The sequence below is a fragment of the Thunnus albacares genome, chromosome 13 (assembly GCF_914725855.1).
Source record: "Thunnus albacares chromosome 13, fThuAlb1.1, whole genome shotgun sequence".
Lineage (NCBI taxonomy): Eukaryota > Metazoa > Chordata > Actinopteri > Scombriformes > Scombridae > Thunnus > Thunnus albacares.
In genome coordinates this window covers 22,312,743-22,434,638 of record NC_058118.1, presented here as the reverse complement: position 1 = coordinate 22,434,638, position 121,896 = coordinate 22,312,743, and the positions used below count along the sequence as shown (strand labels likewise).

General features: G+C 39.3%; 6 protein-coding genes and 1 non-coding gene across 13 annotated transcripts; 3 read left to right on the top strand and 4 right to left on the bottom strand.

Annotated features, from left to right (window-relative positions):
- Positions 1–389: 389 nt before the first annotated feature.
- On the top strand, positions 390–17,105 carry si:dkey-183i3.6 (LAT2 domain-containing protein). Of its 4 annotated transcripts, none has more exons than XM_044369607.1 (12): positions 390–945; positions 5,919–6,014; positions 6,603–6,645; positions 7,785–7,828; positions 7,947–7,980; positions 11,572–11,606; positions 11,754–11,792; positions 11,931–11,961; positions 14,823–14,869; positions 14,989–15,045; positions 15,301–15,357; positions 16,966–17,105. In XM_044369607.1, exons 1-12 carry the CDS (start codon positions 855–857, stop codon positions 16,995–16,997), a joined length of 606 nt encoding a protein of 201 aa, XP_044225542.1. In that variant the 5' UTR covers positions 390–854; the 3' UTR covers positions 16,998–17,105. The 4 variants fall into 4 exon arrangements, with proteins under 4 accessions (XP_044225542.1, XP_044225541.1, XP_044225543.1 ...); XM_044369606.1 differs by having other exon boundaries at positions 390–984; XM_044369608.1 differs by lacking the exons at positions 7,785–7,828; positions 7,947–7,980 and having other exon boundaries at positions 390–984.
- A 1,218-nt stretch (positions 17,106–18,323) lies between these two features.
- On the bottom strand, positions 18,324–34,668 carry pgk1 (phosphoglycerate kinase 1). Its single transcript, XM_044370229.1, has 11 exons — positions 34,505–34,668; positions 29,918–29,968; positions 29,625–29,780; positions 28,953–29,097; positions 25,379–25,482; positions 25,083–25,202; positions 23,063–23,177; positions 20,923–21,102; positions 20,572–20,749; positions 19,321–19,419; positions 18,324–19,223 (listed from the first exon to the last, which is right to left on the bottom strand). Exons 1-11 carry the CDS (start codon positions 34,567–34,569, stop codon positions 19,183–19,185), a joined length of 1,254 nt encoding a protein of 417 aa, XP_044226164.1. The 5' UTR covers positions 34,570–34,668; the 3' UTR covers positions 18,324–19,182.
- A 1,573-nt stretch (positions 34,669–36,241) lies between these two features.
- Positions 36,242–38,971, bottom strand: LOC122996192 (cytochrome c oxidase subunit 7B, mitochondrial). Its single transcript, XM_044371788.1, has 3 exons — positions 38,841–38,971; positions 37,385–37,500; positions 36,242–36,455 (listed from the first exon to the last, which is right to left on the bottom strand). Exons 1-3 carry the CDS (start codon positions 38,875–38,877, stop codon positions 36,372–36,374), a joined length of 237 nt encoding a protein of 78 aa, XP_044227723.1. The 5' UTR covers positions 38,878–38,971; the 3' UTR covers positions 36,242–36,371.
- A 215-nt stretch (positions 38,972–39,186) lies between these two features.
- Positions 39,187–39,297, top strand: trnal-caa. Its single transcript has 2 exons — positions 39,187–39,224; positions 39,252–39,297. It is a non-coding gene; the product is annotated as a tRNA-Leu (tRNA).
- A 1,187-nt stretch (positions 39,298–40,484) lies between these two features.
- On the bottom strand, positions 40,485–48,069 carry pgrmc1 (progesterone receptor membrane component 1). 2 transcript variants are annotated; one of them, XM_044370408.1, is made up of 4 exons: positions 47,939–48,069; positions 47,232–47,478; positions 43,058–43,213; positions 40,485–42,859 (listed from the first exon to the last, which is right to left on the bottom strand). In XM_044370408.1, the coding sequence occupies exons 1-4, from the start codon at positions 48,011–48,013 to the stop codon at positions 42,765–42,767; spliced, it is 573 nt and encodes a 190-aa protein (XP_044226343.1). In that variant the 5' UTR covers positions 48,014–48,069; the 3' UTR covers positions 40,485–42,764. The 2 variants fall into 2 exon arrangements, with proteins under 2 accessions (XP_044226343.1, XP_044226344.1); XM_044370409.1 differs by lacking the exon at positions 47,939–48,069 and having other exon boundaries at positions 47,232–47,585.
- Positions 48,070–50,038: 1,969 nt separating this feature from the next.
- rab24 (RAB24, member RAS oncogene family) lies at positions 50,039–68,438 on the top strand. Of its 3 annotated transcripts, XR_006406776.1 has the most exons (10): positions 50,039–50,137; positions 52,008–52,236; positions 54,105–54,173; positions 56,418–56,496; positions 58,692–58,759; positions 59,393–59,492; positions 60,913–60,963; positions 64,138–64,197; positions 65,411–65,555; positions 66,724–68,438. XR_006406776.1 is itself a non-coding variant. In XM_044370407.1 (9 exons), exons 2-9 carry the CDS (start codon positions 52,120–52,122, stop codon positions 65,479–65,481), a joined length of 612 nt encoding a protein of 203 aa, XP_044226342.1. In that variant the 5' UTR covers positions 50,039–50,137; positions 52,008–52,119; the 3' UTR covers positions 65,482–68,438. The 3 variants fall into 3 exon arrangements, 2 of the variants coding, with proteins under 2 accessions (XP_044226342.1, XP_044226340.1); XM_044370407.1 differs by having other exon boundaries at positions 65,414–68,438; XM_044370405.1 differs by having other exon boundaries at positions 65,411–68,438.
- Positions 68,439–70,597: 2,159 nt separating this feature from the next.
- Positions 70,598–103,249, bottom strand: nsd1b (nuclear receptor binding SET domain protein 1b). Its single transcript, XM_044370404.1, has 26 exons — positions 103,017–103,249; positions 102,830–102,922; positions 102,621–102,711; positions 100,066–100,982; positions 95,659–95,797; positions 94,556–94,728; positions 91,198–94,309; positions 89,315–89,427; positions 88,900–89,155; positions 86,717–86,817; positions 86,275–86,317; positions 85,584–85,849; positions 85,294–85,431; positions 84,054–84,177; positions 82,448–82,648; positions 82,176–82,355; positions 81,153–81,309; positions 80,789–80,994; positions 80,503–80,615; positions 79,055–79,201; positions 78,677–78,799; positions 76,748–76,864; positions 75,861–76,002; positions 75,209–75,315; positions 74,634–74,835; positions 70,598–73,527 (listed from the first exon to the last, which is right to left on the bottom strand). Exons 3-26 carry the CDS (start codon positions 102,634–102,636, stop codon positions 72,776–72,778), a joined length of 7,845 nt encoding a protein of 2,614 aa, XP_044226339.1. The 5' UTR covers positions 102,637–102,711; positions 102,830–102,922; positions 103,017–103,249; the 3' UTR covers positions 70,598–72,775.
- Between the last annotated feature and the right edge of the window lie 18,647 nt (positions 103,250–121,896).

Below are 121,896 nucleotides of genomic sequence, written 5' to 3'. Positions count from 1 at the left end.
CATAGCTGCTCTTTATGCAGAGTATCACCATACTACCCCATGTATCACATAGGCATGTGGAGAGCACCAAAGTTCAAAAGACCTGCTGTGCCTCAAACAGGACCATCAATTCCACAAGAGCAGGGCAGTGAAGGTAGATCAGAGGTGCACATAAGTCTCCAATTAAGCAAGTCAAAGTTTGTTCAGCTCTGAAATCTGTTTATGAAACGGTTTCCGAATGCCAACCTAAAAAAAAGTTGCAAAAAGGCCTCTGACTGTGAGGAAACTCCATCACCTGGTGAAAGGTCTTCTGTAACTGGTGCTGTAACTTCCCTCTGATAGTCCCAAATGTTCTGGCTTGTAATCTCAGTCACTCATGTTGGTAATTACTCTTTAATTACTTGAAAGCTTGAATCCTGTTTTGTACTTTAAAGTTCCACCTGTGAAGAAATTTACTGTATTTGATCATTTAAAAAAGAATTATTCTTACAGAAAATGGCACGTAGCACCTTTTACATTCAAATGTATTATATTTTTCTGTGCTTATGGCACCAATTAACACCTATTTCTATATATATATATATATATATACGGGTTCAGTATGTAGACTTATTTAATGTGGTTTTTGAAAAAAAAACAACAACATATATATATATATAAAACTAACTCATGTTGCTCAAGACCTGGTAACAAAAGCCAAAAGGTCATTTAAAAAAATGATTGGGGTTTGTTATAGAGAACATCTTAAGAGAAATGATACTAGTGTCTTGAAAAGAACTGCCAAACAGAACAGCAATGCCTTTGTGTCCACTTCAAACCACATGCAGGCTGTAAATGTGTGCTTCAGAGGGTCTTTTCTGTCTTGAGCGTGACGGATGTGGCGAGGTGTTGAAAGAGGAAGCACAGCTCATACTAGCTGTTGTTGTCTGAAATATGAGAAGAATGAAGGCAACCGGACTACTGAAGGTAATACAGCAACACGCCAGATAAGAAATCTTCCATTTTGTGAGTTAAAGCTTATAGTTGGTGCTTTTGAAAACATATTCATATTATTCTAAACCTGTGTGTTTGTGTTCGACCTGAAGTAGATCTGGTGGTTTTGCTTTCAGCAGCAGCATTTCTGGTGGATGCAGGTGGGAGGATTTTTACCAGACACTCACAGAAAAAAACATGTGTGATCATTTTGTGAAATTTAAAAAGGACAGTGATGATGGATGAACAAAATCAGATCGTGATAAAAATAAATCATAATCACACTACTGTTTTGTAGAATTTTGAATGTTTTTAGCCTTTTAATCAGGGTCTACAGACAAAAATATAAAACGAAATGTATTATTTTGGCCATAGAAGAGATGTAGATTGAGTTCTTTATTAATCTCAATGAAAAATTGCATAGTTGCAGCACATGAATCACAAAGTAAACAACATGAGGACATACAAAGTACAGAAAACAAAGTATTAAAAAACATAAATAACTAGAAACTGAACTAACACTAAAAACCAGGACCATTCTCTAAACCTTTATATATATATATATATATATATATGTATGATAGTGTCTGGTAATATACTGTACATGTATATCATATTGTATTGGTATGGCAACGTGCTTCATCGGAAACACTTTAGAGAAACACCCCGAAAATATAGAAACGACAAACACCACATACATATCTAATTTGTTCTCTTACAGTAAATAGTGTTGAGTCTAAGGATGCTGAACGAAAATATTTTAAATTTTGTGATAATTGTCTGTTTGTATTGAAACCAAAAATGATCGGTCTTTGTTTTACAATTCATTCAGGATATTATACTAATTATGGAATATGGGCTCTATAGCAAATTGAGCATTATTGCTTTAGATTACAGTCCACAAATTACGGTGTATCAATAAAATACTTAATGGTAGATAAGGGAAGAAGTAGGGAATAGGGGAGTAATAAATTTGGATGGGACCTAGAAATAAATGACAGTGTAAATTCTTGAAATTATTCAGTATATATTAAATTATTGCAATGTACACAATAGCTATGGTATAATTACTTTAAAAATGACAATACACTAAGTATAAAATAGCTCAGGCACATTGGATTAAGAAGATGAAGCTTTTGGGAAGAGGAAGCAAAAAATTACACTGTAAGTACAGTACAGGAAAAAAGATGCTGAAAAATGATACTCTTGTGTGCGTTAAAGACTAACAATTAGATAAACAGTCAATATAAGAATTAGAAAAAGACATTAAAGGATGTAAATTAAGTTAAGTTAAATGTTATTTATGGACATTTTGCAGGTCAACCATAACTGTAAAGTGCTGCTGTTGGTTGAATCAGCATTTTGTCCAAGCTGGAAATGAAGAGAGGCTGTCTAACTGCTTTTCACAGCTCCCTGCACCAGCACCACCAATATTATACAAAATACATACAAAGATTACAGAAAACCATCAAAGGAATCCTGTAATGGAGGTTACATTTTAAAATATACATATTTTTTTTACATTGGGCTATTGTAGGCTTACTTCAGTCTAAGTATACTCCTTGGAGTATACTTATATTAGGAACATGTGACAAATAAATGTCCGAAAAGATTCGGCTTAGTCAGATTCTCAATCTTAAAAGACCTGGACTGGGATCAGGAGAAAAGAAAACATGATCAGGACATCCCTCCTTTTGACGTAGCCTGTTCAGTGATCCATTCATGTTTGTGCGACAAGAGCAGTCCAGTGTCCAAGGAATTACGTCCATATACTATAGTTTATGTGCCATAACCATGATCTCTCCTGAATCTTAACTATACTCTATTTGTGATGTCCAGATAATGTAGAAAGCAAGGATTTTAAAAACCTTAGCAGTGGGCGTAAAAAATGTTGTAATTAAACATAATCCAGGGTTTTGCAGAATTGTCCAATACTGACGTTGTTGTCTGGGGATAAGGTTGCCAGGAAGTGTATATATAGCAGCTCTAAACTAAGAGGGGTTTGTAGCTAAAATGGAAGAGACTGTGTATACAATCAAAGAAAGCAGAACCCAGAGTTGAAAAACACAAAGTGAGAGACTTAAATAAAAAAGTGTCATGGGACTAAAATAAAAGCCAAATACTAATAGAAACATACCAGCCTGCTACAGAGTCATGTTTCTCTGCAGCAGGGGAAATATGGCAGGTTCGTGAAGCTAGAGAGTAACATGAGTACAGTAAAAACAGAGAAACTGGCTGCTGTCTCACAGAGAACTGCCACCGTGGAAAGATTTACTTTCCAGTGAGACTATGACCTCAGACATAAAGCCAAAACCACATAGAGAACTTCAGAGCAATAATGTTAATGTCCTGCGGTGGCCAATCAAAGACCAGACCTCAATCCAAAAAAACACCCATATTTGTGCACACAAATTAATAAATCATGCTGTGGAACTGATAATTACTGTGCATTAATTAACATAACACAGCATTTAACACTATTGCTGACATTTGAACACTTGTTAAAATACATTCTCACTGTTCACTTTCACTTCATAAGAATACACAGTTGTACATGTGCACATGATGATTTTGGATGCAGATGGAGACGTACTTCAGAGTTTGTCTTTTTTACCTTGTGTTATCTTTTACATTCCTTAAACATAATGTCAAAATGTTAATAATATAGTTTAATGCTACATTCTGTCAATTCACCCGCAAATTATGAAATTGAGAGTACGAATTAAGTAATTCAAGAGCACAAATTATCCATTTGTACTCAGAATTTATTAATCCAAGAGTGCAATTTACTAATTTGTGTTCAAAAGTGAGTTTTTATTCTCCGCATGACACCTGCCATGGTTCGTATTCATAAAACTTGACAAGATGAAGTTTTACAAAGACGAACGGGGAAAAACCGTCGTGTTGAAACGTGTATGCTGATCTTTCCACCGTACTACGATTTCAGCCAAATGGACCTCTATTAAATATTTACTTGAAGTGAGAATACTTATTCAATCAGTTATTGTGTTTTTATATTCGGAGTTCATTTAGATCAAGTTGTGGTAATTTATTTTAATTTAGATTTTTTCTCAAACTTCAAACAAACATCTACCCAAGGATTTACTGTGCTGTGCAAACTGTTGAGGTACTAAAAGTAAAGTGAGGATGCTTTTAAAAATAATGTCATGAATAGTTTTTATTTATCAATTCACTTCATACAGAGTTCAGTAAACAGAAGAAACCTAAATGAAATCAATATTTGGTTTGAGCAGCTTTGCCTTTAAAACAGCAGCAGTTCGCCTCGGTACACCTGCACACAGTTTTTCAGGTACTTGGCGGGTCGATTGTTGGATTTTGGCGTCTCAGCTGCTCCTGTCTATTCATGTGATCCCAGACTGACTCCATGATGTTAAGATCAGGGCTCTGTGGGGGCCAAACCACCTGTTGCAGGATTCCTTGTTCTTCTCGTAGCTGAAGATAGTTCTTTATGATTCTGGCTGGATGTTTGGTGTCGTTGTAATGCTGCAGAATAAATCTGGGACCGATCGGACGCCTCCCTGATGGTGCTGCATTATGAATAAGAATCAAAACATCTAAAGCAGTGGTAGGCAACTAGCGGCCTATGGGCCAAATCACTCCCTCCAGATATATTTGGCCCCCCAATGAAAGCTGAAGTTTTTACTTTGATAAAAAATACATAATTCTTCACAAATCTATGGAAGGTAACAAAATGAACGCAGGACTCTAAATGTGAATACCAATCAGTATGTAGGTCAGTAAAAACCCAACAAGAGGAGAAACATTAACACTGGTTACAACATGCTATTTGAACAGTGCGGCGCTAAAATTACGTCTAATGAATCAGAAATTAAATTTGAATGTGTGAATGTGAATGTGTCAACTTCAGTCTATCTGCCCATCACAGATTTATTTTTCATGCACACAAACAGTTGGCAGTTGAACAGAAATGGCGCGTTGGTTTCTAAGGCAACAACAACAAGAACAACAATAAGTACTTTTAGTCAACCATGAATAAAACAAGATAACAATAAAGTATGTCTCTTGTCTCAAAGTGCGACAGAGAACATATTCGTGTGTGTTATTATTGCGTGAGTTTAGTTCTTATGAGTATTTAAATAAGCTGTAACTCTGTTAGTTATCAGGAAAATGATCATCTACCATCATCATCATCTACCCACAGATGCAACCCTAAACATTGAACCAGTATATTGTAGGCCTATATCCCAGTTTGACTGTTGCAGAGTTGTCTCTCTTCTTATAGAGCTAATGAAGCCTTTTCAGCTCATGAACAGTGTAGAAGACGTGTGTCGGCTTGTGGGTGAGATTTTTTTTTGATCAACAGAGATGTGGCTGTGAATTTCAGAAACACAGCTCTTGGGCGTGAAATAGTCTGGAGGTAGAGTTTAGGCTTTGTCAAACTTTATTTAACTTGCTTTAGACTTTAGAACAACTATAACTGGCCTATTGTAACTCTGTCGACCAGCCCCAACAGATGTGGATAGAAGTTGATAGACATCCAATAGCCTATATCTGTGTATTGTCAGGAAATTAATTTCCTGAGTTCTTGTTTTTTTTTTTTTTTTTTTTTTACTGTATTCTTGCTTCTGGGAGTGTGATGCTTCTCGAGTGGCAGTAAGTGTAAACCCCATATACAAAATGCGACTCCTACTGTGTTTCAGTTTACTTTTGGCCAACCACATCCTGTGGTTCGCTCTGTCTTGTTAACAGGAAAACGGCAGCTACTTCAACCATGACAGTGTGAATAACTGTCAATTGTTGACCAGTAATCTCTGTGTTTATATAATCTTAACAACCTCTCTTACTAATTAATAAGAGAGTTAGTTAATTTAAATAGAGGTAACGGTTGAGCTGGCGGTCAGTCATGTGGTCTATATAACATTTGTGTCAGTTCATTTTGACGTCAAGCCATAGTGGGTTATTTCTGTCTTCTTTGTGTCTTCTAGGTATGATAGAAAACTCCAATCTGCTGGCTGCAGCCTTGACTGTTGCATCACTGATGTCACTAACTCTTCTGTGTCTGCGATGCAAAAAGAAATCCAGTAAGTATTTCTAAGAGGCTGGGCAGGTGTGACTGTGTGTGATCTCTGTATGATGTGGTTGCGGTAGTAGATAAGGACAACAGAATCGGAGTCATGTGTGCTGTTTAGCCATCATTTGCACCCACATTCTTGGCATTTCACCGTAAACTTTGCTCTTTCAGTTTAGGCTCCACTTTCATGGAGTTGGCACAATGTTTTAGATGCTCATTGTATAAAAAAAGAGATAAGTGCTCTTTGTCATTAACATGCAGGGAGTTGGTGGAGGATGTGCAACCAAAACTGTAGTTTAATATTTATGTAGAGTCATGACTTCGCTCTTGGATTGTGGCAAGAAGGGGAGAAATAAATATAATGCTTAAAATTGACAGTTTTTACAACAAATGAGGCAAAACTAACATGAACAAAACAGTAATGTCATTAAAACCGTTGATGATGAGTTACGATGAATCACTGTTTCACGTGGTAAGCCACACAATGATGCGTTCACTTACCGTTAAACATAAGTGCATTTAACGTGTGATGCATTCACATACTGTTGTGGATTTGAGTTGTGATGCGTTGTAAGTAACTGCTCTGTATTTCTTGTAGAGATCATACATGAGGAGGTTCAAATATACAACCCACAGACATTGTGAGTATAAAGTATTTGTTCCACACTCTCAAGCCATGTTTGAAGGTAGTTTTGACCATCATTGCTATGGGTTACAGTAACATTATGCTCACAAAGTGAATTGCTATGTACAATGTTATCTTGGAAGACAGTGACAATGCTACAATGAAGTCTGAGGGGCAAGAAATACAAGCAGTCAGAGCATCAGACAACAGTTTATCCAGATTATCTAAACCACTTTATTTGGAATTAAAAAAAGAAATTGAGTCTGCGTGAAGTTACTGAATTATTGCTAATGTGTGCATACAACTAGGGTGAATATGGTAGATCTGGTAGATTTGAACAAATCATCCAATAAATTTGAAAAGTCACAAAGAGCCCTATCAAATCTACAAAAATTTAACCCGTGTTGTATCAAAAATGAATTATTTAAACCTAGTTTTCATTCCAAAGGTGCATCTTCAGTTCACCTCAATCCAAGTTGTTGACACACTGAGATCCAGGTTGAAATCTGTGTACTGAGAACATAAGTCCAACTTTTTTAGGATTGTAAAATCGCAATAGTGCAGGTCAAGACCGTACTCTTCAATTTATTTAATTTACAGAGACCCAATAATTCCCCCATGAGCAAGCACTTAGCGACAGCGGTAAGGAAAACCTCAAGCAGAACCCGGCATTTGTGACTTTCACCAGTGCTGTCTCTGTGCTATGACGCGCTTTAAATTCTGACTGAAAATATTCAAATAAACTATTGTTATGTAGAAAGCCACATAACTGATTGGCGACTGCTTTCTCAAGGATCTTAGAGAGAAATGGAAGGTTAGATATGGGTCTATAGTTGGCTAAAACGCCTGAATCAAGAGATTAATCTTGCCTAGTCCTCCTCTAAAGACTTAAAGCACGACTCCTGTCAGTAACATACAGCCTCCAATCATAGTCAACACTGTGTTTGTTTTGTTAGAATTAATATTTAATATTCTTCATACATCTGATCTTTTTTTTGTTCTTTTTTATTGCCAACTTACTTCTTCATTTTGCTGTTTTGACACCAACACAAATTCCCTTTACAGGTGTACTATAGTCTGATTCTCATTCTAATAATGAAATATATTAAAATTAATTAAAACATTAAAACTAACATCAAAGTGTTATCTTGACAGTCAACGTGGGGGAAGTAGATTTGCTGTGACGCAATCAAAACCAGGTAAATCATTATTCACCAAAGCATCAGCGACTCTATTCGTTGAAGTGAGATTTTTTTTGTCACCTTTAATTAGTATCTTTATATCTAAAAAACATATTTATGCTGTTTTCTTTTTCAGTCACGAGAACCAATCAGATAACTTCAATCACAGAGTATGTACAGTATATTATGATACACGTCAGCTAATCTCATCACTGCAACATCAATACTGACATTTCCTCTGCATATTTATCACAGTCATACTGTAAATGCAGTGTACTGTATGTGTTTGAAGGAACAGTCATGCTTGTTTTGGGCTTTTTTTTGCCGTCATTTCCAGTCATACGAGAAGATTACTGTCATGATTTGGACCCAAATGCAGAGACCAGAAAGTAGGGCTGAAGAAACCTTTTATTGCTGAGACATGCAGGCAAAAAACAAGAGCAGGCTGGGCTGAGCAGAACTGAAAACAAGAAACAACTGAGCAGGCGGCACAGAACTGAGCAAACATGACAGGAGGGAACAGAATAGACAACTTGACAAAGACTAAACTGAAAACTGGCCTTAAATACAAACTGAACTAATCAGACAACAGTGAACAGGTGGTAGGACACAAGGGCAGGCTGGGAGCTGATAGGCTGAGAAAGACACTAGGAGCAGGGCAGGGCAGGTGTGAAGGGAAAATGTTGAGGTAAAAGCAGAACAGAGACTTGCACACCCACACCACATACTGTGGGCTCTTCTCATTTCTCTATCTTGTGCCTCCTCGTCTCCTCCGTCCTCCTGCCTGTGACCTGGAAATTGATCTCAGCACGCCACATTTAAGGATGTCCCAATTCCTAAATTGCATCTGGAGGAGAGAGGAGGCTTGCCAGATAAGCTATGAGCGAGGATGCACAGGTGTATCCTTTGCAGAAGTTTTTCGGCACCAGTGACGTATAAAAGATATACATATATATATATATATATACATATAAAAAATATCAATGTATGACATCGATACATCTTTGTCACATTATGACACGTTGTGATTTGAATGAAAAGTAAATATACAAGTTGTCATGCTCATCTGACAGAGATCATAAAATACAGCGGTAGGCTGTAACAAAACAATGGACAGCTGATGCAGCTCTGCCACACGTCATATTTAATTGACGTTACGTTAAAATGACGGCTCCGAAGCAAGGATCTCTCAGTTTGTTAAATGCCTGTTGCCTCGACTCATCTCTCCTCTTGTCACTTCCTTGCCTCCTCCACTCACATCTCAGGTGGGAGGGACTAAGACGTGAGGAGAGGAGGTGAGGAAAGGAATCGAGGATGTACAAACTGAGAAATGAGAAGAGGGGACAGACTGGGGGGGTGGGGGGGGGGTAGAAGAAACAAAACAAAATATTAGGAAGACACAGAGAACATACCAGCCAATAAAAGGCAACCAAAGAAACACCATGTCAGAAAGTCCTAGAATACAAAACTCAAGTACACAACACTACAAGTCAAATAACATAAACGAGCTAAATCAAATGACCCGAAGGACTAGGCAACATAAGCGTAACACAGTAAAACCCAAGAAGCACAAAGAGTCCTAAACGACGAGTCCATGACAATTAGTCAATCAGTTTAATCTCTATGCGTCCAGTACAGAGATCCAGCTTTGAAGATATCTTTGTTGAAAAGCACTTTGATAGAGCTAGGCTAGTAGTTCTTGAGCTAAGCTATGAGCTAAACACCTGACTACATCTGTCTTTGTATGAAACACAAACATCAAGTTGATATTGATCTTCTTTCTGATTTGGTAAAATGACAAATTAACGTATTTCCCTAAATGTTGGAGTCATCCTTTAAGGCTGCTATAAGTATACCTAGACTGAAGCAGCCTGGTCGCCAGAAGAAAACATTGTCACTGTGCGTTTCTGCAAACCACAGATACGTTGAATATCTACCTTTCAACACATGTAATTCGTAGCATTTCTGAAGTAACGTAGTTCACATGAGATCTATATGAGCTGACTTTCTTATTAGGAGGAAGAGGGGTTGGTGGATGGTTAGGAAGTTTGTTGCTGTTTGTTTGTTGGCAGAAACCAGAACAGAGCACGGTTCGAGATCACCTCGAAGCCAATGCCCGCTTCCTGCTTCAACCAACAAGGCCAGGTGTTTTTAGTGAGACGTGCCTAAACCTAACCAGACCTTAACCACATCATTATTCAGTGTATAATGGCCAACATTGAAACGTAGACATTCAATGTATCTGTGGTTTGCAGAAACGTACAATGCCAACGTTTTGTTCTGGGTTGATTGGAGCTAACGATAACTGTCCAGAAAACCAAAATTCAGCTTTATATTGAGTGGAACTGCAAACTTTATATTAGGTTGTGTTCAGGCTGATGATGGCATTACATCAAATAATGCGGTGTCCTCATTCATTTCAATTAGATGACGGTAATACAGCACTGGGACCATCTGACCGTAGAGTTCTGCTACCAAACTCCGCCAAAGTACTGCATTTCAGGCCATTTCGTTGTGTGAAGCTTTGGGCATGAGTTGGGGTCACATTATTTTCAGATTTAAAGTAATTTAGACATTTTTCTCCTTTTCTCTCAGACTGTGCCAATCTGTGTTCATGTGTGTTATGTGTTGCGAGTAGACACGCAATACCCAGTGAGAAGAGCGAGGGACAGAGTGAAGCCAATGTGCTGCGTTAGCCTGTTCATGCTAAAGGTCGTTAATGGATAAAATGAAGCAGAAATATAGCTTATTATTGGTCTCTGGTTGGGTTCAGGTCTCAAATTCGGAAGTACAAGTCAGGCTCAGTTGGGCTAAGTCTTAATATGCATTCAGGCTGGGTTCAAGTCTCAGTTTTAGGCTCATTCAAACACCACAAAAGTTACACCAATTGTGTATAATTATGTATTTAGAGGTGCTGGTAGGCAATTTTTCTTTAAACTTTTGTCATAGCTAGGCTAGCTAATATTAAAAGGATAGGTTCAAATCTGTCTTAAAACAACAGTCAGGTGCCCATATGAACACAGAAAGAGGTTTTCCTTGCTGTAATTATTCCTCCTGTTCATACTGGCTGTTAAAAGATCACCTTCAAATGTGCTTTACTGTAAGTGATGGGGGCCAAAATCCACAGTGTATCCACACAGTAATTTTTTGCAGAAATGCATTTAAAAGTTAATCTGAAGCTTATATGAGGCTTCAGCAGTCTGAGTTAGTCATATCAAGTGGATATCTGCCACATTTACAGTCTTTTTAGCATCAAATTCCCTCTTTGTGTTTCCCTGTTGAGCTGCGGTGGAAGTATAGTAACAAAAAGAGGGACTTTGGCACTAAAAAGACTTGATTTGACTCATTTGGACGCTGAAGCTTCATATTAGCTTCAGATAAACTTTTAAATACATTTTTGCACAGAAGGAGGACTGTGGATTTTGGCCCCCATCACTTACATTGTAAGTGCATTATAAATGGATCTTCTAATGGTCAGTATGAACAAGAGGAATGATTACAGCAAGAAGTATCAATGTTCATTTGTGCTCCTGACTGTTGTTTTAACATCGACTTGAAAAGTGGGGAACCCGTCCTTTACTCTTTAATCTCACTGTCAGAAAGCAAACAAACATATTTCCCAAAATGTTGTACAATTATTTCAACACAGTCCTGTTTTCAGTCTGAATGCTTAATTAACCTTAACTACCAAAAGATGTTTGCTGTGTCAAACAAAAAAAAACAAACATTTGACTACAGAAATCTCATTTATATGTTTCCAGTGAAACTACAGAGGATTATGAGGAATTTCCTTCAGGTAAGCTCTTCACCTTTTAAAAGGTTTTCAGTTTTAAATCAAAACATTGACTCATATTCTGATGTCAAAGATTTAAACACTTTTGTAATGGCTCATGAGGTGATGACCCATCAAAAGAATTTAATATTGAACCATCATGTTTTACAGATGCAATGGATGAATCAGACTATCAAAACATCACAGAGGGTAAATTTGCACACATAATACACAGTAAACATACTGGTTAAACATCTGTTTTCAACTATTTTTTAAAATGAAATGTATTTATCATCATGTACTTACATTATTACTGAAAGTATCCTGTTACATTTTGTGTTGCTGCAGCTCAAACAGGAAGTCCAGAACATACATATGTGTAAGTGTTAAAGCTCTTCTCATATATGTTCACATTGAAGCTTAGAGTGAAAAGCAATGTGCATTTACTGAAATGATCACTTGTGTTCTTTTTTATTTTATGCAAATAGCTCAATTTTGCATTCAGAAGCAGAGAGACTCCACTTAATGTTTGAACAGAGGATGCATTTTAGCCCATGTAGGAGGGTTCAGCAAAAGTGGAACACATTTTGGCACCAGCGTGCTATTATAACAGATACTCACTTACACCAATTATGTTTTTGTGAAATGGTGCAAACCTTGTTAACATAGTGATGTAAGTTTTTAAGGGAAGTCAAAAGTTTCTCATCTCACCCATTTAGTTTTTTTCAGGTTAAGTGGGACAGCTTGTGTGCTAAAGTGGGACTCTTGTCTACATTACTGCGCCTTCTTTCACCCCCGGATTTGTTTTGTGTTAATCAAGCTTCCCTGCATCATTTTTTCTTCTTTCTAATTTGCATTTCTTTCTCTCCTTTTCCTGACCGAATGGTGATCTATCATTAGAATTATATGCTAATATGGATTTAACTAGAGCTCAAAACTATGTTGTAGTAGGCTAAATAAATAGACGAAACACTGTCTTATAAAGGTGTAGCTTTTTAAAATAATTAAATGTAGCTGCTTCACCAAATTTACAACAATTATTAAACTAAGACCCTGTTTACACTTGGTTTTAAAATGCGTCTCGGGTGATCGGATCACAAGTGGACAGCACTAAATATGTGTAAACAACCACCAAGGCGCACTCAAACCTCTTGCCGAGGTGGTCTGGGATGAATTTGTCCACATATCTTTTGTAGTGGAAACGCTAATGTATACTGATGCGTCCCCGACAAGGACATAACAGGAAAATGTGTCATCAGTGCAGGACATGGTGGTTGTTTTGTGACAGCACACCAACGCCAAATGACTGTGTCCTGCCAGTCTCAACAGTTAGAATAGCCTGTACATGTATATTCTTGAAACATTTTTGTTTTCTTAGCTAGCTCCTGACAGACTGACGTAATAACTGTGTGTGGGGCCCTTTGACCCTCTAGAGGAGGTGACGTGGGCAGTAACAAAATCTGAACACAAGTGGTCAGCTGGACACCTTAGAGACACATGATAGACACAGGTGTGAACGGCGATGTGTCCCAGCTGTCCACTTGTGTCCGTATCACTGAAATGCATTTTAAGACCAAGTGTAAACATTCTCTAAAATACTGTATATGATATTGCAGGAATACTGAATGAAACATTGTTATGCCCCATCTTTCCTAAGTCCCAAGCAGCCACAAAGACAATTTAACTGAATATAATGAAGGTGGGTTTATTTACAATGTTAAATAACAAACAGGGAGCTGGATTTAGCTTCAGAGTAGACAGAGGCCAACATAGCAAAACAAAAACAAATCTAACTGGGAAGGTAAACAATATAACCTCACAAAATCAAATTTACAACTTACCTCCCTCACTAACATAAAACTGAGAAAGCAAGGTTAACCACCCTGGCAGCTCACCGCCCTATTACCTCCAAAAGAAAGGAACAAAAGTTAAGCCGGGTTGGACAACAGGAGGGAAATGGGAGAAGAGCCATCTTGGCTCTTTATATAGCTGGTGTCCTCTCAAAGCAGCCAATCACCTGCCAGAGCTGGAAGCTGCTGCACCAATCACCTCGTTGTCCCCTCACACACACTCTTTACATATGCGCGCACACACATGCCCACACCAGACACATCATATACACATCCATGCTCATCAAATAAACATGTTAATGACCACCGTTGTAGCAAAGATGCATAGAAAAGTGTCCCACTTGACATGAAAGTACAATCTCAGTTTTGGTGAACACTCTCCACAAAAGTGGGACAGTGCAGAAAATATGGTTTCCAGGAAAAATAAGGACAATATTATGCATTCTTATTTTGAACTGAGGTCTGAGTCATAATGGCTTTAATAAAATACCATCTCTGCTGTAGATGGGAGATGTATATTTAAATATTTATTGTTTTTTAAAGTCAGAGTCATTCACTTTTCCTGAACACACACCAAACAGTTCGTTCACCATGGTTGGTTGATTCTATCCAGTCAAATAGTAAAACAAGGCAAGACATGCTTAAATGTCCCACTTTTGCTGAAACCACTCTACCTATTTTTTAATATTTTGACCATGTACTGTAAGAGCCCTTTTAAAGTGTATATATGAAACAAATCTAATACTGTAAAGGAGGGGCTGCAAGAACGTTTGCAAGTGAAAACTCTTGGGGAAGTGTTGAGTTTAATTCATGGTAGCTTAATATTGTTCAGGGGAAAAAGGCAAAGTGAAACTCCTCACATGATTCTTCCTGTACTGATGGAAATTAGTGATGTGAAAACATTTTATTGAACAACAAACATTTTGTTGAATTTATCAAAACAACGGGTCACCATGGAGGAAGTTTTGAGTTTTGCATTCACTGGAGAGGACAAGAAATAAGCAAAGAAGGCTTGATTCTCTCTACTCACCACTGAGATTTCACACTAAAAATCACTGGGTTAAAATTTTTACCCAGTTTGGGTCAATATAAATCAGCACTGGATTAACTTTATCCAGTAGGAATCTATTAGTTTGACCCAGTGTTACACACAACAACAAGCTTGAGCTAAAAACCGCCACAGATGCATTGTTTCCTGTACAAAACAGATGTGTATTAAAAATCAATAACAAACAAACCATGTAAGTTTGAGGTAGAGCAGATTTTAAAAAGCTTTAGTTTGGGTAAATAATCCAACAGTAAAATAAAGAAATACAAATACAACAGAACAATATGGTCAAAAATGTTATTTTTGAAGACTGCAATGTCAAATTTGTGTATTGTTTTGCAGAGCTCCACTCGCCGACTCATTGTATGAAAATGAAGAGATGAGAAAAAGTGAGCATTCCCTCTGTTTTTTAACAGACAAAACATGTTTATCACCAATCTCTCCAATTCAGATTTGAATGCTGTGTTACAAGTTTTAACATTCATCACATACACTTTTGTTCATCTAGATGCTAATCTGGCTCCAAGTGTCTATGGGAACATTGACGCATTCCCAAATGGAGGAGGTATAAATTGTGTCTGTTGTCTTGTTGATTGACCATTGTTATTGTTTTTGTTTTGTACGACTGACTGTCACCTGCTGCAAACCAAATTTCCTGCTAGGGGAAACTAAAGATTGATTAATTGACTGGCATGTTCAATCAAAGTATCCATTCTGATTCAGTAAGAGATGAGATGTTTCCAGTAACAAGGATTGATTATTATCACAGAGCACCAGACGCTAAAGCTTGACTCATTCAAACTGTTGTTACACTAAACAGATGACGATGACTACGAGAACGCTGATTTCCTGGAACTAGCTGGTGAAGAAGAAGATGGTAAGAGCCAAAAATAGCATTTGTTTGTTAATTATATGTTTGATGCCTAAAATGTATACTGCATGTTATTATTTAGGTTTTAACACAATGTTCATTTATAATCGGAGAATACCAAAATATTCTACTCAAGCAGAGTAAAGTTTGTAGCCTTTCTGAGTAGAAGTGAACTGACTCAACCCAAGTCAAAGAAAAGGGCAAAAGATGCGTATTAATTCATTGTGGAGCACAGTGATCTTCTTAATGAGGTGACAAAAGGTGAAATTGTGGGAAAATGGGTTACAAATACTCATTAAGTGGTTGTGGTATAGTTTATTCAAGATCTACTGTATAGTTACAAAAAACTCTATAAGGTTAAGATAAACTAAAGCTTCAGTTTCAGTACATATTTAAATGTGATGTACTTATAAATGTAAATAAATGCAAGATACACTAATTATGCTACTGGGAAACAAAAGCCGAAAACTTGGCAAAAAGGGCAATATTGTAGGAATGATAAGGAATAATTATGGTTCATGTTTATGAATGTATGAATTTGCATGTGATTAAAAACTCATACAGCTGACATCTGAAAGAAGCTCACAAAACATCAGACTTTGACAAAAGAGATGTTGTTTGCTTCCTGTTTTCTACTGTAACTCCATGACCATGATCTTGAACTAACCCTAACCAAGTCATTTTTGTGTCTAAACCTATCCAAACCTTAACCATGGAGCTTCAATTTTAAACAGTTTTGGAAGGCATAATGCTTATATATGTCCTTCTGGAGTGGGACAACAACACAGGTGTTTTAATTTAACTGATTAACTCCTCCTCTGTGTGCATGTAGAGGTTTTTCATTAAAAGCAATTACATTATCATTTTAGTGGCCAGCAACTTTTAAAGGACCAGTATGTAGGATTTAGTGGCATCTAGTGGTGAGGTTGCAAATTGCAGCCACCTGAATACCCCTCCTCTTCCAAGCATGTAGGAGAACCTACTGTGGCCATGAAACTTGCAAAAAAAAAGCCAAAGGCCCTCTCTAGATCCAGTGTTTGGTTTGTCTGTTCTGGGTTAATGTAGAAACATGGTGTTGCAACATGGCGGCCTCCGTGGAAGAGGACCCACTATGTAGATGTAAAGTGCTCATTCTAAGGTAATGAAAACACAATGATTTTTATTTTCAGGTGATTATACACCAATTAAAACATACTTATGAATATTATATTCCATTTCTGCCAAGTCTGCTCTACTTGATGCCACTAAATTCTACACACTGCACCTTTAAGTTGTCACCAACTTGTCAGCAATCACATTGCATTTTCTTTAAGAAATGCACTTTCTTGTTATTTGTTCCCAGCATTACATTTCTCTTGTAATTGTTAAACTTGTTACAGCACGCAGAGCTGTAATTGATGATGATTGATTTTCATAGTACAATAAAAACTTTAAAAACTAAATTTTCACCAGCGCTGCAGTAGCTCATGTAATAAAACATTTAGCTTATTATAAAACCTTTATATATTATATATATATAATTATAAAACCTACAATTGTGTTATCTGATATGATTTAGTGGTGCTGCGCAGGAAGTGAATACAAATATTAACCATCCATTCACTCTTTGAACAGATGAGCCAGATTATGTGAATGAATGCACCTGACACGGACTATGCTGACCACCAGAGAACATCAGTGGACAGATTTAAACAGCCTGCACTCTGTTCTGTTTATTGTATAAAACTGGAAATAAAACATATTTTTTATTCGTGCAATGTGTGATGTGCAAATTATGTGGACAGCTGTGTGTATAAATACTTGTGGACCTCGCTTGTCTGTGAAAACTGAAGCTGCCATCTAGTGGTAAAAAAAAATCTACTACAATATACAATATACAACGGATACTCTACATGAAAGATATAATGTATCTACTTTTGTATTCTTGAATGATTGCTTTGATAGATAGCTTTTGGGGTCAGAATGGAAAATTTGTTATGAGCTTTGAGTGTTACAGATTAAATCAATCCAATGACTCCCTCCACATGATCACTGATCATCAATAGTCAAACTGACCAAACATAAATAAAAGTAAAGGCATCATTCTGTAGTTAGAGATGCTTATTTTGCTTTTCTGCTACTAGACAGCCATTCACAAAAACATGTTTTTGTTTATCTCGCCGAGTTTTCCTAAACGCCATTAAATGTTCTGACTGAAGCATTTTCTGTTCATGAAGCTGCTGCTGATGGCGGCTTTTACTAAAGAGCAGAGACACCGAGCCTGAAATTCAGTCATGCAAACATGTTACTGCAGTGGTGGAAGAAGTAATTATATGCTTTAGTAAAAATAATAATACCACAATGTAAAATACATTACACTGCACATATACTGTGCAGTACTTCAAGTTAAAGTATTCAAATATTACTTGAGTAAAAGTACATAAATAAAAGTGTACTTGAAGTATTTAAAGTACTCATTATGCAGAATGACCCATTTCCACCTCTTGCATTATTATATATTCTTTATTATTGGATTATTATTGATGCATTAATGTTAAAAGCTGCACAGCTGCTGGTTGAGGTGCAGCTGCTAATAATAAACAGCATCTTATTTTATGAGCTGCTCATGTTTTGTCTTCAAAATCTTGATATAATAATTAGAAGATACTAGAACTGCAACAATTACTAAAAATTGCAAACCTATCTTTTAAATGGTATTAAGACAACCCATCTGCTCATGATAAACTGCCATAGAAGTGATCTGTAATATGGTAACCATGGTAACGTACAAGTGTCGATCTTCATAGGTGTGAAAGTAACCAATGTGACATTATACAAAGTGAGAAGTCACACCCAAGTATGTAGGCGAGAGGATGAACTCGAAGATATTCACCCGGTCACTAACTGTGCATCAAAGCTGTTGATGATTATAACAAGAAAAACCTTCATCATGACAGTTACAAAGACCTTTAGAATGAGGAGACAGTCACAGATAAGTTTTACGCAGACGGTTTTATTAGCCCGAACAGATCAGCTGAGAACGACACGTCTCAGTCTGAAGCCGCTCGGAAACCAACAGCCAGAAAAGACAGATGACCAGAGCCGAAGTTAGTGTGAACAGAGAACATCTACAGTAAATACGTACACACCACATTAACCGTTTTTATATATATATATATATTTATATATATACTGTATGTGAACACGCTCGAGAGTGGTGCTGTGATGTTTCCAGGGTGGAAAAAAGTGATGCAGCGATACACACATTCATACACACACACACACATACATACATAAGAGCCAGTGTTTAAGTATCTCATGGGTGAACGGCTGGAGGTGAACGCTGACGACTCAACACAGCAGAGATCCTGACATGTCTGAGCGACGCCAGGCACAGAAGTGAAGCCATCTGCTGTCTGAACTCAGATTCAGGTGACGGCAGTGTCTGCTGTGTTTCAGCCGTCCATTCAGCAGGTCAACAGGAAAAACTTCCACCTTAACAAGCCATTTCATCCATTTTTTTTCCCCCTATTCATCCATCAACAGGTCATGATTCTCTTATTTCCAGCAGTTTGACTTGAATTCATCAGCGTGTTGAAATAAGGCAGAAGGATCTACTTGTTACAGACAGCATTGATTGATCTGAGGCAAAGGAACTTGTTCTCCCATGAATCACAACTGGCATTATTTCACAAAGACTGAGCTGGTAAAGCAGGGTGTGTTTTTTTTTTTTTTGCAGGGTTTAAGGAGTAAACAGGAGTCTGGCTTAGTCGCTACCCACCTCTCATACACGCACGCAAACACACACACTCTCTCTCTCACACACACACACACAGCGGGCTGATGGGAAGTTTAGACGTTGCTCAGGGCATCCACACCAGGCAGGACTTTACCTGTGGGCACAAAGAGAGAGCAAATATACAGTCAAACATCACGTTGGCACTGTGTTGATGTTTGTATTTGTTCTACATTATTTTTTCTGTCACTCACCCTCCAGCAGCTCCAGGCTGGCGCCGCCTCCTGTGCTGACGTGGCTGACCTTGTCTTCTGTGTTCCACTTGGCGCAGCAGGTGGCAGTGTCGCCCCCACCTGGACAAACGCAAACATACATCATTCATGCATGATTAAAGGGGTCATCACAAAATCTTAAAAGACTAAATCATTTTATTTAATGATGATAATCCTAAAAAGATAGAAAGTTCAACTCAGGTTTAGGCAGCAGTGGTTTGGACTCAGTTTAAAATCACTTCAATTTGAGCTGAGGAAACCAAGATTTTTTTTGGAAATGTAAACTTTGTACACCAGACTCCTCTATACAATGTCAGAAAGTATTGAAAATGTCCATTATAATTCACAAGAGTCCAATGTGATGTCTTCAAATTCCTTGTTTTTTATGACCAACAGTCCAAAACCAACAATATTTGTATCACTATGCTATATGACAAAGAAAAGCAGGCACTCCTCACATTTATGGAGCTGAAACCAGCTTAAAAAGTGACTGAATCAATTCATTTATTCATTTATCAAAATATGTGCCAATTAATTTTCTCCCAATCGACTATTCGATTGATCCACTAATCATTGCAGCTCTACATTTGTGTTCTGTGATCAGCATTTCTGTTTTTAATTTTATCTCACTGGTGTCAGCCTCCCTTCTTTACTGTTCACTCTCCTACAGTCGTATCAGAGCTGTATTAAGTTACAATAAATACAATGTATGTATTTATCACCTAGCAAGGTCCAACATCTACAAGAACAGTCATATTTTGAGCTTTTTTTAATCAGTATATCAGTTTAAAATATAGCAGGGAGTAATAGACCAAGAGGGAGCAGCTACAGGGAGCTGTTAGACGAAGAGCTGCAGGTGACAAGCTGCTCACCTCCAACTCCTTTTAGCTACTGAGCCCTGCTGTTGTGGAAAACTATTCAAGCTGTGTTTGCAGCATGAAATTAGATTGGTAGCTTGCAGCATGACGGTAAAAAAGCTGATTATTGACTTTTAATTGAAGAAGAGTGAGGCTGCACTGTAAATAGATACACCTGTTGTTCTTATTCTGCATTTCTTCAAGTGGCAGGTTGAAACACAGACGTCTTTTCTCTGAATTTGTCATTTCCAAGTGGACATTCTTCCAGCAGAGACTTGGACCAACATACAGACTGACTGGTCGCTAACGAGGCTACAAACAAAAAGACAAACCCACAAATAAACACATAATTCAACTCCCCTCTGGTCTTTCTTACCGATAATTGTGATGCAGCCTGCTTTGGTCACCTCGACCACTTTGTCCATCAGGCTCTTTGTCCCCTTGGCAAAGTGATCCCACTCAAACACACCGACTGGGCCGTTCCACACAATCTGCTTGGCCCTGCCGACAGCTGCTGTGAAGGCCTTGCAGCTCTCTGGTCCGCAGTCCAAACCCTGCAGAGGAGAGGAGACATTTATGAGGAAATTGTGAAAAGAAAACGTCATAGTTCGTTTTCAGCTTGAATCTGTACTCGCTAGATAAATGAGATTCAAATTAAGTCAATAACCATCAATTTCGCTCATGGTTCATCTTTAAATCTTTGAGCCAATGAGATTTCTTCTCTCACCATCCAGCCAGCGGGGATGCCAGCAGCGACGGTTGCAGTGCCGGTAGCAGCTTTCTCATCAAACTTGTCAGCGGTGACGAAGTCGACGGGCAGTGTGATCTTGACGCCGTTCTTCTCGGCTTTGGCCATCAGGTCCTTGACGATGCCGGCTCCCTCCTCGTCGTACAGGGAGTTACCGATCTGAGAAGAGGAGAGGAGGAAAGGAAAGGAAACAAGGAGAGATGAGGAGACAAATAAACTTCACAAATGTCAAGAGAAGAACTGAAGATAAGAATTTAATAACTTTGTCAGATTACTGTAGACTAAAAGAGGCTGATAACGAGGGTGTATTTTTAAAACTCTTAAAACTTTTCTTTTAAAACTTTTAAAACACTTCATGAATGCAGCTTTATATTTTCTCATATTTATTTTTAGACTTTAAAAGGCATTAATTTATGGATGTTGAGATTAGAGATGCAACAAGAAGTTGATTAATCAATTACGGCAACTATTTTAATAATTTAACAATCGTTTCAGTAAAACTTCAAACAAACTATCACTGGTTCAAGGCTTTCAAATTTGTAAAAATGTTGCTTTTCTTGATCTGACATTACTGTAAATTTTATATTTTGGTGTTTTGGAGTGTTGGTTGGACAAAATAAGACATTTCAGGACGTCTCCTTGGACTCCAGGATGTTGTGAAGGCCGTTTTTCATCATTGTACAACGTTTTGTTGACTGAATGATTAAGCGTGAAAATAATCAACAGATTTTAATTATATTTATAATTATAATTTGTGGTGCTCACAGTACTGAAAATGGCATAAAATGGCAAAAAACAACAGTAATGTGTCTTTCTAGAAACGATTTCCAGAAACTCTGGATAATCTACAGACCTACTATATAAACAGATTTAATTAGGACTACTTACTGTTAAAGAAATAGAGAATTATCCAGATTAATGTAGGCATTGTTTCTGGAAACAGAAGTTGTTTTAAACTTTTTTAATGTGATTTTTCAGTGCTGTGAGCAACGCAAACTTAACTCCATTCACCTCCATAGTATTGAGGTGGTGGTAGATATGGACATTTCAAAATTTAGGCAAATAAAACTTGGCGTGATACCATTTAAAGGAAATATGTTTTTTTGCAATGTGGGTGAATTGAACCTTTCGTTTAGTCAGAGGTCAAACTCAGGTTATGAACATTATTCCTAATCTCTGCTGTGACACAAACAAAGCAGTTTCATAAGTGTATTTGAACACCACCAATGTTCAACATTGAGTCCAACAGCTCGACTGGGAGAGCATGTCCATGTGTGGTCATACAGGGTTCATTCAAGATACCTTTTCATTTCGTCACAGAGCAAGAAGAAAAAAAGATCTGGTTGAGAGAAATCATCGCACTGGCTACAACAATGACTACATGTCATGTGAAAGGGTTCCCTCGTAGCGATAAACCCACAGAGAATTATCACCCGACTCCACGGTTCCCCTCGGCTCTTTCAACTTCACTTTTTTGTTCACTCTCACTGCTCTCATAGTTTCATTTTCAGTCGCAGCAGGCTGCTGTTTTTCAGAAAAAAAGTTCTAAAAACCAACTGTCCATGACCTGCTCAGCACCAAACAGCAGACAGACACAGTTAATGACTAGCTAGTGAACGTAGTGGAGCATATGGTTGGATGATGTGTCAAAACTTCCCAACGGGCAACCGTCAGCCCAACAACCGGCGATTGCCGATATATCCGCCAGGTGTGCGAAGTTTTGGTTTCTTTCAACATCCGAGGGAAATATCTGGCTCATTAGCTTCTAAATGCTCCACTACGTTCACCAGCTAGTCGCTAACTGTGTCTGTCTGCCGTTTGGTGCTGAGCACGGAGCGTACAGCAGGATTTTAGAGCGTTTTTCTCAAAACAGTTCGCTGCTGCGTCCATAAACGACACTTAAAAGAGCACCGAGACTGAACCAAAACAGTAAATTTGCAGGCCAGTAAAACCACATACACGTAGTCATGTGATCCATGGTTAACATGAAAAGAAAAGATGACATCACTTCAAAACTATGGATTGTGTGTATTTTTAAAGATACTGGGGGATTAATTTTTATACTGGTTTAAATGTTCTGCTAGTGACACACACAGATCCTCTGTGTAGTTTTCCTCACCTCCATGTTGTTGAGGACTTTGAGGAAGGTGAAGGCCATGCCGCCGCCGATGATCATCTCATTGACCTTATCCAACATGTTGTTGATCAGCTGGATCTTATCTTTCACCTTCGCTCTGAAACAAAAAGTGCAAGAGGCAGAAAACATCAGAACAGATAAAATGCCCACAGACTGATAGATGAGAAAAAAGTAAACAACAAGCCAGAGTTGCACTGATATGTGCAGACAGCGGTTAAATGGTTTATACTTTAATATTTTATTAAAATTAGACTGTTGGTCTCATGTGATGCTCTGAATGCTGTTCCTGCATTCTTGTAGTTTTCTTTTGATATGAAAATGTTATGAGACATAGTGTTTTAATAAAGTGGCTAAGCTAACTGGCAGCTGGCTACAACTTCATATTCAACTGAGAGACATAAGAGTGATATCAAGCTTCTCGCCTACCATTTGCCAAGAACGAATAATCATATCACCCAAAATATCTGCACTGTTCCTTTAATGATTCATTTTGTTTGTTTTTTTAATTGCAGTGTACTCAAGGTTTATTAATTTGAACACATATTATTCCAATGAAAATCGATCAGTTCAATTATTCTGTGTTGTTGCCCCAACTGTACATACAAGAAAACAAACACTAATGAAAATATGATAATTCAGATAGAAGCTTTTAAACACATTATTTGTTTCACTGGTGTCTATTCAAGAAGCTGCTGAACTATGCAGCCTCTCACTGGCTGATCATTACACACTAAGGGTCAATGTCCTCTGTTTGTGAACTGGATGGAAGAAGGTGATTGGCTGCACTGCTTGACGCTGAGCGGGAGTGACAGTTGCACAATGCAGTCGGGCCAAAATGGACTCTGGCACAAGACCGACTGGAGGCTTCCACAGCGGCTTCACCCATTGTTTTCTCTGTTTTCATTCACATGTGGTGCCACAACTTGGACCTAACAAAGATAAAACCACCTGCAGCACCACAGACACACTGTGAACTCATTACCTACTGAAAATACTCGTCTCCCGAGTTACATAAGGTGGCAGCATTTGGTTGCTTTTAATGTAATGGTTATTATCTCTGAGCTCCTAATTGATTACAGACGTATTAATGATTGTGAATTTCAATTTATTGGAGTTTCTGTTATTGAACTGTGTAATATCAGATAAAACAGGATGGTATTAGCTTAATTCCTTCAAGGAAATCAGTCATTTTAGGGCAAATACACTGATTACTGTAGTCCTGCTTGATAACAAACATTGGCTGTAGTTTTACATCTGTGTATACATAATCTTTGTGTTTTTACATGAGCAAAACTGCCCTTTACTGTTCACTAAACAAAGATCTAGCGCACTGACATGAACATATTGTAGGAGAACAAGTTAAAAATGTAAGTGAGTGTTGAGCAGTGATAGCGTCTTGAAGAAAGCAGTGTACTGTGACACCACAGGTTACATAATGAGCTTATAGTCTCTATTCCTGGATGGTCACCTGGGTATTTTAGAAAGATGCTGGCACGCTGCAGTGTGGTGATACCTGAACCGCAGGAGAGGACAAAGCTGACAAGACTTCTTTTAAAATTAAAAAAGGTACCAGCAGTAAAAAAAAAAAAAAAAAGTATTGTTAGTTTTAGTGTTTCTATAAAGTAAGAATAAAATATGAACGAATGAATGAATCCTCTGGGGTTGAAAAACTCTTGTATCATGCTCAAACTAAGTATTATTTTCATTAATCGATTAATCGTTTGGTCTATAAATGTCAGTTAATTTAAATATTAACTGACATTTATCATTTATTTGCTGTTAAAATTTGCCACAACCCAAATTGATGTCTTCAAATGTCTTGTTTTGTCTGACCAACAGCCCACAAAGCAAAGATATTCAATTTACTTTCATATATGACACAGAAAAATATTTAATCCTCACATTTAAGAAGCTGGAAGCATAAAATGTTGGGTATTTTTGCTTGACTAATTGTTTCAACTCTACTGAAACTCCATGAATTGTCGAAACTAATTGTTCTCACCCTCCGAGGATGGCCAGGAAGGGCTTCTGAGGCTTCTCCAGAGCCATGGCGAAGTAGTCGAGCTCCTTCTTCATCAGGAAACCAGCTGCCTTCTGTGGCAGATTCACTCCAACCATGGAGCTGGGAGAGAGGAAGAGGAGGAGGAGGACAAAGAAGAGAGGGGAAAGGGGAAGAAGGGGCATTTAGAAGAAGTAGAAGAAGACCTTTTTTTTATTTTGATCATCTTCACTTCATCACAGATTGCTATTGTCCTCCATTAATCACTACTGTGTCCAGACGACCTGTGTCCTGCTCACCTGTGGGCTCTGTGAGCTGTGCCGAAGGCATCATTGACGTAGACGTCTCCCAGTTTGGACAGAGATGCCCTGAAGGAGTCAATCTGCTCCTGGGTGGCCTTGGTCTGTGAAAAAAAAGACAGGAATGAATAAGAGAAGAAGACAGGAGGACGCAGACACACACAGAAAAAAGTAGTGACCTTTAGCAACAACTGCAATCTGTGTTTTTATTGAGATATCTTTATTTCACCATCGTTCCTCACAGCGGATCAGTTATCTGGATCTGTTTACTTGACGACCACTGATAAGCAATACCGGTGCCAGTTGAAAACATAATTGGACGGGCATTTGATTTCCAAGTGGAAGGCTGATTTATTTCCTTTTTAAAAGGCTTCAAAGTGTTCATCATTTATTCATAAAAAAAACCCAACATATTTCCATTTTATTTCAACGACAAAATTCAGGCATTAATTGATGAATTAATTGTTAAATTCATTAAAATGTTGTGAGCAGCTGCTGCACCTGCTCCATTATCATCTTTGTGCAAGATTCAAAGCATGTTTTCAATGTGCTGAATGTCCATATTCACATAACAACCATTATAGGTTGGCTGCAGTCCTGGTTATGAGACAGATGTGAAACAATTAATAAAAGGTGCACAGCAACAACAATAATAATGATAATAATAATGCATTTTATTGATAAAGCCCTATTCAAGATAAACAGACGATTTACACATTAGTTAAAAGGACTCTGAACTGCAAAAACAAACTAAACAACAACATTACAAAGAGCAACACGGCCTTTCTCCTCATGATCCCACTTTTCCAGTGATTCTTACCCTCCTACTGTAGGCCCAGTGAGTTCTGTATTTACAGGGTTTTCGGCAGTTTATGACGGCCCCCAGAAAAACTTTATAAAGTTAAAATGTATGTTCATGGAAAACGAGGAATGGCGCTACATCAGAAAGCAATACATTTTATGATTTTAGGGGGTCATTTGACAACTACAACTGATCAGAAGTCGAGATACATCAAGATCTGTCAGACTCAACCCAGAAGATAACAATGATTGATGCTTTGTGTTAATCAATGCAGCAAATCAGGTAATCAGCAATGTAGGTGAAAAGAAGGTTTATGACTGGACTGTAAAACCTTCGATGCATCTACTGAAGTATGTGTCTGTATGATCAGTAGCACTATATACTGTAAATGCAGTCCGTGATCAGTAAGACATTCAGTCCGTCATTATGGATCAGGTTCCTGCTGCACTTTAACAGATGAAGGTCGTGACTGTGTGACTGGAGGGCAGAAAAAGGTCAGGTGAGTTCTTCAGTGTCGTCCAAATGTCAGATATGAGTGTTGCACGCTTCAGTCAGGGCATGACTGTAACTGCTTCCTACATTTCACCTTTTAATCCACAGATTATAAAAAGGTAAAAACTAGAAACAAGTTACTGCTGTGTTCTTTTTTGCCCCTGACAAATTCCTTTTTGTCAAGAATCGAGGCTATATTAGCTGCTACTAGCATAACACCCCCAAATCTCTGACTGAGCTGCTGGAGGGTGAGTTGCATTGTGGGTAATGTAGGAGCCAGATTTTGACGAGGACGAAGAAAACATGGAATAAAAACAAAGACGATATCTCTGGTTTTGCAGCCTCATGAGTCTGACTGTACGATGCTTAATCAGTTAAGTACTCTTTTCTGACAATAATAAATAATGTGTCACTGCCTTTTTTGTATCAGTGACACAAGCAAACGGTGCTTTTTTCTGCTGGAGCCAGTAAAAATTTAGAGATGCAATGGGGAAGTAAAAACAACAACCAACAAATTATGAGAGATTTCACTGCGCCAATGAAGTAATAAGTAAGCTAATAACTACTTTATCTGAAAAGAAGAATTGAGCAATAATAGTTTGGCAAGAACTTCTTCTTTAGCATTCAAGTTGAGCAACTAGATATGAAGTGCCCTGAAAACTCCCATTGACATCCACTACTGCACTAAATAAACTCTAGCAGTGCACTGAATCTGCAATACCTTAACACAAAGAAAATAGCTAAATGAAGTACAGTCTGCACTCTGAAATTACTGGATGCTTTGGTCCCACAATACAATGCAAAGTGGCGGAAATGAAGGAGCTACTAATAGCTGTATAAATTTTAAGAATGTGTTCGAGTTCAAGCTCTCTTAACAAAAACCTAACTGAGAAATGACTGGAGCTCTGAGTTTGACTTTTGATCGAGTTCAAGTCAGTTCCAGTTAGATTTACAATTGGTAAAAAGTGATACCAGACTTCTATTTGTTGCACATACACTGCTAAAACAACATTTGTGTGTCTTTTAAACCTTATAGTGTTATCATATCGAGCTGGGTAAGACTTTAACTTGAGGTTGAACTCAGTGAGTTTCTTTAATGAGCTAAAAATAAAGCTCCCTGCCTGGTATAGTACAGCAGTACAGTAGAAACCAACCCACGCCGGCTGCATACCAACCAGGCCTCTCAGGACAGGAAAAGCAACACGTCCAGCCAGCACAGCCAACTGACCTTCAAAATAAATGTCAGCAGGTCAAGGCTGCTGATCCTCCACAGGAACCGACATTCATACAGTATCTGAGGAGGGTCCTGAGCCCTGATTCGTCCTTATATCATCTACATCTCACCGTAATGAAAGATAAAAACTGACTGTGGTCAGCACTCAGATGTCAGAGTCTCTCCTCGTTGCCTCCAGAGGGCATGAAAGCAGAGATGGCACATTAAGAAGGAGGAGGACTGGAATAGACAGAGCTGTGATCTAGCTCTTCTTAGAAGTTAACGCACTGAGTCTGGGTAAAAATCTGTGTGTCAAAAAGTTGAGAAAGTTCAACAGTCCAACACAATTTGAGCTGAATCCTAGCAGACAAATAAGGTGATCAGAGCAGATAAGGGATTTTACATGGTATTGCAGTAGAATCAAACTTCATATGATAATATATTTTATTTAGAAAATGGTTCCTGTTGTTCTTTTGATACAATTTTCTCCTAAAAGTCCTGAAATGCTGTATGACCTCAATTTCTGTATAATAAACACTCACTAGATTCCTCTGTAGTGAAGATTTTGGACATTAATGAATCACCGTCATTGGCAGGTGCAGGGTCACATCACATTAATTTAAAAAGGGTAAAGAGGAAGCATTGGATTGTGGGTGTTTCTGTGCAAGAAGCAGAGCACATGCTATGGACACCACATACTTTGTTCCATTTGAGAGCACGTCGTAGTGTATGAACTTAAAAATAAAAATAGAATAATATGGTGTAAACATAGTGCACCGGGTGCAATAGGAGGAGCTCTTGGATAGAGCCACAGTCTCTGCACCACTCCTGATCATGACATCATCAGACAGTGACACAGCTATTTCAGAGGGACACTGCAGGAACGCTGCAGCTGGAGACAACTGGGCGTTTTCCTCCAGCTGACCCAGCAGTGAGAAATTGTGTTAGACTCTCCCGCTGTCTGAGGATCACTTTAGCTATTTCATGTGAGACAACTTTAATTTTCATTCCTTCTCTGCACACTTCACAAGTTTGAGTCAGAGCGAGCAGACCGCTGGGAGTCTCACCTTGTTTCCGGAGGCATCTTTGCCCTTTCCTTCCTCTGCGACGTGGAAGCGGAGGTTCTCCAGCAGGATGACGGAGCCGGCAGCAGGGTTAGCGCAAGCAGCTTCAACGTCTTTACCAACACAGTCCTTCATGAATTTAACGTCCCTGCAAAGTCAAAACAATGTTCATTATATGATCTTGACAAAACAAACTCTGTCTTCTCATTTTGCGACCATTAAATAATTATCTTGTGATTGAAGCTTTGATACTTTTCTTGTGGTTAGCAAAACACAATACTTAAGTGGCTAGTAGTTTAGGTTGGATTGAACTGGAGAGCTAAATGGTAGCTCTCCAGTTCCAGTAATGTTTTGCTAGGTTACAACTAATGCAAAACAGAAATTACCTACTGCTGCTGCTGCTTTTGCACGAGAAGAGCTCAAATGGAAAACTATGAGGTGGCTTTTATCGTGCGGAGGCCACAGGAAACGCAGTTAGCGCTGACTGCGGTTGTAAAATACACTTGCCATTACTACCAGTAACCACAGGTGTCGCCAAATCAACCAAGACTGAAATCTCAAGGATTATAGCTACAAAAATACTAATATTCCTGTTGTCTCTGTTTTGCTTTAATCACTGAGTTTTATCATTTGATTTTATTTTTTAATAAATAAACTGGATGTCTATCAACTCACTTCCCCAGCAGGTTCTTGAGCTCGGCAGCGACGGCCTCCAGGGAGTACTTCTCGGGCACGAAGTTTCCATCGGGGCGGCCCAGATGGCTCATCAGGACGACAGACTTGGCACCGTGATCCAGGCAGTGCTTGATGGTGGGAACGGCAGCCTTGATCCTGAAAGTCAACGTGCATAAGAGTTTGCTTTAGTCCTTTTAAGAACCCAATTTATTTTATGAACAAAGTTAATGATTTATTTATTGACTTTAACTGCGAGAACAGAAAAGATGCTTTAGAAAAGAGATGGACTTTACCTCTGGTTGTTTGTGATGTGCTTGTCCTTCATTGGGACATTGAAATCAACCCTGAAAGAGAAGAAACGAAATTATCAAGATTATCATTATCATTATTTGTATGGCCTAATATCACAAATCACAAATTTGCCTCAGGGGGCTTTACAGTCTGTACAGCAATATATCTTCTATCCTTAGACAACTGATCACGGATCAAAAAAAAAAAAAATTGGTGCCAGTCCACGTGTCCTGGAAGATTTCAGTGTCCCGGATAAATGGGAGAAATTCGGGTCAAATATTGTGTTTGTTGAGATTATAAACAATTGTTAGGCAGGCTGTATGAAGAATGACATCATCAAAGCATGTAGATTTATAATAATTTTTATTTTGGCCCACTCAAGATAGATTTCGCTGAAATCCCTGATGAGGACTTTGCAGGCTGTTGAGAAATTCAAGCCTCCATAGCGCGCTGTCACCGGACATTATGACCAGAGAGATTTCCCGATAAATAAAAAAAAGGTTTTTACAGGATAATGGAAACCCAACGCTTGATTCGAATAAGAAAAAAATCCCTAAAAAACTTTAATGTGGAAAAATGGAAGAAACCTCAGGAAGAGCAAGAAAGGAGGGATCCCTCTCCCAGGACGGACAGACATGAATTAAGAAATCTCGGAACCCATCAGCTATCGAGGATTTAGCCTCTGGGGGGCGACGGCCAATGTTTAGGGGCTTCTGATGTAGCCAGCGGATATCCAGGCAAAGACTTCCTCTTCCGTGTGCCGGTCATTGTTTCCAGTCCAATTGGCAACTTGAGACGCGAGAATGGAGTTGGAGTTGAAAGACGACATCTACGACCGGATTGTTTCGTAGCCAGGCGTTTTAGGTCCAGACTACATTTCGGCCAATGCGTTCCGCCTCTTTCTCTTCCCACACGGACTGTTTACCTGCATGCAACGGAAACCAGAACACTTCCGATCCCAAAATCTTGTCCCTAGCCTACAGATTCTGCGTTCATATGCAGATATATCTGTTTATAGAGATTATGCATTAAGTGAATGAAGTCACTCTCATTGAGGAACCATGTGGTGTGCTTTTAAACTACAGCGCAGAAAAAAGTAACGCTCACATTCTGGCCTGTGCAACCAAAATATACCAAGTAACAGATTTATGGTTTGAAGCAGGAGTGATACCTCTTGATGAGATCTACTGTTCTGTTTCTCAGTGTGTAGTATGCTTGACAATATGTCATATATATATATATATATATATATATATATATATATCGTGTCTACTTCTTATGGCCACATTTCTTTCAGCCAAATTGCCTCATCTGCCTACACGTGGAACAGTTTCAATTTCAACAGCTGCCTCAGATCCCCATTCAACTACTGTTACTGTTTCTATTGCAAATAACCTTTATCTAATGACTCAACTGCTTTTGATAAAAGGTTTTATTATCGCCACTGTGGCCATTTCATGTTAAGAGGGGTGGTCACTAGGGCTGGGCGATATAGCTGAAAGATTAAATCACGATAAAATGTTTCATTTCATTGATAATCATTGATAATTTTTGATGACCTATTTTTAATAAAGACCAGGAGAAGAAAGGTTGAATTTGCACTCATTTTCTCACTCCATGCGGTTTCTGTCGCTGTGTCACATGTCGATGGTGCAACCCAACACACCTGTTAAATGATTGGTTGTTTGTGTGTCGCTCATAGCACGCTCCATTATCAAGGGATATGATAGGCTGTTGAGGGAGGGGGGGAGCATGCTTGGGGTTTGTTCATCCAACCGAGCTTTGCGTATTTGTTATGTGTTTTCATGGTGGTTTGCAATAAATGAATTTAAGTGAAACTACTGAACATCCTATTAACAATTTTCTTATTGCTATTGATAAAGTATCTATCGTTGGTAGATACCACTATCGTTTTATCGCCCAACTGTAAACTCTAGTCTATAAGCTTTAGTCTGCTGCTGTCAGACAGTCGACAGACATTTTCAGACATTTCCATCAGTTGAAGTCTTTTATCCAAATTGGATTTTCAATGGCAGCATTAATGCCTTGCTGGTTGCTGCTGCATCAATGCAGCGATGCACACTGGCAGCTCATGAGAACATGCTGCATCCCTCGTACTCCAGTCTGTTACATAACTCGCCCCCTCCTCCCTGCCCCGTCCTCCCTCTCTGCCTGGGGACCTGATGCACTGAGACACATGATAAGCCTCCATGAGCACAGCTGACACACACACTCACATACCAAACCCACTGCCATTATAGCGCCAATCCATTGTCTTAAGCCTAAAATGCATCAGTCAGCAATTCAGCGGCTCAACAGGAGGCTCTTGTACAAAGACAATGTTCAACCATGCAACAAGTGGAGTAGATTTCCACTCATAAATTGTCCCTTCTGTTCCCCTTGAGTGTGAAACTGAATGTAATTGAAGGTTTTGCTCCTTCGTTTTAATGAAACACACTCGACTCCGACGCTTCTCTGAAGCAGAGCTGATCTGGAGCCATAAATGAGCTCATTGGACGAGTTAAACCTTGATGGGTGAAGCAGAAGAACTGCGGTTGTTCAAAGCAAAGGTTAGCTAATGGCTAACTTAGACCTTAAACAACAATGAATGAGAAGTATCTTCCTCCTCTCTTGCCTTGGCTGCAGTTTTACTTTGCTTAACAGAAAAACTATCTCATTAGCTCCATCGAGAGCTGCAACTAAAGATTAATTTCATTATTGATTTTTCTTGATTTGTCAATAAATCATTTGGTCTTTAAAATGTCTGAAAAATGCGGATCACTGTTTCCCAAAGCTCAAGATGCAACCGTAAATGTCTTGTTTTGTCGCGACCAATAGCCCGCAATCTAAAGATAATAAATATTCAGCTGGAACCAGGACAATTTAGCATTTTCCATGACTCAAAACAAAATAATTTTTGCAGCTGTAGCTTCATCTATTAAGAATAATTTAACCAGTGAGATTATTGCTGTCTTTAAGAAATGTTTGAACAACTTTAACTCTTAAAAAACTTTGCATTTAATGATGCAAAAGAGAGATATACGATAAGAAGATGGGTGAGCATGTGTGGTGCCTCTCCAGGAAATCAGGTCCTGGCCTCTGCAGGATTTGGCCGCTGGACAGATTTCTGTCAGGGACTGCCAGGTCTCTACAGCAACATCCCGGCCTGCTTTCCCTCTTTTTAATTCTGCACCAGCAACTCACTCACAACACCTCCTCTGTACACTGTCTACTGCTGAAACTTCATAAAACATAACATGGCATGCTATGACAGGCCCTGGGTGTGATGTGAGGTAACTTTATGTCTGATCGTCTCAGTGCAGCACACTGCTGGTCCACACTGAGACTTACAGAAAGTGAAGTGAATTTGACCTTTTACCACTGAGTGGTGCAGGCTGGGGGGCTGCTGCTGCTGTTGCCGGTGACCCTTGTCCTATGCCGCCTGTCGTTTCAACACCAAGCTTAGCAAACCAAGATGGCCCTCTGACATTTCCACAGAGGGTGTCAGTTTCAAGTGAACTCTCATCACAGTCTGTAAGAATGTCCAGCAAGTAAATGGCAAATAATACTTTTATCAGAACTGCATTTGAGATCAGTTTAAAATCAACTTTTTATTATTACAAAAATCAATTTAGAGTCTATGCTGATCAGCCAGGCAGCAGGACATCCTTCCAGCTAAAGAGACTGTACTTGGACCAGATAGGGAGGGATTATGTGGACTGCCCTGCCTCTGAGCAAGGCAATGAACCTGCTTGCAGTTGTAATGTTTAGGGCTGCAACTAACGATCATTCTGCCAATTATTTTCTCAATGAATCAATAAGTTGTTTGGCCTATAAAATCTCAGAAAATGGTTAAACATGTTGATCACTGTTTTCTGGAGCCCAAGGTGTGCCCTAATGTGTTTTTTGGTTTAAGAAACTCCTGAAGGGACTGATTGGTGCTGAATACTCGCTCACTACTAAATGAATCGATTCCTCTTTTGACGAATAACCCATTACTCACCATCTCAGCAGTCCTTCACGTAAAAATGCCCAAATTTTTGTAATTACAAAATGTAGCGTTTCCTGTTTCCTCTTTCTGCAATTTCTCAGCTAGACTGCGTATTTGCCAATACTTTGAGGGTTTATAGTCACATTAATCAGATTAATAAAATACCTAAACGACACATTAACTTCCTTAGATTATCAATACAGTATCGCGTATGTATTACAAATTTATTACAAGACTAAATATTGGACTATTACAATGTTTCTGCCCTTCATTTTCAGTGCCTACATCTCGGATGCAGTTAGTTGCATCCATGCAGCATCTCCTCAGAGGCACGTAACATGGATGGAAAAAAACGTGACAACCACCAACTTCACTTCCTGCCTTCACGTAAAATGGTCTGAAGTGACTCACGCATCGTTCACCATCACTATGAGTATCTTCACAGTAAAACCACGAGGGCACAAAACACTTCGTTACCGCAAAAAAAGACGTTAAATTTGCGGACTACAACATCTCCAAAATGTCAGTTAGCTAACGTCAAATAATCCAATTTCCGATTAGCCTGCGTAGGTTCGTCAACTAGGAGATAAACGCTCACCTCATGATGACACGCTTTCCCTTGACATCCACCTTGTCCAGGGTGAGTTTGTTAGACAGAGACATGTTGCTTGTTTTGCTTGTTTCTTTCCTGCACCTTCCTTTGCTGGGTCTCCTCCGCTTCCTTCGGCTGGTTTGCCACCGAGTGACAGCAGTGACCTTAGTGCAGCGAGAAGGAAGAGCGGCGGGGCGGGACGGACGGCCCTCTCCCGTAGCTGATTGGCTGAAGCCGGAGGAGAGCGTCGCATTTGATTGGAGCCGGTTACTGTCTGTTCTCTGACGTAAACATCTTGCTCCTCTGACGACTTCTCTAGCAGACGTTACTTCATTCAGTCACAGCTTGTACTGTTAAACATTTTATAAGGACCTTATCCCCCTTGCGTTAAACTATAGCGTTAAAAAGTGCACATTTTTGTTTATTATGTGAACCCTTTTGTACATATTATGTACATGTAAGATGTTTCTGTTAATAATTAATAACTAATTTGTGTCTTGTGGATTTTGGCCGTCAACACTTACATTGAAAGCACATTTGAAGATCTTTTAATAGCCAGTATGAACAGGAGGAATGATTACAGCGAGGAAAACCTCTTTCAGTGTCCATATGGGCACCTGACTGTTGTTTTAAGACAAACGTGAAAAATTGTGAACCTATCCTTTAGTACATTAATTGAAGTTTTGGAAAGATTTTGAGAAAAATTTAGAGGATATCACTTACAATATACAGCCATGAAATATAGATACTGTTGCTTACTATGATTGCAGTGCATCCCTTCCAAAAGATGTGTTTGTTATCTTATTACAAAGATACATTCAAATCAATTACCTGGAAAAAAGGTCAAGAATGGTTAAAGCACATGGAAAAAGTGTTGCCAAGCATCAAAGTCTGCAGTGGCAATTTATTGGTTTATCTGATTTTGTCATTTGACAAGCAATTTCCCCTTATTGTATTTGTTTACTTATTTTGATGTATTTCCAAGTTGAGATGTCATCTTTTTTGATAAAGCTTAAATGACATGTACTTTACTTCAGTATTTTTATTTTATGCTACTTTATACTTATACTAAACTACATTTCTGTGGGATATACAGTACATTCATTTCACAGCATTTGATACTTTGCAGATTAAGATTTTACATACATATTATCAGTTTATAAAATATGCTGCATTACTAGATAGACTAAAATAGTATGCTGCACAAAATTACCTCCATTTCAAACCAAAACATTGAAGTACTGCTTACATGTTAAAGCATTTAAAAATGATCCAATAATGTAATAACATTAAGGGATCATTCTACATAATTAGCATTTACATTTGATACTTTAAGTAAATTGTGTTATAATACATTCATACTTCAAGTTAAGTCTCAAATGTATTATATTGACTTCAGCATTCTTACCTTGTTGTATTGCCACTTTTACCTATGTAAATTATTTGAATACTGCTTACATCTGTGATATTTGGGAAATATGGGAGTACAATAGAGAGTTCTTACATTTTGTTTAACTGTGTTTTATGCTATTTGGTCAAAAGAAATCCCAATTTGTTCCTGTGCAGTTCCCACACTTAAATAGGATGGTGCAACAACACAGGCTGTCCCAAAATGTTATATATATATTTTTATTTTTCCTTCTATACTTAGATATTTATGTTAATTTTATTATGACTTTGAGCAATAACATGGCACATTGAGGAACAAGAAACTTAATGACAGCTTAAAAGAAGAGACAATGATCAGTAGAATCACACTTAATTTATTCGGACATGTTGGAATAAACACAGGCATTCACTGTGAACACGCAATTCTTCATCTGTACAACCAGAAGGTTTATTAGGTGGGATGCAGGTATGTCATGGCGGCTCTTTACTCCTCAGGCTCTCTCCACTCTTTGGGCATGAGCTTCCCGACTGGTGACAGATTCCAGGTGATGCCAGTCTGAGTCAGCACCTGCACAAAGACAAGAAAATTATTTCTCAAGATTTTGGACCTTTATGTGCTAAATGATTAATTAATTTCACACCAAAGTTAAACTAAACACCATAAAACAGTAGCTGCGTTCATGTCTACAGTTGTACGTTTTTAAGTTAAAAAAAAATTATATTGAAAATATCCATGATTTAAGGCCCTTACTTGTAGTAAAAATAATAAAACCTTCTCAGACATGTGCACTTCTTAAAAATTGCCAGTCATTCTGTCAACCTCAAGTGTCAGTAAACCTGCTCAGTTTGCCCCCCAGTGGTCATAATAAATATGTACACATATATTAATACAACTGACGTTCAATTGGACAAGTAGATGTGTTCAGAGACAATCGTCCTGACAAAAATCATTCGATAAATATGTCTGTTGCATCATTTGGTGCTAAAGAATGAAATACAACAAAAATATGATCACAATCACACAATATTTTGTCACGGTATGACAAATGCAACTGAAGGTCAAAGAGGTGAGCGTTCAGTGACATTTAACCATCTTTTTGTACAAGTACTGGCCTCAGTAATAAATACTGTACTGTATTTTTTATGTACTTATGTCCTTTGTTTAATTGTAACTTGACCAAACTGAGGCCAAACGCAAATTCCTGTCAGATAAGGTCACTGGTAAGGGATTCATGGTTGATCTGTTTTCAAAAAGGAAGCTTTAAAAATTATGTGCACTTTTGATTGTTAGGTTTTCTGTACTGTGACTGTCAACCCCCTACTTCTTTCTCCTCCTACACTGAAAGCCTGAGGGTGGGTGTTGCTCACTTGAAAATGAGACCATTTTTTAGTCCCCACATGTGTTCCTCTATGTAACACTTTGCAAGCAAGCTATCTGTTCAGATTAACTATAAATAAATGTGGCTGGGCCTCACAGAACAGGACAGCACTACTTACAAATGTCCAAACACCCGTGCAGAAGATAGCGCCACCAATCATCAGACCGGTGCCGTACTTGGAGTGGAAGTCCTGGTGGGAGGTGGAGCTATGCCTCACCTGCCGTGCGGCCTGACCTGTATGACAACAGCAACAACAAACCCATCATTTAGAATTACTCTCATTTCTGTCCTGCACTATTATTTATTTTTATTGGCTTTACTGTTTGTAGCATTTTAAGTTGTCATTATGGAGTACAATCACTTAACTATTCAATTATATCTTATATTAACTAAACCGGAATAGGCTATGCAGTTAATTACACAGATGGATCAGATGTCAAGTCATAATGTGGACACAGAATGAGCTACCTTGTTATTTCATGAACCCTTTTACACTGAACCACCTAGCATAAATACAACCTTTGGCATTTTGGGGCTAGATTAAATATGATGCATCAAACCACCAGTTACTAGGGCCCAAAATTGTTCAGATGTAAATAGATGTCTCTCTAGTATTCTATCATTTTTATGGGTCATAATAGATCCTGTTTTGATTTAGTGACACTAAACTGTACAGTTTAGGCTTAAAACAAAAGGGGGATCATATTTTTTGCTGTTTTAGCTACAACGCTGTGGAACAAACCCCCCCTCAGTATCAGATCAGCTGAGTCACTGCCTCAGTTTTCAAAAGCTTATAAAAAAAACAACCATAACAGACTGGCATTTGTATAATATTTTTTATAATGTCACTCAAATGTTTTCATGTTGTCCTTTTTATATTTTGTTTATCTCTCAAAGTTTGCCCACTTCTTGAAATCATTTTGCACCTATATTTTATGGTATTGTATTTTGTGAAGTACTTCGTAACTCTAACTTACTAAGGCGCTGCAGAAATAAAGTTTCTTCTTCTTATTATTATTAATATTAGCGTTGTCTGAATACAAGTCAATTACTGCGTCAAAATTCTTTCAAATTTGTTTGACAAAAAGTGCCAGCTGAAAAGACCATTCTTATTTGCCTTTTTCTTTGTGAGACTGTTCAATTTTATGCACATAAGCTAGACAGTTTGATGTGTTCGTTTCCATAACTAAAGCACATTTCTATTTCTCCTCGAAAAAGAAACAAACATTTACACGAGCTAATCATTGACCTAACTGAAGCAGGTCAGTATGTCGGGCAATGACATCTTAATGAAAAATATGAGCATGTTACAAATGCTTCTTCAAACGTAACGTTAAGTTTAACTCTCTAAAGACCATTAAATAGATTTAATTGAACTTATAACCGTATTTTGAGACATATTACGACTCATTTGGAGCCTGCTAACGTTAGCAGGCTGTTACTGTTAGCACGCTGGCTGCGGTCAACGACCAAAGAGACGCCGGTCAAACTTGTAGTCCGCTGAAATAAAAATGTAGGATGATCTTAAAAAAACAAAGAGAACATAATTTGCTATTTAAAAACAGTCTGCTTACCGGTAATGTTCACCGCAGCTTTAGCAAACCGGTACATTTTGACTTGTCTGGTGTCTTCAGATACCCTTGAAGAACGGAAGTGTAGTATGGCCGCTGCAAGTATCACGTAGACACAGCGGAAATTACGATAATGGATGTGAGCATGCGCAGGCTTAACCAAACGCGGAAAATGAGTAAAATGACGCGAAAATATACACCAACGGACGTTAGTAACATTAAAGACAAGCACAAGGCAACTACTAGTTCTTCTTGTTAAAAAAATACAACAATTAATATGACTACCAAATTGTTCGGTGGTCACGTTGTCATGAATAAAAACACAACTGACATCAATCTCTCTCACCGTGTCAGGATGGCCGAGTGGTCTAAGGCGCCAGACTCAAGGATAAACTCCTTCCGCTGAAACGGGACTTCTGGTCTCCGAATGGAGGCGTGGGTTCGAATCCCACTTCTGACACATACCTTTTCTTGAGTTTTAGCATCAATTTTCTGTATTTACTTTCCATAAGTTTAACAATTTCGTTTGTAAATTCAACATGGCAGACGCGTTAATAACACGTTTTGTGAGAAATAAAAACATAAAATAGAAGTTTTAACTGCTGTAACTAATGTGAATTACGTTTGTTGATTAAAGGGCAGTTTCACAATTTTTCAAGTTTGTTTTAAAACAACAGTCAGGTGGCCAAATGAACACTGAAATAGGTTTTTCTTGCTGTTATCATTCCTCCTGTTCCTATTGACCATTAGATCCTTTCATCATGCACTTACAGTGTAAGTGATGGAGGCCAGAAGCCTCCTTCTGTACAAAAAATGTATTTAAAAATTTATATGAAGCTAATATAAACCCTTAGCTATCAAAACTAGTCAAATCAAGTACCTTTCAATGTTATAGTCTTTTTAGTGCTGAAGTCCCTCTTTTTATTACTATACCTCCACCGCTGCTCAACAGGGAAATACTGTCCGAGGAAACACAAAGAGGGAATTTGAGGCTAAAAAGACTGTAAATGTGGCAGATATCCACTCATGTGGACACACTGCGGATTTTTCCCCTCATGACTTACATTGAAAGCACATTTGAAGAGAATCTTTTAATAGTCAGTATGAACAGGAGGAATTATTACAGCGAGGAAAACCTCTTTCAGTGTTCATATGGACACCTGAAGGCTGAACTTGTCCTTTAACATGTTAAACAAAAACAAGAAAATCAACGTTATTAAAAAGTAAATATCTCCAAGAGTTTTTCTGTTAGAGTAGGTAAACAACAGTAAGTGTATTGAATTATTTAAACTTTTGAAAAGTCAAATGAAGGGTAAAAGCCACCTCAGGAACATCATTTTATTCCCTTTGTCTGCTTTAACACCAAGTGCAGTGTTTTAAAACAACATGGTGACAAAGTGATATAGACAACAAAAGCTTGTGGTGTCATACAAGGTGCTGAAAAGTCTTTTTTTTAAGTGTAATACAGTCCACAGTAGATATGTTAGTATACTGTATGTGATTTCAGAAGGATTACTGTATGTCTGAGTCCAATCAAGCCAGAAAACTGTGTTATTTGAATCAACAGGTCATATTATTGACTCATTTTAAAAATAAAAATAAAATCTTTAAAAAGTATTGAAATAAAACAAGATTTGCAGATGGACATGAAGTCTTCATATTTGTAGTTTTATTTATTAAATCAGAATATAATTTTCAGGATTATAACTAACAGTATTATAACATTTAGTTCATGTATGTACACACATACTGAAAATATTCCCTCATTCAATCTGCTTTTCTGGAGAGTGGCCGATCTTTTACAGGACAACATATTTTTCCTGCAGTCAGAAAGAACAAACTTCTTCCATATAACTTTAGTAAAACACAAATTAACTAAATTTCCTTGCAAACAATGTCTCTGAAGGATTTCATGGATACATCTGTGGATAAAACAAGCTCTTGTTCTACTATTTGCAGCCTTGAAACCAACTTCAACTACAGCAACATTATTAATTTCCCTTGATTAATGATTTATGGTGAAAAATTTGGTGACTTTCCCAAATATCTGCGTCAACTTGGCATGTTAAATATTGCTGAAAAACATTATAAACTATGATTGCTAATCATCACAGTTTCTTAATGATTATGAGTTTAGGAAGAATGCCTTCAGATTCAGGATTTAAATCAGAGTCAAGGGGAACGTCGGGAAAATAAAACGTGAAGACATTTGATTTCTAAAATTCAAAACAGCTGTTAACTTGCAGCAGCTCAGCCTTTCTGATGTTTTTATTATTTAACGTGTAACCATTTCCCGCTACACCACATGAACACTAAAAACACTACTGCATGTAAATGAGGGCAGAAGAAAAGCAGCAAACCTTCATATCTGAGAAGCTGAAACCATAAAATGGTTGATATTTTTTGCTAAATAAATGACTTTTATGAAAGGTGTTTTCAGTTCCTTTTCTGTCAATCGACTTTTAATGGAGTCACCGCACTACGTCAGACTGCTGAGATCAAGACGACCTCTGTAACAGCCTGGACCGTCACTGTGAGATAGAAGAAAACTTGTGAACTTTTCCAAAATCTCAGGATCAGTTTCAGAGTTCTCAACAGACATCAACACTGAAATTCACACAAACATAGAAATGCTTAAATGTACATGAAAATTCAGAAAAGTCAGCAGATACATTTGACGGGTTGGAATGTTACCAAAAAAAAAAATGTAGATTATCCTTCTCTTATAGTTTTATGGTAAAAAAAGGAAGTATATCACTCACATTTTGGTGAAAATTACATGTATATGGTGCAGTAAATCAAGAAAAAGTGCTTAAAAAGAGATTTATTTAGCAATATTTATGTGATTACATCTTTAATGTGTTGAGCCCCACTGGCTGTATTGAACATTTCTGATATTTTACAGTCTGGGTTTTATTCTCATAATTGTATCGACTCTGACTATGTGTCATAACTTTGCACTCGCCACCCCTGCTGTGGAGATTCAGCAAAAACCTACTGTAGTATCACAGCAAGCAGGTCGGGTCTCCTAAAGCTTCCTAAATAAACTTCAACTTTTATTTTACACAAATGATGTCACACGTTCCTGAGTCCGACTGAAAGTCTGCACAGAAATAAATCCCCCGGATTAGCTATTACAGCTAACGGGATAGGGATTTTCTTTTCTGGTGAAACTTACCAGAGTAGTTTAAAGTCAGACTCAGACAAGTGTTTGGATGATTTCTGTAAAATTTAAGTTTATTTGGAAAGCTTCAAGCTCTCGCTGCTTGTCCTGATATGAGTTGTTTTTGTTTGTTTGTTTTTGAGTCTCTGTTTCGGACGGAGGTTGCGAGTGCAAAGTTAGCATAACGCACAGTCAAATGGCCACAATTAATAGAATAGGATCCAAAATAAATCTGCCCTCTGGCTCCAGACCCTCAGTACATATATTTCTTAGTTTGAGTGAAACCGCTTCCTGAGATAATTCATTTCAATGCGAGCCGACCTGAACCTTGAATAAAAGGAATGTGTACAACCCGCAATACACCAACAGCGAGCTTAACTAAGTGTCCATCGGAGCTGTGGATCATTTAACTATCAGGGGCTTCATAACATGTTGGAACTGATCCGTCAATTAGTTGCTGAAGTTCCTGATTCTCATGTTTACAGAAACTAAACTCTAACAACACTACACAGCTCTACATCACCAGAACGCAGTATATTTAACCATTAATGCCGTCTAACCTTCAAATATGATCAATGGAGATCAGTGTTATTTAGTCATCATTTAAAATCCAGATGTGTGATAGTCCAAAAACAATACAGAAGATGGAAGTGTTTTCTCTGAACGATCCTAACAGGAGGCAACAGGCACCAAACGACAAACAAACAGTAAGGCATCTGTATCATTTTTTTCCCCTCGCTTGTGCACTTTGAATTTTCATTCTTTTAGTCCGCCTTTTTGTCTTTTCCTTCCTCGTCGTCCGTGTACTCTGTCGGCTCCTCTCCTGGTTTCAGGAGCTTGCCGATGTAGTCGTACTTGACTGTAATGGAGGGAAAAAAAAAAAAGGGAAAAAGTAGATGAGTAACAGCCTCAATGACACTGAACTATCAGACAGTTTCAAGGACCCAGCTGGAACGACCAAAGTCTCATTATCTCATCATCTTTCTATCATCTTACAACATCTGGTTCAGAGTCTGGAACCGAAGAGGGTTTCTCGCTTGATGAACGAGGCACTCACCGGTGAACTGAGTCTCCCACTCAGAGAGGCTCTCCTGCTGCATGGCGTTCAGGTCGGACAGGTCGTCGTGTTCGTCTTTCAGCGCCTCCTTCTCCAGGCAGAACGTAGCCAGACCTCTGGATGCATCTCTGCCTGCAAACACTCCATACGGCCCGTCTGCAAAACAGCGAAGACACAGAGAGCACAGTGTGAGCTGAGAGCACAACTAAAGTAACAGCAGCGATGGCAGCGGGTGCACAAATGCTACAAAACTATTGAACAGTGAATATCATGCTCTTTTTTTTTTTTAAAAATAGCATTTTCTCTCTAGTAGCCTGATGTTGAGTCAACCAATTAATATCATAGGACCATTATATCACTGTCAGCAGACTGGATTTTAGTCACTAAGCTCCTCTTTTCTGAAAAATACAGACAGACAAAAGGAGAAGTTTGATGATATTCTATATTTTTTTTACATGAGAAGATCGAGGCCAATTGATCCAACTAACAAGTAGCCTATTGTCTGTCTGTACTAACTTCTTCCTCTGTCCTATCAACCTCCTTTGTTGTCCAAAAACATGACATGGTTCTTCATTGCAATGAACACAGCTGCTGTTATCTGTTTCGGGTCAATCTGACATAAACCAGCAGGATAGCTGCCAGAAACACTCACTAGAGCACCACGTGTGTATTTATTGGCAACTGAAAACAACAAATGCACTGTTTACTCCTGTTTGAGTAACACAAAAAAACTACAACACAGCTGTTTTAGGAGATCACTGAGTCTCTTTTACAAACTAAACCAAATTTTTAAGATTAACCATCTTCAGTTGGAGCGAATGGGCTGGGAGGTGAAGCAGTTTTACAAGTTGTGATTCTGTCTCCTGTCCAGATATCCTGAAACGAACATGTCTTTGCTTGTTTTGTAATAAGAAAAAAGCTTTATTTTGCATAAAAAATAAAATAATACATAGTAATATCAATATAGACAAACATAACTGATAACAACACTGTGAATTTTGGTTCACATTGTAACTCCAGATGTTACTGGGACAGAGTGTTAAACCACAATCATTTATGGTTCTTACCAAAATGTGTCTGTGCAACCAAGAAACAAAAACTGTCAAATTTGTAAACTAGTTTATTTATTCTTTGATCATTTAGTTTCTGATTTAAACTAAAATGTTGTCAGTTTTAGTATTTTCTTTAGATGAAATTCTTGTGTAGCTGCTTCTGTTTAAACATTCACCATTTGAGACCTTTGACTCCTTCTCTTTAATAAAAAAAAGGTTTATTTCTCAGAATACTGTCTCATTTAGGTGTCATTGCATCATTTTTATATCTGTACCAAAACTCAGCAACCACATTGGCACCAGTAACTAAAACTTTCCAACAATACCCAGAGCTAAACGCTGCGAGTTCAATAGTCTGGAACAGCCCGGAGTGTTTGAGTAAGACACTGAACTGTAGAGAAAATCTTACTAAGCTGAATTCCTGAAATAAAACAAACCCACGCAGGATTTCAGAGGCTTCAGAGCTGGGTGTGCTGTGCACTGAAACAACTTTGCATGACAGTGAGATATCATGTTGGTCAGAGGTTACAGGCAACAGAGGTTACGATCTGAGATTAGACGAAAACAGCGAGGTCTGACTCTGTGTCTGTTTCCAGGTAACAGAAATGTCCCAATGAACCACGGCAGAGCAGTTTTCAGAGAACTGTAGATGATGGAAAAGTTGTGACGCAGGCTTCACTCTCTCTAATAAAACCCTACATCGATTCAGCCTCCCTGCTGTTAAGTACAACAGATACGAGGACTCCTCTGACTGATCACACAAGTTTTGCTGTCTGCAGTTAAAGATTGAGCTCTGTGCTGTTTGTCAAGATGAATCAGATATTTTCCGTCTATTCAAGTTTTGGGTTTGGTATGAATTCAATTTTGCCACTTAGTTTAGAAAGCATTACATTATGAAAGGACAAGATGGTGGCGGGTCAGTCTGCTATCGGTCTCTTTATAGGAACAAGGGCTCTCATTTGACTGCTAGCAGGAAGAGAAAAGCCAGTATCTGAGCGCAGGTTTCATGGGCTTTATTGAAGCGTGTTGGCTGCATTAAAGTGATCCAACATTGGCTTTAGCATATAGCTGTTGTTGCTGTTGTTGATTCCCATTTTTCAAGTCTATGTTAAAATAATTTAACATTCCCTAGATGTTAATTTAGGGCTCCAACTAATGATCATTTCATTTTCTCGATTAATCAATTAGTTGTTTGGTCTACAAACAGGCAGAAAATGATGAAAAATATCGATAATTGTTTCCCAAAGCCCAAGATGCAACCTAAAATGTCTTGTTTTGCCCCAACCAACAGTCCACAACCCAAAGATATTTAGTTTACTGTCATAGAGGACTAAAAAAAAATATATATTTATCCACATTTAAGAGACTAGAAGCAAAGAATTTGAGCAATTTTTCTTTAAAAAATGACTCAAAAGAATGAATCGACTAATCATTGCAGCTCTATGTAAATTAATAGAGTTGTCATTGCTACAAATGTTCCTCCGATCCCAAGAGCCCCCATCCTATCTTGATCCTAAATAAGGCAAAATCTGCAAACATGACTTCTTAAGTTCAGCTGAGGCTGATATGAGGCTTCAGATATCTGAATGGGCATGTGTGTGTTAGCTGGTATCTTTGCCATATTGTTTATTGAGATCCCCATTAGTTGTTACCAAGGTAACGGCTACTCTTCCTGAGGTCAATGTCAATGACATAAATGTAAGGATGCACCATCTGACTTTTCCAGTCCCGATACTGATACCTGGGCTTTGGGTATCGGCTGATCTGATACCAGTTTATTATAAATAAACTGTGTGGAAGAGACTGGGATCATTATTTTATGTGTGAGGCAACATCAAGCTTGACTTAAACATCACTTTCCTAACTTTGCAAAATGTAGCAAATTAATAAATACATATATATAAATTTACTGAATTGTTATTTATTAAAATGATGATATCCGATACAAGATTGGCCCATTGTCACCGATACCCGATCCAGCTATTTGAGTCAGTATCAGACTGATATCCAATATCAGTAACAGTATCAGTACATCTCTACATAAATGTATAGGCATGCTTTCACATACATGCATTACATACCCCCCCCCCAATTAAAACTCTATAAACATTACAAAAACCAAACAGTTTCAACACAACCATATAAAACTCTTTCTCTATACATCTCTCACTATGTATACATATATATACACACACACACAAACACACATGCATACACACACATGCTTATTTGTACATACATACAGATTGCCATAGGTCCCTTAGAAGCTAATTAACATGCTTTTAAAGATGTAATGATTCTGTCCCAAGTAATATTGAAATTATTAACACCATCCCCTCTCCTATAAGAACATGTTTTTCATACAGAATATGTGACTATATGATCATTAAAGAGGAATTTCTTTATGATTTTACTTTTAGTCACTGTATATACTGTTTTTAGTGGGCACAACTATCATTTTTGAGCTGTATCAAATATTTTTAGATAAAATGTGGGTACTTTTTGTCATTGTTGTTAATAGTGTCTTCGGTAGTTTTATTGATGTTAATAAATTGTCTTGTTTGTCTGTTGGGTTTTGTTGTTTTGGATTTGATTACACAATTGTTTTGCATTATGATGTAATGTGTACTTGTGTGGACTCCAGGAAGAGTAGATGCTACCTTGGTGGTGGCTGAAAACTAACTTCATTACTACGGAAGCGCATTCATATAAATACCTCATAAATCAACCAATTAATTAATTAATTAAGTTCTAGCCGGAACCACTTTTCCAAACATGGCGGCCAAGTAATAATATTAGACAATGAGTGACTCCACTTCTTCCATAGACGATCTCTGGTTTCAAGGCTCCTCTGTTGTGAGATGGGATCTCAGCTGGCAAACTAAAGGGGGTGTGGCGTCACCTTCCACTTACAAAAGTCAATTTAAAGTTATATTCCCGAAAAAGTACGCATGAATTTTGCTAATATTGTCAGTGAATTGCTATCGTCAATAAAAATGTTACAAAACAAACGGCCACTTCATGCTAGCTACCGTTGGTGACGTTGTGTTCGAAACAGAAGAAGAAGAAGGGTGACTAAACATTTCATAACACCGTACAGCGAACTGCTTGGCAGACGTTACCTGGCCCGTAAAACTTCTTCCCCCGGGTGACGTCGAACACTTTTCCGTTGACAGCCATGAGGATCCTCGGATTTTGCTGTCCATCGTAGGGCTTCAACTCTGCCAGGGTAAAATCTCTCTTTTTCAGTTTAGGCAGTGGCTGCTCCATCTCGCCGAGCTCCGGTGGTTTGTCTCCGCGGAAGATTTTGTATAAGAGGAACAAACAGAGGCTGAGCAGGGTGAGGTTCAGCGGGGATGTGAAGATCTCCTGAAAAATACCACCAGAAGTTAATTCGCTTCCCTCTGCTTCAGCCATGTTGGGTTCTGTCTCCCCGGTTGTGTGTGTGTGTGTGTGTTGGGTGGGACTGGCAGAGCTCCTGAATCCTGAACCAATCCCTGTAGCGGCCTCAGAGGCGGCGGTTAACCCTTTGGACCAATCGGGCTCCTGTAGCTGCGTGCCAAAAGTCGATCGATAGAAATGTATTATTGTCGATAATTTAGGGCCGCAACTTACTGGAGGGCATTGCAAAAAGTGGGAGGCCTTATCTCATAAATATTGACTTACTATGTCAAAAATACGAGAAAAGATCTCATAATTACGAGATATGGATCTCAAACTTATGAATTACTATCTCAAAAATACGAGAAAAGATCTCATAATTACGAGATATGGATCTCAAAATTATGAATTACTATCTCAAAATTATGAGAAAAGATCTCATACTTACGATATGGATCTCATGGTTGTGGACTGTTGGTTGGGACCGTGGCTGTATCATAAGAACTGGATGGGGCTCCGCCATTCATTCCTATAAAAGTTGTTCAGTGGCGCATGAAGCCAAAAAAGCCACTTCCCGCTATAAAGAAATTACCTTGATGAAAACATAGTGAGCACGCTCTATGGGCTGCATGCCCCCCTAGAGCATGCTCACTATAGACTTCCACCGGCTGAGACAGCTAACTTCCGATTTAGCCCTCCAGCTAACTTGAATGGGGATAAAACAATTCAATCGTGCTGCTCTTCTAGACTTTTGGAATATGATCGGATCAAATGGATCAAATTCTGATGGTGAAACGAGTCATTTCATGGGGGTTGTGACACTCAAAAAAATGTATCAGCTGATTTACAGACATCTCTTTCACAATGTAAGTCTATGGGGAAAAATCTTTTTGGGCCAGTGTGCATCACGTGATGTAATTACACAGTTTGGCCGCTATGTCAAATTTCTTTCAAAGCCTGGCGCTGTTCCTATATCCAGTTCACTTTATACATCTATGCAGCCTTTCAGCCAATTTTTTTCGCAGTGGCCACCCGCGGTATTGCAGCAAAAAATACCACTGCAGCTATATCAATTATGAATCTTTCTATTATGCATTTTTGTTCCATGGAGGTTTTATATTTGTAAAACTTTCCTCAAGCTGAAAAAAGCAATTTAAAAATCTGTGACGTCATCACAATGTAAAGTCTATGGGCCAAGCAGGAATTTGTGAGCGGGGCCAGTGGGGGAGACACTACTGTGCATATTCAGTGGGCCGCACAACACAGAAGCAAACCCAGACGCTACAAACTTTTTTTGGTGTACCATGGACGTATTATAAGAGCTGAATACAGATCTGCTGCTCAGCCTTGCAGCCAATTTTTCCCAGTGGCCACTTGCAGTATTGCAGCCAAAAATCCCCCTGCGGCCCAAAGAGCATTTTCCCCATAGACCACCATTGTAAAAGAGACGTCTGTAAATATTCAGAGGGCCGCACAATGTGGAAGCAAACCCAGAAGCAAGAAACTTTATTTGGTGTATCCACCAGCCGAGCAATTCCTATAGGGCTGAAAGGGCGCCATTTTTAGTCTGGTATCCAACTCTTATAATACATCCATGTGGCATATGCACCCGCCGAGTAATTCTTATACTACTGAATGGACGCCATTTTTAGTCCGGTATCCAGCTCTTTTAGTTCATCCAGGGTATGCGCCAGCTGAGCAATTCCTATAGGACTGAATGGGCGCCATATTCAGTCTGGTATCCAGCTCTTATAATACATCCACAGTCAGGACAGAACAAGACATTTGGGGATGTCACCTTGGGCTTTGGGAAACAGTTATCAACATTTTTCACCATTTTTTTGATATCTTATGGACCATTACACTAATTTATTAATCGAGAAAATAATCCACCATTATTGTTACATCATTTTTGAAGTGCAGGCTGTTGGTGGTAGTTTTTATGGATGATTTTGTTCCCCGTGGCACACGTTATCTTTTTCCCACCCGTATTCTGTGAAGGCCCGCCCTACACTGCCTCTGATTGGCTCTGACTCTGATATTCTTACCGTCACCCAACCATCTCACTCCTCATGCCTAAACCTAACCAATCGAACCAAGGAAGACAACGAGTACTAGCCAATCAGAGGCAGAGTAGGGCGGGTCTTCACGGAATACGGGTGGGGAATAGGCGCGCTGTCCTGCCCTGCTTCCAAACTTCCGGGGGATTGTCTCATGCAATTAGGGAACTTCCTCCTCCTGGAAACCGCCTCTGACGCCTTGGTTCCCACCCAAACAAACAAAGCTCAGTTGGAGATTTTTTCCCCCTCAGAAACGTTTAACAGCTCCGCGTCCAGCCAACTGATTCCCGTCAGCTGACTGGACTTTTTTTTTTTTGGTAAATTCAAGCTTCTGTCAGCTAGAGACGATGTTGGCTAATCATTATCTATTTCTGTAACGTTTGCTTGTATTTTCAGCCATTGCGCAACAGTGGCAGCAACGGTAACCTAAGCTAGCAGCACCCGGCGCGGCAAGGCTGGGCAGAGATGACAAGCGGTTTGGCTTTTACCTTCTTTACTTTAAAACAGGCTCGGTAGGCACGGATTGACAGCTCCGGTTTGGCTCTTCAGATGCTGAGAAAGATTTGTTGAGTCAAGCTAGCTATCAGGTGAGTTTTCAGTATATCTTTCTGGTGCTGAAGTAACCGTTAAATTAGCTGAGCTCTCAAACCTCCATCACCAGTAACGTCAGGCTTGTTTTGACTATGTCATGTTTGTCCCAGTGAGGTAACTGGAAGACTCACAGCGGTATGTCTGCAGAGGAAATAGAAACTTCGATGTAACATTATCTCATCCTGTTACAGTTGAAATTTAAAGGTACAACATGATAAAAAAAAGTACGCGCGATAAAAGTACACGATGTTACGTTTTACGTTTGCATGAAAATAAGCATTGGTTCACGTTTTTTTTTTAAAAAAAGTCTGTCTTAAAACAACAGTCAGGTGCCCAAATGAAAAGTGAAAGAGGTTTTCCTCGCTGTAATCATTCCTCCTGTTTATACTGGCTATCAAAATATCACCTTTGTGCTTTAAGTATAAGTAATGGGGGGCAAAATCCACAGTGTGTTCATACAGTCATTTTGTTCAAAAAATGTATGTTAATGTCGATCTGAAGCTTATATGTGGCTTCAGCAGTCTGAGTTAGTCATATCAAGTGGATATCTGCCACATTTACAGTCTTTTTGGCATCAAATTCCCTCTTTGTGTTTCCCTGTTGAGCTGCATTGGAAGTATAGTAACAAAAAGAGGAACTTTGGCACTAAAAAGACTGTAGCGTTGGAAAAATATCTACTCGATTTGAGTAATTTGGATGGCTGAAGCTTCATATCAGCTTCAGAAAAACTTTTAAATCCATTTTTGCACAGAAGGACTACAGGGCCCCCATCACTTACATTGTATTATGAAGGATTGAAAAACCTGTTTCAATGTTCATTTGGGCTCCTGACTGTTGTTTTAAGACAAATGCTTGTTGCTTTAAAATAAAATAGTTTTCCAGTAGTGCTAAAAAGACTAATTTGGCCAGTTAAAATTAATCTTTATAATTACAATATTTGATATGTCACCATCAGGTCCTTATCAGTTTTGTTTAGTTACTTAAACAAATACAGTTATATAACTTTTGTTTCCCCCAACTCGTACTGTTATGAAGTGACAGTGTAAATGCTTTTTTGTTTCTGAACTGCTAGCCAACTATCAATTTAAGACATGACTCTGGTAGATTGTAACAGGAATTTACCATTATTATTATTATTATTAATTTATTTATTTTTATTTTTTTTACATTATTAATCTTTTGTGGTCATCCAAATTAACAGTTTGGGAAAAGAGACTTTTGGTTTCTCTTGTATGATCTTTTTATGAAGATTTTAGGGCTGCAACTAATGATTTTTTTCATTATTGACCAATTTTCTGATAGTTTTTTAAATTAATTGATCAGCCATTTTGGTCTATAAAACATTAAAACTGTGAAAAATGTCCGTCACAATTTTCTAGAGTCCACAATGACATCATCAAATATCTTGTTTTGTTCAAACAACAGTCCAAAACAGTTTGTCATGTAATTCTCAAATTTGAGAACCTGATACCATAACATTTTTGGCATTTTTCCTTAAAAAAAGGATTCATCATGTATCAAAATAGTTGCTGATTAATTTATCTACTACTAATCGTTGCAGCTCCAGGAGATACTCTTCAACAAGGGAGTTAGTTTGACCTCTGAAGTGTAAAAATACACAAAGTTATCCGCAGACACAACAGATGAAACTGACACAGATACAAGTAATCCTAGAAAATATAAGAATTTGGTCACTCATAGAAAATATGAAGTTAAGTTTTACGATTATTCTCAAAAAACGTACATTTGTTATCATTTTCAGTCTGTAAGTGATAGTTTTCATTTACTTAGGGAGGGTAAATTGTGTTTATGAATTTATCAGTGTTGTCACTCATCTGTTATGTTTCCTGTTTTGTCATCGCACAGCACACTGAGCAGCACAGCAGCTGCCTTGTAAGTTAACCACCCCGGCCCCCCCCCGCCCCCTCCTGTTTGCTGCGCTGCGGTCTCGTCCTGGGCTTTTCCAAATTCTGTTACTATGAGTGCAATGCGCGTGGATGCCAAGGTTGTGATGCTGGGAAAGGAGAGTGTGGGGAAGACCAGCTTGGTGGAGAGATACGTTCATCATCGCTTCTTGGTTGGCCCGTACCAGAATGTGAGTGTCAGCTGCTCTGCTTCAATGCCCATGTCAGCCCGTTGCTGTTTCCCTCACTGCCTGCTGCTTGGATGAAAGGCATTATTTTTATTTTTATCCCCCGGGTGGTTGTGGTAACGGAGGCTCAAGTCTGTGATCAACTTAAAGCATAAAAGCACTGATATAAACTAGGGATGCAGTAATGATTCACTGTGTTTCTTTCAGCAGTTACTGCATTAGACAAGAATCCTGCATATTAACATGTAAATCAGGACATACCTCCTCGTATTCTGTTTAAGTATGAACCATTTATAATTTGACAGTTGCATTAAGTGATACAGTAGATTCAGAAAGTGTTCAGACTTCTTGCACAATTTATTGTGTTAAATATTTTATTTAAGATGGATTAATAACCAATAATAAAAAAGATAAACGCAGAATGTTTTGCAAATTCATCAAAAGTAAAAAGCTGGAATCATTCACATAAGCGCTCAGTATGTACAAAACAAATATAAAAATGGCAAGTTGTGGTTTTACAAAGAGTTATGTGCTGTGATTATTTCTTAGCCAGGTGCACCTACTTGCTGGAGTCGTATACATGTACTCATGTAACCGGGTTACTCAGAGGAAGCATGTCATGTGGGTGATTGGGGAACATGTATACATGCACTGTAGTGACCTGGTTACTGTAAGTCTGCATATAGAGTACATGCAGCAAAACAGGTTTCTCTCCTATCCCCAACCTTATATGGAAGCGTGGTTTACAGATTTAGTTATCGTATACCTGATAGAAGACACTGCTGCTTCCTGATTTTTCTTTTGTGAGACACAGACAGACATGTAGGAGATCTACCTCAAAGCACGAAAGTGTCTGAATTTAATAGATGTTCAGTGGTGGAAACTGACTTATTTAGACATCTATAAACTACTTTATTTTAGTTTCAGTTTTAGTCAGGTTTTGGATGCAGTTATTTTAAATATGAGGGCGCAATGCCCCATGTAACGGTCTCTTCTTTCAGTCAGCAACTCCACACTGTGCTTTCTCTGTCTGCAGTCTGCTGTTGCACATGCTTACTTGTAAAAGGCTGATTACAAACCTGGTTATACATACACATGGCAGAGAATTTGGCATTCTCCATGATAAATCTACCAGGTTTCTCTAATCCCCTACCGCAATTACAGAAACCAAGTTCCTCGTTTACATGACAGTTTAGAAATAAGCTTTCTTGAGGAAGCCGACTGTCACCCGGTCACTTGAGTGCATGTAAACGCACTGAGTGATTGAAGACTCCAGTAAGTCTCTCGCCTTGCCAAAATAGTTCCAACGTGTAACCCAGGCAAGCTGTGTTTTACCCTGCCTCCAGTCTTCGATTTATTTTCTCATCTAACTAAGACAAAAAGTGAAAAAGCATATTTAAAAAGATGTCAAGTTATTCCTTTAAACCATACTTTCACCTTAAAAACCCTCAGTTTTATATATAATATCTTAAACTTAAAGCAGTTAGAATATGATTATTATGACAAGAGGTCTGCAGTAGAGGAATTTTTCCTATGTGTTTGGATGATTAGAGGGTTATATTCCCTGTGATCTTAATACTTTGAAAAAACAACAAAAAAAATCACCTTCTGTTGGCATTTATGTGCAACATCTGCTGATTCACCAGTTCACTGACATATAAACGTAAATGAAAACAACTCATGACAAATGGACTCCAGATATCAGCACACAAATATCCGTCTAACGCTTCTCTATCCCATCTCCCATTAGTGCCCACTTAGACTGCGGTCTGTGAAAGTTCAGACTGAGAGTACCTGCAGTCTACAGGGACTCAACATCACCATCCCTGAGTGTCTGATGATTTACTAAACTTGTTTTCTCCTCCTGACAGACTATCGGTGCTGCTTTTGTAGCCAAACCAATCCAGGTGGGAGAGAAAGTGATTACCCTGGGAATATGGGTGAGTTGGAGGCTGCCTAATATGGATTCTGTTTACTGCATCGGTGTCACATCTAGCTTAGGTGGCGCCCCGGGCGAGAGCTGAGAATATGCCCCCGATAAAAGCCTAATAGCCAATTACATCACATTAGCTCCTCTTACAGTTTAATGAGCCGGCAGGAGAGAGCAGGACAGTCGTTCAGGAGGAAACATTTCCTCTCCAGGAGGCAAAAATCGACACCACCCCAAAAAATTAATGTAAATTACTATTAGCAGTATATTAATATCTAGAAGATTATTATACTGAACTTCCCAAATGTATTATATTGCAACCTAAATATGCTTTTAAGGCAGAAGATGTTGGATTTACTGTTAAGGAGAGATGGAAACTCAGTGTGTACATGATGCGCACACAGTTAATTTAGTGGAAAGGCTGCATCTAACAAGACTAGGTCAAAACCTAGTACATGGCTGGACTGTGTCTGGTCAGTGTGGGAAATTGTGGCCAGTTTGTTACAGGGATAGTCAGCGGTAGTGTCTATAATGTGAATTCCTGGATATTAAATGTTCATCTGCAATTTTCTGTGGGGGTTCCAGTAATATTTGTTGTTAAAGTGTACTGAAGTAGCATCACGTGACATGGTTAAGCAACGTTTTATAAAAAATAAAAGGTTATAAATACAGTTGCAAGAACAAAACTTTCCACACATATTTTAGGATGTTTTGATTTGAATGAGAACTTATTTTAATTCTAATTATAACTATTCTAATTAACTATCTGATAAACTCCCCCTGCTCTTTCATCTGTTTCACTCTGCGGATGTCTCAGTCTGTATTGAGTGTTTTGTCAGAGTGATGGTTATTTGGGGTGCTTTAACTGTGCGCTCACCCTCAGGCCTCTATGCGCCTCTTTCCTGCCTCTTTCCTGCCTCTTTCCTGTTTGATGATCATGGAGGCTCCGGTGGAAAAGTTTTGACATTTTGGGCGCAAGTTCAGGAGGCTTATCTCTGCCCGATTCATTTTGAAAGAGCAACAGCCAATGGAGAAACTCCAACACTGGCCTGACCAAGGATGAAACTTCATCACTCACTCACGGACCACCGCCGTTATAGGGCTTGTCCGTGGCCGGTCCAGCCACAAAATGTGTTTCTGTTATTATTATCTGTTGACTTATTGTTTTAATTAGTTGATGAAAAGGTTGAGTTCTTACTTCTTATCAGTGTACGACTACATTGTGCGCAATTTATTTTGATTATCCAGAGAAAATGCGGTTTTGAGATTTTCTTTAAAGTAAAAAAGTGAGCCGCTGTTCAAATGGTCTCACTGTATAAGTGTGGAATCTGTGTAGAGAAGAACAGAAGGCCAATCAGCATCACACAGCTGTATGTCAGAGGACTTAAATAATAAATGAAGGTACCTTTGTCACATATAGGGTGTTGAAAATGGTTGACTTGCAGTGCTTTCTCTCAGTTATGTGTTCACTTCTCTTTATATTTACCTTGATTAGACATGGAAAAGAGACAAATGTGAGATTAAAAAAAAGCAAATCATGTAATTTTGAAGTAAATGTTAGCCACGAGAAACTATTGAGGTGGGGACATTGCTGCAGAGCTTTTCACACTGGGGATTACACAGCATTTAAAGCCTGCACAGGGACTGTGGGAATGTTTACTGTTGTGTACCAGTGTAACATCAGATCTGAGATATACAAGGGCAGTGATGTTTAACCTTAAACGCATGACAACATTTAAGCTATTTAACAGGAAGTTAGGTGGAGGGAGTTAAACAGGAAACAGTTAGCATTCTTGTGTCTCTTCTCTCTTATCATTTCACCCTGGCTGTGTTTGTTATTCATACTAAGTATGATGTCAAATTGAGTATGTGGTGCGTTCCAACTGTGGATTTTGTGTGCATGAGAAATGCCCAGATGTAGGCCTATACTAGATTAGCAAGAATTTCTGAGTTTGTTCCTCAAGCTGTGCAGTGGCTGAGATTTTTAGCCAGACTAAAAGCTGTTGTAGTTTTTGCTCGAGGACTGTTCATATGTCAGTTTAGTAAGTTTCAATGTTTTTTCAGGTGAGAAAGTAACCATTCGGATTCCCAATATGTTGTCAGTTTAGTAGTTTAGTGTAGTATATATTACACTAGGCGATTTCAACCACAGCCTCTGTCTTCATGTCGATGAATCTCAACTTCTGTTCTCCTCTCTCTCTCTCTGTCTCTGTCTCTCTCTCTCTCTCTCTCTCTCTCTCTCTCTCTCTCTCAGGACACAGCTGGATCAGAGCGCTATGAAGCTATGAGCAGAATCTACTACAGAGGAGCCCGGGCAGCCATAGTCTGCTATGGTAAATGAATACTTATCCTTATCATGTTACATGGAGAGCTATCAGGTGTCATTACTCAGTCTCTGGTAGTTAAAGTCACTTTCTGTGCTTTTTTTTTAATGGAGAACTGAACATTGTGCCATTAATACGTGATGTATTTCTGATAAATGTTTTATACATGCTGTCAGTTTGTCAAATAGCTAAACCCGGTGTCTGGTTAGCATTGGTTTTGGCAAGTTGATACATTTAAGCTGATTTTTCTTAAGCTGAGTGTGCAGAGATTTGGACTCTGCTCAGTTTCAGCCAGTTAAACCTCTAATATGTCTCTTGCTGCACCATAGTGAACCTCCTCAAAAGTGTAACTCGTTGGAGCTATGGTGGCTACAGAAATACAGAGACTGCAAGAGCTGTTATTAGTCAGCTTGGGTTGTTTGTGTTTTTGTCTCAAAGGGGGCGTATCATGCACATTTCCAGATCTATATTTTTATTCTGGGGCTCTACTGGAATATCTTTGCATGATTTACTGTTAAAAAAAACTTGTTTATCTTATACTGGCCCTTTATCCAGCTCCTCAGTTCAGCCTCAGACTGCAACAGGCCGTTTCAGCTCCTGTCTCTTTAAGGCCCCACTCCCGATGAGCCCACTCTGTTCTGATTGGTTAACTGCCAGGAGCTGCCCCTCGGCAGACTTCCAGCAGCTCCTGAGGGTTATGTAAACAAACAGTAGTAGTAAGATTTCACGTCTTTTTCTCATTTCTTTTACTTGAAATGGAAACTTCTCAAATACATCCGTACATATTCGCGACCCATGCAACAATCTTAGCAACAAAGGGAGCATTTTTACATACGCTCACCTCAAGGTTTGGAAATTTGACCATGTTTAACATCCATAACATCACAACAGTATAAAAATAACAAACATCACAAAAAGCATATGCCCCCATTAAAAAGTTTTAAATGCGGGCAGAGTCGGTTGATAGTGAAGACAACCTGGAGCAAGTTGAAGAGAGGCTGAGTTATCTTCTACTTTTCAGTAACAGACATCTCATTTGCAGACCTTCTGCTCACTGTGCCCCCTGCTCTCTATGACAGTGAATGAAAGCACAAAAACACAATGACTTTGGCTTTGCATAGCAGTACTCACCTATTTGTTAGTGAAACTCTTTGCTCTCTATTACAAAGTAATTGAAAGAACAATTCTATCCCGTACAGTTATTATCAGGAATATAATAAAAACACAATATAACCTCTTCATGCATACAGGTGAAGTTATATGCTGAACTAAAATCTATGTTACTGCACCAAGTATAAATCCATCTTCAGTCTAAAGAAGTAAACGTGTATCGCCCAGCACTTATTTGCTATTTACAACTTATTTTAGCTGAGAGATAGAGAGGAGTCACAGTTAAATATCCCAGATCTCTCAATACATCAGAACTGAGAGTCGAGGCTGGATGTAAAATGAGGTGAGACCCTGTGAAAATGAATGAGTGCACCAGCATCGAGAGGGAAGATCAGACGAACACCGTGAGGCTGAGATCAGAGCAAAGAGAAAAAAGAGGAAGAAGAATCACAGAATGATAAGACGTAGAGGGTCTTGATGATGCTAATAAAATGTTTATCTATAAATTTGTACACTGAGGATACATCTCACTGGTTGGTGGACTTCACATCTTTTGTTACCTGTTGTAACAAACGATGTGCTCATCGCATTCCTGATCTGCTACCAGGTTAAAGCTTGCTGCACATTGTCTGAATGGTTTTTTTTACGTCTCTGTTTGTTTGTTCCACATTGGGGAACTTTGTCTCTTAAAAAATAGCTGATGGCATTTTCCAGTGTATTACTCACACTGCTGTCATGTTTTATTTAACATCTTCTTTTGTGTCCACTGGTCTTCTTCTTCTTTACCTTCTGTGGATTTTATTTTACCACTGGTTTCCATCCTGTTGTCTGTTTTATTGGGCATTTTGTTGTTTTGTTTGTTTTGTTTTCCTACCTCATCTGCTCAGTGGTACATCTATCACTTAACTCACCAATGTAAAAACATTTCTTAAGCGCTGATAATTGGTAGATTGGTTGTGTATTGTGCTCTGTGCTGTACACATGGTTGTGTTTATATACGTACTGTTTGGTAAGGAGAGCACTGAAAAGACTGTTGGATACTTAATGTCTGACTTCTGTCGATGACTAAAAACTGAGTTGTGTTTGATTTTCAGATCTGACTGACAGCAGCAGCTTCCAGAGAGCTCGGTTCTGGGTGAAAGAGCTGCAGAACTGCGAGGAGGTGAGAGAGCTTTTCCTGTCCCTAAAGTTTAATGTAATACAGCTGAATGATTTTATATGTGTCATGAATAGTTACAGGACAGTTCCCCTACACTGTCGTAAAATATTGTAGCTTCTTACCAGTTCATGAGACTATAGCAAAAAAATATGGGAGCAGTATTTTCATTCATTTAACCTTTATTTAATTCTTGAGGAATCATTTGGGGCATGCCCTCATTTCCAATGATGTCGAGACTACAATTAAAACAGAATAAATACACACAAAAAATAATTAACAAGAAAACAAACATCAACAGAACAACAGAATCATGGTTTTAAAGTGACCTATAGGTACAATTGTGTTAAATTAAATGTGTGTTGTAAAAATCTTCCAAGTGTGTGCAGCACTAAAACTAAAAGTAGTTTCCCAAATTTGGTGTTTGCACACAGGGTTTTGAGCATTAGCCAATCACTTGAATGAGTCAAATAATGACTATAGGACCATTTAAGGAAGTGATATATGTTGGCAAGTTGCCTTTAAGGGCTTTATAAATAAATAGAAACCAACGCCTGCCATGTGTTACAGTTAGAGATGCCAGTAAAAGTGTATGACTAGATTTCTTTTTGTTTTTTTTGTCTGTGTTGTGTACTTCAGCACTGTAAGATCTACCTGTGTGGCACTAAGAACGACCTGATTGAAGCAGATCGGAGCCTGCGCCAAATCGATTACCACGATGCTCAGGACTTTGCTGAAGGTGATTAGAGTCTCACTGTCATAAATCTGCCTTTCTATACTGGTTCTCTGGTCTGATGTGTTTAACTGCGGATATGCACAAAGGATTGCATGTGAATGTAATCTCTGTGTTGTGATAGCAGCCTGGTCAGAGGTCTGTTTCAAATAAAGAGTCAGTTGTTATTAAAGTACAGCACAGTGTGTAATTAACACACACACAATATAATTACTATCATAATGTCCACTCTAAGATGTCTGCATCATTACATTAATTATTTCCTTTGTTCAGCAGAAGGCTGCCAGTTTACGTTTTTTGTTTGTTTGCAAGCTTTAAAAAAACAATTAGTGTGATTAAATGCATAACATATCAACATGGTTATTTTAGTATCATTTGTGAGTGTGCACTTATTTGTTTATACTGTATATTATATAAGAAATCAGTTTAGTAACATTATACCCCCATTTTAAGACTTTATTAAAACTTAATTATGGCTGCAACTAATGATTATTTTAATTTCCCATTAATTGGTCATTTTCTTGATCATTTAATTACTTGTGCAGTCTATGAGATGTCAGAAAATGGTAAAAAAAAAAAAGAAAAAAACTGTACCAAGCAATATGTTGATTAAAATCATAGAAGAATTTTTTTTTTTTAAGTTGCTGATTGAATTTCTTTCGATGGACTAATTAATTGATCCACTTATTTCGGCTCCAACCTTTGCTTATTTTTACATTTTGCTGGCTTTTTTATACTGTTGGACATATTGTATAGTTAGACAGGGTGTGTTGTTTTGTTTTTTCACTGACAGGTGAGTGTGCTTGTTTGTTTACAGTTTCAGCCGTAGTTGTAACTCCTTCCTCAGAAGTGTCACAGGTTGTGGTGTGATGTGGTTAAGCAGATGGTCAAATACAGTCCCAGTGTTGCCTGTTGTGTCTGGGGCAGTTATGTTGCCCCTTCATTCTGGTTTATTATCTGACAGCGTACGTCACACCACCATCTGTGAAAGTGTCTGATGAAAGGGGCTGAACTGCAGCCAAATAGGTCAAGGTAAACAGACAAGTCCTCATATCTGTCAGTAGTAAATGGCTCACAAAGCTGCATATCTGAAACCAGATTTATCTTCTTTTTTTTCTTCCTATACTCATGTGTTTGAATTTTACAAATACTGTTAAGCTATGGATAAAGATACCGAAAAGGAAACCAGGTTTTCCATTTACATGAACATTTCTGAAGGTGCTGCCCAAATTTGGGAGTAATTTGAGCAGTACCTTGATGTTACTAAAATGCTTTTAAATGCCCTGAACGTTGTTAAGGGTAATTAGGAAATCTGTGACTTTTATCAGCCTCTGCATGTGATTAGTGTGAATTGCACATTGCACAACTTGTTTCGTGCTTCAGCGTGACTGACATTTAACCTTATTGTTTTGGTCTGATTTCACAGAGATTGGGGCGCAGCATTTTGAAACCTCCAGTAAATCAGGAAACAATGTGGGTGAGTCACAACTTCTGTCATCTGCGTTTTAGCAACGGATGATTGGCTCAGATCACAGCTGTATTTAGTCACGGGCTGTCGATTCAGGAAGTGGGAATCCCTCAGAATTCTGATATTGAAAAATGTTGGCACGTTTTTAACCACATAAACAAACCTGATTATAGTAATAGAGGTAGATTTATGAATGGGACAGCAGAGAATGGTCTGGCAGATGCACAGTCAGTTCCTAAAGAAAGACACTCTGATGCCAGTGCAAGGTATGTAGGATAGTAAAACTGACAGACAAGAAAAATTAGTAATTGACACACCTGTTCTTACATTTGAAGGATAGTCTTGATTGATTGCCTCAATAAATAATCACTGAAACCTGTCTAGTTAGGCCAGTTTGGACCTCTTTTAGGCAGGTTTACAGTCCTGTCATGTCTGAAAAAAGCCATGACGAACATTTATATAACTGAAATCAAAGTCTGAATAAGAAAAAGCTGTTGATTAAAAAACAGATAGACGATGTTACACATTCACTGCTTGAAAAGGCCAATCAGAGAATGAGGATGTAGACATAGTTCAGACTAAACAAGTCTTAACATTTAGTTGAACTACTTCAAATAAGCTTTAAACCTAAATACATTCATGTGCAATATAATTATCAGCAGTATATATTGTATGTGTGTGTGTGTGTGTTTGTATACTGTATATGGAAATGAAATCACGAGAACTGACTATTTGGTAGGATTGAGAGAGGTTGCTCTTTGGCAGTATTCCTATGACCCTTGAGTGATTATGAAAATGAAATTTCTAAGAAATGTAAGACATGAGTCAAAGTGAAACAAAGAAGAGATTGTCCTCTTCAAGAAGAGACCATTTGACAGGAAGTAGAGGGCAAATAGAAGAGGATGATTGCTGATGAGGTATTTTCTTAAAGCCTACAGTGTACTCTTAACATGTAGATAGAGACAACTTTAACACAGTAAATTAAGAGAAGGATCTTACTAATCACAGAAAATAACCCTCAGTGTGTGCTCTTCAGCCAGTTAAATCATGAGAATCTGACCTCAACGACAGAAGCTAAAAGGAGAGCAATCAGCAGGACATAATCCTTGTAATCACACTAGAAATATTGTCAAGGATAACCTGTTTTTGCGCAGAGGTGACCAGTGTGTGTATTTCCTCACTGAGAGCCTGCCATACATTTCTGTACACTTCAGAGAGCATCTGATTTTAATTATGTTGCAAGTTTACCGCACTTGCATCCTGTCATAACCTGAAAAGGGCGTTTTTAAGTTTCACAGATCAGAAAAGAAAAAAACACAGACACTCGACTGCATTTCACCAGTGATCATGTTGTTTCAGTGTGTCTCTTTGTCAGACTCTATTTTTAATTTGCACACTTTCTCCTCCAGAGCTCGAGGCATTTCAGATTGGAGGAGGGATTGTACATAATAGTCTGTGTTGAATCAGAATTTTTTTTTTTTTGTATTTTGAAATGTAGTTCATTTTTAAGATGATCACTCACACTGTTATACAGTGCTGCTTGAAAGTTTGTGAACCCGTGAATGTGATCAGATTTCCATTCAAGCCCTAAAACTAGATAAAGAGACATCAATTAAGCAAATGAGACAAAAACCTTACACTTGTTTTATTTATTGAGGAAAATGATCCAATGTTACATATTTGTGCGTGGCAAAAGAATGTGAACCTCTAGGATTATCAATTCATTTGAAGAGGAAATTAGAGTTGGGTGTTTCAATCAAGTGTGAGTCTGGGAGGCCCTGCCTTAATTAAAGAAGAGAAATCTGGGTCTTCAGTGTCAAACTCTGAGCTTCACAACACAGGTTTGTGGAAGTGTGTCATGGCTCGAACAAAGAAGATTTCTTAGAAGAAGAGTTGCTGAAACCAGGCTGGAAAGGGTTTGGACTCCACCAGTCAACTGTCAGGCAGATCGTGTACAAATGGAAGACATCCAACACCATTGTTACCCTCCCCAGGGGAGGTCAAACAACAAAGATCACACCAAGAGCAGATGTGTAATAGTCCAGGAGGCCACAAGGGACCCCAAGGTAACATCTAGGACACTAAAGGCCTCTCGTGCAATGGTTACAGTCAATGATCATGAGTCCACCATCAGGAGAACATTGAATATCAATGGTGTACATGGCAGCGTTACAAGGAAAAAATCCACTTCTCTCCAAAAAGAACATTTCCGCCGTCTACTGTTTGCTCAAGACCATGTGGATACGCCAGCACGTGATTGGAGAAATGTTCTGTGGATGGATGAGACCAAAATCGAACTTTTCGGCTTGAATGAGAAGCCTTATGTTCGCCGATGAGCAAACACTGCGTCCCAACATAAGAACTTTAACCCATCTGTGAAACATGGTGGTGGTAGCATCATGGTTTGGGCCTACTTTGCGTCCTCTGGACCAGAACGGCTTGCAATCATTGATGGAGCTACGAGTTCTGAGTTGTACCAGCACATTCTGTAGGAAAATGTCAAGGTATCCATCTGTGAACTGAAGCTTAACAGAAATTGGGTCAAGCAGTAAGAAAACAGCCCTTAACACACAAGTCACACTCCCAAAGTGTGGTTAGAGCAGAAGAAAGTTAATGTTATGGAATGGCGAAAGGAGTCAAAGTCCTGACCTTAATCCTATAGAAATGCTGTGGAAGGACCTGAAGCATGTAGTTCATGCAGAGAAGCCCACCAACATCCCCAAGTTGAGACTTTTCTGTAAAGAGGAATATGCTAAAATTCCTCCAAGCTGATGTGCAGGGCTGATAGACAGTTACCGGAAACGTTTGGTTGAAGTTATTGCTGCAAAAGGGGGTCGCACCAGTTACTGAAAACAAGGATTCACATACTTTTGCCTCAGACAAATATGTAAGATTGGATAATTTTCCTCAATAAATAAATGAAAAAGTTTGATGTTTTTGTCTTTATCTAGTTTTAGGGCTTCTGTAAAAATCTGATCACGTTTTAGGTCATATTTATGCAGAAATAGAGAAAATTCTAAAGGTTTCACAAATTTTCAAGCAGCACTGTACAGTTACTGCATGCAGCACAGATCTACTGTTAATGAGCTATTAGGAATGTGAGTGAACTAGTTATTATCAGGTCATGATGTGAGAATGAACTGATTGAAATGAAACTGACAGGCCTCATTCTGTCTTTGCCAGATGAGTTGTTCCATAAAGTTGCTGAGGATTACAACAACACTGCCTTCCAGTATATGACAGGTGAGTGTTTCATTCACGTACACTTTGTTTGTATAAATGCTCTTTTGGGGTTTTATCTATGGATGCTACGCTGTAGCTATCATGTGCCCCCTCAAAGATATAACTGCATGCCGGGACTACGGTGGCCAGAGGGATACCACGCAAAGACAGCAACAAATGTATTTGGTCAGCCTGGGCTGCATGTGTGTTCTTGTACAAGTTTCAGATGCCAATGGAGATTATTGATAGTGAAGACAACAAGTTGAAGCAAGTTGAAAAACGCTCATTAATTGACTGCTTTTCACTAAATGCCAGAGTATGCCTGAAAGAAATTGTTCTTAAAACTTGTCTTATGAAGACGTCAGAAGGCAAATGTTATTTATAGCTGTCAATAGCTGAAAAGGGTTAGTTTGCAGCATACTGACCCCTTTACACATGCCTAGCAAAGCCATCTCCACCACAAATATTTTTGCTCACTGTGATCACCCCTCTTTATCACTATAAATTAAAACTATCTGTGAAAAGACTGCTGTTATCCCCTTGTGTCAAATATAAACCCAGCTTTACTCTCAATTCACACAATTTGAAGGGCTGTTTTACACCAACTAATGGTCCGTTGAAAGAGTTAAGCTTCCCCCTTAACTTAATGAAACCACTGTGGTGCAGTGGGGGTCCTGTCGCATATATTACACCCATATTTTGAGACACTTTAGAATGTTGAAAAGTAGTGAAAAAAAATAGCACTAGTACAGGAAATGGGCAGAACAAAATGGTTTCCGATTTAGATTGCTTGTTATGTACAAAGTTCCTAGCCATCCATCTGTCGAGATCTGAAAGACATTATAGGATTCAGGATGTATTAACTGAGTCACCGAGTTTTGGGGGGGGGGGGGGGGTCATAGATGGTGGTTAAATAAGGTGGTCTAGCTGAAATATGTGGACCAGAAGCAGTACAGGAAATAACAGGGGACTAAAATTGATCCCTGGGGAACACCACGGGTGAGAGGGGGGGCAGATATACCCATTACTCCAGAGAGTCAATTAAAAAAAATGATCAACCAAAATTAAAACATAAAATTACTTAAATACATGTGAGGAAATGTGTAAATATCTGAGGGAGGGAGGTGGGTGGCTGTTTCCTCAGCTTTATAGAAAATCTACCTCCAGAAACTGATCCCAAACCTGCTAAATACTGCTAAAGATTCTGAACATAAAATTTCTTCCTGTGTTTCAGCAGAGGAAACAGGCGTTGACTTGGGCCAGAAGAAAGACTCATATTTCTACTCCTGTTGCCATAACAACTGATCCTGAGCAGCAGGAAGGGAGACAGAAGAGGTCACCTTCCCTTGCCTGGAGAAAAACCTGGATATGCTGGAAGGGTATTGGATAACTCGGCTTTGGATCTGGTATCCAAATCACAGAAAAAGAAATCAAGCAGTACTGTTTATACCTTGTTAGATATGTTTATTTCTTTTGTGCCATAAAGAACTGAGGGCAGCGGATTTTACCCGAAGAGGATTTACAACTGCTGCAGCTGTTGTTGGGTGGAGAGCCATCAAAAAACCAACACACACACTTTTTATCCAGTTATGTCCTGTGTTTTGTCCCCATGTCAACTAGTCATCTTTCTTCTGTAGCTCTGAGCTGGACCATGGAAGTAAACATATCCCTAAACACTGCAGTGATAAACAATCGGAAGCTGCGCTGTGGTTAAAAGATGACCTGCATTGGAGAAGAAGTTAAAGCAATGCTGACGAAACACGGACTAGCGGAGAAAACTTGAATGAGGCTGTTGATTGCTGTAGCGAGCGCAGTGCTTCAGGACGGTGAATGTTTTGTTTACAATAGTTAATTTTTGTTCACCTTCAACCCTGAGAACAGAGCAGCTGTGACTCATTGTAACATCCTGATGTGAACTCACAGGCTTTTTGTTGAATTTTGTAAGATAAAGGCTGAATGGGCCCACGCTGGCCCTATTTGACACACTGGTTTGGCTTGCACATCCTTGTTGAAACCTACACAAAGTTAAGTAGGATATAATATGTCAAGGAACAAAACACTCCCCCTTCCCTCTAACTATGTTCTCAACCAAATATAATTGAGATTAATCCTAATTATACCTTTGCAAATTTGGTCTAACAAATGAAATGATACCAATGATCTTTAAGAAGGCCTTTATACCTGCAGTAGAAATGGCAGGACTGTGTGTGTGTGTGGTGTGTGTGTGTCCAAAATCAACCTTCTGAACTTCAGCTCCTTAATGTTTACCACAGCGTTTGCCATGTAACAGCATGTACAACATGTATCTAGTACATCATCTTTTTTGCACCATAAGCTATGATTCTGTCAGAAGCAAAACAATAAGCTGATTTTAGGTGGCGGTTACTGAAATTCCTACATCTTTGTCATCAAATTGCATGGCCTAAACTGACTGAAAGAAAATTTTGAGGACAGTTACTTTTCTACCTTTAAACTCTAAATTTTCTATTTTGTAATTTCAAATGCATATTACACATCTGGAAATATGACTGTCACATTTTCTTTCAGTCTTTTCTAGCAGTGAGGGTGAGCTCAGAAAGGTTTTAGGAAAAACTGAAGGCTTCACCACTTGTTGACGGTGAGGAACTGCAGATTTCACCAACAGGAAAAAGCTTTGTGGGTAAATGTTGTAATATGGCACAAACTGTCAACTCTGTGTTCTCAGAACAATATTTACAGCTATATTTAACATATGTAAAATCTACTCAAGTCACTAATTTATTGCCTTTTATGTTGTGCTGCCAGACAGACATGTGGAGAGATAAATGGACACATGTTGCTGCTTTGATGTTTTGATCCTCCACTTGTTGATAATTTGATGCACAATATTTTTAATGAAAGTTGTTAACGAGAGACCGGTGTAAAGTACAAATATGTTCTGGAAAAATTAAAATCTTCTTGAAAGAATGTTTCAGAGTTCTGATAGACCTTAAATTTTGTATGTATTTATCCACAATGTAAGTTTTTTTGCCCTTGTGTATAATATCTGACCTTTTTATGCAAAAAGTGACAAAATAATTGCAATATACTGTATGTTAAATTGTAAAAATCTGTTCAGTGTATCGCAAATCATCACAAATCTTTGCATTAATGCATCATTGCCTACAAAACTGAATTTGTGACATGCTTAAAACCTTTTTTTTTTTTGTATTCAGTTTTTTATGTCCTATTTGCAGATAATTTTACTGGTTTCAAATCACTCATGACCATAATAATCTCATCTCATGCATCCCGACCCTGAAAGTTAAAAAAAAAAAAAAATTGTGCCTCAAACAGGATTTTACCTTGAGTCAAATTTAATCCCTTGAAACCAGCAAAAACTCACTAAAACAAAACAAATAGACTTCATATATCTCATCCTGTTCAGTGTGAACACAAGGGGAAGTCACCTGTGAGCTTGTGTTTTACAATTAAATGTTGTAATTTTAGATTTAGTCCATCACCTGTGATTTAATTGCCAACCATTTTCAAAATCTTTTCCAGGTTGAGAGCATTTTCACAAATGTCCTCGGTGGTGCATTCAGGGATGCTCTGATATGTGAGAACTGATTATCACCAGTCAGAAAGCGGTTTTCATACAGTAAAGAAATGAGGATGTATTGAAAATGATATAACATAAAATCTAGAAACTTAAAATATGCTAAAATAAAGGTAAAATGGTACAAAAAAGAAATCTGGAAACTACTGACAACTCCCTTTAGTTTTTTTTTTTTTTTTTAAGGACAAATTGAAAAGATAAAATCATTTTCTAACTGGGACGTGTTCAGCAGTGTCATTCTCACCACCAATAAAATAAATACATCTTAAATCATTTACAGTATTGAAAGTTGAAAGAAATTTGAAAAATCCTTTTTTTTTGGTGCAGCATGAAGCGCTTCATTTAATCTAAACAGAACACTACACAAGCTGATAAAACGTCACTGACAGTATTTTGCTTTATTGCTGATTAAATGACCAGTTATGTTTTGGAGTCCTCTGTATCTCTGTATGTAAAACCTTTCTGAGTCTGTGAATGTATCGGTACATGTTTACACTCATTTGCGACTGTTTGATTTATTTTGTACTTGAGTTGAGTGTGTGTGAGTGTGTGTGAACTTTATTTAAATCTTTCAATACAGTGACACTGAAATCTCACCTCAGAGTTTCTGAGTTCTGAGTGGAGATGTGCCAACGCTGCCTTTTCTTTTCCACCGTTGATTCATAAAGACTAAACCTCTGGCTGATTTTGTTATTTAATTTACATACCTATAGTCCTTCTGCACAGGTGTTTTTACTTGTTTTGGCTGATTAGACTTCTTCTCAGGCCCCAGGACATCTCACTACAACTTTATCATGCTTATTAGGAACAGTCCAAAGCCCCGCCGGCACAATGCTGGCTTGATTTCAAATAGTGCTTTTTCACAGAAGATACTTAAACATGTTACAGCAGGGAAAGCACAGGTGTAAATACTGAAATTAACGACGGCTGAATTCCATTTAGCTGCTTCAGTCTCATGGTATTGTGCATGCTAGCTCACTGTCACACTGTCATGACTTACTGGGATGCTCATTAATGTTATTAGTAACACCTGTGATTTTCCTCCTATGACACAGTCAAAATGTCTGCTGTGAAAACGACCTATTTGGCACAAAAAACGACACATGCTGACCTGAGTGGACTGCTCCATCCGGCAAGTTAACAAACACCATGTGTCCCCACAGCATCATAAACATTACAGACTAATAACCACATTCTGTATCTCACATGGCTTTCATGGTTGAATCCAAAAGGTATTGTTCTGTCTGTGGCAAAACTTGAATAAAAATAAAGTTTACCGCAGCATCTCCACTACCTGTCACTGTTTGATTATCAGCTGATAAGAGATTGTCTCATACTCTACTTCCACTTCAGTTAACCAGTTTTCCCACCCTTTGCTGCTACAAAACAAGCAGTAGCACTGGCCAAATGGAGGGCAGCCATCAGTTCATCAAGTCTGGTGACCTCACACCACTTACCACATAATTTCCAGTTTATGACTCGTAAACAGCTTTCATCTCAAAGTCGTAATTAGTCTGGGAAAGTCTTTGTTGAAATGTTTCTGAAAGCTTAGAGTCCGAAATGCCATTTTTTTCAAATTGTCAAGCGATTGCTGACTTAATTATGAACATATGGTATAGAAGTTAGTCGCTCTTTTGTTACATGTTACACCTGAGCAAAACTCATGGCTTTCTATTAAAAATACTTTTGGCTGTTAGCAAGAAAGCTACAATTGTCAAATAAATAAAATGTATGGAGAAATGGACCTTTATCTTAAGACTATGGGGTCTAAGACAATGAACAATATTTAAAATGCTGGAAAAATCTACTTTACATGCTGTTATGCGCCAATAATTGAAAGACCCTGTTCCTGTACAAGTCTTGTGATGTCCATGTCAACCTGCTCATTCAGCTTGAACATAGCGATAAAAATAATGTTGTAAATAATGTGGAAGAGCCTGAGAACCAATACTTTTTTGCCTCATATCAGCCAAAGTCTGTTGTTCAACGTAATTAAACCTGAGTTTAATAGTGTTATATTGTCAACGCACAGTATTTTTTATTTTTAAGCATTTTTGCCTTTACTGGATAGTAGATACTGATAGTAGATACTGGAGAGAGACAGGTATGACATGGACGCTCCAATGCCCAGTATTTTTTAAACTGTCACGCAACCAACTCTGCAACCATGCAACCTTGATGATACTAACACTCGCAAGCTGTAATCGTGGGAATCTTTCCATCTGCACCATTCATCCATCCCACATGATATGAACGCAGCATCATCTCCTTGGTGTCTGCGGGGCCTTTAACAGCTTGCTTAATGTGTAGAAAGACATTTGCTGGTATTTCAAAGTTAAGGCTTAGGTTAAGTTAATAGGCACTTGCCATTTACTTTGAATTGGTGTAGAATAGATTTAACCAAAACGCAGTTCATAGGTGACTGAAGAAAATAATCAGGAGTTGCAACAATTCCTATTACAACCGCAGCGCTCTAATGGTGCTCACTGAGCACTCATCTTTACCAAACAACAGGGTAGAAGCATCAGTACATACTTGGTTACATAGTTTAGTACAAACTACTAAGATTAAATCTTCTCAGTGTGTTGGAGGCAGGAATTCATGATATTTAGCTTTCTCACGACAGTAGTTACTATTTAGCATTTAGCAACGCTGACAAAGGCATCTCTGTGTACACTACATATTCCAGGAATGCTCAATGCTAAAATTCAGATTATATGATTTCCACTGTGTAGGTTTTGGAAACATAACATAATCTGGTTTTAATTTTTGCCAACAGATGTTTTGTATCTGGCTTCATGTTGGACCATTAAATGGAAAAAGAATGAGTCCAGAACAAAGTGCTTGTTTCATAACTTCTTCTTCTTATATATTTATATAGCAGTTGTTTTAACAGGTCAATGGTTGAGATCTAACAGGTAATAATTACACTGGAATGAAACATTGCTTGTTGGGCATCTGTAAAAAGGCATTAGTAGGGAAACTTGGCTCTCACAGGCGCCAAACCATTCCTTAAAAACATGTCCAAAGAAATACACTCTAAGGCATTGGCAGATAACACACAGACAATATTAAGCTTGAAGACAGAGCGAAACACGTGTGGCAAGAACACATACTGAAGTGCAAGCATCATGGCAGGAGTCCGTCGTTTCAAGCGTCTCGCATCCAATCGAAGACTTTTGTTTCCCCCTCGATTGAGAGTCAAAGTGAGTGAGCGAGCAGAGGGAGCGCTAACACCCCGACTCGTCATCGTTTGTGCGTCACAGAATTATATAAATAATGACTACAGAGCACAGCATACACACTGGAGCAAACTTAATGCTATCTCTGTCCTTATTTGTCCTTTTGTGTTGCCCAGTGTTAGATGCTGAAGGATATGATTCTACTCAACCAGCTTCAGAAGTGTCAGTTTGTGAAACCTGCAGTCCAACCAGATCTATGGAGCCAGTGAATAACCTATGAGATTTTTAATCTGACAGTTTTAGCACATGAAATGGTCAAATTTTAAGAAAATTCCTTCTGATGTTAGCTTTTGGTAGCTTCAGTCAAAAACTATGAGTATCTACTTTCAAAAAAATGATTTCAGCCGAACACCTTTCTCCTGTCTCCAGGCTGATTGAAGCTTTCTGGCATGTAGCTGCGCCGTAGAGTCGCAGGATTGGTTGACTGATAAGATGATACCCTGCAGCCAGACGTCCGTTAGACTGTAAGATATTTCCACAGTCGCACAACAACGGCAGATTTGCATTGACAGTTTTCTCAAGTTGCTTGATGTGCGATCATATTTTAAGGCTACACCAGGCAGCCAATCATCTGGCACATTCACATTTTTTGTCTGATATTGATGCACGTTAACGCAGCTCCACTGTTGAAGCACCATCTAATATTCTGAGGCGTCGAGGGAAAGACTGGAGTTCATGGAAACGACGACTCCTGTGCGTCAGGTTTGTCGTTCCTGGATGGACGTTGATTTAGATTTTTGTGTCAGGTCTTCAGGTGATGTAGCAGGAAGGTCAAAATGACTGTTTGCAGTTCCTTTTTTGATTTTGCCGGTAGTGTGTGTCCGGTAAAATCCAAATTATACATCACTCACTGATTTTTAAAAAAAGGTAACCACCACAAAATCCACTGACCATATTTCAAATTTCAGTCCAGTAGAAGCTGAATGTCTTTTCATTTGGTGTTGTGTTTAAAGCCCAACCAGACTGAATGTGATTGCAATCGAACTGGTTTATTTATGGACAAATGCAACATTACCTCCGGATATTAACATGGTCACCACTGGATCCAAAAGTAACCGAGTAGAAATCGTTTACCAGGCTGAGCGCTACTGTGATTCTGTTGGAGTGGTGAGCTGAATACTGAAGAGTTCAATCCCACCTTAACAGGAAGCTACAGTACAGTGTAGTCTTTTTCTAGCATGAAACACCTAAAACACCGACTCTGTGATCCAGCAGATACAGTAACTGTCGCAAACTACACAAAGCTTTTGCAGGTCAACTTGCTGACATATATGACACCTGAAATACTACTGAAAGAATACCAAAACAAACCAGCTGTGTGAAAAAAAAACACAAGTATATCAGAGTGAAATATGTTTTGTGTAGCAGTTCCAGATAATTTTCTTTGTCAGATCTCCCATATTGAGTGTCAGTCAGCACCAGTGTGTGCAAAGTCACCGTCTCTACAGAAGGTTTGTACCAAGGTCAGGTAATATGGATCGATTAGTAGGACAGAGCTAATAAAACAAATGCATGAATAAATAGAGAAACTGATGGATATTTGTCTATTTATATATGAATCTATACAATGTTTATTCTGTGTTTATTTACTGATTTATGAATTTCAACATTTATTTATGTATTGATTTAGTTCTGTCCTAAAATTCTTCCATATACACACCTGCTCACTGGATACAAACAGTGACAGACTGGGCTATTTGTGTAATGTGACTGTAGTGACTGTGTGAGGAACAGCGTTGTTCTGCCTCCATTTCCTGTGCCACTGAAAATCCACTGTGCGTCACTCCTCTTCCTCTTCCTCCTCTTCCTCCTCCTCCTCCTCCTCTTCTTCCTCCTCTTCCTCCTCCTCTTCATCATCCTCATCTTTGATCTCAAGGTATTCCTCCTCCTCCTCCTCCTCCTCCTCCTCCTCTTCTTCTTCTCCGTCCTCTTCATGAGAATCAGATTTCTGCTTCCCCTCTTCCACTAACTCCTCCTCCACTTCTGCTAACAGCTCCTCCTCTTCCTCCTCTTCCTCCTCCTCCTCCTCTAAGACATCCCTCTCCTCCTCATATGAGGAGATGGGCGAGTACTGCGGGAGGTCGAACACGTGCGGGCTGCTGGGAGCATCTGTGCTGCTGGGGGGAGGTGAGGTGGGAGGCGCAGAGACAGGAATAGTGATGGGTACCGGGATGGAAAAAGCAGGAAATGACTCGGAAGCACACATGCCAGCGCCGGCGCTGATCTCCTGGTCCCTCTTGGTGGTCTTGTTCACACTTGTAGTGGTGTTAGAAGCAGCAGAGGGGATGACGGCCATGCCCAGCCCCGAGGTTAGGGGTCTGGGTTCGGGAGTGTATTCTCGGATCTCCCCTGGCTCCAGCGGTTCGGGCCCACAGGGGTCGTGCTCACTGCAGGACAGCTTGCCATCCAGCTTGGAGATGAAGAGCAGGCCGTCACGGTGCTGGCAACAGTAGGAGCTGGGGCACATCTCACAGAAAGACGCCGCGTCCTTACCGCATATGTCGCACTGGTGCCACGGACATTCCCAACGTCCTACAACGAATATACAGACACAGAGAAGAACGTCAAGGCAAGCAGGAGGATGCCAAGATAACCGAGACTTAAAATTTTACTTTATTTCTTTGAATCTCTGAAAGTTCAATTAAATATTAAATTATGAAATACAATACAATTTGTATTAATTTGTACAATTTTTAGGTACTTGTACTTTACTCAAGTATTTCCCTTTCCTGCTACTTTACTTCATACTTAAAACAAAATTTCAGAGGGAAATATTGTCCCTGTCACTCCTCTACATGTACTTGAAAGCTATAGTTACTATTTATTTAAGGATCAAGGTTTTACATACAAAATATATGATCAGCTTATAAATATGATGCACTGTCACAGATAAAACTACCCGAGAGCGTGAAGTAAAATTAGCTAGCAACAACATAAAATGCAGCTTACGCATTAATGCATCAATAATTATAATAATAATTATATTACAATAATACAGTTTAACAGTGACAGAGGTCATTCTGCTGCTTAATGAGTACTTTTTTTTTGATACTTCAAGTACATTTTTCTGCTGAACGTCTTACATTTTTTTAATTAATTGTAGTAGAGTATTTTTACCATGAGGTATTGCTTCATCTGCTCAAATAAAAGATCTGAATACTTCTTCCACCACTAGCCAAAGCAAGAAGAAGTTGGATGCAGGTCAAACAGGTGGATGCATAAACTCAAAGCTCTGCTACTCTCTACATGTCGCACTAACGCAAGACGCAATTCAAACTTTTGGTTAAGATAAAGAAGAAAAATGTCTTCTCTTTTAATTACTTATTTGATCCATTTACTGTAGTTCCCTCTTTTTTGCTTGTTTTTCACGCTCTTTCTCTTTTTTACCTCTACCCTTACACACACACACACACAGTACAAAAAGAAAATCTAACTATAAAACTGTAACCCTGTACCTTGAACTTGTGTTTTCTGTTTAATTTGTCATGTTTACATAACAAAGAAAGACATCCCAAAATGGAAAAAAAAATTATCATGTAGGTAGGAAACGATGGCTGAATTAATCAATTCATCAGTCATCAGAACTTCATCAACAAGAATCTGGTTTTGGGTTCTTGTGTCAATGCAGAGCGACTGACCTGCAGGCCTCTTGGTGAGGTTGAGGCAGTCGGCGTGATAAACTTTGGGACAACCGGGTCTCTTACAGGAAACCATCTGTCCTCCGTCTCCGCAGCTGAAACACTCGTCCTCTCTTTCTTTGGTCACCACCGTCTTGTTTTTCTTCTTGCCGTGGCCCCTCCTCTTCATTTTACGACCTTTGTCTTCAGATGGAGGGTTGTTCTGGGTTGCAGGGGGAGAGAGATTTTAATTGACCAGTTATCCTTTCAAGAGTGAGGCAAGTTTGTATAGAACATTTCAACAACAAGAAGCATCAAGACAGAATGTAAAAGCAGCATATGGCAATATAAAAAGACATTTAAATACAAATAAAAAGTGTTAAATTGGAAATAAAATTAAGCTAAAAGAGTACGTTAACTTTTTATGAGCTTCCTGATAAATTAATAACAAAGTAACAAGATCAGTGGTAGTACTTTTATGGTGGTTTTGAGAAGACTTCTTGTGAAAAATGGACTTTATGGTCTGATGTGTTTAACAATATGTCAAACTTTATAACAATAACAAGTTGTTATTTGATGTGTGTCATTCCCCTAACCTTTGGCCTGACGCCCAGGAAGCCGCTGCAGTTTGGTGCTCCACATTTACAGACCGTCTTCCCGTTCCCCAAACACTCCAGGTTGTAGTTGAATGTAAGCTCTGTGCCTAAACAGATACACACAAACAACTGAAAGAGGTTGCAACTTTGGGAGATATCTTCTTCATTTGACTTCAGACTACTGTGGCCTCATTTGAGCTTCAGTCAGGGTTAAACTGGTGGTTGAAAAAGTGGTTTCAGAAATGCATTTTTACACAATGAAGACTGTGGATGTTGTTCTCCATCTCTAGGGATCATTTCACAGCCAGTATGGTATGGATTCTAAAGCATGTCAACACAATAAGCCTAACATGAAACCAAAAAAATGTTTTTAATATTTATAAATCTCTCAAAAAATAACTCAATATCTCCCTGTGAAAGTACATCATTTTGTTGATTTCTCCATTAAACAGGTGTCTTTACTTGTTGACTAAAGTGGCTTTGACCTCTTCTGTATCTCACATAATCAAGAAAGAGCAGATGTGTCTGATATTCAGAAACTTGATGCTCAAAATCAGATTCTTCCTAAAGCAGTTATTGACAGTTGATTCTTTAATAAACCACCTGACTTTAGTAACTATCATTATTTTCAGCTCTAAGCAAGGCAGCGAACCTGCGGCAACGTCAACGAGAGCGAACAGTCCGACCCGCGTGTCTCCGCTCACCGTCCACTTCTGGGTCTCACAGTTTGGCTGACAGCAGTGGTTCATGAAGCGAGCCTCGTTCCCCTTCGGCCCAGCATCAATGATCCGATCCTAACACACAAACACAAAGATGCCAATAAGAAAGACAATTGGACATGTCTTGCCCAAACCTTCATCTACTTGCATTCTGTTAAATGTGATGATCATGTGACTTGGCCAGTGACCCATACTCTAACAGCATTAGATTGGGGGCTGGAGTTTTGTGGCAGCAATACAACCAGTGCAAGCAGCACTCTGAAAATTTCATATTCTTCTTAATTTTGTAATGCATTTTGTCCATCTATATGGTAATTTTGTGCCCAGTGCACATGATGTGCAGGTGGGAAAAAAGATTCACTCAATCAAATTCAAATTCAGGCAGCACAAAGAAATTAGTATTTTGGTGGAAACTGGTTGTTAGAAGTTGTGCTGAGAATATAAGTGTCAGAGCCATATCTGTTTCTGGAGAAAAGTCACTCAGCTGGCAAACTGGTGATTCTGTGTTAAAGGGGCAAACTAAAAATTTGGAGGAAAGGTGCTATAAGTATGGAATAATGCTTAAAATGTTAATAAACAATTCTAATGAACTGCGTTTACATTGGCAGAAAAAAAGTTATACGTGATTATAAAAGGTATGTCGGTAAAGCAGTCTGCGTTGATCTATAGATTAATAAGATCAACAGGGAACAAGATAGTGAAGGTTATTAAAGCAAAAAATACCTCAACATGAGGTGTCATCAGTAGATACTGTAGGACATGGCTGCTCTTGAAAGCTTTAACACACACACAAACACAGACACACACACACAAGCTGTACCTTATCCAGAGTTAGCATGTAGAAGTTACAGATGTCATGCTCCTGGGCGTGTCTGATTCTTGACCTGCACTCCTCTTCATCAATAACCTCCCCGACGTACTCGCTCACAAATTGACCCTGACAGAAAAACACAGGGAACATTCATTATTCAGTGTGGATCCAGTCCCACTGAGCAGCAATAACACCTCCTGATGGGAATTATGCAGTCAGTAGCAGCGGTATTGCCAGTATTCAAGTCAAGTCAAGTCAAGTCAAGTCAAGTCAAGTCAAGTCAAATCACATTTATTTATAGAGCACATTTAAAAACAATGTAAGTTGACTAAAGTGCTGTACAGAATAAAATCAGGCAATAAAAACAGAAGACTTAAACAAAACAATCACATCACAACAACCACAAAAATATAACAACACAAATCAACAAACATGGCTGAAGCATAGAGTAAGAACCATTTCAAGTGGATCCAAACACTAAAGAATTAAAGTGCGGGAGGGAGAGGGGAGATAGAGAGGGGGATGCTGTCCCACAGTCTAGGGGCTACACGAGCAAAGGCGCGGTCCCCCCTGAGCTTAAGATTTGTTCACGGACAGCCAGGAGCCCCAGGTTAGATGACCTGAGAGTCCTGGAGGTGGAATAAGGGGTTACAATGTCAGAAATATAGGAGGGGGCCTGCCCATTTTGGGCTTTAAAAACAAACAGTAGAATCTTGAATTTTATCCTGAACCGCACTGGAAGCCAGTGGAGAGAGGCCAGCGTAGGGCTAATATGGTCTCTCTTCCGGCCACCCGTCAGGAGTCTGGCAGCGGCGTTCTGGACCAACTGCAGGCAGGATAGGGACGACTGACTAATCCCTTTGTACAGGGAATTGCAGTAGTCTAAGTGGGAGGACATGAAAGAATGGATACCTTTTTTAAAGTCTTTGAATGAGAGGAAAGACTTGATTTTAGCAAAAGTGCGGAGCTGAAAAAAGCTAGCTTTTACTACTGCATTGACCTGCTTGTCAAACTTTGGAGCGGAGTCAAATATTACCCCAAGGTTTTTCACATGGGGTTTGACAAAGGTGGACAGGTTACCTAGGCTGTCAGAAATTGATTTGGTGGAGTCAGAGGGACCAAATAGGACAACTTTGTTCGTTCTGCTTTCATTTAACTGCAGGAAATTTTGCGCCATTCAACACTTGATGTCCTCAAGGCAGTTCATAAGACTGAATAGATTGCACTGGTTATTTGATTTCAGAGGGAGATGAATAGCAATGGAAGGAAATGTTGTACTTTTTGATGATTTGGATGATTTAACCAAGGAGAAGCATGTAAACAGAGAACAGGATGGGACCTAGGATGGAGCCCTGTGGGACACCACAGGAGAGACTAGCTGGGGGAGTGGAAGAATTGCCTATGTTGACAGAGAAGCTTCTATTACTGAGGATGCAGACCAATTTAAAGCAGAGCCAATCACACCAACCCCATACTGGAGACAGTTGATTAAAATGTTATGGTCTACTGTATCAAACACCGCACTGAGGTTGAGTTCAGAATCAGGAAGGCACAGTCCCTGGAGTCGACAGAAAAGAGCAGGTCTTTGGCTACAGCAAGGCAGATTCTGTGCTAAACCAGACTGGAATTTTTCCAAAATGTTAGTAGTAGTAGTAGATGTAAGTAGGGCAGGAATTGATAGAGGATAACCCTTTCAAGAACTTTTGATAAGAATGGGAGTTTGGAGATCGGTCAATAGTTACTAGGCAGGGTGGGGCCAAGGTTGGGTTATTTCAAGAGGGGTTGGACCAATGTGTGTTTGAAGCAGGTTGGATTAGTACCAGTGGCCAGGGAGCTGTTTATTACGGAGAGGATGCTGGGACCAGCTGTGTCAAAGACGTCCTTCAGGAGAGAAGTGGGAACCAGTAATAATATTAGTAATAATAGTAGTGTAGTAACCTTCTTGATGTCATGGACACAGCGGAGCCCCCAGCCTCGAGACAGTGTCCTGAAGATCTCCACTTGGCTGTACTGACGCTTGGTGAACGCCTGGTTCAGACACCGCTCACCCGCCGGGCAAACCTGCAAGTTCAGAGAGTCATTTTCAAAATTTTGGAAATTTATCTTTTACAGACTGTCTCATATTTGACAAGCCCAAATCTGATCCAAAATATGCGAGTGGACAATGTGAACAACCCAAGGAACAAACATATGTTCAGCCTAAGTTGGGACAGCAAATAGAAACTACTTTCCACTATCATTTAACATACTTTGTGATGTGTTATGATGACACACTCAACATATTGAATGAGTGTGTTGAGTGAGGTGTTTCTGTACCTGCGGGTGGCATTCATAAAGCAACATGCGGTTGATGCACTCCGAGTCCATCCCACATGGGCTCTCGTCTGTCGCCTTACAGTTACAGCGAGGGATCTCTGATAGGTCAGCTGTGAAGATCTGAACCTTTCCTATTGGTCGATTCACCTGAAAGAATCACAGAAGTAGAAGCAAACATAAACTCACTGCACATCAGGCCGTCTATGAACATGTAGGTCTTGTTGCTGAACGGCTGAGTGAATCCAAGGATGTATGACAAATAGACTCTTAAAACGATTATCTATTTATTTTCAGGTCAATATATCAAGTAGTCTTTGCAACCTATTGGGGCTTAGAATTAGTTTGACTTCCTTTTTATGATTTTGTTAGAAGTATTGTATACCAGGGGTTTTCAAAATGTGATTTTGTCACCTGTTTTATTATTCCTTGCTCATCTTACTTCAATTTGAGGGATAATACAATTACCATAAGGCTTTGAGGATGTAAACAGGAGGTATCACGTTAGGCTACAACTTGAGCCCCATTGTTTTTAGCATGTATTTGTTTACATTTTGGCATATTGGCACCATTAAAAGTATACCAAATTAGCTATTAGCAGTTCCGGTTTGCAGTGTTGCCATGGATGCACAGACAACCATCACTGGGTTACTTTGATACTGAAGAAAAGTTAAAAATGAGATGATTCTCAAGCAAGTTGGGCAGCTATAGGGAGTGTGTTTTTAATGATTTCTAAGGTGATTTGGATGTTTATTTGCAATGCACATAATCAAAGATAATGGTATCTTCAGGAAGTGTAAATTACATTGAATCTAAAAATATGTGTATCATGTCTGTGTGTTTAGATTTGACTGAGTTATGACTAAAAGAATGTGCTGTTAATTCTCAAATACTGGTCAGCAGTGGCAGAGAGAGTCAAACCTTTAGCAAACATTTATTCTAATTTGCCCTGCTCTCTGGTTACTGCAAACTCAAAACTTCCTCTATGTTTACCTTTTGTCTTGCAAATTGTAACCATATTAACCACTCTACTGCTCTCAGTTTCTCTTTTTAAACACAAATACTTTATTGTTTACTTCCATGACTGAAACTCAACATCTCCTGCAGATTTTTCACATGAGAAGTCTTCCAGTCTTCGCTTTATTGGTAGGCTTTTAATGTAGCAAATCTGACACTCTGGCATTATTTGAAAACCTGCTTTTATATGAGAGTTTACAGTAGTTAGAGGGTAAAAGCAGAAATGAATAAATGAAAGGACCACAGCTTCAAAATGCCAGACTCTCACTGTCCTGATCAGATGGATTTTAATGATTTTTGGTAAACAAGAAGCCTGAGTTGGAAACATTCTGGACTGAACAAAGACATGGAGAGAGATCACTATTCATCCCTGCCAGTGTTAGTGCTGTGCTTTATCCAGAAACATCTGTAAAACCACAAGTCTTCTCCAATACCTTAATATGTTTGTACGGAGGAGGCTTCCTGTCGTTCTTTCTGTCTTCTTGAAGCTGCCTAAGCTCCTTCTCTGCCTGCAGCTCACGAAATCGCACAGCCGCCTCCTCCAAAGCTGAGGAAGGAATTCAGATGTAAAGTCATCATATAGCAGGTACGAACAGAAGACACAACAAACAACATAACAAAACGCTACATTAAAAAACTACATTTAATTCGAGAAAATAAATGGTGACCTTCACTTTCCCTATCTGTTAAAGAGGCGATTTAGCTGAACACACAAGATACCTTTCTTGTAGGTGGCATCAACACCTTTCCCCATCTTTTCTTTGCTGTTGGCGTCTACATCCATATAAGGGAAGACCCTGGCCTGGTAAGTCCACAGGTAGTCATTGGAGCCAAAGAAGTGAACTGGGAACTCCCCGACATCATGCCTCATCCGCTGGATGTTCTCTGGGATCGTTTTGGGATGGCTGACCTCTGCAGGCCACCACCTTAACAAAGCAGAAACAAACACAAAAAGAACAGAACTGTAAAGATTAAGGATTTAAAGAGAAGTGCTTGTTAATTGTACAGGACTACAGATTTGTGTGCGCTGTGTTGAAGGTTTGGAAAAGTTTGAGAAGTCTAGTTTCTCCAGTTCGCCACTGACCTGTACCGCCCGACCTTCACCCAGAGAATGTCCTTGTAGCGAGGTTTCTTCCCTGCCTTGCATTCATTGCAGTACCAGCTGCCTTTAGGCATCTCAATGCTCAGACACTCTCGGTGGAACGCAGCAGGACAGGATTCGCAGCACAGCAGACTGCCACCTGGAGCACAGGAGGAGGATCATTTTAACTGCTGATTATTGTACAGTGTGCTTTATCAGCGAGGTCCACAGATTGTGTAAGGTTGCATGTGAGGGTTGGCCAGCAGTTTGGTGAGAGCAACATCAAGTGTACTGCTGTTTGCTTTAATATGTCTTGTCAGTTAGTTACTGGTAAGTGAAAGCTGCTGTCGATCAGTCCGTCCATCACGTTTGGTCCTGATTGAATCAGCTTAAGACATGAAAATATGTCAGTGTTGTGTTCATGGCTTGTTTCCGTTGACCCCAAGTGGCCAAAGATTGAAGACAGAGAAACATCTAGCAGCTAAAGAGTCAGATATTTTTCTCAGGAGTTCGTGGAGACCAAACCAGAGCTAAAAGGAGAGTGAGTTTTGAGTGAGTGAGTTCTTCTGCCCCTTTATGGCAAAAAAATAAATTAATGCAGCTTTAAGGAGTTTGTTTGAGTCAGTAAATACAAGTCCAGTCACTTTATTACACTATCACTTGATCTTGGTCCCAGCAACAGAAGTTATTTACAATTTGTCCAGAAAAGATCTGTGAGAAAAAAAAAAAGTCCTGCATTCTGTTGATTACTTGTGCTCACTTTCTTTACAAGGTTTTGGTAACATCCATATCGAGAGTATGCAGGATTGTTTAAAGTTTTTTATCATGCATGCATCAGTCAAGACTTTCTGGTGGCTGGGCCAAAAAGAACTTTGTACCGGCATGTGTGTGTACAACAGAGAAAGACAGTGAAAGGAAACAGGTAGAGAGAGAGAAAGAGAGAGATTGTGTTGTTTATTTGGATTGGGCTTCAATAAATCTGGCTAGGTCAGGCTGAGATTATTCCACATCTTCATAAAACCATACCTTCAGTGCAGACGAAGCACCAGCTGACATTGACGTGTTCGTGGTTTTTGACACCGCGGCGGGGGGTGAAGTGGTTGGGACAGACGATGCTGTTGTTAGAGAGCACAACGCTGCCTGCTGCCATGCAGAGGTCTGTAGCATGGTAAGCCACCGGGCAGCGCACACACCGAACCAGACGACCTACAGACAAACACAAGAGAACAAGCGGGCAGTCAGAGCACGGAAGGTCCACAAAACAACACAGATAGCAGACAGACGAACAAGCAATCTACCTTTGGAGATGGAGGAACTGTTGGGATTGGCGATGAAGCAGGTGAGACAGACATGGATCGAGCAGCGGAAGCCTCGGTTCACAGGTGCGGTCGGGGCAAAGCTGGCGATACACTCCCCGTGGTAAAACTTCCCACACACAGGAATCATACAGCGCCGCACATCCTCACCGCGCTTCTTACACACAAAGCAGGTGTGGATACCTGAGAGAATAAAACAACATTATGCTAGAAAGTTAAATATAAATCATTCGTACCTGTACATGTTAACGACTATTTAAAATGTATATTTATTTTAAGAGATCCATTACAACAGAAATATTTTTACATACATAAACATTTTTAAAAATATTAACTTCTGAAAACCCACAACTCATCAACCCTTATATCTTCATAAATAAATGAATAAAACAAACAATAAAAATAAATAATCTAAATTAGTTCATCAGCAATCAATCAAAAATAAATACATAAAAATACCTGGTGAATACTTATAGTATCAGGTTTTACCATAAATAAGAATAATAATGTGTATACATTGACGGTGAGTTTTATCAGACAGGTAAAGTGAGTACAAATATTAAGTGTGATACAAGTTCATAGTTATTTTTTAATGTTTATGTAGTCAAAGAATGGGCTCCATGTTTTCAAAAACAGGTCCTGGCGACTCGTTTCTACGGTCACGTGCAATGTTAAGGATTAAAAAAATGGTATAACTAAATTATAGAAATGTATTTATTTATTTAATGTCTATTTTCTACCTTTTCATGTTTTATAATTTTCCACCTGTGGCACTCTCAGAAATGTTATTTTTTTTTAATTTTTCATTTGTCAATCCAAAATTAAAAAGTAGAAATTTGCCAAACTAAAATCTTCATTTTATATTAATCTTACAAACCAAAAATACAATTTAAGAGACATTTCAATGTCCAAATATTCTATTGTAGAATTCTTAAAAAGGAAAATTGGGAAAGAACCAAAACAAAGCTGCACATAGTCGATCATTTATACTCACTTTAATTATGACGTTTTGGTTGTTAGACCATCATCAGATAACGTTACTCTACTGTACTAATCTTGTTTAAAAATTGGAAAAGCTCAGTATGGAGATTTGTTTGTTTTGTTGTTCCAGACAATGTTTCCTTATAATAATAAAATAATAACAATACATTTAATTTGTACTGCACTTCTCATTCATAGCAACTCGAGAAGGGCATAGAAACTCAAAGGGCTTCAGTATTAATAACATAGATATATTTTACATAGTCCCATAAATAATAAATTATATACGAGAGTGGTTGTGTTTGCCTGCATGAATTTTAGCTGATGAGGGTCTGAGGACAGAAACATCATAAGTAATGTGAGTATAAATGATTGACAGTAATGAGATTTTTTGGTTTTCCAGAGTTTATGATCCGACACACCTGAGTGCCAGAACTTTATAATAAGAGTTAAAATGGAAAATTAAACTGATAAGAGTTACACAGACCTTTGGCCTGCTGACAGTTGGCATTAATAGGCTTTATGTATCTATCTATTTTATTGAGTTGCACTGCTTTTATACTGCAGATGTTTTCTCTCAGGCAATAAAGCTTAACCACAGGCGTACCTGATTTGCACTCAGGACAGACGAACTTCCCTTTAGGGGCCTCGGCTAGAGAGATGCAGGGCAGGTGGAAGGCTCCACAGCACTGACCCTCACATAGCAGCAGCTCCCCGGTTTTCTCACACACCTGGGACACAAACACAACCCACCTCAAAATACATATTATAATAAGAGTGATTCAGAGTAGCAGTGAAAGTGATCCTGTGTGCTGGGATTCCTCTTTGTGTGTAGTACCATGGGTAGAGAGAGGTATTATCACAAGATTTTTACGGGGGATTCACAGGCTAATAAAGTATGCATTTAAGCCAATCTGGAACCAAACATCTAATTATAAAAGAAGGAATCTCTGTATGTCTGTCTGTCTGTATATGTGTCTTCACGTATCTCAACAACTGCTCATCCGATCGACTTGGCAGGTGTATTGCTGAGGATCCAAGGAAGTACAGTGTCAAATGTGAAGTTGTTTGGATGAAGGGATCTCGAGAAATATATAAAAATACCCAATGAACAACGTTGCTTCTGCTTCTTCTTCTGCCCGTGGAGTCAATGAGAGGAAATGCAGACAGCGCCACTCTGCCATTGCAACCCACATTGTGGTCGGAGGGGGAATTACATCCGTAGTGATAAGAACTACCATAGAGAATGATTTGAAGAGTCAAGCTCCACTATTCCTGTTCCTCATGTGGTGGCCAGTCGGTATGTACGTTCAAGACATAGCACAGGATGTCTCAGGCATGTTCTGAACGGGCACTACAGTTCATCTGATCAACTTCAGCTCAGCTTCTGATCAGCTTCCGTCTTCTGATAGTCCGCACAAGGGGCGTTTAAGGGGCATCGGTAAATTGTAGTGTCTACTGATAATCTGCATGAGGCACTGTTCTCTCTAGGTATTGAGAAATCTGCCTGGTCCGAACAGGCACATTTTGAACAGGCACTGCACTAGTCAACCAAATAACATTGTTCTCCACAATAAAGAAAATATTTCTGAATTTTCATCTTCCAGCAGGAGTCTCTTAACTTCAAACCTTATGAGTGGGATATGTTGTGCTTAACCAACTTATTAACTAAAGAAAACATTAAATTATACTGTTTGCACTTGCACTGTTTACATAAGATAATCACTGCTAAAATAAATCTTGAAATGTCCATCAGTAAATAAGGCTCAGAAGAAAAACTTTCTCTCTTCTGAACAAAACAGCTCTTTCTTTGTCCATCAGTAAATTAGGCTCTGGGGAAAGCTCACCTGGCATATGTTCTCCTTCATGGACGCTGGGCCTCCTCGGTCCCCTATGATCTTCCTTGAGGGCAGAAGCGGGTCGTCGCACAGCGACAAGTCGTCCTTCATGGAGGAGAAGCTGTGATCCAAACTGGACGGGTCACCCTAAGGAGAAAAAGGAAAAATTAAGTTTAATAATGATAGATTTTGTACTTTGAGATGCGCTTACAGTTAATCATTTTAATACAAGCAACAGTTCCACATACTGCATAAACAGTAGAACCACAATTCTGTGAAAAGCAAACGTGTCCTCTGACCTCTGACTCTGCTGTGTCCTTTTTGACCTCCTGAGACTTATTGTCGTCTGGTTGAAGAGCATCATCGTCATCTGCTGATGTCGTTTCAACCTGGCTGGGTTCGGGTGGTTCCGGCAGTGGAGTGGAGGGAGCAGGAGTGCTGGGAGGGGGATCGGTCTGAATGGAAGGTGTGGGTGGACAGGTGGAAACCTCTGGGGTGGTCGGTGGGGAACTGGATGCTGTAAGCTGCTTACTCTTTGATTTTAAAGAAGGTGGTGGACCAGAATCTAGGTGTAAGAAAGACGTGTTAGCACCACTTATCATAAGCAAGACTAAAGGTAGCTCATCACAGCTGGTTATTAAAGTCATAACACTGCAGGAAATCTCTATCTAAAGCTATTTATTTTTGATTCTGGGTCATTTTAAATCCCACTTTTCTTATGAGAGTCAAATTTATTAGATAATACTGTTCTGTCTGGAAATTCAACATGTCTTTTCTTTAATTTTCTAAAGTTGGGATATGTTTCTGTTTGCTTTATTTGTGAATATTATACTTCTGGAAACAAGGGAAATAACTTTTCAGAAAAAAAAGACATGAGTGTAAAAAAGTACACGATGGAGAAGAGGGATATTGATAAGTTTATTATGAACTGCACTTGTGGTGTAATATCAACTGTTTGAAATTGAAATATGAAATATTTGGGTCACTGACCTGATTGAGGAGCAGGATTTGAATTGTTCTTCAATGTTTTGACCTGTGACAAAGAAAAATATCATCACAAATTATTTCTGCCAGGCCAAGCTGCAAAATACAAAGCATTGTTTAATGTATCCCTATTCATGATATTCTGCCCAAGAAAGAACACAAATAAACGCCTGTAAGATTTTTTTCTTTCTTTAAGATCTGATCACTGATCCTGAATAGCTTTGATCCTCAAAAATTACATCCTCTTCACTGAGGGTCTGTGTGGTATGAGGCTTGTTTAGGTTATGAAATGCACGATTTCATTTTGTGGAAAGTCGTCGTCATTAAGTGACTGTTGAGTGCTGCTTCAGGAAACGTGTGCAAATTCAAATTTAAGTGTAAATACACATGTACCAGATAAACCGTAGATGACTAAATGTACACACAACAGCACATGCCCATCTTGTACCTTCTTCTTGGGGCCTGTTGAGGCCTCGGCCTCCAGACAGTACTCTAAAATCTTCTGAGTGGGTTTCCTCTTCCGCTTCTTCTCCAGCAGAGGAGCGTTTCCTGAGAATGAGATGTCACAGCCAGCGTAGCATGAAACATAAAGATGTTTATCGAAGGCATATTAAGAGTTTTGTGTGGACTGTGAAACACTCCACACAAGAAAATTACAGTTCATAACAAAATCATCCGGTAAAGATGAAAGCCTTTTTTGTGATCACTATTTTGCATGAATGTAGGAAGATGATGTCCCTATTTTCAATCCGTCCACCTAAACTGTGAATAGTTGATTGTTTCTCCTGCCGGTGAAACAGCTGTCAATGGTCACAGATAACAAACCTATTTAAATAGCTGACATTATCTCACTGACAAGAAAGAAAACTCTGGAAAAAGCAGTAAGTGGATCTTGAGTTAAGATCAAATTATCTGTGAAAGAGGTCAGACTGTACATGACAATACAACACACTGTATCACAAATACTACTTTGTCCTTTTTTTGGCTTTAAAACAAGATTTGCATCTTGTGCCGCAAACCCCTACATGGTACTAAAAGATAATCTAAGAATATTAGGCTATATGCTTCTGCTCCAGTGTGCATATATAAATATAATAACAGGTGGACACTTGAAACTCTTCTTACTTGTCAGGTTAGCCATACATTTTCAGGATCCCTCAATAGCTTCAACCGAGCAACCAAACTGGACAAAAATCTGTTCAAAGTGTTCATGTCATGTCCATGTTAGATCAGCACCAGCTTTGTGCAGAACAAAAACTGATTTTTTCTTATGTTTTGCTTTTTTAATCTCTTTTTAAATACATCATTATACTTCTGTATCAAAGCCACATAGTATTAGTTACTGGAATAACTGACACAATTATGATAAAACTATATACAAAATGTAGCTGAGCTTAGCACCCACTTTGAATAACACACCCAGGGCTAATTAAGTCAAGTTTTGAAACACCAGTTTAACCAGTTGACTTAACATACAGTGTAAGTCTCATTTAATAAAATGGTTTATGGTCTTACAGTCTATAGTTCAGAGTTCCACCTGAAACACAGAACAAGCAAATTCCTATAATTTCCTTATTCACATTGACACATGCAGTAATTATTTAGTGCTTGTGTGGGCAAGGATGACGTCCTTTAAATACATTAAAGTGCATCATTTGTACCCAAATACATTTTACAAGCACAGTGTATTAGGAGCAGTTTGTGAAACAAATACACTCTCTCAGGAAATACATGTGCTGCATTCAGTTGTGCATTTCAGCCTTGTTAACAAAATACTGATTTTATTCTAGTTCCAGTTATGTGTTTGATGGTTATGGTTTTATGTACTGTGGATGCTGGAATTCATGTGCAAAATAATATGTTTATCTGTGTCTGAATACCACTGTGTCATCTCTGCATACAAAAATGTAAGCCTTAAAATACACTATGCAGCCATAAGTATCTGGACACCCTGTCCACATTCTTTTGTCTACTTTTGGTCTGGGGATATTTCTCAGTAATTGGGCTAGACAGCTTTGTACCAACGAAGGGAAATATTAATACTACACCATACAATTATATTTTAGACAATGGAGAGCTTCAAACTTTGTGGCAACAGTTTGGAGAAAGCTCTTTTCTGATTCAACATGACAATTCCTCCGGGCACCAAGCCAGGTCCATAAATAAATGGTTTTCCCAGTTGGGTGTGGAAGAACTTCACAGGACTGCACAGGGCTCTGACCTCAACTCCATCTAACACCAGTGGGTTAAACTGGAACACTGACTGCGAGCCAGACCTTATCGCTCAACATCAGTGGCTGATCTCACTAATAATCTTGTGGCTGAATGGGAGTAAATCCCCGTAGCCAGGTTGCAAAATTTGGTGGAAAGCCTTCACAGAGGAATGGAAGCTAGTATATCAACAATTGGATACCCATTGTTTCGGAATGACGTAGTCATCAGTTACATATGGATGTAATATTTGGGGGTTTCCATATCAGTACTTTGTTCAAGTGTCCATATACAGTACCAGTCAAAAGTTTGGAGTTGTTTTGGCATTTAAGTGTATCAACACTGACCAAGAAGATTTTCCTTTGCCTGTTTTCCCAGACATTCTTTGTGACTTTTGCAAATAATGAAACAATGGCTCACCGTTGTCTTTGACGAGGCCTTCTGACAGTGAAGGTTCAGCTTCAGGCGGAGGGGTTAGCGTGTCGATGGAAAGCACCGATGCATCTTGGGGAGACGTGTTTTCAGTGCTGGGAATCTGTAGTTCAGAAGGTGTTGTTACAGGGATTTCCTCAGGAGGTGGAGTCTGTATTTCAGGAAGTAAATTCAAAGATGGGGGGTCTCGTGCGTTCTTGTCCGATACCGGGGGTTCGGAAATGGAGGTAATGGGTTGAGTGGCCTGAGAAAACAAATGGCCTGATGTCAATGCAAGTCAGTGATACAAGTTTTATGTCTAACTGCAAAAAGTGAAATTGGTTGCTTTATGCCATAGTATTATGCATATATAACAACATGTAATTATAAAGTTACAACAGATCTTACTTTGTATGATTTTTACCTTTCCAATCGACTGGAGAGGCTTTTTGGTTTTCTTCCTCGTGGAGAAAATCTGATCGTACTCTTCAGTCCATTCAATAAGCCGCTTGCTTGGTTTTCTTATTCGTTTATGTCCTGAGAAAGACATACGAAGACACTAGCTATTGTTACTTTTTGTTGTATGGTGTATTACATACAGTAATAGAGAATGAAGATTATTATAAATCTCACCATAGGTTACACTGATTATTCTGAACATAGCCCTTTGTCAGTTGACTTTACTGTTGACATACTTGATGAAATAAAAATAATCTAAATTGAAATGGTCTCATCTCTATGGAAGCTGAGAACAGCCATGCTTGCAATTATTTTTTTAAAGCCATTATCTCAAGATCACGAGTTAATTTATCTCGTTATCTCAAGAAAACAAAAGGCCAATTTCTCGAGATAACAAGATAATTTATCACAAGATTTATCATGGGTGGAGCACATTCTTCTTTGTTCATTCCTGTCTTCTTCTCTCCATGTCTCCCTTGAGTATAGCTCAACTATTTAGATCAAGCATAAGAAGCCTTCAAGTGGCTTGTAAGGGCATGGGTTCAAATCTGTCATACGTCGGTTCTTATTCCCTCTCTCCACCCCACTTTCCTTTCTCTTATTAAGTCCAATAAAATGAAAATGCTTGAAAGGTATTGTTTGATACTTTTCCTACATGAAACATCCCCTCATATTATGACCAGGAGTTAATCAAACAGCCATTTCGCAGTTACACAGATGTCATTAAGAAAGATGCTGTTGATAATAATGGGTACTCCTTGATCTGACATTTTCAGCTTGAATCAGTTGCTACAGTTGTCAAGGCGCCATCCATGCATGCTGGCATGGCAGTCCTGATCTCTGATGAATAAGAGGAAACAACCTTTTGTTCTCTCGTGGTAACAGGTTGATTATCTCATTATCTTGAAATGATAAAGCTTTTTTAGGTAACAAAATAATTAACTTGTGATCTTGAGATATCGGCATTAAAAAAAATTGCAAGCACCGCTGTTTCCATACAACTCTCACTGCTCTCACATCGTTTTCAGCTGCAGCAGGAAGCTGTTTTCAGAGAAAAATTTCTGGTGAACGTAGTGGAGTATTTAGCAGCTTAAGAGCCAGATTTTTCCCTCAGGAGTTGATAGAGACCAAAAACAGAGCTAAAAGAAAGTGAATATTGGACTTAAATTCTTCAAGTGGACAGAAACACGACTCCAAATGAATCATAATTTTGCTCCGTAACTGCTGGATGTGTAAACACGCAACTGTTTGCAAAAAAGTTTGCCATATCAACTTAAAAGGTGATGATATGTCAGTGTTGTGTTCACAACTTGTTCCCACTACCCCAAGTAGCCAAAACAATCTTTTAATTTTAGGTTTAAAGTTTATTTGTAATTTGTTTAACCCATGATTAGTTTCATCGCTAAAGGTAGCTTTACTGCTAGCAAGTACCAACAGTTTTGCCAAAATATGACTCCATACACTTGTTCCATTGTTGTTAGTCATATTGTGACCTACTACCATTGGCTACAGTACAACTAAGTTTGAAATATACTGAGCAAATGAACAGATAACAAAGAAATGGCTCATGCTGAAGGATACTAAAATTATTTTGTGTGGAATATCACTTTAAGCCCAGTAGTTGCTTTCTGTTGCATGGTATCACATTACATCAGCCTCCAAATATGTGACTGAATAATCCAATTTGTGGAAGTGCACTCCTCATTCATATTATATGAATGGGTGGTACGCAAGACATGTACTGCAATGTGATCAACTTGAAAGTACATGATTGTGTATAACTGTGCGGGATTTGGGTCAGATTGTGCTTCACTATTTTGGGCAGAATGTAAACTAGAATGTCCTTACCTGTTGGAGCCTCGTCGCCTCCTCCAGCGATGCGCGTCAAGCTTGTTTTTGCCTCAGTGCAGTCTGCAACAAGGCCATTCGGCTGCTCCAGACATTGCGTAGTGTTGGACCCCCCCTGCTCCAAAGGCACCATGTTCTGTAGATTCTCATTTACTCTGCTCCACATCTTCTCCTCTCTAATCACTCCTTCACCACTTTCAGCTGCCCAACTGCTGGCCTGCATACCCAACAGGGACTGGACTCTTGATGAGCAATCCACTCCTGCTGAAAACTCCATTCCTGGCGAGGACTCCAGTCCTGGGTAACCAGGTCCAGACCTGGCAGGACGGCAAGGCACTTTGCGGTTGGCTTTCTTTTTCATCCCATTGGAGCTTCCCCTTCTGGTATAGGGCCTCTTGGAGACCTGACTTGTGCTATCTTTACTGTGTGTGATTTCGATTTTGTCTGGACTTGATCTTGATTTGTTATTAACGTGTTCAGTTTGTTCATCTTGGCCTGTGGCTTTAGCCTTCCCAGGCATCACTAAGGGCTCCTCCTTAACATGTGCACTTGGTGGCCCAATCTCCAGTTCTAAGGGAGCCCCGTCTCGTTCTCTAGTGTCATGCAAGTCCTTCAGCATCATGAGAAAAGTGCTGAACTTGTAGTTTGTGTCTGGTTTGAAGGAGATGGGCTTACCATCGCCCTCATTTGTCAAGGACTGGAAGGATACCTCCTCCACGTTTTTAAAGGCATTCATAAAAGAAAATGGCGAGGAAGGTGCAGAAGAGGAGCAAATGTCAGAGGAATGATCTTCCTTCTTTTCCTTTACCCGAGAAGTGAGAGGCATGAAGTCCATTGGTGGAGTTGAGGATATTGAGAGGTCTTCATCTTCACTTTTGACTTCAGCTTCAAAGTCAGTTGAATCAGAAAACATCAAAGGGGGAGTGCTACAGCTAGAAAAAGTGTCCTGATTATACTCACCATTGTCATTACAATGAGATTTAAGAGATTTTATTTTAGTGCAAAAGTCCAGTTTGGTATCTGGATTCCAAGAGGAGTTGCGCTCAGAATGGCATACAAGGCCCTCTGCTTTTCTGAATGGATTTAAGAGTTCTTTCTGCTCAGCCTCCTTTCGGGCTTTTTCACGCTTCTTCTGTTCTGCCTCCTGCATAGCCTTCAGGGCTCTGGTCATTAGTCGACTGCTGGCTGGAAGATGGGCAGGCTGCTCATGTAGTAGGACTTTATTCACTTGATCTGGAACGTGCTTTGATTTGTGGACAATTGCCTTGGATCTTTCAGAGGACAGGCCTTCGGGTGCTTGAGCATTCCTAGATACTGAATTCCCATGCCGGTGAGGAGGCAAAGAAGTTGTCTTATGAGATGTGCTAGTAACAGAAGTCGTTTTTTGCTCTGAACTGCCTGATTTGTCAGAGGACATGCTTGTTCCATTGGAGACAGTAGTCTTCTTACCTTCTGACTGGTCTGATTGGTTAGAGGATGAGTAAGTCACATTGCTTGAGCTTATATTTAAAACTGGTATCCTTTCTGCTTCTGGACAACTTAACTCATTAGCGGACACACTTGCCACATTGGAGGCCACACTAGTTTTCCCTTGTGATGATTCTGCAGAGAGGCGAAGCATACCAGCACCACCACTTGCTTTTAACTTCTTAACGGAGATCTTTTTGGATTCTGAACCACCTGCTTGCTTTATGGAGACACTTGCCATGCCATCCACCAAGTCTGATTGTTTAGAAGACATTTGAGTCTCATTAGTATCTGATGTTTTTTCACTTTTAGTACATCCAGGCTGGTTTTTAGAACTAATGATTACACTGGAGTTTAGGATCTTCTTACCCTTTATGTCTTTGCGTATTAATTTGACAAAGGGCAGCTTACACTTTGAGACCAGAGATGTTTGCTTCCCTAGCCTTGCTAATGGGTCAGTAGTGTTGACATTCAAACTGGACGCTGAAGGCTTGTTACCTTCTTTTTCTTCTGTTTGGTCTGAAGTCCTGTCATGTAAATAAACCTTTTTTCTAACCATCATGTCAGAATGTTCATTTTGACGGATGGTCGTTACACTCTCTGAAAACCTGGACTGATCATTGAAACTGGCCTTCTTGTTGGGCTCTTGGGGCTTTTTAACATCTGAGCTACCTAACTGGTCAGACAGCGTGCCAGTAACAGTGTCGGTTGTATTACAGACTGTCTGTCTACTCTTTGAATATCCACATTTGACACCAGAAGGAACACCAGTCTCAACAGAGTCCAGGGACTTCTGCTTGTCTGACAATCCTGATTGGTCAGCAGGGCTGCCGGTTATATCAAAAGGCCTATTAGCAACCAGGGTGTTTTTACACTTCAAATTTCCTGACTGTTCAGGTGGTATATTTGTTTCAGCAGGTACCAGAGTCTTATGCTTGTCTGACAAACATGACTGGTCACTGAGCCCACCACTGGAGGAGGAGGCACTGGGAACCAGCGTCTTTTTACTAACTACAGATGAGTTCTTTTTCTTACAGGACACCTTACTAAAGAGAGTACGATCTGGCATTGGACTGGTTGTTTTAGGTCGCCTGTCTTTGCCTGATTTGCTGAACCACAGACCACTCTGAATCTCTGGCTGCTTCTTTACCTCTTTGACAACCGAAACAGACGGCTGAGTTGGAGCCAGTTTAGGCTGACGCTCAAGTGCTTTAGGACACAAAATCTTAGGGACTGAGTCAAGGTCAGAATATGGGCATTCTCCATTGTCTCTCTCTGATTGGTTTGGGCTATTATGCAACATCTTTTTAGAGTGTTTTCTATTCATGTTCTTTGATGATTTACTCAGTTTCTTCTTGCCAGGAGGTTTCCTTAAAGTGCTTGGCTTTGTTGGAGCTGGTATTGGGGATGAAACGGTTGGGGATGAAATAGATCCATTGGTCAAGTGCGATGTCTCAGGAAGGGTGGAGACAGGTGAGGTGGAGGGGGGTAAGGTTTGATGGGCCTTGTTCTCTGGTGTGGAACTGTTGTGGAAGGCATCATCTATGGACGAAGGAAGGGAGGATACCATTTTGGGTCTCTGTGGAAGAACAGATTCAGCTTCTGCAACACTGGATTTCCAAGAGTCCTGAAAACGTTTAGCAATCTGTAGAGACACAAAGGCAAAAATTTGCTCAATCTTTACACAAATAACATATCAGTTTACAGCAGAAACTGTTCGCGATTGCCGTTGCAAGATATTTCTGAACAAATCTATTTTGAAGAGAGTTTTTGGTGTGCAAGCTTTCTTTTATTGTCTAACATGATGATCACACAACCATGATTATTATGTAGACCAACATTTTATAAGGGGATGCAAATAGTAGTTCATCATTAATAAAATAGTAATTACATTGTATTTGTTGTTCTGCTCCCTTTGCTTCCCCCTTCGGCGCAGTAGGGGGAGCTGTTCAAATTGAAAACCTCCATGGAAAGTATGAGCAGATTTTTCCGCAACCCAGGCCAGCTCCACAGGCTCCCCAAATGTCCTGACATGGTAGAGCCGACAGGGCCGATCACTGGGCTCTAAGACAACAACAAAACATTAGCCTCAATCTCATGGGATGCATATCAAAACTGCACCATCCTGCACAGTGAGTATAGGAATGCATCAACCAAGCAACGAGAGATTTAAAATGCAAGAACACTGAACTCTCTGCAAAACTAGAATCAAATGTGCATATTAATATCAGGATTTTGAACATTATGTACTGTTACATGGCCAAAATATGAATTATCAGCTGAAAAAAGTGGCTGTAGTTCTTATTCATTTGTTCTTAGATGAGTGTATGATTCATTTAGACTGCAAGAGTGAAACTTAAACCTATAATACCAGCAGTTTGTGGCATTCAATACATTAGAACAACACAATGAATAGCATATGTGACTTGACTTTAACTGTAAATATCCACAGTTGCAGAGGAAAAACATAAAGCAGACAAACACTTTTACAGCATGAAAGCCTGATACATGCCAGTGGATGCAGGTGCTTGACATAAATGGTTTCAACAGTGATGTAGGAGAAGATCCATTGGTTGAAATTATAATCTAGTTTTTGATAGCAATATGAGAACAGTAGATATTTACACTTATGCTGTTTTAAAATCTTTTCAGGCATGATGGTTCTCTCCACTTTGTAACCTGACCAATGTCCACTAAAGACATACTGTTGAAAATTGAACAGTTTACAACAAAATAATTATGCATTTCTGAATGTGTTTTTCAGTTTGACCCCTAAATTATGTCCTAAATTACTTCAAACAGCCTTCTTATCAGCTTTTTGATGCAGTGTTAATCACCACTCTATGACACAATACAGCTCTGTTATTACCAGCTGGGGATGGCAATTAACTGGCGACCGAAATAATCCATAGAGCATATCAAACATGTGAAAGCAACCCATAATAATGCATTAGTTTACATAATCACAATAGGTCAACAATGTTTCAGGCCCACCTTTCACTCTGTGATAGATTCCCTGTACGGGGTCAACGATCACCTCACAGGGCCACCATGGTCTTCGGCTGAACTTTGCCCAAATAACTTCACCCTCTAAAAACTTCACAGGTGGCAAAGACTTTTTCTTCAGGCTGTTCTGCTGTCAACAACATGACAGTGAAGAGAAAAAAATTAAATGAGATGTTTGAAAATGAGACAGGTTTTGCATTTCCACCAAATGTTTTGCATCAGAGCTACAGGTGTGTTCTTGATATTTCAACATGTTTCTGTTCATTGTGACCAGCTGCATTACTAATGTAATTTCCTTGACATTCAAAGACATTGAGACATATTATATGATCCATAATGTGATGATTACTGGATGTTTATTTCTGCTTGTGTTAATCACCTGCTGAGAATCAGGTCCAAAAAATGAAGAATTCAAATTATACTATTACCATGTTCCAAGTTCCTTGGCAACTTTGTCTGCAAAATATCGTTTTCACTCATGTTCCACTGAATTAAATACAATATTCTTGTGAAAACCAAAGGTCGGTAGGCAGGAGAAACATTCGATGAAAAATGATTATAAGTTATATAAAGTGTGGCCAAGACAGACTTGATATTAAGTATTACATTTATAAACAACAAAGTTGTTTAATTATGATTTAATGATGCAAATCACTATAACCTATACAATGCTAATGCCTATTTTGCCGCTCTAAGTCAAAAAGGAGAAGGCTGGGATTTGATTACCTGTAAGGGGTTTTTCTGACTTTGCTTGACCTGGCTAAGCATCTTGAGGGCTTTGCCTGATTTGTTGACACCAGAAATATGAATCAACTGTGTGGCTGAAAGCATCAAAGATGTTGGGGGAAGCAATACTGACTTGTATGGTGAAAAGAGTCTGAGCACAAAGATCCACTTGTTAGCTTTCAGAGTTCACTCACAGGAAGGCTGTGAATGTGACTGGGTATTTGTGCTCATATTTTTTTCACCCTATACTGTTCCTAAAGATCAAGAATGAACATTTGTGCTCCAATATTGACATTTTTTCATCAATTATTTCCACTTGATTGAACAGCGGAGAAAACATCAGGCGATGGGGAAGCAGGTAGAGAGAACGAAGATGAAGGACGGGCAAAGACAAAAGGTGAAATTTTATCATATGTGTGGCTGTACAATTCTTTTACACATAAAATGTATGAAAAGGGGGTCTACAAGCTTTTCTGTTCTGTCTATAATAGATCCAAAATTCAACTTGTCTTCCTATTCTAGGTTTCAACAGGTTTCCACTGAAACCACAGTAGAACGCTATTACAACCGTTAGCACTGGTGGCTACCAGGTTTTGGTTTGTTGACAGCACTTTAACATATTAAAAAATAAATCAGACTTTGTTAAAGATAGAACGATGAAGTCCTGTGCTGCCTACTGAATCGAAAACTTCAACCTTTTACTTTTAGTACATGCTGCAGCTGCCCCTACAAATTACATACTGTTGCATGCAGAATGTGTACAATTGGGACATACTACTTCATCTGTGATTGCGGCTTCTGTCGTTGCACTGCTAATGTGCAGTCTTTGCTCTCTTGGCAGCTAAGTCAATGTGTCGTATCTTCTGCTGCTCAGGGGACTATGAGTCAGAATAGCCAGAAAAGCATAATGGCTTACACACTGCAAAATGCGACCGCATGTAGTAGGACATGCTGGTACTTTTGGCCTACTGCATTTGACATACTATGTATCGGGACATACTAAATCTTTTTCTGGCACACTAAATAGTATGGTAGTATGGGTATTGGAACACACCCATGGACCTATTTCCATTGTTGTCCCTTGTGTTCTCACAGTCCATCAACCATTTAACAAGGTGGAGACATGCCTTTGTTGTCTGACAGAGGGAATAAGAAAACATAAACACTAAAACATGGACAATTAAATCTTAAAAACAAACAACCATCCTTTTCTGTGTAAATTAAAGTAACAGCTCACAACAGCAGGTTGACTGGACTGGCAGGGCACATGAGCAGGCCTGAGTTATGACCGGCATGTAGCAGGATTGGCCAGAGCGGTGACACTGGCTGTTGCTATGATGTAACCCTGGCTGGGGTATTTTAAAGGAGTAGTTCAACATTTTGGGAAATATAAAAGAAGATCAACACCACAACCACACATATCTGTCTGTTCAGCATGAAGCAGGAGCCAGGTTAATCGATTAATCTATTAGTCAATCAGTCGGCAACTATTTTGACTATTGATTAATCATTTCAGTCATTTTCCAAGCAAAAATGTCAAACATTTAATAGTTCCAGCTTCTCAAATGTGAGGATTTGCTGTTTTTCCTTGTCATATATAATAGTTAATTGAAAATCTTAAAGCGGAGCTTCACAATTTTTTCAAGTCTGTCCAAAAACAATAGTCAGGCACCCAAATGAATATTCAAGCAGGTTTTACTCGCTAGGTTCCCCTCTAAATGCGCTTACAATGTAAGAGATAAGGGACAAAATCCACAGTCCTCGTTTTGAGCAAAGATGTATTTAAAAGTTTATCTGAAGATAATATGAAGCTTCAGCCATTTGAGTTAGTCAAATAAAGTGCATATCTTCCACAGTTACAGTCTTTTTGGTAAAACATTTCCCCTTTGTGTCTCGACGGACAGTGTTTTCCTGTTCAGCTGCACCTGACTATTGTTTTAGGACTGACTTGAAAGGTTATGAACCTGTCCCTTAACATTTTAGTCTGTTAGTCAGACAAAACATGTAAATCGAAAACGTCACTTTGACCTCTGAGTGATTGTTTCACTATTTTTATCATTTCATTCATTTCACACAATGACAAACAGACTCCAGGGACTTCCCGTAAAACGACACCCTTTTACATTTAAAGTCAGAGTATAGCCCAGCCAATCCGTCAGTCAAGCTGACAACAGGGTATTATCCTATCAATCTCTTGAACCAGTTTTCCTCAGGTAGTTGTTTTGGTCAGGAAGAGGTGTTAGACGAAAAAGATGTGTGAACTATGAATAAATAGGTGTTCTTGTGCTGCTTCCATGCTGTTCTATGTCCACATGGACATAAGAATATTGGTGGCTTTTGTTGGCTATGAATACCATCTACAGGCCTTTTTCAATGAAGATATTTTTAGATGTCACAGTAGGAACAGCATAAGTGTAAATAATAAATTTAGCGATGGCTGAATTCCATTTAGCCGCTTCAGTTTGAGGGTCCTGGTATTGTGCAAGCTGGCACACTGTCACACTCATGGCTTACTGGGACACTTGAATGGAACAGAGCCATCCTTAAGGTTATTATTAGTAACACCTGTGCTTTCCCTACAATGGCAAGTCAAAATGTCTGCTGTGTTTACATGTATATTTACATTTAGAGCGGCAATGATTTGCCGATTAATTGATTGACAGAAAATCCTGATAATCCATTAATCATTTTGGGTCATTTTTAAAAGAAAAAAAGATAAAAATTCTCTGGTTCCAGCTTCTTAAATGTGAATATTTTCTGGTTTCTTTAGTCCTCTATGACAGTAAACTAAATATCTTTAGGTTATGAACTGTTGGTTGGGACAAAACAAGGCAGTGAATGACATTTTCCACCATTTTCCGATATTTTAAAGATCAAACAACTGACTGAGAAAATAATCCACCAATTAATCGATAATGAAAATAATCATTGGTTGCAGCCCTATTTACACTGATTGTCCTGTGAACTTGTTGATCTGAACCACTTGTCCTATAGTGTCCTTCAGATAATTAGTGGCTAATGAAGAACGAAATACATGCTGAAACACTGATTAATCGAGGTAAAATTAAAAATACTGCATCAGAGATAGCGTGTGCTGCTTTCTCTCCTGTTTTTTGATTTTATCACCTTCTGAACGCTGCCAAAATTTAGTTCCAACAACATATCCCAATAGCGGAGGGAGAAACAAAAGCTAAGTCGCTAAGTTCCTGCTTAATGTCTACCTGTGAGCCAGTCTCATACTTGAGCAGGTGAATGTTTTCCTTTAATTGTTTTTTAAATGAGGACAACTATGTTTATCAATGACGGAGCTACAATTGTGGAGATATTGTATGTGTACACCCGTTATCTAAGATGAACAAGTATCTTGTTATGACAGGTCAAGGGCACAGGGCTTGTGTGTAAAAACATTAACCTAATCCAGCTACGTAACAAATATTTTCCACTCGAGTGAATGTCTGTTGTCCTTTGACTAATATTTTACTACACTTTGTCTTTCTACACCAGAGAGAAAACTCTTATCAGGACCACAAAACAGCATGAAGAAGGAAGTAAAACAGTGACCTCAGTCTGAAATAAAGTGACCAGGGTGCCACAAACAAACCCAGACTGCTAAAATAACTCGAAAAGCCATTATTTTGTGACATGTCTACTAATAAGGGTAAAACTTGCCATTAAATGCCTTGGAGGGCTATCCCCAAATAGGAACAGCTCGGTGTCGCTCTCCCACTCGTCATCCGAGCCGTCCCAGTATCTCCTGCGCTGACCTGAGGACTGGGACCGGGTGACAACCTTGGCTGATGACACAGTAGCATCCTTGGAATTTAAGTCTCCAGAAGTGGACTGAGGAAGACTCCCCACCCTCTCGTGTTTGTCCCGTGAGTCTCCGACAGGCAACACAACCTCCCGCTCTTCATTATTGTTGTCATCGTCATCCTCAAACAAAGAGGACTCAAAGTGGAGGAAGCCGTTGGCAAATGGGCTGTTGCTATCGAGAGAGAAGGCCGGGCTAGGCGGGCCTGAGAAACAACCTTCTGCCTTTTTCTCTGAGACAACAGGATCGTTCCGATTGGCTGCTGGCGCGTTTCTATTTCCAGTTTGGACATCAGGTTGTTTTCGTCCAGCAGAAGAAGATTTACCAATGCTCTCCTCCCTGCTGGTATTCTGGGTGCCACAATAATCCCTGCCAGTGCAATTGGCCCAGGAGTCCCTCTCCATCTCCTTCCCCCTCTCCTTCTTACTTGTCCCCCAATCCCAGCTCCTGTCTGGCGCCCTCCCCTCCCTCACCGGCAGCACCAGGTCAGGCTGGCTCACCATGGTGGTGAGATGCTGCAGCCTCCTGAGGGGACTGTAGGAGGAAGAGGAGGAGGATGAGGAGGAGGAGTGGTCCCTTTGTGCGAACCCATAGACTGATGCATGCTTGAGGGAGGAGGCGGAGGCAGACATGGTTAAACTGATCCTGCTGTCATGGTGTCTGGAGGAGCAGGAGTGGGTGGAGAGGTCACGACCGGGGGTCAAAGGGCAGCTGGACTGATGAGTCTCCCTGCCAGGGCCTGCGTAAGGCCCACTCATGCTGGCATGGTTCCTCCCTGAAACATGAACAGAAAATTGTTAGTGTGCAGCCTATCATAAACATCAAAATTTGGATAACTTTAAAACATTAACTTCACAGTTTGTTATAATATGCCTGTAATAATTATTTTAGGACTTCCACATTTTCCTGTGGAACTGATTTTGATATTTTGTATAATCCTTCAATAATATTCCTGTTAGAAATTACACTTTAGTCAAGACTTTTGAAAATCTGCAATCTGTCTTTCATTCAATTAAATGTCACAGCATCCCTGCAGCTCATCTAAAGTTATCCCAGGCTGCTGGTAATGAGATATATCTAAAAAAAGGCACGGTGCATCAAATCTGTAAAGACACACACAGTCTGCCTTCACATGATGTCAAAACAAAACGTAAACAGACTCACGACGACGATCGGATCGACCTAATAATGTGACATTTGTGGGAGAAATCTGCGCAAACACCGCAGCCCAGCTGTTAGAGCCTTTCAGGAATATTATCGCGATATGATGAAAATGACATCAAGTACGATAAGGTCAGCAGCCTCTAAACTCGTCGCTGGCTACCAAACACACACATGTATACACACAATAACGCCTGTGAGATTATTAAAGCGCGTCATGTTCAAATCAATCCAACACTGCCTGCGCTGTAACCACAAACTGGGATTAAAATGGACCCGTTCGTGCGCGCGCGTGTATGTAAGGCGCGTGTGCATAGGTGTGTGTGTGTGTATGTGTGTGTGTGTGTGTGTGCATCTGTGTGTGTAAAGGTGTGTGCAACTGCATATGTGTGTCTGTGTGTCGCTCGTGGCTTGCAGTGGCTCCATGATTGCACGAGACAGAAACACAAACGCCACATAACATGCAAAACGGACGATACACAACAAGTTCACTTACACACACTGACACACACACACACACACACAGACACACTTCCACAGGCTTCCCTCCGTCAGATGCGGGCTATGTGCATCAAACAACAAAATCACGCAGAAAACGCCAAATGACACGGGATCTGTCGCGAGAATCTTACCATTCCGGTGTCGGCCACCGCAAAAATGACCCTCGACCTGTTCATTTTGGCGTTTAAATGTGCCAATTTCCAATTTTTTGAAAGCGGATGAGGAGAGTCCCAGCGGCAATACTACTAGGCCTGGATCCTGTGAAACGTACTCACTCACTCACCCCCCCCCCCCCTCCTCCTCCCTCCTCCTCCTCCTCTCTACATGCGCTAAAGCCTGGTCCAGCGGCCCCTGGATTGGAATAGAAATTCAGGCGTGTTGTGCTCCTCCAGCGACACCCCCCTTTTTGCTTTGTGATAACTACAACTTTATAATCCCCCGTTTTATGATTTCTGCTCTGTTAAATGGCTATTTCCTGCCTGCAGACTCTGCCTGCCCCTTGAAAGTCAGTCTCCCTCTCTACTGTGCGCACTGGCAGTCGTCACCACTGCCTCCCTCCCCAGCCGGTCCACAGCATGGAGCACAGAAGGGGCCGTAAATCTCTCTTCAAGAAAAAAAAAATCTGAGCTGTCAGCCTAAAAAAAAAAAAAAAAAAATGCACCGGACCACCACACGACACCTCCAAAAAATCGCCCCGCCCCTCTCCTTAATTACAAGCATCAATTATTAAACTAAACCCGGCTGCCATCACCATTGACATGACACATGCCAAACTTGTCCCAACAACTGGCATCTTCTTCACCACCACCACCTCGACACGCACTTGGGCAGCACACATGCGCCTAGAGATGAGACGAGAAATAAATAAATGATAAGATAAAAAAAAAAAAAAAAATGTCCACCACCACCACCACCACCACTACGTCTGAGAAGAAGCAGTGAAATAGTGCAGCAGGCTACCCGGAAAAACAGATGGGTTTCCTTTCCTGAGACGAGTTGTTGTATGTAGTCTCTGGCTGCACACCCGGTCCCTTCAAAATGGAGTCCTCCAGCCTTTGAGGAGGAAAAAAAAACAGGCCACAAAGTGTTAATATATGCTCGATATAAAGTTCACCCAGCCACGGAGAAACTGAGCCACAAAGCGCACCTCTCCTGTGCTCTGGAGGTGTTTCTGGAGGCTGTTTGAGTCTTGAATCACCCATATCACGGCAGGAACATTTTCTTTACATGTTGTGCCTCCCAAAGTCACTGTCTTATGAGCGTTTTCTGCCACGACAGGGGGGACTGAGGCACATTATCCTCTGCTGTGTATGTGTGTGAGTGTGTGTGTGTGCCAAACGCACGTCTGACAAGCAAAAACCACAACATTTATTGCCACTTTAAGCGTCGACTGTGCTGGTTTTGGTGACTGTTTTTGTGTATGTATAAAAAAGGGAAAACACACGGTCAGCTTTTCTTTTTTCAGAAACGGAGGGCTGAAAGCTGGAAAACAACTGCAGCTCTCGGCCGCTGAAACTGAGCTTGAGCTGAGGGAGACATGCGAGATTTCTGCTTTGGTGTATTTGATTTTATGGGGTGAGGAAATCTCCAGATTTGGACATTTGGAGACGATATGTCAGTGAGGACAGAGAGGGCGGGCGGGGGGGGGTGTTTCAGGTGTAAAAATACCCCCCCCCCCCCAACACACACACACTCTCTTGTCACCGGGAGGCGATGTGGGGGAAATAGCGTTTATGATCGACATGGCCGCAAAACGGCAAACCCTCCTCTCCTCTCAGGTCTTGGGGGGGAGCGTGATAAAGAAATGAAATTGAAAAACAGCATAAAGCTCGATGAGGTCACTGTTAAGCCTTCAGAAAAAAAGACGAGACTAGTGGATATGATCTGTTTTCTGCATCCACACACACACACACACACATGCGGCTTCTCGGTGATTATCAGCCCCTCACTTTCCCCGGTGTTTCCTGATTTTTTTTTTAAACTCAGATGACAGGGAGACACGAAGGGCTTGGGTTTCTCGCAGGAAGGGTTTGGTGAGGAAGAGAGAGGCACTCAAAAGGCAGACAGGAGCGAGAGAGAGAGACAGGCAGATAGGACGGGGCCTGCTGCGGTTTTGCGCAGCGCAGAACAGCGCCGCGGCCCGGCAGGACCGCACACTTCCAGTTGAACCGTCAATGTACGATTAACGTAGTTTAAATCTCGTTTACACCAACTGCGAGCTGGTTACTCAGCACAGGTTTCCACTAAGCGGACTTTCCACTACTGCGTCAAACCAGGTTTTGATTTGACAGCGCATGAAGGGTGTTTTATGAGTCCATTAAGAAACTAAATCTTCTGTACATAGAGTAAGACATACTGATATACTCCATTTATTAATGTTTAATACACTATTACTCACAATAGTAATATGATATATGCAAATTACCACAAAGTGAGTCTGAAAGAGTCACACAAACCTGCAGGACTATATGCATATGGATAAAAAAAACCCACAACAGTCACTAAACACACTGTAAATCCTCATTGGATTATATTAATAAAACCAATAAATTGAGATTAAATGTTTAGTTAGCCAGAATTGTCTGCATACATGTAAGATATATTATATGTCCATATTTACTCAGTTTATTCTCCACCTTTCTGTCATTTAATATCTTTCTCAGAGTTGTGTCAGAGGGTGGCCAGTGATGGAAAGGCCTGCCTGAAATCTGCTTGGCCAGCCCAGATGTTGTTCTCAAAGGGAGAGTTTTTATTGGCGGACGTGCAGGGTTAGCGACAGGGCCATCAAGCCAGAGCATCAATACTGTTTCCCTCACTGAGGAAATACAGCTGTCATCACTGTTGAATTTATGCTATTTGGCATTAAAACACCACATTTAGTGTTACTGGGTCCTTCACATAGAAATCAGTCCACAGGGTGTTACAGACAACTGAGAAAGTCAGGGAAGGTCTCATTTTTTACATTACATTACTACCCGTTCACTCACTGGCAATAAGAAAAACATTAACATATGTAAATTGCTTCACAATTCTACATAAAGAACCTTTAAATAATGAGCTTTAGAGGTGCTGGTTGGCATATTTTTGAACTTTGACAAGCGCCAGGCTAGTTGTTTCCCCTCCATCCAGTCTTTATGCTAAGCTAGGCTTACAATCTCCTGACTTCAGCTCTGTACGTAACACACAGACATGGGATTCACACTGATCTTCTCATCAAACTCCCCCAAAGAAAGCAAATAAGTATATTTCCCAAAATGATATAATAAATTGAGAATAAATGTTGTTTAGTTAGCCAGAATTATCTGCATACACGTAAGATATATGTCCATATTTACTCAGTTTACTCTCCACCTTTCTGTCATTTAATATCTTTCTCAGCGTTGTGTCAGAGGGTGACCAGAGGTCGAAGGGCCCTGCCTGAAATCTGCATGGCCAGCCAGATGTTGTCCTCAAAAGAAGAGTTTTTATTGCCTGATGGACAGGGTAAGAGACAGGCCTACCAAGCCAGAGCATCAATACTGTTTTCCTCACTGAGGAAAAACACTCACTGAGCAATTTATTAGGAACACCTGTGCAGTCTAATGCAATCCAACACAACAGCTCTGCCATAAATTTGACTTTTGGAATGCATTATATTGAAAAGTGTTTCTAAGAAACATGTGTTTTTAAAAAAAAAATGTGTCTGCGTTATTGCCACAACGAAAAGCAGCACACTAAAACCAAAAAAGTGATACCAGTGTTTTTTCATGAATGAATTGTAAAGCTATCCCTGCATGTGGCTTTCATGACATCATAATGTTTTATGGTCCAGCTGCCCATCATCTCAACAGGCAAAGCTGTCATCACTGTTAAATTTATGCTACATGGCTTTTAAACACCACGTTTAGTGTGTACATCACTCTGTAGTTACATTTCAGTCCAGATGTGCAGACCAAAATGCAAATTAGTGTGCATTTGTATTAACTGGTGTTATGTGAATATACACATGAGAAAAAGTACTTGTAAATCTTGTAGCTACATTGTATCTGAGTGGTGTTTCTTACCTCGACAGCATCAATATTATTTAAACTCTTAATACAACATGTGTTGCTGTAGTCAGCTGGGATCAACTTTACAGTTTAACTTATTTGTTAGACATTTTTCCCAAATTTTTAACACTTCTACTCAGGTTTTTATGTGCTTATATGTGCTATATAGTGTTTCTAAAGCGCCATGCAGAATTCGTGATCAATCCTCTATATATATATGAGATTTAAAGAGGTGAAAGCCACAGAAAGTTACCCACATTAACATCACAGCGAATGTTTTTTATATGAACAAAGGATGAATGACAACAGACGATGTGAAAGTTTTCGGTCACAGTGATGAACCCTCAGAGAATTAGCTTCCAACTCTGTAGTTCACCTCAAGACTATGGAGCATTTTAGCATCTTTCAGCTCATTGTTTTGTTTTTTGGCATATTTACTGCTACTGTGGTTCCTCTTATTGAACCCCTGTTTTCCCACTCTGTGTCTTCTGTATGCATTAGTAACTAGTAATTAGTTTATTGTAATTCGAATATGAACAAATTCATGTAGTAAAATATACTTTGTAAGCACAGTAAGTACTGACATAAAGAAGGTCTTAAAGGTCCAAAATGAGGCCTCAAAACCTGTATCTTTTCAGATTATAAAATGCTTTAGTGGTGCATACAGTATCTGCAGTATTGACAACATATTGTGTAAAAGTTTTGCAGTTAATTAAATTACACATACTAACCACCACCCAGTCAATCTGAAACCAGTATACTCCATCAGAATTGCTTCAGAAACCCTTTCCCTCACACCTCTCTGACGTTAAGTTAGGTGGGGCTGTATGCAACCATTTCTATAACTTTCTGAAACTGACAATGCTACATTTACACCCACTTCACACTGTGATTGTGCAGCTGTGGGGAGATGAGAAAGGAGCCAGGATTTGACCTTTCGTTCTATGTCTTTTTATATTCTTGACACAACGACAATATTTCTGTCACATTTTATGTGAACATCATGAGTGAATTCAACTAAAAGAGTCTGGAAATCCCCGCCTCAGCTGCCATTCTCATTTTTCAGAGTGTGACATATGTAAATATTCTACATGCAAAATAATAATCAATGTGTGAGTGATTTATGTTCACACAGCCTTCATGACCAATCCCTTATTCGTGTCACTTCTTTCACCCACTTTCACATGACTCAGCTGAGAGGAGCAGGGCTTTGTGTAGGTTTCTGTTCTGGTAATATGACACAGAGAGAGCTCACACAGTCATTTCATTTTCACACATTGTCTTCGTGAGAAACTTCTACAGTCCCAAAAATTACTGTTTGATTGGATGGATTTAGATTTCTAAACCTATTCTCACTTCCTTATTTCTGTAAATCCTTATGAAAAGTGTTCTCAGAAGTTAAAAGAACATGACTTTGAACCTGTGTAATGTAAATGTACATAGGTTACTTATTTTATGGCCTCAAGTCTGGATATGTCAGGTGTCCTATGAGGAAAACTACATTCTTGAAACACTGTTGGAAACTGGAAACAATATCTAATGTTGGTATCTTTTGAAGCCATCTTTGCTGGTTAAAATATTTTTTAGATGTGTGATAATCCTAAAGAAAGGTGAGTCTTACTTACGTTTTTTAAAATTACAGAACATGGGAATAATTCAACATTATAGGAAATAAACTTAAATGCACTTCACATTAAATGATGGAGTGGCCCAAATCTTTTTTTCTTTTGCCTTTAAATGACTCAGGTCAGATTTTTGTGTGTGAAGAAACCAAATCTGATTTTTTCATATCACATTTGGGCCACTTGCATATGTAATCCTGGATATAATTCATATCCAATCTCTGTCTCACATTTCAGTTAAATCTGTGCATGTGCAGCGGTTTAAGACCTCAACACTGTTCCCATCACTTGAATGTGAACCATCAACACATAAAGATCAGATCTGCTAAAAAGGAATTTAGCATTAAGGCCTGTAATGGGAATGTTATCTTAATCACTTTGTTGCCCGGAGGTAGACAAGAAGACAGTATTACTCATGTAACATAGAAGCTGAAAGCTGGAGACTGTTAGTTTTGCATAAAGACTGGAAACAGAGGTCAACAGCTAACCTGGCTCTGTATAAAAGGAAAAAACAGCCTAACAGCACCTCTGAAATTTGTTAATTAATGTGTTATCTTGTTTAAATGAAGTATAAAACCATAGCTAGTTTTTATAATTCACTTTTAAAAACTGAAATATAACATGTTAATTAGCAAGCTTTAGAGGTGCTGTTGAGAAATGTTTTAAAATCTTTGGACAAAGTAGATTGGTATCAATTCTCTCATTTAAGTCTCAGCAAGAAGGCAAACAAGTGTATTTCCCAAAATGCCGAACTGTTCCTTTAAAATCATGAGGAACTCACTAGTGCCATCTGTTCAGAAAAAATAGGAATGGAAAACATTAGAAATGTAGTACAAGACCTGTGGTTCATCTGCCAGCTGTCCTTCCTGTAAAGTGCAGGAGAGACAACAGAGCTGTGAATGTGTGTGTCATACAGGCAACAGGACTGATGACACAAATGCAGACACTGAGGCAGAACTGGTCGATGAGAAAGGACTTTACTTGATCACTACTCCAGTAAACATGCATAAAGTCAGGCTTGGCAGCCTGAACAAACAAAGAAATCCAGAAGGGCAAGTCAAGCAGCTACGTTGAAACACAGGTAGCAGGTAACAGGCACAGGTGGGATGGACTGCAAGTGGAGAGCATGATGATGTGGGAACGGCAGACAGCTGGTAAACTAGTTATATACTGAGGGACTGATGGGATAATGAGAGTCAAGTATGTAGGCAAGTGAGGCTGAGAACAGGAGGGCAGGTGGATGTGGGAGTCAGGTGACCAGGATCAGTAGGAGAGTCTAAAGGCATCTGGTGGCAACCCTGTCTCCTAGAAATTATGTTTACCAATTACGTTGCTTTGGCAAACAACCAAGACCATCTTTCCCAAAACCTCAACCAAGTGCTGCCAGTGCCTTAACATAACCATAAAAAGTTTAATATTGCCGTAGTTACTACAAGCTGATATTGTACTACAAGATCAGATATTTTGGTGAAAAAATGTTTGTCACTGAACATTTCACTCCTACATGTGGTATCAACATTTTTGCTGAAATCAGCAACATTTTCTTATTATCCTGAGAGAAACAGTCAGTATTGTGTTTCTAGCGAGACATTTTTTGCTGTTGCTATGTAGTTGTGGATAAATATAATTTCTAGGAGACAGGGTTGTTGGCGGACAGCTGGATGACAGGTCTGCAGAGTTCCTCAGAAACTCAGAGGCCTAAGAGGAGAGAGAAGTGGCTGAGACAGCCGTTGTGACAGTGTGGCATGTTTTCTGCTCTTAACTGAGGCCAGAAATCAGAATTCCAGAGAGAGCTCATGATGTAATGACACGTTGTGTTTGTGTGCACATACTAAACAAAGACACCCTCCTTTGCTTCTTTTCTCCAGCAAGAACAAGCACAAGGCTTCATTCTTCCTGCAGAGGCCGGAGAGGAACAGAGGGCAGAGGGATGGAGACGGGAGGGAGGGAGTAATGTCTGCAGTTTTGTGGAAGAAAACAGGCTCTAACCCTAACCCTCCTACACTCCTCCTCTTATGCATGAGGCAAATGTTGGTTTTAGTGGAGACCCTCATCTGCTCTTTTACTTTTTCAGGATTGTTTGTTTATATAAGTTTATATAAAATCTCACCTTCTTAAGTTCCTATTTAATCACAAAACATTTTTAGGACATATCTAATAAAATATGAATTGAAATATTTTAGGATAATAAAGCTAACCTCTTCTAACATATAAATAAATATAAATAAAACATATAAATATAATTAATTACCACTGGCTGGCCTTTTCTTTCTTGTCAGGCTGTCATTGGCTGAATTTATTTTATTTCATAATTTCAGTTTTATTAAGAGGAGTTTCTTGTGCTTTTTACTCCACTATATTTATCTGACAGCTGAGGTTACTTGTTATGTAACAGATTAAGCTTTCACATCAAAAACAGAAGATATGCCACATATAATTAAAGATTAATCCAGTGGTTGCAACATTTTGGGCTGCTTGTCATGTTTCAGATGCCTTTGAGCTACAACTTACACCATAGAGTGACATTCCTCAAACCTCTCGAATAGTTTTATGTAAATAACTGTTCAAGGCACAAAAAGGTAATCCAAGCTCACTGATGACGTCATACTTGACAGGCCTGAAAACCCCTTGTAGACTTGACACGTTCACTAGAGGGCAGCACAGCACATGATATGAGATGGAGGTTTGAGACGTGAACAGGTTGCTTAGTGTCACTGTGCAATAATGTGGCCACATCCTGAGTATTATCTGACTGTCAGTGAGAGCTGGGACATCGTCTTTTTATTGTGCTCATACAGCTTTATGAATGTATGAATGAAGTGATTTGTTGGTTCACATTGTGCAGCCAGTGGTTTATAAACTGTATGTCAAATACACAAAACACTGATCACAGAGTGTTTTAATTCTTTTGAATAAAAATGTAAATAAACTAAGGGTTCCTCACTTTTGCAAAAAATAAAAATAAAAAATAAATCCATTATTGGAAATATCTTTCAGTGTCATATTAGCCCTACTGCTCCTACCATAAATTTAGAAAATTACACTTTATATCAGCTTTAAAAATGTGTTCAATCACATCATCTGTGGCTACGTACAGTAAAGTATGTACAGTTTGACAGTGTAGCTACAGACAAGGATCCTGGGGACAAGGAAAAGGTGATGATGATGATGATGATGATGATGATGATGATGATGATGATGTTGTTCCCTGCTCAAATCGGGAGGTTGCAGTTATATATTATGTGTCTGGACCACTAGTCCACCAGGATGCTTCAGCTCTAACCCTAAAACAGACACTTTGTCTTGTTCTTTGTTGTTTTTCCTGAAAATATCTTCACATTCCAAAAAATATGCTCATTGTGAAGGTCTAAAACTCAACAGGATCCTCAAAAAGATAGAAGAACAGGAGAACACACACACACACACACACACACACACACACACACACACACACACACACACACACACACACACACACACACACACACACACACACATACACACAGATGTGTTCCCATCACTTCAGAGGACATAACATTGACTTACATTCATTTCCTGGAGACTTACCCTAACCTTAACGTAACCCTAAACTAACCTTAACTTTAAACCAAGTCTGTGTGTAAAGAGATTTACGTCCCCACAATATGAGGAATACCTGGACCTCACACACACACACACACACACACACACACGTGTACTATATTTGTGTGGACCCTGATTGACATAATGTATACTGTGACCTCACTGATGATGTCAGCAGTTCTAAAGTTTTAGGTTGGTTTGTTGTAGATTTGATTTATTGATTGGGACAGTGTGCAGTTTTAAACATAAAAGATGCACTGCACTGCATTTGCATCCGTAGTCCCTCACAGTTAAAACATACAACAGCACAACAACGAACAATACAAAGCAAAAAAAAAAAAAAAACCCACACAGAACACACCATACAAAATACAAAGCTACACACAACAGCACATCACAAACACCCACAATGTCAATTAGAAATTAATCATGTTGGTTTGGACAGGATAAGGGTGGATGGGTAAACAAAACAAAACAAAACAAAAACAAACAAATAGCACAGACTTCACTGATGATACCAAACAGTTACTGACATCACTGGTGATGTCACACTTGTTAGGCCTCAAATCCCCTGTGGACCTGGCACGTTCACTAGAGGGCAGCACAGCACATAATATGAGATGTGAGCAGGTTGCTGAGTGTCAGTGTGCAGTAATGTGTCCACAACCTGAGTATTATCTGGCTGTCAGTGAGAGCTGGGACATCGTCTCTATAAAATACTGTGTTCATACAGCTTTATGAATGTATGCATGAGGGTTTAAGTGATTTCTTGGCTCAGTTTGTTTTGCCAAAAAAAATCGTGTGAACGTGTCCATGGCTGCCAAATATCGGTAACACAAATCTACATTCATATCCTCACTCACCTTACTCTAAGTCTTAACCCTCAAACCACTCTTTGGAGGTCTGTCTATAAGTGAGGACCAGGCATAAATGTCCATACTTTCCAAAAATGTGCCCTCACTTCCAAGATCTAAAAGTCTTGGGAGTTTTAGATCCCGAGACTAAAACTTGGAATTAAACACACACACAGTTGTGTTCCTATCACTGCAGAGGACATTACACTGACTTACATTCATTTCTTGGAGACTTACCCCAACTCTAACCAAGTCTTCACCCAAAAATTTAAAGAATATGGCTGGTGAATTTCAATTTACAGTCTTTTTAGCATCAAATTCCCTCTTCGTGTTTCCCTGTTGAGCTGCGTTGGAAGTATAGTAACAAAAAGAGGGACTTTGACACTAAAAGTACTGTAATGTTGGAAGATATCTACTTGATTTGACTCATTTGGACGACTGAAGCTTCATATTAGCTTCAGATAAACTTTGAAATACATTTTTGCACAGAAGGAGGCCACCCATCACTTATACTGTAAGTGCATTATGAAGGGATCTTCTAATGGTCAGTATGAACAGGAGGAATGATTACAGCAAGAAAAAAACTGTATTAATGTTTATTTGGGCACCAGACAGTTTTTTTAAGACTTGAAATATTGTTATGATTTATGCTATGGGGGCTTGCTTTTTATTCCCAAGAGTGAGGCGAGTCCCGACACACAATTTGTTGAATGTGTAAACATGAATAATACAAGAAAACACACACACACACACACACAAACACACACAGAAAGTGAAAGCTCCTGGATTAAACACGAGGGAGGAAGTGTTCACACCACACACTGACGAAGTTTTAGTCAACTGTCTGTCACCCCTCACAAGAGAGAGAGAGACTTCCGGAGGCCCACTTTCGTCTCCTCTCCCGGAACTCTGTGTGTGTGTGTGTGTGTGTGTGTGTGTGTGTGTGTCTTCCTGTTGTTTTAGATTCCACTTCACTCCCCCACTGCTGCCAATCCATGACCTCTGACCCCCGCTGAACCCAGCTGTCAGCTGTCCTGGCCTGCATGCATGGGACAGCTCTCTCACTCTCTCTCTCTCTCTCCTCTGCTTCTCTCACATAAGAGCTGTTAAAAGCTTTTGACCAAACATTCATATTCCTGCCTGACTTCTTCTACTACTCCAGTCTTTCCCGGCATTAAAGACCAAAGATATTGTTCATGATCTGTGTCTACTGTCTATGAGCTTTACTGAAGACTGTCCTAACTCTCTTAACTTTCTAATGTACTGAACACATTTTACTTTATCTCTAGGAATTTCCTGAATCTCATCCAGAGAGAATCCTTGCTTCCAACACTTAAAAGATAAATGACAAAATATAAAGTATCATTGGCTTCTGAAACAACACGTATGAGCCCTACTGTATCAGTGCCTTGCAAAAACATCACAAATTATTCATATGTTTTCTAATCTGATACCTGTATGGTTAAAATTTGGTTACATTTAGAAAACAAAATCTACTTGGTTAAGATTATGGAAAGATGGTAGTCGGGGTTTACAGGGAACAATATTGATTGTATGAAACAGGAAGTAAACTGCAGTCTCGTGTGTCAAAGTCAGACACGTTTGATGATCAAACTCTTCAGTTTTAGCCTTTGCGCTTCACAGATGAGACTCATAATTCACACAACCACAAGAGGTCTTCTTGAGGAACAGTGTTGGGGAGTAACTAGTTAAATCTGATGGCATTATGTAATTCAATTACAAAATAAGCGTAATGGTAATCCATTACAGTTACTGAGAAAAAAAATATTGGTCCAATATTGAGTGAGATCACTTGTAATCTTTGGGGGCAATTGCGCCCATCAAAGTGCATTAACCACTAAAAGTGCTTGTTTTTGCTTCTGACAGGCTGAGATTCTTATTATAAGTGTCTGGAAATGAAATTAAACACAGGAGCTAGCTGCCTGTTGCAGCATTATGGCTAACTGCATAGGGAACTACATCTGGAGCAGTTTGCCAGCTAACTGAATCACCCACATATTCATCTGCACAATGCCAGTTTGTTTACATGTATGAAGCTTGAGGTTCATACATGTGAGGTTAGACTGTAAGAAAACTAAAAAAAAAAAAAGTGCAATGATGGATTATCCTGTGGACTATTATGAGGACGATCGTGAGTTATTTCACTGTGAATTGCCAACCGTACTTATTTGAGCCAGAGTACACAGAGAGGAGATAAAGAAGGCACTTTTGACTTTTTCAATATTTGATCAAGTAACTTTAAACTTACCACAATATTGCAACAATATTCTGACTCAGTGTGAGTTCAAGAGCTGGGGAGAGCAGCGGGTGGGCCAACTGTCAATCTCAACTGTCAATCAACACTCACACAGCAGACATCAGAGCTACTATAAGTCTTCACCACCAGGACACTTATTAGAGGGCCTGAATTTAGTGATTGAGATCATGAAGACTCCTTGAAAAAAATGACTGACTTAGTATTTCTAGAGAGAAGTTCAGGCTTTTTGAATGGGAGTCAACTGGATCCTGGGATAGTTTGGAGCCGGCAATTAACTCACCTGATGCACCAGATGGTTTGTTACACAGAACCGTCTTAGAAGTCGTCCTCGGAAACTGTTTGGAAAAGAGCAGGCACTTTAAAAAAACAACTACTTGGCAGGTGATTGGATGACCCGTCTGTCTATCATCGTCTTACCTTGCGAGGCAGCTGGATTCGCCGGTGGTTCGGACACAATAATTTTAAGCCTGACAAGATGGATTTTCGTGTGATCTCATGATGTCATGATCAGCATTGCACTTTGAGGTACTTCCATTTTGGCTCCAGCCTCAAGCCGTGGTATTAGCCGCCTGGTTTTGACCCTTTGACTACATTCATTAACTTGCAGACATTTTATTTTGGTCATGCGTCTCTACCTCAGGAGGAAAATTCAGTCTTTGTGGGCTGTGTGTTTGCATTCATTGCTATTCTTAACAGTAGCACAAAAACAACAAAGGACAATATTATTTGTACTTGCTGTGTATTTTCTACAGCGTCTGTGGCTTCTGATGTCTCGACCAGGAGATTTTTCATTTAAATGGGGCGGGTTAAATAAAGTTATTCCAACTTTTAATAAAACATTTCACCAACCAACATCAACAAATCAATTATATCTAACAGTTACATGCCAGGATATAAATAAGTCTTCTTGCCTGTGATTATTTTACTCGTATTATAATTTCCCTGTGCAGAGCCAAAACAGCAACACACAGGGAGCACAAAACCAGGACACGCCACCATGGAGGAAACACATTTTTCATGGGTTACAAACAGCCAGAAAACTCAGCACCTGGAGCTGAGTCACCGCTGACTGACAACCCCAGATACTGAATCATCTCATCACCATAGTGACAGATACCCGGCAAACATTGTTCAGACGGTTACGTCGTGTCCAGTCGGACGCCAAAATCAGCAACATGCACATGAAACGGAAGTCATGAGGCCTCACTTTTACATTCAGACAAACTAATGTGGCAGCTACAATTGTTTGATTTCATCTGTGAGATTTATCTTCCAAAAGGAAGTACATTATATATCAAAATGCTGCAGAGACATTAGAGCCAGTGGTAAAAAAAGAGCTGCATAGATCAGTTCATCGGATCATGTTCTCCTCTGGATGACAACGCGGGACTCGGGCTGCTGCTGCAAGATGAGCAGCTGGTCTCCACCTGACCAGCGACTCCTCACATCTCCAAAAACGTCGTAGCAGATTTACAAACAGCCATTATTTGGATAAACTGACCACTTATCGGGAATCTAAATGGTTACTTTCTCGTCCGAAAAAATTTAATCTTTAATAAAGTGACATATTAACAGTCCAGAGCAAAAATTACAACAGTCTGGCTCAAAATCTCCACCATGATGCCATCACCCTCGGATATCTTTGTCAGACTGCAAGGCATCCTGGGTAATGTAGGCCCAGCAAGGGCCTTCCTCTCTACACCAAGATGGTGACAGAAAGTTGGAACTGAAAATCAGTCACACTTAAAAAAAAAAACAGACAGCATAAAAAACAAACAAACTTGAGATTGACATTGAAAAAACATAAAATGATACTAAGTTTGTAAGAATGTAATTTTTTTTAATGAGTTTTATTTTTCAGTGGAACTTTTTTCTGTGCCAATACAACTTTTTCAAGACAAATGTTTCACTGCCAATGTTTCCTTTTCCAGATCAGGTTTTGTTTTCAATGCCAAATTTTATTTTCGATGCCAAAATTTAACTGTCACCGTTCTGGCCCCGTATCGGCCCTTAAAGGTCACCGTGCACGTCCATCATCTGAGTGACGGTTCACAGGCTCTGTGTGACTGAGAGAACCATATGGAGCCGCTCTCCTGCTGGACATGTTGACAGAGTCGTGGTAATGAGCCTTGACCGATCGTTCCAACACTTCCCCGTGGACGGGCCAACACGCACAGCTGATAAATGAACTGTAGTGACCAGAGGAGCTGCTCTCTGTTCACTGCTGCATCATGGTGAGAGCGGCAGTTTACTAAGATTTGGCGTGTTCACACGGGCGAAATGGCGGGTTTATGACCAAAAGGAAGCACCACATTTGGCTCGGCTCGTCACAGTATGTCCGGGTCTGACAGCTGAACCGTTATGAGATTCTCACGCAGCCTTGTTCACCTGCAGTTCAACATTTGACTGATTCATTCCAGATTTATTTGTTTCCCACATCTGGCACGGATGGAAAAAAAAAAAAAGACTTGCAGCAGGTTGCAAACACCCCAAATTGGATTTTGTATGAAGTATAATTCCTGGGGTTCATTCAGAATATAATATGACCAAGTTTGTTATTTTTGAAACCAATGTTAAAAAGTGCTTCACAACAAGCAACAAGAATGAAGTATAAATATACATTTTAAAGCAAATAAGAGTAAACAAACCATAAAATACGAAGAATTTACATGAAATGAACTACAAGTTGTAATCACACCAAAAAATGTGTTTTATTCCAATATATTATGTCTTGCCAATGTGTTTGCTGTTGTATTTGTACTGTTTATAATACTTTTAGAAACAACACTTTCACTTTCCAGTAAAAAAACTAAAGACTGTTAAGAAAACTGTATGAAATGGTGAATGATTGTATATAAATGATTAAATCTGTTTATTTGGATATTATTTTAGTTATATGTTATTTAAATGCCTTAAGATCAATTAAATTTTGTAGAACAGGTAATCAGAAGGTGATATCATTTTTCAGTTTCAGTGTTTTGTTATGAAACACATTAGTCCTGTTGTAGCAGCATCTCTTCACCACACAAGAGAGGTAACAGCATCTCTGTAGGAAGAAACAAACACTTGTCTGGTAAATTTATTTCTTAGTTTTAAAATCCGAAAAAATAAAATCTCTGTCATATGTTTTGTCCGTCATCTTGGTGTCTTGAGTCCATATATTCTCTGAGAAATACGAGGATAAAGCCAAGTACTCCAAAACAAAAACAGGAAAAGTCACGAGCAGCTGATGCTGCCAAATCCTGACTCGCTGCGATGTTTTGAAATCTTACACTAAATATCCTCTCTACTCTCATCAAAACTCATTACCTCTCCTCATATACATAATCCTCATTAATCCTACTTGTACTCATGAACAACGTGTGAAAAAAGAAAAAAAAAAAAAAAACTCTTTGAAATGAGTCTGCTTCATTCCAGCGTTGGCACCTCCGGACAAAAATATCTCAGGAGACCATTAAAAAATGTCAAATTCAATTATGCCTTTCTCTCTTTTGGGCCTTATAAGACATCACACACACACACACACACACACACACACTTATGTAAAAACTGAATGAAAGGAAGAGGAAGTCCTGAGGGCTTTGAAAGCATGATTGGGAGAAAGCTCTTGTGCTGGTGAGAAAGGGAAAAGGTGAATAACAGGCCCTGGTAGCCGGCAGCCAGCACAAAGTGGAGTGGAGAGCTCCATTCTCCCTGCCAGAGAGGGAGACCCCTCACGGGGGGTGGGTGAGGGCCCAGAGGGCCCTCGGCAGCCGGAGACCTATGCTTAATGAGAAATTCCTGGGGATTTAGAGGGGCGCAGAGGTCTTCATTTTCTCACTGCGCCCACGGGCCCCCGGTAGCCGGGTGGTGAGGGTTCTCTTTCAGCCCTGAAACGTCCCCAGAGGAAGGGAGAGTCCCCCCATTCAACAAGAGCGGGGGCCCGCCTGCCTGCTGGATTATGTATATGAGATGTGGGTTGTAGGATCACAACCTGCCACCTTCTGCACACTGCAAAAAATGTCAACAAGTCATTTTAAAGCTGCACCTGCCTTCACAAAGTGGGGCTTCAGCAGGGAGGAGCGTCCCATCCCCACTAATTAAGATCTGTACATTCACACTGATGAGTGTCGGGCAGGAACATCAGTGGAAAAATGCCCCCACACAGGATCTCAAGAGAAGAAAACATGAAGCCTGTGCCAACAACCAAATGCAATTCTTTTGGCCAAAATGAATATAATAGGTATGATTCTTAAGATGTGAATTAACATTATTAGCCTGGTCTGTTGATGCATACAAGGACTTTGACTCTTTGGCTCTCAATAATCTAACACACAATATTAAGATCTAATGTGCAGGAAAATAGAAATATAGACACACACTTAACCAAAGAAAACAAAGAAAGCTGATTGATTTACGGATGAAACCTCAAAACAAAATGACTCCAAATGCAAAACACATTTTAACACTAAAAAACAAACAAAAAAAAAAGTAAAAATATGAACTTTCCACATAACTTCTTCTCTTTCTCCCTTGTCCAATCATGATAAATGTGTATGTCTTGGATGCTGCTGTGCCTAGTTCATGTTTGTGTTAGCTGACAGTTATATAATGCTAAGAATATAAACTAAAACGATTGCTTGTATTTTCAACCTAATCGGCTGATAAAATGTTGGTTCTGCAAAACCCCAGATTATGCACAATCAAGAAGTTTTTCAATGTTCCAAAATTATGTTATTTTTTCCTACAATATCTGTGCATGTCAACTACAGAATGGTTTAGGTAAGGTCAAGGTTTGGGTCTGTGTGCGTTGGTACTGCTAGAAGTGGATGAACATTCCTGTTATCATCCTCTCTGTCACATGAACGGCAAAATGAGACACACAGACATTGGATTATTCTCATGTCTCTAATTTTAAGCGTCACAGACACACCGCCAGGTTAATGAACGTGATGAGGGTTCAGTGTTCATCATGAGTTTCGATTATAGGGACGACAATAACAAGCTCAGGATTCATCTTCTGTCAAGTATTTTTCTTTTACAAATCTTACAATCTGTATTTCAAGATGTAACCTCCTGTTTCAACCCCCTCTGCCCTTGAAGGCAGTTAATCACCTCACCAAACTGACAGACCTTTTAGCTCTTTTAGTGAGATATACAATACAAAAAAATGAACACTGAAGAAATGATCAAATTAATTTTTTTTTCTAGTCTACTCTGCTCTGGCTCAGAGGGAGTGAAGGCAGCTCTCGCCCTTGTTGGAGTTAATTCTCTGAGTGTCTCATGAGCGGGGTGTTGAGGGACCGCTGGGATGCAGCTGCCCCTGTCAGAGCCTCCCAGCACCAGGCCTTTGGACCAGCTCTGGCCCCAGGTCCCCGGCTGAGACGCTCTTACAGCTGGCCCCCTCGGCTGAGCCTCAGAGCCAGCGGGCCGGGGCGTCGGACATTGTGTTGAGAGAGCTCTTGCTGAGGATCGACTCGGCCGGCGACACAAACAAACCCCAGTTGGCTGTTTGACGGCTTCACAGGTACAGAGACGGCGTCCTCTCTCCGGGACTCCTCAGGAAGCCAGTATTCAAGACGGAGTGTTGGGGGAGCGCTGCAGCTCTGAGGAAAGCTTCCCCATTTATCTGGCATCACATCTTTGGTGTTTCACTGACAATCATGTTCATGGTGACTTACAGTGGGTCAGATAATAGCAAAAGAGCTTTTACGTTCCAAATTTACTTTCTCACTTTTTAAAAAAATGATCAAAGCCATAAAATAAGTTGTTAATAATAAAAATAAAATTGAATTATACTTGAGAGCCATCAGGGAACATTAACATCATGGGCTTTGTGTTTTATGGCCTTGATTTTTGTTGTGAAAGAGCCTTTTATTAAAGGATAATTCCATTTCACCACAACTTATGTCTTATTTTTGCAGGTTTGGCCATCATACCTATGGATAATAATAACACTGTACCCACAAAATTAATTGCTGAGATCTGTGAACATGAAGACATCAGAAAAAAGATGTATAATGGGTCAAGAAACTCAACCAGAAGATCAGCTGTAAACAAGCTGCAGGTTAGACAAACTTATTTGGAAGAGAAAAGGAAGATGAACGGTAAAGTTATTACCCAAATTGTCCACTGACTTCCTGCTTCAACTTTAGACTTAATGTAGATGTGCGCTCACAGTTTTAAAGTGGAACTGCGCATTATTAACATAACTGTCTGATCATCTGACTGCTCGTGTTTCTTGTTCTGTCAGTATTTGTTGTAGTGATGTCCCCAAATCTCAGTAATAACCTTTTTAAATTTCATCCATAATTTCTGTCATAACTGACAGAAAAGATGGATAAAACTAAAAAAAAATAAGACTCAAGTTGTAATATCTTTTAATCACTTGTGAATAAGCCACAGTGTGCAGTTGTAATGGTAAAAAAGTTGTTTACTGTCCATCAGAGCAGCCTCTGTGATGAATAAAAAGAACCAGATAAAGAGATCATCCTGGAGGAGGATATACAACCTGGCAGCCCACACGTTGTCTTTGTGGGTGATCTATAAACAGTTAATAGACGATTAATTAGTAAAGTCATTCATTACAATCGTAAACCTCTTTATAAATTATACAGTATTTAATGTGGCACCTAAACTTCAAGATGACAACACTGCCATGTTGGGCGCACAGTAGATTAACGAGTGATGATGTCTTGTCAGCTTTACTTTGAGACACACACACACACATACACACACACACACACACACACACACACACACACACATGCACTTGGCTTTGTGTGTTGTGTTGGTCAGTGCCATTTCAGAGCCAAACAACCTTCCTTTTTAAGCCCAAAGCACAGCTGGAGGCTTTGGAAGAAAAAAAACGATCTCCACTCTGGGCGCTCAGCATGAGCAGCGAACTCTCTGTGAACACGGCCACCGCAGAAAAGCCTGGAATCATTATGCATCTATTCTGGTGAAAGAAAACTAGACTTTCATTTAACTGTTAAGTATAGAACAAGCTGCCCTTCACATCTTTCCACTGTTTGGATTAAACTTTATGAGAGTCTTTGGATTATAAATATGAAATCTTACTTTCCAAGAGAATTCGAAAGTGTGTTTTTAGTGGTGTTTATAGATGATAGAGTCATCTTACTCTGCCCTACAAAGATTAACAGTAATGTCTTCTTTTTTCCTTTATTTTAAAAGCGCCAATGTCATGCCAAAAGTGTGTCATTTCAACAAAGATTAGACACATCGCTGCTGCAAAACTGTATAATTTTCCTCCTTTTTAGGAGGATTTCTTTTGTCAGGAGAGAAGATGAAGAGAAGTTAATATCCAGTCTCACTTGTACTTTGTTCAACTTGAGCAGAAAGCTAATATAAAGTGTTGGAAAATATAAATATATTTGATAGAGTCCTCTGTCAAAACAAAAACACTTTAGTTTAATCTCATTAAAATTTGTCATAATGTGGATGTCTGAATATGAAACTGAACAACAACCATCAGCTTAATTTCTGCTTTGACACAATGGCATCAAAGAGACATAAAACCTGCATCCTTCTGAACACACTACTTAGAGATCCTTGCGTCCCAAAAACCAGAACAAACAAGCTAAGAGGCTGGAGAGGTACTAATTTCACCCTCCAGCTAAAAATTAAACATTCCATCCGCTTTGCACCGAGAGCCGCTTGTTCT

Excerpts from the sequence above, each read along its gene's own strand:
- LOC122996192 (XM_044371788.1), bottom strand. The coding sequence starts at position 38,877 with ATGTACCGGTTTGCTAAAGCTGCGGTGAACATTACCG. Across the intron at positions 37,501-38,840 it reads AGCTGCGGTGAACATTACCG|GTCAGGCCGCACGGCAGGTG; the intron begins GTAAGCAGACTG and ends GTTGTCATACAG. Across the intron at positions 36,456-37,384 it reads GCACGGGTGTTTGGACATTT|GTGCTGACTCAGACTGGCAT; the intron begins GTAAGTAGTGCT and ends GTCTTTGTGCAG.
- rab24 (XM_044370405.1), top strand. The coding sequence starts at position 52,120 with ATGAGTGCAATGCGCGTGGATGCCAAGGTTGTGATGCTGGGAAAGGAG. Across the intron at positions 54,174-56,417 it reads TGATTACCCTGGGAATATGG|GACACAGCTGGATCAGAGCG; the intron begins GTGAGTTGGAGG and ends TCTCTCTCTCAG. Across the intron at positions 60,964-64,137 it reads TAAATCAGGAAACAATGTGG|ATGAGTTGTTCCATAAAGTT; the intron begins GTGAGTCACAAC and ends TGTCTTTGCCAG.
- pgrmc1 (XM_044370408.1), bottom strand. The coding sequence starts at position 48,013 with ATGGCGGAGCCCCATCCAGTTCTTATGATACAGCCACGGTCCCAACCA. Across the intron at positions 47,479-47,938 it reads ACAACCATGAGATCCATATC|GAGATCTTCACATCCCCGCT; the intron begins GTAAGTATGAGA and ends GGTATTTTTCAG. Across the intron at positions 43,214-47,231 it reads GAAGAAGTTTTACGGGCCAG|ACGGGCCGTATGGAGTGTTT; the intron begins GTAACGTCTGCC and ends GCTGTTTTGCAG.
- pgk1 (XM_044370229.1), bottom strand. The coding sequence starts at position 34,569 with ATGTCTCTGTCTAACAAACTCACCCTGGACAAGGTGGATGTCAAGGGA. Across the intron at positions 29,781-29,917 it reads CACATCACAAACAACCAGAG|GATCAAGGCTGCCGTTCCCA; the intron begins GTAAAGTCCATC and ends GTTGACTTTCAG. Across the intron at positions 29,098-29,624 it reads CTCAAGAACCTGCTGGGGAA|GGACGTTAAATTCATGAAGG; the intron begins GTGAGTTGATAG and ends TTGACTTTGCAG.
- si:dkey-183i3.6 (XM_044369606.1), top strand. The coding sequence starts at position 855 with ATGTGGCGAGGTGTTGAAAGAGGAAGCACAGCTCATACTAGCTGTTGT. Across the intron at positions 7,981-11,571 it reads CAGATAACTTCAATCACAGA|TGAAACTACAGAGGATTATG; the intron begins GTATGTACAGTA and ends ATATGTTTCCAG. Across the intron at positions 11,962-14,822 it reads AGTCCAGAACATACATATGT|AGCTCCACTCGCCGACTCAT; the intron begins GTAAGTGTTAAA and ends ATTGTTTTGCAG.
- nsd1b (XM_044370404.1), bottom strand. Across the intron at positions 82,649-84,053 it reads CTGTCCTGAGTGCAAATCAG|GTATCCACACCTGCTTTGTG; the intron begins GTACGCCTGTGG and ends TTATTCTCTCAG. Across the intron at positions 74,836-75,208 it reads TCCTGGGCGTCAGGCCAAAG|AACAACCCTCCATCTGAAGA; the intron begins GTTAGGGGAATG and ends CCTGCAACCCAG.